Below are 135,649 nucleotides of genomic sequence, written 5' to 3' on the forward strand. Positions count from 1 at the left end.
TCTAATGATCTCAAATGGCCCTTCGTATTTGCGGATTAAGCCCTTATGAACTTTGCGAAAGGCTTTGAATTATTGTGGAAGAAGTTTAATCATTACCTTGTCTCCCACTTTATAGCTTGCATGGCTCCTCTTTATATCTGCCCATTTCTTCATCCTCTTTGCAGCTTTGTCGAGGTAAGAACGAGTGGCATCTGCTTGTTCTTCCCATGACTCAATCATATGATAAGCTCCTGGGCTCTTCCCTGAGTAAGAAGAAGAAAGAGAGTGTGGTGTAAAGGACTGTTGTCCGGTCACAATCTCGAATGGACTTTTCCCTGTGGACTCACTCCTTTGCAAATTGTATGAGAACTGAGCAATGTCGAGGAGTTTTGTCCAGTCCTTCTGATTAGCGCTTACAAAATGCCACAAGTAACACTTGAGTAAGGCATTCACTCTCTTAGTCTGCCCATCGGTTTGAGGATGGAAGCTTGTTGAAAAATGAAGCTCCGACCTAATGAGTTTAAACAGCTCTATCCATAGTCGTCTTGTGAAGCGTGGATCTCGATTACTAATGATACTCTTAGGCAATCCTCAGTACTTCACCACATTCTTGAAGAATAGTCATGCTGCTTCCTCTGCAGTGCAGTCAATAGGGTCAAGTATAAAGGTAGCATACTTCGAAAATCGATCCACTGTCACAAGAATAGATCCAAACCCCTTGAACTTCGATAAGGTAGAGATGAAATCTAGAGAGACACTTTTTCACAATTGCTCTGATGGAGGTAGAGGTTCCAACAACCCACTTGATGTCTTGTTTTCATTCTTATCTTGTTGGCACACAAGACAAGTCTTCACATAACTCTCCACTTCATCTCTTATTTGAGGCCAATAATAGGAAGATTCAATAAGTGCCAAGGTCCTTCGTTGACCTTGGTGACCAGCCCACTTGGTGTCGTGGCATTCTCTCACGAATTTTTTTCTTAGATTTTCCCATTTAGGGACGTATAGTCTTCTCCCTTTAGTGTAGAGAAGGTCATCTTCTAGCCAAAATCTTTTGTTCTTACCTTCTCTAGCCAATTCCACTAACTTCTTGGCTAATGGATCATGATGCAACCCTTCCTTGATGGTATGCACAATATCTCCTTCGACCATAGAAATGGCTACCAAATCAGCTTTGTGGCTCAGTGCATTTGCTACTACATTAGTCTTGCCTGACTTGTATTCTAATTCGAAATCAAACTCAGCTAAAAAATTTGCCACCTAGCTTGTTAGGGGGCTTAATTTCTTCTGAGTTTGGCATAGCTTGTAGCCACATTATCTGTCTTGATGATGAAGTGTGAACTAAGTAAGTAGTGACACCAAGTTCTCAGACAATGCACCACTACGGTCATCTTCTTCTCTTGGACGGTGTTTCGCCTCTCTGTATCATTCAACTTGTGGCTCTCAAAGGCAATAGGATGTCCTTCTTGCATCAGAACCCCTCAAATGGCATAGTCAGAAGTATCGGTGTGGACTTCAAATACCTTTGAGTAGTCAGGCAGTGCTAGTATTGGTCCTTTTGTGATAGCAGCCTTTAACTCATCAAAGGCCTTTTAACACTTCTTTGACCATTTTCAAGAGTGATTCTTCTTGAGAAGATCAATTAATGGTGCAGCCTTGGTGGAGTATCCCTTGATAAACCTCCGATAGTAATTAGCTAACTCAAGAAATGACCTTAATTCAGATACTTTGTTTGGCGGCTCCCATTCTTTGATAGCCTTTACCTTTTCTTGATCCATACAAAGAGTTCCATCTTTAATTATGTGTCCCAAGAAGTAAACTTCATCCCTTGTAAAGGAACACTTTTCCTTCTTTACATATAGGTTATTCTCTCGTAAGATTTTAAACACAGTTCATAAGTGCTCTACATGTTCCTCCAAGGTATTGCTATAGACAACAATGTCATCCAAGTAGACCACTGCAAACCGATCAAGGTAAGGTAGAAAGATCTCATTCATCAAGATACAGAAGGTCGCAAGAGCATTGGTCAAGCCAAAAGACATCACCAACCACTCATACGATCCATACCTCGTGACACACGTGATCTTAGACTCATCACCATTGGCAATTCTCACTTGGTGATATCCTGATCTCAAATCTAGCTTTGAGAACCATTTAACTCTACCAATTTGATCAAACAAATTGGATATCAAAGGAATATGGTATTTATTCTTGATGGTTACCTTGTTGAGTGCTCGATAGTCGATGCATAATCTCAACGAACCATCATGCTTCTTTTGGAACAAGATTAGAGCACCATAAGATGCTTTTGATGGACTGATGAACCCAACATCTAGAAAATCCTTGAGCTTCAACTCCTCAAGTTCTGGCAGTGCCATCCTATAAGGTGCCTAGGCTGGCAGCTTTCCTCCTGACTCCAATTCAATCTTGTGGTCTACCTTCCTCCTAGATGGAAGTTGTTTTGGCAACTCGGGAGGTATAACATCCTTATTTTCTTCAAGGACTTCCTTGATTTTGGGAGGAACGTCTTCTCTTTCAGACATTGACTTCTCTTGTAATAGAGCCAAAAATGTAATCTCTCCCTTCTTGAACCCTTTCTTGAGTTGCATAGTAGAAAACATCGATATTCCTCCAGCTTTAGAGACTATAGGGACCATGCATGGAGACCCTTTCTCCATGACGCATACTATGTCATAGTATTGCATAGGTATTATATTTGCCTTCCTTTGCAAATCGAGCCCGAAAACTATTTTAAAATTGTCCATTGGTGCTATTGAGAAATCCACAAGGCCCTTCCAAGAACCAATAGTCATCTTAACCCCTTTTGCTACTCCCTTAAGGGCTTCACCCTTGGTATTCATGGGTTTGAATCAGTCATTCTTTTCGGTGATCTTCAACGCAAACCTTTTTGCTTCATCAGGCGTGATGAAGTTGTGTGTAGCACCAGTGTCGATCATAGCCATGATGGATTTTTCATTGATAAAGGCTTTGACGTACATCAAGCCTTTCATTTATGCAGTGCTTGCCTCTTTGGCCTTCACAGTATTCATGAGTTGGATAAATCCAACACACTCAGTTACCTAAGATTGAGCCTCTCGTTCCTTGGTGATAGATGCCAGAGTCCCTAGCTTAGAACAGTCCTTTATTTGGTGTGGCCCCTTGCACACGAAGGATTCTCCTTCGGGCATGAAAGTCTTCTTCTTTTCCTTGTACTCTTTCTTTGAAGAGTATTTTTCTTCCTTCTTGGTTGAGAAACTCTTTTCCTTGTCTCCCCCACTTTTAGTAGAACTAGGCTTGAAAGAAGATTTGGGTTTAGAGTCCCCCTATGATACTCAGTGAGTGATTTGGCCACCACAATGGCTTCATTGACATCTTTAACATTCCTTCTTTGTAGTTCTTGCTTTGCCCAAGGTTGGAGTCCATCAATGAAGAAGAACAATGCATCCTTTGATGCTAAGTTGGGAATTTGAAGCGTGAGAGTAGTGAACTCCTTCATGTAGTCACTAATCATACTCTTGTGCTTAAACTCCCTCAACTTCTTCCTTGCTTCATAAACCATATTCTCAGAAAAGAATTGTCTTTTCAACTCCCTTTTGAAATCTTTCCATGTGACTATGTTGCAAGTACCTTTTTCCATATCTGTGTACTTTCTCCACCACCACAAAGTAGCATTATCAAAAAGGTAGAGAGCTACAGTGCGTACCTTTATTGCTTCTTCGACCACCTTTTGGCCTTCGAAGTACCTCTCCATTTGCTATAAGAAGTTCTCCACCTCTCGAACAACCCTCACGCCCTTGAACTCCTTAGGCTTTGGGAGATTAATCTTTGTCATCTCTCTTATAATGGTTGGTCGAGATTTTGCCTCCTCAAACCAAAATCGAACTTCCTCAAATAGTTTCAAGGAATTCTCAAGCTTCTCTTTAATTTGGAGCATGCTTTTTTTGAAAGCATCTAGTTCTCCTAACACGTGAGCCTTGAATGTCTCCTTATCATGTTCTATTCTTTGGAAACGCTCATCCATAGAGGATAGAACATTCTCCAACATAGAAACTCTCTCTTCTAAGAAGTTAGAGTCCTTACCTCTAGGCTCACTTAAAGAACGGGCCTTCTTGCCTCCCCATTGAGAAGGAATAGCGTCCCTTCCCCTTTGAGACTCAACATGCTCCATGTTTACACTAGAAGCCATACCCACAAACCACTTGTGCTCCCTCTCGAACCTTGCTCTAATGCCAAATTGTCACAGCCTTGGACACACTCCAACGCTACTGTAACGACACTCGAACTTACTCAACCTCTTGAGCTAAGACCAAGTCAGTCTAACCCTCAATATTTAGCAAGAAAGCTAAGAACACAAAAGAAAGGAAGCTTTAGTGGAAAGAACACTGTATTGCTCAAGTGTTTGTTACAAATCACTCACACATGACTCACACACCCAAACTATAACTCTCATTTCCTATTTATAGCCATCCACTTCCTCAATAGATGGTTAGGATTAAATCTAATGAACGGTCTAGATTGATCATGTAGAATCTTCACTACAAATATCTATCCTACTATATTTTTCTAAATACTTCTAGATTGTTCCATACTATTCTTCATAATCCTATATACATCCACACTCTTCTAGAATACTCTACAACCTTTCAGAGTCTTCTAGAATATTCTAAGGTATTTCGGGACCTTCTAGGATATTCTAGAATATTCCGGAACCATCTAGAGCATTCTCAAATATTCTAGAAAATTATACAAACACTGTTGAATCTAACCTTCTAAAATTTACCGTGACAACTAACTAACAACACAAGGTGGGATCAACTGGACAAAAGTACTTACAAATGATTTTTGATATCACAAAAATATACAGATAGAATTGAAATTCTAATATGACAATAGATAAAATTTTCTTGCTGTTAGAAGGATTTTATTTTTGTTAAGTTTAGTGTATACGTGGCCATTAAAACGATGAATTGATACTTCTTATCATTATTTAAAATATCTAATGTCAAAAGTAACAATCTTTTATTTTAAAAATAATAAAATATTATTATTAAAGAGTAGAACACCGTTTTTAAATTTTAATTGATTGAATCCTAATTTTACAAAAATTTTCAGAAATAACAACTAGGGTGAAAGGTTAAAGACATGTCTAGATTTGAGGATCTACGCTCACCACACCATGTTAAATTTTGTATTCTTTGCCATTGAAAAGAAGAAATTGAAAAGGGATGAAGAAGAAGAAAGAGGCTTGAAGAAAGAAGAAAGCCAGAGGAAGTGAGGGATTCACCTTTACTCTGAGTATTACAAAATTATCAATACTTTCTCACTAACTTTTTTGCTCACAAACATGTACTCATGTATGTACTCTGCTTTTATCTTGGCAGCTCCCTTATATCATGGAAGAGCAAAAAGCAACCCACTGTGACTCGATCATCTTTTGAGGCAGAGTATCACACACTTGCTCTGGCTGTTTGTGAGGCTCAATGGATCTCCTTCATCCTTTGTCGATCTCCACCTCCCGGTTACAAAGCCCATACCCCTTTATTGTGATAGTCAATTTGTACTCTACATAGCTGCCAATCCAGTATTTCATGAGAGGACGAAACATATTGAAATCGACTCCCATGTTGTTAGAGAGAGAGTCATTTCTGGTTTAGTGAAGTTGCTTCTGATTTCCACCAAGGCTCAAGTCGCTGACATCCTTACCAAATTGTTATCTCCAGGACCATTTCAAACATGTTTTTCCAAGCTTGGATTGTACAATATGTACACTCCAAGCTTGAGGGGGAATATCACTTGATTTTGTTATTACAATCCCTCTTCACAACTTTTCTTTTATTTTTCTTATGGATTCTCTAGTTAGTCTGGCTTCTGTTATAGTAGCAAGTTGCAATTTGTCTCAAACTACAACTTGAGGGAGAATATTAGTGTACATATATGAGTACATGTTTGTCAGTGAAAAAGTTAGTGAGAAAGTATTGACAATTTTGTAATACTCAGAGTAAAGGTGAATCCCTCACCTCCTCTATCTTCCTTCAAGCCTCTTTCTTCTTTTTCATCCATTTTCAATTTCTTCTTTTCAATGGCAAAGAACACAAAATTTAACATTAGAAGAAAGAATAACTTTACAGAAAAACAACTTAAGTGACATTGACGAATTATCCATAGGAGCTGCACTAAAGAGAAAGAAGAAAAAACACGATTTTAATAGTGGCAAATACTATTAAACCATTCTTCTACCTTAATCCATGACAACAATAAAGAAGTCTCATGGCCCACAAATTTAACCCAACAGAATACATAAATTCAGTTTTAATTTTAGCCTTTATCATCTTATCTTATCTTTATGTTACCTTCTTATTTTATCTTTACTTTTACTTTTCGTAAGCAATACTCTATATATATTTAGTTTTACTTTTATAATTCAATCAACCAAGAAATACATAACAAAGCATTCTTTATCTTTGCGTACTCTTCTTGAGCTCTACTGACATCTATGGATAAACCAACTAATTCAGATACTAAAACTCCTTCAACTCTCCTGCCTACTATGAATAATCAACCTTCCAATTTAGCTCAGGATACAACCAATCCCTATTATATTCATCCAAGCAAAAATCCTACCTCAGTCTTGGTTACCCCTGTCTTCACAGGAAACAATTACCATTCATGGAATAGATCCTTCACTATGGTTATGATTCCAAAAATTTGGATTTCTTAACGGTTCTATCTCCTCTCCTTTACCTGATGATCCTCTTTTCTTGGCTTGGGAACGTTGCAACAATTTGGTCTTATCTTGGTTGTTCCATTCTTTGTCCCCTTCTATAACCCAAAGTATCATCTATTTTGCCACTGCCTCCTCTGTCTGGATTGATTTGAAAGAACGATTTGCTCAGAGCAATCTTTTTCGAATTGTTGAGTTGCAAGAAGAAATCTATGCACTTAAGCAGGGCACTCTGTCTGTCACCGAGCTCTACACGTCACTGAAGTCTCTTTGGAAAGAACTCGTCAGTTCTCGCCCTCTCCCGGTCTGTTCATGTCCAGCAACATCTCACAGATCACAAGATTTCATAATTCGCTTTCTTAAGGGATTGGATGAACGATTTTCGGTGGTGCAATCTCAAGTACTTCTACCCAATTTTGGACCTCTCACTAGCCCAACAACAAGCTCTCATAGCACTTCTCAAAAAGGTCGAGTCTCCCTCTTCAAAATATAGAGATATGGTTCATCAAATCAAAATGGGTTTTTGCCTTGTCCGAGCACTCATTTTCTTTGTTCTTTAAACACATTTTATATTTTAAATGCATCAAACTTATCTTGGTTTATTTCATATTACAAAGTCTCTCCCATTATCATTCACTTACCAAATAACACTAAAGTCACTGCTTCCTATAAGGGTATTGTGCAATTTTCTTCATCCTTAATCCTCATGATGTTCTTTATCTATTTTACTTTAATTTTAACATTATTTCTATATCCAAAATTGCTTCCAATCATCAATGTCAACTCACTTTTTCATCTTCTTCTTGCACTTTACAAGCCAACACTTTGAGGACGATTGGTTTGGGTAGAATGAGAGAAGGCTTGTATGTTGTTAAAAGTACTCTCACTCACACTTCATCAACTTTACATTCTATTCATACTATCAAAACAAAATCAGCCATTACACCATCCGAGCTATGGCATTTTCGTTTGGGTCATCTTTCTGAACAAAGACTTAATTATTTACATAAGCAATTTCCTTTTATTTCTATGCATTATGATAAAACTTGTGATATTTGTCATTTTTCTAAACAGAAAAAACTTTCATTTTCTCAAAGCTTTAATAAAGCTAATACAATTTTTGATTTATTATATTTTGACATTTGGGGCCCGTTTCGACAAAATTCTATTCATAATCATAAATATTTCTTAACTATCGTTGATGATTTTAGTTGCTTTACATGGGTTATTTTGTTAAAATCAAAAGGAGAAGTGCAAAATCATGTAAAGAATTTTATTGTTTTAGTTAAAACACAATTCAACTCTAAAGTCAAAACTGTCCGTTTCGATAATGGACCAGAATTTATTTTATATGATTTTTATGCTTCCAAGGGCATTATTCATCAACGTAGTTGTGTTGAAACCCATCAACAAAATGGATGGATATAACACAAGCATCAACATATTTTAAATATAGCTCGTGCTCTTATGTTTCAATTTAATTTACCATTATCTTTTTAGTCTTATGCTGTTAAACATGTTGTTTATTTGTTTAATAGAGTTCCATCCTCTGCAATTAATTTTCAAACACCATTTGAGATTTTATTTAATCATCCACCAAATTATTATGACCTTAAATTTTTTAGATGTTTATGTTTTGTATCTACTCTAATGACAAATAGATCAAAATTTGATCCAAGAGCCAAAAAGGGTGTTTTCATTGGTTTTCAAAATGGTTTTAAAGGATATATCATTTATCTTTTGGATGACAAAAGGATTGAAATTTCTCGAAATGTTATATTTTATGAATTAGTCTTTTCTTTGTTCCACACAAATGACCCAATTTCTCCCTCCAACCCAACAACAAATTCTGAACCAAATAATTTTTCTGTCAACACACATAACCCAAAAATACCAACCCTTCCAATTGAACCCTCACACATACCTATTGACCCAACTCCATTTAATTCTTTATTTTCTCCAATAATCTCTCCTTCTTCCTCACTGTCGTGTCCTAACCAACTTGAATCCATGACAACTGAATCTCTTTCGAGGCCCACACCCTCCTCTTCTTCCGTACTAGACGCCAGTCCACCATCACATCCTCATCCCCCGTCACCATCTTCACCACCTGAGCAACCCCATCCTCGTCATTCTGATCGACCTCACCGACCTCCAGCACATCTCTCTGATTACTTGTGCAATTCCTCTCTCACCTCCACAAATCAATCTCCCTCAAAGTGCAGGTATCCTTTATCTTCAATCATGTCTTTTTCTTATCTTTCATCTTCACATAAAAGGTTTCTATTATCTCTACATTCTGACGCCAATCAACATCCCAATTGGCATAGTGCTATGAAAGATGAGCTTGATGCTCTTGAGTTGAACAAAACTTGGTGTCTTGTTGATTGTCCTGCAGGTGTTAAGCCGGTTGGCTGTAAATGGGTCTATCGTATCAAACACAAGCATGATGGTTCAGTTGATCGATACAAGGCTCGCCTTGTGGCCAAAGGATTCACCCAGACTGAAGGTGTTGATTTCTTGGAAACCTTCTCTCCTGTTGTCAAGCCTGCCACCATCAGATTAGTTTTGGCATTGACCTCTATGAAGCATTGGCCCATATATCAGTTAGATGTCAATAATTCTTTCTTACATGGGGATCTTTCTGAAGATGTTTACATAACTTTGCCACCCGGGTTCACATCTCCTCGCCCAAATGAATGCTACAAGTTACAAAAGTCATTGTATGGTTTATGACAATCTAGTCATATGTGGTATGACAAACTTTCTCATCTTTTGCTATCTCATGAATATCAGCAATTTCAGCATACCTTATCTGATTATAGTCTATTTGTTAAATTTACTGGTGCTCAAATTTTTATACTTCTAGTCTATGTTGATGACATCGTTCTCATCGGTAATTCTATTTCTGAACTTGCTTCCATTAAGTCTATTTTGCACCAACACTTCCAAATTAAAGATTTGGGCCCTTTAAAATATTTTTTGGGTATTGAAGTAGCTCAATCAGCAAAGAAAATTTGCTTATCTTAGAGAAAATATTGTCTTGATCTTTTGGAGGATTCTGGTTTATTAGGTGTTAAACCTGCCTCTGTTCCAATGGATAGTTCCACAAGACTATATCAAAACAAAAGTCCCTTACTATCTGACCCTTCTGTGTATCGCTATTTGGTTAAGCGTCTTATCTACCTTACCACTACTCGACTAGATATCATGTATGCCACTCAACAATTAATTCAATTTATGGCATCTCCTACTGAATCTCATCTTCAAGCTGCCAAGCATGTGTTACAATATCTGAAAACTAGCCCTGGCAAATGACTTTTTTTTCCAAGAGAATCAGAAATTCAGCTTCTCGGCTTCAGTGACTCTGATTGGGCTGGATGTCCTTACACTCGGCGATCTTTAACAGGCTATTATTTCTTCTTACGCAACTCTTTAGTCTCTTGGAAGACCAAGAAACAAACAACCGTTGTACACTCATCCACTGAAGCAGAATATCGTGCACTTGCCAACACAACTTGTGAACTTCAATGGATACTAAATCTGTTACAATTTTTACGCATCTCTCATATCCGCCCACCAGTTTTATATTGTGATAATCAAAGGGCTCTTCATATTGCTGCTAATCCAGTTTTTCATGAACGGACCAAACATTTAGACGTCGATTGTCACTTGATTCGACAAAAAGCTCAAGCTGGAGTGATGAAACTTCTTCCCATTCCTTCTTCTGGGCAATTAGCTGACATCTTCACAAAGCCTTTGTCTCCTCAACCCTTCCATCTTAATCTCAATAAGCTTGGTGTTCTCGATATGTTTCATCCTCCAGCTTGCGGGGGCGTATTAAACCATTCTCAGAAAGATTGGTCGTCATGTGACCATATCGTCGGCCCTCATCAAGGTGCTTCAGCAATTTAGGTGGCTCTAACCCTCGGATCCACTCCATCATCTGCGAAAATGTTACCGGATCCTCGCTACTGATAAGATCCAGGTAGTACTGCGACTGCTCTTGCGTCTTGGAATATGCAGCATTAACTAGGTGTCTTTTGGCTTCCTTACTCTTGAAACTGGTTGCGAAGTTGGAGGCAATATGTCGTACACAGTACACATTGTGTTCCCAGCCACACCCCTCACGCTCCAATGCGGCCTTTATTGCCGCATGCCTGTCGGATATAAGCAGCACTCCTGGCCGAGTTGCGACATGCCTCCTCAAATTGGTGAGGAAGAAGTACCATGAATCTATGTTCTCTCTTTCGACAAGTGCAAATGCGACGGGTAGAATGTTGTTATTGCCATCTTGTGCTATGCTCATGAGAAAGGTGCCTGCGTACTTACCATACAGGTGTGTTTTGTCCACTGACACCAGCGGTTTACAGTGTTTGAAAGCTTCAACACATGAAGGGAACGACCAGAAAACCTGGTGAAACATGACACTATCACGGTCTAGTGTGTTCCCAACATAGTACGGCCGCGTTTGGAGTTCAACAATTGTCCCTGGTGCGAAAATACTTGCTTAGTTAAACATGTAAAGGACTAAACGGACATTAAATAGCAAAGACCATTCGATAATAAATGCAAATAATACCTGGGACGAAAGCTTGTAAAGCATTGAGGTATCTACATAGCTGGTCATACGATTCATCCCAATCAACGTAGATCCTTGCGATTGCCTTCTGCTTCGCGTGCCAAGCCTTCTTGTAAGACACCTTGTAACCGTACGCTGACTCTACCGATCCTTGCAACACCTTTACACAAATTGTCACATCATCATGCACCATGGGGAATATGTGCTGGCAGATGACATTGCTATCTAGTTGAGCGTGGTCTTGAGACATTGAACTTGCCAAGCAACTGTGAGGCCCTTCATACTTTCGAATTTCCCAAAATCTAGAGGACCTTGTCTTTGCAACCCGTACCATCCAACGATATTGATCCCCGAACTGCTTGCATCGACATACATACCTACTTTGGTCTGACTCTACCACCTTATATTCTGCACTCCTATGGATGTTGTAGTTTTTTACTGCTAGCATCGCTGTTTCCCGGTTAAGAAATTTCAACCCAATCTCGAGCTCCATCTCTCCTGACAAAGGGTAGCTGCTCGGTCTGTCCTCTGCATTACTTGAATGCATTGCTCCAAGATTTAAGGACAGGTAGTGTGCTGGTGTGGAGGAAGATACACCACCACCTTCCGGTTCGACCCGTGTTGGAGGAACAGCATCGCCATGCAGAGGCTGCGTCTCCGGCACGGCTTCTGCCTCATCGCCACTGAAATCTTCAATCTCATCCTCGTCAGATGTATCTGCAATATCAGCATCAGAAACCTGATGGTGTATTTTGGAAAACGAATTCCAACATCGAAAACTAACTGGCAAATGTACCGGGTCGCATCAAGTAATAATAACTCACATGAGTGAGGTCGATCCCACAGGGATTGAAGGATTGAGCAATTTTAGTTTAGTGGTTGATTTAGTCAAGCGAATCAAGTATTGGTTGAGTGGTTTGTATTTGACAGAAACTAAATTGCTTGAAATGTAAAGGGAGAGGGGAAATTGCAGTAAATGAAAGAGCAAAGAAAGTAAAAGTGCTGAATCTTAAAGTGCAAGTAATGTAAATTGCAGAAACTTAGATTGCAAGAAATGTAAATTGCTTGAATTGTAAAAGGGATTGGGAGTTGGGATTGCAGAATTTAAACAAGAGGAAGTAAATTGCAACAAAACAGAAGAGTAGAATGTGGATTGAAGTAAAGTAGATCTAAATAGAAAAGTAGAAATGCTTGAGAAATTAAAACAAAAAATGACTTGTGCTTAAATTGCAGCAAATTAAAAGAAGTTGAAGATCTCATGAGTGGAAGAGACTAGAAAACAAGTCTAGATCTCAAATCCTTCCTTGATCCAACAAGAGCAATTGCAAAAGAAATAAAGAAAAGTAAATTGCAGAATTAAAGAGAAGATGAAGCAGTAAAGTAAACAGAAATGGAAATTCAATTATGCAGAGAAAGTAAACAAGAGATCTCAAGGTGAGATTGAAACAGAAGTTCTTCAATTCTTCACCCAAGATCAAAAGTAAGAAAAGTAAAGAGTGCTCAAGCAAGAACAAGGAAGAAGAGAGATCAATTCTCCTTCCCAATTCTCTAAGATCTAAATTCAAAAGTAAAAGCTCCAAATGAAAATGAAAAATTAAAAGGGAAAATTCAAAGTAAAGTCTAGAGGTCATAATTACATCAAACTAGCTCCTATTTATACACTTTCTATTCTTAAATTTTGGAATTTGGATGGGCTTTTGATTTGGTGAAGAAATGAATTAAGTTGGATTTTTAATTCAATTTTTCAGCCCAAGTGCACCTCCCAGGGGCAAGCTCAGTTGGAAAACCAAACTGAGCCCCCAAGTGTTGCCGTCCGTGTCATTTGGTGCGCCAGCCTCCCTTGGTCATGTGCGTGACACTAGAGCTCAGTTGGAATTTTGAACTGAGCTCTCCATGTCCTGGCCGTGTCATGGGGTGCACAAGGCTCCTTGGTGTGTCAAAGTTGTGCGCCAAAGTGAGGGGAGATGGGGGAGAGTAGTGCTCAATTGGGAAAATCAACTGAGCTCCCCATGCAGCGCCTTGCTCTTGTCTTCAAGGTCCCAGGTTCAACTCTTGGTGGAGGCAAATGGAGATAATTTCCTTGGAAGAGTAGAGAGTAAGGAGTGCTTCTACAAGGAAGCTCCAGGTTCGAGCCTTGGGTGAGCCCTTTTGGCTTATTTTCTTTGCACAAGGAAAAACGCTCTTCCCTTGTTCTCCATGGAGCTCCCAGGTTCGAATCCTTGCCAAAGCCTTTTGGCCTATTTTCCTTGCAAGGCAATATAAAGTAGCGCTCAGTTAATTAAAGCAATTGAGCGCCCTTGGTGAATGCTTTTTGGTGAATGCTTTTTGTCTAATTTCCCTTGCAAGCTAGGTAGCGTGAGGTTCCGTATTCGAACCTTGGGGAAGGCTTTTTGGCCCATTTTTCCTTGTTTTCCTTGCAAGGAGCGTTCCTTGCTTCCCTTGGGCCATGAGTTCGAAACTTGGTGGCTTCATTCCTTGGAATTTTGCTTTGAATTTATTCTTGAAAGAGCCCGATAAAGCTCACTTAGTGAACTGAGCCTTATGTTGTTTCCTTGCTTTTTTTTGTGCTCAGTTAACTAATTGAACTGAGCTTGGTGCCTTGCTTTCTCCCATTTGTCCTTGTGAAGCTCAGTTTGCTTTCTCAACTTAGCTTTCACTCTTCTTTGATTTTTGCCATGCTTTTTCTTTCCTTGGGCACGCTTCTTAAGCAACGCTTTCTTATTTTCTTCTTTTCTTCACCTACAAATAATCAAAACAACCAATCAAAGTATCACCAAATTCACAAGGTTTACAAATCATTAAAAATCAATTAAATTTAGCTTAAACCTTATGATTTAGCATCAATTAAATGGTGGTTGTTTGATTCAAAGAAGTCATGCATTTCCATTCCAAATTACTTACTTATAATGCAAGAAAGTGCATAAAACCAAATAAAAACAAAGAAAAAGGCTAGTGAAACTAGGCTAGGATGACTTGTCATCAGAACCCTATCGACCCCAACATGTGTAGAAGGGGCGGGGCGTGCTCCACGAATACCTACATTTTGTTCCTGCGGAACGAACACGTTGAAGCTTGGACTTGGGGCCCTACTGGTATCCCGAGCCGGAACAAAATCAGCTGCCCCATGATTTCTGACCCCCTCCACATTATTCGAACTGGACGAGCTTCCACCAATATCCTGAAAATGCAGACAAAGCTCCAACAAATAGATGCTTCCTATGCTGCGATGATAAGAAAACATCATCGACACATGCTGATCAGATTTTATCTGCATTTTTTGATAGGAAAACGAGTTGGTCACTGCAACCGGCATCCTGTAAGTTAGCTTCCTGATTTCTTTTTTTCCAACCATTCTGGTATGTATCAGAATCAGATTTTTCAACTCTTGCAACGATGTCTGTGGCGGAATCATTATCCACATTGAATCGTCGCAAACGAATGTAATACCTTCTGCTGTATGAGAAATTTCACCGTTTGGGTATATAATCACGTAAACGTTCCCCGAAGCCATACAAATAGCAAACAAATCTTAATACCAGAAAATTTTTAAGAAAGAAAGAGGGTGAAGAGGTTGAGAGCAATTTTCGAGAGTGAGAGGAGAGTGAAGAGAATGACTTTTTTCGGGTCATCTAGGAGCGTTTATATAGGCAAATTCTGGTCCCAATTCGTGGCTGATACACGTGAAATGCACCAATTCGTGACCGCCGCCCCTGGTTTCCCCATTTTGTGGATGGCAGCCACTAAATGACTATTCCTCCATTTCATGTGCGTCGGAGTTAAATTGGACCCTGCAGCTGTCCCCTCCATTTCGCTGGCGCCAGTGGTGAGTTGGTAGGCAACTTCATTTTGTGGGCGACGAGCTTGAGTTGGGCATGTGTATTTAGAAGAAAAATTCAAACCATGCGTATTCCTGGAATTAAAGTATTTTCCACGTTTAATTATATAAAAAAGCCCCTAAACCTAAGCCAAACAAAATACAATATTGTTAAGTGGCGCCTTCTGCAATGCACCTCATAAGCGGATTTTAAATTCCCATCGTACCCTTAATTGCTGCCTCTAATCCTCCATTATCATTGATTCATTTCTAACCAGTTCTCTTTCCCTTGCAGTATTTCTCAATCTTCGTCTCTGTTTCCCAGCTTCATTCATTTTAAATTTTATTATTACACGAATATGGATTAGGTATTATCCGAATTTAAATTTTATTGTATTTGTATGTCTGATTCATATATTTTTACTCCACAGTATATTGTAGTAATGTTGAATATACAGTTTCATTTGTTTAAAAATTTGGTAACATAATTCAATTCTTTGGTTAAAAAAAATAAGCAAAAAAAAAAAAAAAAATCTAAACTGCGATCGTACATATTTTACCCTTTTCATATTTGATATTTTCTAGACATAAAAATCTTACATGAAATGTAACCAAGCAAAAGAATATCTCACACTAAAGAACATAAAAGGTTAGAATATATTGTATTCATTTGATTCGTTTGCAACAACGACGAGTGAGTAACGCTGCAAATTAAGGATGATAAAATGAGTATTGGACTATTGGTCCAGCCACGTGTTACGTCTTACGTGTAGACTATAGATCTTTCAATTTTTTTTTGACAATAGACCATGCGTCCATGCCCATCTTTCATGTATGGTCACCATGTGATAAAAACACTGAAAGATTAATTTTATTCATAAGTAAATTTATTGTTCTAAAACTTTCATAAATAAAAATAATTAATAGCTTATTCATCTTTTTGTGTATAAAAGTTAATTTCAGTAACTTTATATAAAAATAGTAGTTTACTTCTAATTTAGTGTGAAGTGTGACATGACATGTTCCCCTTAACACTTTATTTTGTTTGGTAAACTTTCCCCCAAACACATGAAAATTACTAAAGCAACTTTTGGAAACCCTTCTTCGGAAATGGTGAAGCTGAAGTCTCTTTTTGGATGGATAACCACTTGCTTCCTTTTTACCAAGAGAGGTAGGCATGCAAATGCAATGCAGCAAGCAACAAATATTCAAAGCTTTTCCTTAACTACTTCTACACCTGCCTAATTTGTCTGCTTCACAAATTCATGCTCAATTCAAAAACTGCTTAACATGCGCCAGATTCCCCGGAACCATTCAAATTGATGGCTACCTTACAAAGTCATTAGTTAAGTTATTAGGATTCAGAGGCACAGCAACCAAAATAGAATATCTCTATCTCATATAATTGTTACACAAATTGTAGATTTTTTCATTTTAAGAATCCATTGGTTAAAAAGAATGTCATACCTAAAGTTAACCGAGGGAATTTGGCAGTAAATCTCCTTAAACAAATGCTGGGGAGGTACAAGATATACCGTGGAAGAAGTTACAGTTACTACAGTTACACCATGAAACATGATGGAACATGTTCATATAAGAAAAAGCCAGCAAGAAGCAAAGAAAATGATGAACCAAAAATACACACTACAAAACCACAATTAACATTATTTACAGCCAAACATGAATCACCTCCCATCTGCTGAGGTGAAAGATTCGGCGAATCCGTAAGGACGGGTAGGTATGCTTGTCTGCGTGTTGTCCAAGCTTGGTAGGAGCGAAGAAGACGACGACTCCATTTGGCTTCCACCTTCGTAAGCCTGCCATTTCTTAAGCGCTTGCGGCAAAGACATGTCGAGGTCAATGCCGTATATGTCTTCGGGGTTCTGATCAGATGGTTTCCAGAGTTCTACAAGAGAAGCAAGCACGTTGACAGCATGACCCATGTCAGGCCTTTGATATGGCTCCCTCGCACAGCAGTGGCCGGCTAGCTCTGCCACGGTGTGTACACTAGCCAGCGTTTCCTCGTCAAGCTCGATTGTGGGGTCAATGGCCTTTCGGAATGTGTCCTTGTTTATGTACATTCTGCGGAACCATGTAACGAGGTGCACACTATCCTCCGGCTGGGTCTCGTCAAGTGCTCTTCTTCCGGTTAATAGTTCCATCAATATCACACCAAAGCTGAACACATCAACCTTGGTTGTGACTCGGCCGGTAACTGAAAGAAGAAAGCAATACACTTGCCAGTGTTAAGACTTCCCCGAAAATCACTTATTACACAATAAAGATGAAACTCAGCTTGTGAAGTTTTGATATTAAAGAACAATAAAAATCAGAACAAACACATTCAACCATTCAAGTTGGTATCACCAAGCCAGGAGTCTCATCATTTCTACACACCAGCAATTGCATTCTCTTATTTAATTGCATTGAATTGACCAAACGTTGACTTAGTTGATATAAGAAAAACACGTCCATACTCCTTACCAGTTACTACGTTGCTAAAATTAAAGGAAAGTCGCCACTCGCCAGTTGCTTATAAAGAATACTGAATGCTAGCTTACCATAGTCCCATAATAAGTTGATCAAACTTTTTATAACATTTTTCCTAAGATGCTTGGCCATTGAATTGATATGCATAGGAAGTAACCCACATTTATGGCAATCAGCAAACTAAACCATAGCAATATCTAGATCATGATCAGATTGTCATACTCATTGCTTGGCATTAATACAAAAATCGACCTAGCACACAAAGAACTTGCAACAACAATGGAAGTTATATACTATTTTTTCAGTAAAAAGAAAAATACCTGCATATTCTGGAGCCAAATACCCAAAAGTTCCTGCAATTCTTGTTTCTATTGAAGCCTTGCCTTCTGGAGCAAGTCGCACAAGACCAAAATCTGCAACCTTTGCCCTCATATCATCTCCAAGGAGAATGTTTGAAGGCTTTAAGTCCCTATGTATGAAGCTTTGATGGGCCAAGCTATGAAGATACTCGACAGCCCTTGCCACATCCAATGCAATGGTTAATCTTCTATTCCACTCCAACGGCTTTAGTCCTTCTTCTAACCAATTAAAAAGATGCCTACTTAACGTCCCCTGAGGCATGTACTCATACACAAGAAGCTTCTCATTCCCATCCAAGCAGTAGCCGAGAAGCGAGACAAGATGCCGGTGGCGAACCTTAGTCAAAACAGCAATTTCAGACTTAAATTCTGCCGCCCCCTTACCGGATATTGCTCCAATCTCCATTCTTTTCACTGCAATTTTTGTGCCATCATGTAATTCACCTTTATAAACTGTTCCAAAACCTCCTTGCCCCAATATATTTTGCTCACTGAAATTGTTAGTGACATTCCTCAGGACTTGTATAGAAATGACCATATTTCCCGCTTCGACCATCTGGATATCCCTTCCTTCGCTGCCAGGCACAGTTTGCGATTCACTAACATTACCAACACTGACACTTGAACCCGCAACAGTTATCTTCACACTTTCATTGTCCGACCCAGAATGACGAGGGTGGACAACTAGCTCACGCGGACTCTGCACCTTGCTCAGCCGTTTCTGCTTCATCCTATACAAGCAGAAAGCCAATAAAGCAATCAAAGCAATCAACAATACACCTCCAACCACAGCAATAACAATCACTAGTACATGCGAAGACTTCTTTTGGCCACCATTCCCTTCTATTGTGTTTGGAGCAGTTGAATTTGGAGACGAACCTGGAGGGGACGGGCTAGGCTTATCCTTCCCTATATCCTTGTTACCACTTATGGTAACAGCTACACTGCTCTTAAACTTTGGAACATTCCCATAAAGCTGATTGTTTGCAACATTCAGCTGAGTAAGAACAGGAAGAGCAGCTAGCTCCTCAGGGATTGGACCAGTCAGGTTATTATCAGCAAGAACCAACCTTTGCAGTGACTTGAGTGATGCAAAATCGGGCGATATCGTGCCGTTAAGCCCCATCTTCTGAAAATTAATAACTGAAATGTTCCCATTACTACAAGTAATCCCAATCCAATCATTACAAGGATCATTCCCTTTCCAATTCTCAGCAAACCTTTGGGGATAACCCATAGACCTAACAATAGAAAGTAGAGCATTCACTCTGGAATCACAATTACCGGGTTTAGTCAAACAGAAACTGTTCAAACCACTCATATCAACTACAACACCAGAACCAAACACAGGAACTGGACCCTGCAACAAGTTATTAGTCAAGTTCACGACTTTGAGCGACTTTAGGCTCTGCAGAGAGGGAGGGACAGGACCCGTGAAAGAGTTATCCCTCAAGCTCAAATCTTCCAAGTGTTGGAAGCCAGAAAAATCGGGCAAAGGCCCAGAAAACGAGTTCTGGTGCAACCAAACCTGCGTCAGTGACGTCATGTTCTGCAAAACATCAACGTCCCCACCAAGCTTCGCATCACCCTTTTGCCCGTTCATCCACAGAGTCTGAAGTTCCAAACTGGAAAACCCCGAAGGCAACGTACCCTCGATGCTGTTTATCGCTAAATGCAAATGGCTCAACCCGGGAAACACGTCAGAGTTGAAAAAATCTGGGATTTTTCCAACTATGTTAGCGCTATTCGCTGAGAAGTTCTGAAGCGCCGAAGCGTTCTGCAGAGACAGAGGAATCTGCCACGCCTGAAAAGGGTTGTCGTCGATTTCCACCGCCTGAAGCTGTGACATTCCGGCGAAGAAACCTGCAGGAATGGAAGTGAAGCCATTGTTACTCAGAATAAGGACTTGGAGCGAACCCAACCCGGATAGGTCCGGTAGTGGACCCGAAATGTTGTTGAACTGAAGCTCAAGGCGCTCCAACTGGGTCAGGGTTTGGAGGGTGTTGTTGGGAATTGTGCCATCAAGTCCTTGGCGTCCGATTTGGATCCGGGTGACCCGGTTGGAATCGGAGCAGGAGACGCGACTCCATTTGCATGGGTTCGGGTCGGACCAGCCAAGTGATTCGGGTGGGTTTAGTGCATGTTTGAGTGCTAGCATTGCTTGTGCGTCTGGGAAGGCGGGTTGGGAGTGGGTAAGGAGGATTAAGGAGAGGAAGTGGAAGCCACATAGGAAAATGGGTAAAGTTTTGAGCTTTGTGGTTTTGGAGTTGTAGGTGGTTTTCTTCTTCCTCATGGCGGTGCTATTGAGTGCAGAACTGGGAAGAGAAGTAAAAGAGAAGAGAGAAAGAAAGGTGGTGCTGATTGCTGATAACGGTGCGGATTGGGCATTGGGATGGGGGAAGTGTGTAATAACTCACAAGTGATGTGTGCCAAATGAGAACCAATATTTTATTATTTTTAATATAATTTCTTACTGAACTCTCGAGAGAAATACCGATTCTTTTGAGAAAATTTTCTCTGCTTCCAATAAATGAATCTAAGAGCATAAACTAAATTTTATTGATAGAAAAATAAATATGTGACAGAAATGGAAATTAGCTGTTGAAAATAATATTTTGTTTTGAGTTGCATGCACATGGGGGTTGGGACCACAGTTGGGCTGGCATTGACTCATATGACATTGCAAAATGGCTGGAAATCACTGGCTATGATTCTCGCCGAGGGGTCCATTCGCCCAACTTGGGTTCCTTTCATTTTTTGCACTTCCCTTCAATTTGTGAAGCACAAAAGAGTTCCATTTATTAAATATTTGCTGAAATGGCCTAAGTGTGAAGGTGAATCCAAAGTTCCAATGATGTATAATTGACATGAAACTTTCGTTTCATATTTCGTCAATTAGTAAAGAAAGGGAATGGTGATGAAATATAGTCTGTGTTTTTCTTATTAGGGGGATTAGATGCATCATGCATGTGCGTCTCTGCCCCTATTACGGCACCAACATGATCATTAAAAAGTAATGATACTTGTCATTGTCAATAGATTACATCCTTGTGTCTTAAAAAGAATTACAGACTTCCACATGTTTATCTACCTCTCTTTTTATTTTTCATTTTAAATAAAAAATTAAATACTACCAAAATATTATTCGAGCATCATCGAGGCTATCAGCTGTTTGACATTTTCGTTTGTAATCTCTTGTATAAACTGCTGGGATGTCTATATTTTAATCTTCTCAAGTTAGTAGTTCTAAGCAAGACAAATATTATTTAATCGTGAACATTTTTGACATTTTTTCTTTACACATTCAAAAATGTTTACCAGATATATCTCAATTAGCTAGGTGTTACAACTAGGGGTGTTTAAATCCAAACCGATCCAAATTAAACCATTCATTCAATTTGATCTAAATCGAAAACCGATTAAAACCGCACTAATTCGAATTTGATTTGATTCTATTTTTTGTAAACCGCTTGATTGGATCGGATTTCGGATTTACTTTTCATAACCGATCCAATCCAATTCAAACCGCACAATATGCTATAATATTATTATTTTATTATTATAGTTACAATTATACTTATAATATGTTCAATTTGTTATACATTTTTCTATTATTCTTGTATTATTATTATTTAATAAATATTTTATGTTAAAAATGTTATTTATTTATTTATTTTAACTAACCTATAATTTTATTTCTATTGTTATGTTATCCTTAGTTTTTTAAGATATTCTTAAGACTTGTTATGTCATTGTTGATTATTTAAAATTTGATGTTGAGACTTGTTATATGTAATTAATTTTTTTTATTTAAAAAACTGCAAATCCAAACTGATCCAAACCGCTTGTAATCGGATCGGATCGGATTTCCAAAAAAATTTCATCCAATCCAAACTGCACCGCACATAAATTAAGCGTTCGGATCGGTAACTTTTTTCCTTAAAACCGAACTAAACCGCACAGCAAACACCCTAGTTGCAACTTTGTGAAAGGGTGTTGACTCTTTTTTCCGAGAGTAGTTAACATCTGTATTTCTTCACTTTACAAAAATTCAACACAAAAAGATGACATATTATGCATAATGAAAATTCTTTTCCATTAAATCTGAAATCAATGTAAAATGTGAAGGACACAATGAAAATTCTTTTCCAATAAGCATGTTACAGAGTAACTCTTACCCTAATAATAAAGTTCAAACATATATGTTAAAAAAAACACAGATGTTATGTTAATTTTATTGTAGTTGAAAAATAAAGGTCATTTTAGAATAATATAACCCAATCAAATTTTATGTAAAATTATATATGTGGATAACTGCATTTCTCTGCTAGATCCCTCAATGGCATAATCTTGAAGGCGAAGCTGTCTACATTTTAAATTGTCTATTTAAAAGCTTTTGTTATCTAATTTTTTATTTTCTTACCGGTGACTTGTTTGTTATCTAGTTTTTTATTTTCCTTTTTCTTAAGACAAATATTCTCGTGTAATTGTTTATGTGAAGGTGATTGTTAATAGTTGTTAGATAATTTGATATATTTATTTAAATTATCATTTAATAGTCATCAATTATCAACTTCACTTAAACATAAATATATTTAAATTTTAATCTTTTTTTCTTAAGTACAATTGGTCATGTCCGGAGAAGTTACCAAATCTGAATAAAAACAAGGCTGAAGGGACAAGATACAATAAAATGACAAACCAGTGTTTAAAGCATTTTTATAACCTTTTTTTAGCAAGAGATTTTACAAGAACAATGAGTGAATGACTCAAATATGTATCTTTGTTGAGTATAACTAAAGTCTTTAGTACATGTCTCTATCCTTGATATAAGGCTAAGGGTTTAAAAAAATATTTTTTTTTTGTATGGACACCAAAAAATAATTTAAAGTTAAGGATAAAATATTTTTTTTTTTATTTAAGAGTAAAGTCTAACCTATTTCATCCTTAACTAGGAGGTTGATCAATAAGTGGAACTCTGGTGAGGTAATATACTGTAAATTTAAAGGTAGAGTAAATATGACCCGGTTTTTTTTTTTTTTTTTTTAGCAGAATATGACGGAGTGTTTTTTTCTTGGTCTTGAATATGAGGCAGTTTGAGTTGGTTGTTCTCACTTTGGGCTTAACCCAATGATCTTTGGGCTTCACTTGAAAACTTAATTAAGACTATATCATTACTTCCAGAACATCGAAAATGAAGTTGTGTTATATACTGGTCCAGCCCCTCTCTCTTTCCCAAAACTTTGATTCGCCAAATAAGAGTGCCTGACAAAAATATAACGGTCAATTTTATAATGGCTATGAATTGATCTCTAAATTTTGTTTAATTTGTTTTTTATATTAAATTTTAAATTTAAAATAATTTATTTTTATATTTTTAAATTAAATATTAATTCTTAATTTTTTTGATAAGTTAAGCATCACATTTTAAGTATCATAACAATAATCAAATATAAAAGAGAAAAATAGGGGAAAAAAAATCTTGAATGGGAATAACATTATTTTTTGGATCATTTCATCCAAACGTAATATTTGTATTCACTTTCCATGTTTTACAATTTACACAATATTGAGTCTCACAAAATTTCTCCATATCTCCTATTATATTATTACTAGTACTTTTATTCGTAGTAATATTATGAGAATATAAATTTTTTTAATTTACGGTTTATTTTGTTCTGAGAGTATATCATGCATGGTACAAAAGATTTATAAAATAAAACTACTTTTACAAAAAAAATTGTAGGTTGACAAAAGTTTTTGGCTAAGAAGACTAAGATATTTGTAGATAAAAAATTAAATAATAAAATTTTTAGTTATTATTTTTATATGAAAAAGTCTATTTTTATTAATAATTAATTTTAACATTTGTTATCTAAAATTTAAAACAATTTAACGTATATACTTTTACATTTAATTAGGTGTTAACTGTTAAATCTGTTGCACAAATAGAAATAATTAATTTTTATACTTGCTATTTAAAAATAATATTTTTTGTATAATTAAATATTAGCATAAAAAATTATACTAATAGTTATGAAATTAACTCAAAATTAATTTTTTAAAAACAATTGAATCTTGAATTTAACTTTTAATTATAGCATTAGTATTCTCTCCAAATTATATGTAATAAATATTTAAAAGAAGAGAAATAAAAATATAGATTAAAAAGATAAGCGGTGAAAATTTAAAACTAAATAAAATAAATATGTATATAATAACAATAATAATAATATTTTTTATTTAAATTATATTATTTTGTTAATTTTGTTTTCTGTAGACAAGAAATGTAGAAAAAGTAGAGAATGAGAGAAAAGAGAGAGAAAGATAAAAATGAAGAATGAGAGTGAGAGTGAGAGTTTGTTACTTTTAGAAGAAAAATTTTTATTTTAATTATAAAAAAAATATCAAATAACATATTTTGATTTGTCAAATTACTAATATAAAATATAAATTATATATAGAGTACAAATAGTAGAGAAAAATAGAAAAATAGAAAGAGGTAGATGAGAGAATTTAGAAGGGAAGTTTATTAATTTTGAAAAAAATATTTTCTCTCAATTTTAATAAGAGAGTGTCATGTGATACATAATATAGGTATATTTTAATTTTAATTTTAATATTTTAATTTTAATTTTAATGCAATTAAAGAATGTTATGTTGCACATTTTGATTGTCAAATTAGTAATTAATCATTGATATTGATAATGATATATAAAATAGATAGAGTAATTGAAAGAATGAGAGAAATAAGAAAGAAAGAGGAAGGAGGGGAGATCTCTTTAATTTTGGAGGGAAAGATTTGATTTCAATTGCAATGATGGAGTGACATGTGGCACATTTTGATTGTAAAATTAGTAAGGAAAAGACAAGAATTATTTAATTTTGGAGAGAAAGATTTGATTCCAATTGCAATAAGAAAGTGACATGTGACACATTTTGGTTGTAAAATTAGAGATATATAATAGATTATTATTATTATTATTATTATTATTATTATTATTATTATTATTAATTTTACAACTAAAATATGTCACATATCACTTTTTTATTACAATTAAAATCAATTTTTTCTCTAAAATTAAAGAGCTATCTCCTCCTCTCTCTCTCATTTGTTCTATCCCTTTCACTTCTTTACCTACTCTATCTCTCTTGTATATCATTATCAATAACTAATTATAAATTTGACAATTAAAATGTACAATATGACGTTTTCTAATTACGATTAAAATTAAAATATTAGAATTAAAATATAATTATATTATATTACTAATTTAACAACCAAAATATATCACATTACTCTCTCATTAAAATTGAGATAAAATATTTTTCTCCAAAATTAATAAATTTTATTTCTTCATCCGTCTCTTATGTCTAATTTACCTCTCTCTCGTTTTCCATTTTTCATTATCATTTCCACTCTATATATAAATATTATATTACTAATTTGACAAATTAAAATATATTACGAATCATTCTTTCGTTACAATTAAAATAAAATATTTTCTCCAAAATAAACAAATTCTCTCTCCTTCTTCTTTTTTATCCTTCTCTCTTTTATCTCTAATTCTCTATCTCTCTCAACATTTTTGTTCTATAAAAAACAAAATTAATAAAATAATATAATTTAAATAAATTTATAAAATTTTAAAGAATACATTAGATTTATAATTAAATATAATAAATAATCCCGTAAGATTATTCAAATAATAATAATAATAATAATAATAATAATAATAATAATAATTATTATTATTATTATTATTATTATTATTATTATTATTATTATTATTATTATTATTATTATTATGCATAAATTTTTAGTTTTATTTTTATTTATCTTTTCACCGCTTATCTTTTTAATCTATATTTTCACTTTTCTTCTTTCGAATATTTATTATATATAATTTTTAAAAAATACTAATGTTGTGATTAATAATTAGAATCTGTTTGGTTGGTCGGTTATCGGACGATTCGGGTTGGAATCCTGGAAAATGGTAGGGGCTCGTCAGGTCGTGGACTTCCGGCAAGGAGTGTGCGAGGTCCTGAGCACTATGTGAAAAGGGGTATTACCTGCAAAGACACTCCAACGCTCTTGTCAGTAAGTGTGCAAGCGAAAAGGGGTGATGTGATATGTGACGTACCTTGGGGGAAGGGTAAATCCTTCCCCTTATATACTGTGTCAGGGGTGGACCCTACAAGGACAGACCCACTTTTCCGGGACGTTCTCCTACAGCTGTGAGTGAGCTGTCTAGGACGCGTGTCTGGGTTGGTTGTGGGGCGCCTCACCCGTGACCGTCCGGGTCGGGTGACGCCCGGGTCGGGCCGACCCATGGAGGGTTTGGGTCAGGCCGTAACAGAATCAAGATTCAATAATTTTAAAAAAATTAATTTTAACTTAATTTTATAGCTATTAATATAAACTTTTTGATACTAATATCTAACTATATTTTTATATATAAAAAAATATTATTTTTAAATAACAGATATAAAATTTAATTATTTTTATTTGTGCAAAATTCAATTAAATATAAAAGTATACGCATTAAATTCTTTTAAGTTTTGGATAATGAATGTTAAAATTAATTATTAGTAAAATTTTAAATTCTTTTACATGAAAATAATAACTAAAAAATTTATTATTTGATTTTTTTTCTATCTATGAAGATCCTAATCTTCTTAACCGACAAAAATTTTTGTCTCAAACAATCTTTTTGTAAAAATAGTTTAATTTTATAATTTTTTTCCTATCATAATCTATAATGTTAAGGATGTATCTTTTTCAAATTCCAATAGTGTGGGTGCAAATCATTGTTGCAAATACGAAGTGAGCTCCAGCAGAGAACCAAACACCATGCAAAGAAAGACACAAGCATGATATAGAATAATATATAGTAATATTATTCATGCTTTGTGATTTCACCATAGAGAATAGACAAAGGTAGATAGAAAAAATACTCCCCCATTATAACATATAGAATAATCGACTTTAACTATGTCAACATTGAAAAAAAAAGATGTGGCTTACAGATACAACTTGACTTTGAATTGTAAACAAAGAAGAATTCCTCAACACACATGGCATCATATGATGTCATGCATAACACAATAAATAGAAATTGAAGCAAGCAACTATATATATACTTTGATTCGAGATTTCACCACTTATGGTATTTCCCTAATTAAAAATATTGTTCCTCTTTTGTATCCTATTATGTATCCATCTAAGGCATAGATTCTATGTACCAATAAGAATCTTTAAGGTATAGTATTTCAACCGTTTATGCACTGATCATGTTTGGCCATATCATATGCCAGTAAATTAAAGCATAGTAGTCAATCATCCAATTGATGTTCATATAAATGCTCTAAGCACCAATAGTGTTTTATCTTTTATCCCAATTGAACAATTGTTTTAATGGTGTCTGACCAATATTGGTTTAATTTAAAGGCCTAAGGTTCAAAATTCAAATTTAATCAGAACTCAAAGAAGCGTATTAGGAAAGCCCTCCAATTGATGATTGGAATAATGAACATATTTATGTATGTGTTTGACAGTAAGATTGAATTTATATTGGAAAAAGACATGGCTATGAATGAATGACTAAGCCTATAACCTCTGGTGGGCTCTTACTAATCAGCACTAACTACATCTTTGTGGTAAAATTAAAAAAAATGTAAAGTAATTGAAGCATAGGAATATATTAATGGTCACCAACTAAGTGGAACTACGAACTTACTTAAAAAATATCAATATCATTAAGAACTGTAATTATCACTAGAGAATTATTATGTATTATCATCTTCTGCACTAATTAATGCTTATTGCTGTTGATTACATGCTATATTGCTATGCATTTTTTATTTTGAAGAAATTAAATTAAAATACTAATATATTTAAATACAAATTATGTCTACTTCTCTAAATATATATTATATGTATTGTTTAAGTAAATAATAATTCAAAAATGGACTAATTTGAGGCAGTAATGGAGGCAAAGGTGGTGAAAGGAGTGTGTGTTGGGAACTGCACTAAGCTGCGGAGACATGGACTTGTCTCTAACTGCCATGACCAAAAGTTGGAGTGTCACTTGGTCACGTGCCATTTCTGTGATCGAGAGTAAAAGGAAAAAGAAAGTATAGGCATGAAACATGAAACATGTAAGTTGTAACACTAATCTTTTGGCTTTGGCACTGTATCCTAAAATTTATAATAATAAGGTACTGTACCTTTGTATTGTTTATTCTTGTGACTAATTTCGATTGGACTAAGATCAAACACACGTGGATACTATGATATGTTGACACTACATTGGGTTAGTATTTTTTTTGAATTAAAAATAAGAATATTTGTCTTGATCACACACTATTAGAGTCACTAATCTACTTTGAACATGTGCTTAGGCCTTAATGGGGCTAGTTAGTAGGTAAAGCATTTGCCTCTAGCCTAGGAGTTCTTTCAGGTACAAACTATATGGAAATTGTAAAATTTGCATTGATTTGAGGAGCCTATGTGAGTATTCTTCCTCCACCATCTCCAACTTTATAAGACTAATCCTCTTTGAACATGTGCTTAAGCTTCTAAAGCCAAATTAAAATATAATTTTAACTTTGGCTGTTTCAACAAAAATGCCAGATGCAGGATCCAATTTGTGCATAAAAATATTCTAACATAAAGTGCTTTTTGTATGATAACTCTAGTTTTTTATACACCTTGCCTTGTCAGCCCCATTAGATAAGTGCTTCCCTTTCATGTACTTTCTATATTATAATATTTATTGGCTTTTATATGGTTTCATTTTTCTTTCTAATCTAACTAAATTATTCTTTTGTAATTGCGTAGTTGGTGCCTTCAAGATTACATTGAAGCATAATCCTGACACATTATACAGTAAACGAACAAGAAAAAAAAAATCTTACAAAGAGAGAACCTTAAGTAATTGATCACAAAACTGGCTTAAGAACCAACTTAATTTATAAGAAGATTTATTCCACCTAATCCGTATATTGATAGGAACATAAAGGTTGAAATAATACTTGCTTTTGTTTTAGACTCTCTAGTTTGTAGGAGATCATCCGTACAGGGACAATAATGTAAATTTGATCTTATTATTACACTAAATAATTTGAAACTCTGCTAACATCCGAGAATTTAAGATATTTTGCATTTTAATAGAGAGACACAAGCAAAATTATTTGCTAATTTCTTTTATGAAAATTATAGAGATTGGTGGGATTAAATAATATTCTGTCATATCATTCTACCAATTTTATTTTGGCAGAAAATAGTATAAATTTTGAGAAAGATTAATGAGTGTCTATTTTATAAATGTTCTTAAGATGATCAATTTGTATTTATATAAAAAAAAAATTGATAACATTTCAGAACACATGCCTAAAGTCCAATTGGTCCCTGAGGTTTAGTAACTTTAAAAATGTGTGAGGGCGGTTTTATTTATTTATTTTTTAAATGGATTTGTTTTATATTTGAAAAGAATCACAATTGAATATGATGAATACCCATAACCCACCAGATAGATTTAAAAGCTTTTGAATTTATTCTCAAATCACATCACTATTTTATCTTATTTTTTTATTAGCACATTCCTCTATTGACCCTGTACAAGGAAGTGTTTATGATTGAAAAGATAAACATGTCATATGATTATTTGCGAGAGCATTATTGTATAGGAGAACCGTTGTGATTGCAATCATGTGAATCCATGTTGGTATGCGTACAATATACCAATGGCTATGTAATTATAAGCAGGGATTTTATATACAAATGTGACTTCCAAAAAATTCTGTTCACATTTTGCATAGAGGTCTAATATAAGTCACTTTTTTTTTTTTGTGAAGAGCCATGAATGTTTATAGCTTAGCATGATGGATTTTGTGAGACCCATCTATTTCAGATCTAATAAATGGGATGAGAACTCTGGCGTGGCTGAAATTATAGATCAAAGGAAGAAGAAAAAAAGGGAGCAAAAACATTGGACCCTATATGGCTATGATGATGCTATAATTTCGTGCGTGGAATAATGGACCATCCCATTAGCAAAAATGTCAGTTTAATGATGGAGATTGAAGGCCATGTATGGTAATCTCTTTTAGTGAACCTTGTTGTGTTTCAATTTGGCCTCACAAATCCTTCTACATAATCTTAGTATTATGTAATGGCTAAGATTGATGTCCTTTTCCAAGAACAAAGAATCACACATGTTCAATTGTAAGATTGGTTTATTCGGAAAAACAGTGGCCAAAATTTGATGAAAATGATTAGAGCCAATGACAAGTAACTATATATACTATACTCAATCAAGACCATGCTTAATTACTTTGAGAAATTTTATTATGATTATCTCTTTTACAGTTAAATGTGAAAGACAAAGGGAATAATTAACTGGGCAGGAAAATTGCAAGGAATAAATAAAGCTAAAGAAAAAAGGTGTGATAATAATTGATGATATAAAAATGTTATTATTGTTAAGAGAGGAAGGACATGTGGTGTATTATTTATTATTAGGGGAGTGGGGTTGTTAAAAAAATAATAGGAGATCCGAAATTAAAGAAATGAATGATGTTATATGTTATAGTAGCATAGCATAGGAAAGTGGCATAGTGTAATATAATGGTGGACGTGATGGATGGAACCAAATATATATGAAATGAAACTACTGAAAGCTGACCCCATGCACTATATGGTCTATGACTCTATGGAGTTATCTGAACGCACTTTTGAAGTGGGAAAGAGAGAGACTTTGAGAATCTTTGGTGGGAAAAATAAGAATAATAGCTTCACTACTGTTAGCTTGTTTTTGCTTCTATCTCATACTGTGTCCTCAATTCAATCAACTCACTTGAGGTTTCAATTCTCAGGAAACCCCAAAATTTTGGAAAGGATGTGCAGTCCCTCACCCTATTTGATCGAATCCTCCTTTAATGTATTTATTTTTTAAGAATTCAAGATTAAGACATCTTAATGTATCTTTTGTAAGATGAAAATTTATGTGTGTAATTGTTTTTGTTAGTGTTGCAAGTGTGAGGAGTGCTGAAGTTAGTCTCACATTAAAGAAAGCAAGGAAGAGTGAGGAATTTATAAGATGAGACACCCATTAATTTAATATTTGAAAGTTTTGAGTTTGATGTATGTCTTCTCATCTCTTGATTCCTCTCTGTTTTTATGTAAAGTTGATAATTAAAAACTATTATTTCAAAAGAGCCTCATGTTAAAAAGGAGGGACAATGATTTTCTTAAATTTAAATTTTTTTTAGATAAACTATGCATAAATTTTAATTTAGTCTTCTCTAAATTTTTTATTTGTCTCATTTTTATTATGAAATAAAATTTTTGATTCCTTCTTAAAATTTAGTCTAATTCCACTTTTTATTAAATAATAATTTAGTTAAATATATTAAATTGTTTAATAATTTTTAATTATTAATTTTATATAAAAACAATTGCATGTCTCTGTATACCTTTCTTGGTCTAAATCTATGTAGTAAAATTTAGAGAAATGTGTTGTTTTCTTTGGATTATAATTTGTGGCAGCACCTTCCTTTCCTCTGAACTCTCCACTTCCCTGTTACCTTTGCTTTACCATAATTAAACATCAATACAATACCCACCATCTCTATGTCTTTTCTCTTTCTCTCATTCTTTTACTCTTCCTTTATTATTATTCCTTCTTCTTTATTTTCAATAATTTCAGTTAAAATATTGTTCTATCATATTAGGAATTAAAAAATTGAAGAAAGAAGAAAAAGCTCTCAGCTCTCTCTCACCTTATTATTATACATACCCTCTCTATTTTAGTGTAACCAGGAACATAAAAAACACCAGAGGCTTGTGTTTTGTCTTTCTCATAATAATCAAGCATACCAAGAAAAAGCAACACTGGGGATTCATGTCTCCAATTCCATAGCAGTGTTTTATAGGGTGATCTCAGAAGCAAGCAAGCAAGCAAGCCACTCTCATCGCTTGATCTTGCAACTTGTATGTGATCCTGTCACCTCTATAGTATATTTTTAACTGCTTCTTGTCTTCTTTTTTTCTGGTTCTTTCTTTCTTGGTGTTTCTGAACAAGTTTTCTTGGAATCACTGCATAGAACAAAATGGTTGATATAATTCTTCTATCTTACAACACTGCCTTTCATACCAACCATTGTAGATTTTGATTCTGGTCTTTAAAGTATCACACGTTACAAGTAAGACTTCTTGTTAAGAAAATGAAACAATTATATATGCATGCAATTATCTGACTGGGCGTATGCAGATATTGCCACTCCTTCATGTTTCTGTTACTGTTTTTTTTTCTTTGTTTTGTGTGATGACATGCTGGTCACTCACTCATTCACTCACTCTAACTCTTATAGATTCTGAATCATAACCTGCACTTGCAGACTTGTAGTTAGGTTCCGTGGCTCTCTTCTTTTCTTTTTTCTATATGATTAAGTTAGACTAAATTATGGTTTTCAATTTCCAAAGCCTTTGGCTTTTGCAAATATCTATAACTGTAATAGTCTGCATACAGAGTCCAAATATGATTTCAGATCATAGTAAGTAAATCTTGTTTGCTTATATTTTTAGTACTTATGGAAAACATTTTCTACTACTAAGAGCTTCTTCTTCATGCCTCTTGCTACTTTGTTCCTTATTTTTCTCTTTTCTTTTTTTTTTTTTCGTTCACAAACTTACAGAAGAGTGGGCCAGATCACAAGCACATGGTGAAGCGGATTCAGTGTTCTTTACTTAAGAGAGTCTAATAATCTTTTCCTATCATAATTGTCAATACATAACTAATTTGACCTTAAATTTCAATCATACATTTGCAAGTTAGAAGGCTTTGAGTGGTCCATGTTCAGGAATATTGTTTTATTATTAATAATAATAATAATGTTGGGTCTTTGGGTCAAACACAGTAGGTAGAGAGATGTTGTTTAGGATAATTAAAGAAAATATTTGACCATTGTATTGGATTTCAGATCTCCCACAATCTAAATAATGGATTTAATATGTATTAGGTAAGCCAAATTGGGAGGAACTGAAGAGAAGCTATAAGAAAAACTTGTTGATAATATTAATTGTTTATTTTTAAAGAAATATGTCGGTAACTGTTTAGTTGCTGCACCTGTGGTAGCAGTAGTACAAAAGCTTTTTGATCAGAAAGTCCCACATGCACTTGAATCACAAGACATGGCATCATTATTATTCCAATGGAAGTGTGATTCTATGGTAGGAATAGCATGCCTGTGTTTCTTTACCCATTGTGGATAAAACAATAATAGTCTTTCACTATTCTGAGGTCAAACTCATTCAAGAATTCATGAATTTTTCATTGCAGGAGAAAACAGCTCTTAAATAGGCCCTCCCTATTCTGATGGTAGATTGTTTCACATAGACTGAAAGTTAGCATTATCAGAGTTAATTAAACCATGAAACCAAGATTTGATCTGGAATTGGAGGCCTCAGCAGCAGAATATGAATCTGAGGTTAGCAGCCAGGTTGCTTCCAACATATCCTCTCTTCAAGAAACCTCTGCAGGCCCTTCAACGGACACCTTAACCAACTCTTACAAACTCGCGAATCCAATGGAGTTCGATGCTCTCTCGCTTGATTTAACTCTCAGCTTTGGCAACAATGAAACAGGGGAAAAAGCAGGGGATTCAATAGGACTCTCATTCTCTAGCACTAGTGAAAGCAGCAATGAACCAACTTTCCAAACTGGCACTGTACCAAGAGTCTTCTCTTGCAATTACTGCCAGCGCAAATTTTTCAGCTCGCAGGCTCTTGGAGGCCACCAGAACGCACACAAGAGGGAGCGAACGCTGGCAAAGCGCGCCATGCGAATGGGGCTATTCTCTGAGAGGTATGCTAGTTTAGCATCTCTGCCTCTTCATGGTTCTTTCAGATCCTTGGGGATTAAGGCACACTCTTCAGTTCATCACCAAGCATTTGCACCATCAATTAGGCCTCCTGAGATAAAAACAAATGCAAGATTCGACCAAGGTTATGTCGGCCTTCCTATATTCTTGGAGGATGATGAGTCAGAACTGCTCTGGCCTGGTAGTTTCCGGCAGGTTACTAGCGAAGGAGGCGATAGCAATCAGGCATTCATGCTGGCCGGGAGTTCGAATTTGAGTTTTACTGAGGTGAATCCACCAGTTGAGATAGATAACTCTACACCTGAATTAACATTGAAGCTTTAAAAGTGGTTACTTGGCACATAATCTATATGTGGCTTTGAGTTTGTTCTGCTTTGTTGTTATAATTTTGTACAGTTTATCAAGAGAGACATGCATGGAAGGGCTAAGAGTTTCAGATTGGATAGTTATATTTGCTTGGTCTCATGTATAACTTTCTTCCTTCAGTATTCTCTTAAGAATTCTTGATTTGGTGTTTTGCTTAATATGTTATCTAATTGTATAAGAGCTCTCAAGACTGGGAACACCATTTTGGAGCTTCTTTGTTTGTGATATATAAATCATGTTTTTTTTTTCCCTTACTACTACTGCAGTGTGTTTGAATCATTTGTTTCTATTTTGGATCATATTAACTCATGAACTATTTAGCTCTTTTTGGTAATGAAGTGGTCAATGATACTAATACTGACTAATAAAATTCCAGTCTTTTAATATGGCATGTTATATAATGTATAATATATAGAGATTCTAATAGATAATGCATAAGAATCTGAACAGTGAATAGTATAGAACCGAAGAGCTTTCAAGTTTCAACATCATTTACCGGTTTTCACAAAGTTGCCACGAGTGATGCAATAATGATACTTCAACTCATTATTCTCGGTGTGAAATTATGTAAACCAACTTAGAGCTTGGTTGAAAAGTATTTGACTGTGAAAAAGAAATTTTAATTTTTTTTTTAAAAATTCATTTTTTTTTAAATTTAATTTTATGGTTTGAAATGATTTTAACACACTGATAGAATAAAATTCAATTCTTTAGTTTTGAATAACTCTTACTTGAGTTAAATTTTTTTCTTTTACATTTTTGTTCTTAACAAAATTATTTTATTAAACATCCATTTATTTAAATAGAGATATTTTTTATATTTAACATGTTAAATAAAATTAATGTGAGAATTAATTTTAAAATCAGACCTCTTTTGGTCTAATTTGTAAATGAGGAAAAAATGAGAATTAAAATTCTCAAAGGAGTTTAAATCATTTTTTTTACTTGTTCTAAAACAAGAAAAAAATTTACAATTGTTGAGTGAATTTTAATTCATAGGTTTTCAAACAAGCTCTTAAAATGTATTCGAGGATCATGAATTATGGTATTTAATGACCTTTGTTTTTGTCGAAAATAACGAAGAGACTAAAATTTTATGTCTCAAAATTAAAATTTTAATTTCAGTCTCGAACTACTAAACACAATACTGAGTCTCGATCTATCTCCAAATCTCGATTTTAGTCTTAAAACAAACACTATCTATGAATTATAACACGAAAATTCATCCACATTACACACTTACACACACAAGAGTATACCTGCTGGTGAATTCATGGTAGCAAGTACTTTTTGGTCATAATTCTTATTTTAAGGGTTATCTGAAACCGATTGTTTTTTGATTTGGACTTGAGGTCAAAATGTTCTTGAGTGGTTTGTCTGAAAACTTTTTCAATGAGAATGAATTCGTTCGAATTATTTGTGAAGAGGTGGGGGTGATACTCAAAAGACTCTGATGCTTAAATTAGCAATAGTTTAACGCCGATTTTTAGTAAATTGAGACTTAAATATATATGAGAGTGTCAGTGTATTTATAATATAATAGATAATCATTTTTTAGAGTAGTTTTATCTGTAAAAAATATTTTAAGAGTGGATTACTTATTTAGATAAATAGGACCAGACTTTTGTCGTAATATCTAACCTTTATGAGATCGAATTTAAGTGAATTGAATTAGATCTCTTAATTAAACTTTATTTATGTTGGCCTGATTAAAACTCTGAGGAGGTTGGGATATGAAAAGTATTGTTGGGCCAATGAACTATTTTCATTTTTTGGTAGATTTGAAGATATGGTCAACCATTCATATTATTCCATTTGTAAACCTTACAAATTAATAGATTTGATTAAATTAAAAACAAATAATGTGCCAAATTATAATTAGAATTTTATCATGTAAATTTTTTCTACAGAAAAATAAAAAAATATATTCGATTTGGTTCTTGTTATCATAAATTAATATTTTTCTATTACACAATAAAACAACTGTAAACCAATAAAAAATAACACAAAGTATTATATTTATATTATTCTAATTTAATTGAAATATTAATAAAAATGTAACTATCGTTAAACAAATCATAAAATAATTTATCAAAAAAATAATAATATTCTATTTTTATGATAGAATGGATTATTAGATTATTAAAATGTGACTACTCACACGAAACTTTTTTACATGCTTAAATAAATTATTTAACATTATATGTGTTGACGTCATAGTTACATAATGTATAAAAATTAAATTTATAGAAAATAATTTTATTTTAGGGTGTTAGTTAAGATTATGAGACGGTTGGGTGGCATTGGCATGAACAAGTGCATATGAAACGAACCCAAACCGTTTGGCGCTCTCTTACTTGTAACTCACCGCGTTTTTTCATCTGTTTATATTCCCTTCCAAACACACCCACTTGACTGCTCCCTCGTTCCATTTTACAGGTTCTCTCTCGCTCTCTCTGGAATTGTTCCATCATTTTACGGCTACTTCTTAATTCCTTTAGTTTATTTATTTGGTTGATCAAACACATGTAACATGTTCAACACTCCAATTCTGGAGTACATATGCAAAAATATTATTTGGTTTGTCTTATTCTTCTACGTGGATTCTTATTTATTAATATTTGTATGGTTGCTTCAATTGAAGCTTCTTCCCCAATTTTCATTATGGCACTTTCTCATTGTTGTGTCCTGGCTATATTAATTTACTTCATACAGAGACAAGATATAAAAGAAAAATGAGTACTATATATTATTATTGTAATTTTTTTGTATTTTTTAAAATGGTGGTTGGTACATAAATTGGACACTTTGATTTGTGTTTAAAAAATAAAAAAAAAATTTAGAGTATACAAATTAAAGAGTCCTGAGTACTAAAATCAGAGAGTCCGATTTTTGGGACGGTTTAATTTTTGTGCCTCTTAAAAATTAGACAATTTAATTTTTACTCCTTAAATTAAATCTTTCCATATTTTAAAAAAGTATCATTGTTAATTCAATATTTAAAAAAAAATGTAGATAGATAGATGGTGGGGTTTGATTATTATTATTTTTTTTGCATCTTTTAAAATTTTGTAAGAGGAAGAAGATCTCTTTCACGATGATGTGATGTAATTAATTATTTTAATGAAATATATGAAACCAAAATTTTGAAGATATTTTTTGTTTTTTACTGTCAATGACGATGTGGATTTGTTAAAAGCAAACAAGTGTCATCACAATTAGAATTTAGAATTGACTTTATAGTATTTCCTTGAACCCCAAGTCTCTGCTTTTTTGAAAGGTAAGCTATCTAGTAGGAGTATTTAAACCTTGGCTACAGAATTATCGATCTTCTTAGGTAAAAAATTGTTGATCTTCCTCTCTTCTTCTTCTCTATTTCTCTCCGTCTCAGATATAATAGTTAAAGTGCATATAATGCAAGGAACCCATTATTGTGATTTATGACTTTGCTTTTGTGGATTCGGGAGGAAAAAGAAACATTCATGATTGCTTATAACGTTTTCTAGTTTTGATTTTGCTCCAATTGGCAAAGACATCATCTTCGTCCTCTCTTCCGTATAGTAAAAATCCAGAGAACCGTGTAGCGATTGAACATGCTTTAATTGGTTACTTATATATTTTACTGCTAAATTAACTGTGAAAGAGATCTTCTTCCTCTTACAAAATTTTAACTGTGAAAGCTTCATCTTTCTTTCAATCAATTCTTTTGAGGTTCCAATCGGGCCAAACAGTATTAAAAAAGGAAACAGAAACCTAGTCATTCTTGTGTCAAATAAAAACTATAGAGATGATTAAGTATTTGTTTGGTTGTTATTAAATCAATAAAAAATATCTTTTTTTAATAAATTTTTTTTATTGTTTAGTGTGTTTAGTAAATTTCTAATAATAAAAATGATGAACAAAAAGGTACTTTTATTTTTGTAGAAGATCTTTAAAAAATATATTATTTAAAAAAAGATTTTTTTTTCAAATAGAAACTAAAATGTATCATTTAAAAAAATATCAAATTTAATTCAGCTTTCTTTTCGTTTCATGATTCATTTTATTTTTAGAGTAGAAACTAAAATGTATTGATATCTTGTAAAATCTGGAAACTTTTGAATGCATGGTACACAATCTTATGTATCAAACCTTATAAATTGCTACCATGATCTCTTCTGGCTGCCAAGAATGATTAATTTGTGGTGTGTTTTGATGCAGGTGTAATTATCATCGGTTATAGACATCGTAAAGATTTGATAAAATCCTTAGAGATGAGTCAGAGGATTCATCTACTTGTTATCATTCTACTTTGCTTCTTATTAAGGTGCGAGTCATGGGGTTGGTTTTCATCAGCTAATAAAGGTACTCACTCTAAAGAGGGACCTTATGACAATAACGGAGGCATCTCTAGAGGCTCTAGTGCTGAATTCTCCGTTGAGGGCTTCAACGACCGGAAGGGATTGAAGTTGGTGGAGAATGCTAGGAAGAAAATGGTTGGTGCAAACACATGTTGGCAAAGAGCTTATCAGCACCTTTTCGCAGGATGTTCCGAGATTCTGGCTACCGACGATAAGCGGTCTAGACTTGCTTGGCATCTCAGTGATTGCTTTCAAAGAGACTCTGGCAGGCCTTCTTTTCCGCATTGCGACGAGAAATCCTCCATGACCGTATGCCTAAGAGCCTTAGATGACATTGCTCATAAGGTCTACCTTGAATTCTACCTTGAAACCAACACTATTTGTCATCAGTTACAGTTAAGTCCACTTTGTTTTTTTCATGCCTTCTATGATCTCATATTTATTTAATTTTGGTGTATAATCCAAAGTTGTATATCTTGTTTTCTTGCAGGGCGTATGCATTCAAACATGAAACAGAGAGGCTTGTGACTGAACTAAAAAGTTCAGCTCAATATGTGGAGGACAAATTAGATAGCATTGATGAGAAATCAGAACATCTATTGCAAGGATCGAAACATATCGTCGATTCCATGAACTCCATCGATATTCACACCCAACAAGTTGCTCAAACTGCTAAGAACGTGCAAGATCATATAGGCATTGTGTTAAGGCATTCGGAGAGTGTATACGAGCAGACTAAGAAGATTGAAGCCTCCCAATTGCAATTGAAAGATGGACAAGAGGATATGAAGAGGAGTTTGGAGGATGGAGTAGCATTGCTCAAAGAATCTTACGGTTATTTGGGCCAAGAAATAGGCAAGTTAAGAGATGAAGCCATTGTGATTGAGCATGAGGTAACTAAAGTTGGAGATGCAATGGCATTAAAGATGAGCAATTTACAAAGCAAAGCTGAGGACATTGGAAACATGGCTGGGATTTCTTTAGATAAGCAACAACAACTTCTACATGGACAATCTACAGCACTTGAAGGCTTGAATTCTTTATCCGAATTTCAATCCAAAGCACTAGAGGAAAGCAGGTATAGCTTAATTCTATTATAGCAATTACTAATTTGAGCTCAGGAAGCTTATTTGCAAAGATGTTGAGTACTTCATTCTGTGATACAGGAAAACCTTGCAATATTTTGCTGAATATGGGCATAGACAACATGAGGAGCTGCTTCAAAAACAAGAACAGATACAAGGACTTCATGATCGTTTGATGGAAAATTCAAAATCAATATTGTCTGCTCAGGTTTGCAACTTCTTGTAGACTATAAGTTCTAAGCATTTGTTTCTGAAATCTATATTATGGATGGTTTTCTAATAAGGAATCTCTATTTTTATTTTATAGGAATCTTTTGAGTCAAAACAAGCTACCATGTTTATTGCTCTAGACAAGCTTTTTGCTTTGCAAAATGCTATGCTGGTTGAATCACGAGTGATTAAAGCTTTCTTCATTTATTCCATATCAATCTTTGTGATCTATATGTTGACTAGTACAAAGCAAACATACAATGTCAGGCCATGGCTATATATTGGTAATTATTCCAATTCTTCTAAACATTTACCTTTAATTTAAGCATAATTTACTTAGTAGTTTTGATTATTTTCAGGGCTTTGTGCTACTTTCTTTATCGAAGTAACCATTATTCGTTACACCAATGATAACATGGAGCAACAAACATGGATAATAAACACAACCCGGTTATTGTTCATGGTAGCTGCCTCAGTTCATCTTCTATACGCCATTTGCACATACAGGTAGATGTTCAAACACCCTAAAACATGGTTGTTCATATCTAGATTTTTTTGGTCTTACAGAGTCAAAATTATTAACCATGCAGGGACTATGAAATGTTGAACCATCAGATGCTACTCACTCTCATGAACAAGCTTAACAATTTGCAAGCACAAAAGGGGTTGCCATGGGACATGCATACTGATTATGTTGAATGGACAGAGTGGGTAGATGCTGATTTACCCGATGACGTGAATTGTCTTGATGATCCTGACTATGTACTTCCAGAAGAAGTTGCAGAGAATTCGATCACGCCGTCTACAAATACAAAAAGTTATAATCTACGCCCACGCAACCACTCTCGTTGATGGATAGTTTAGAAACAGAATATTTAAACCGTGCGCACGCACGTTGTTTTGCTCTATTAATTTGTTCCATAATTCTGAATTATGTTCTAGTGTATGTGTAATTTATATTGGTGGATACTACCATAAATTGTAAGGTTTGATTTTGATATGTTATAAAAATATTATTTTTTTTTTAAATATGACTAAAGAAACAAAAGTACACTATTAACACAAGATTTACAATAGCTTAAATCCCTGTATCAGAACTGGATTTTATTCATTACCTATACATGGTGAGTACGATTGATTTTGAATAGATTATTGAAACACTTGAGGAGGCCAAAAGGGTCTACAAGGAAACGGGTTTGCAGCCGAGGTCTAACGACTTGTTGAGCGCATCAACGACGAGCTGAGTCTTTCTAGTAATCTGAGGCCACTTATTATCGGGGCCAGTGGCGACAAGGCTAGCAAACTCTTGCACCATAAGTGCTTCTTGAGGGAGCACATTGGCTACATGAACTTCCTCTGGCTTCACATTCCACCCAATGTGAAGATCAACAAACTTGGCACCAAATGTGAAGTCAAAGGAAGCAACGTGTTCCTGGTAAGGGATTATAAAATCCCTGACATGCAGGGAGCCGTTGGAACCACATATGGCAAGGTCCATGGAAGTGTGAGAGAGAAAGGAACAGTGGATGGTTGCGACGGTTTGGTCTGGTTGGTCCCAATGCAAAGAGGCGGTGATGGACAAGATGACTCCGGCGGCGTTTCTTGTGACATCGGGAAGAGCAGTGACGGTGGCTGGCAATTGGTATCCCTTTGCCCACAAGGAAGCACCAATGCAGTACCATGCCAGGTCACCCAACGCACCAAGCCCATCCAAGTCTGCCTTCACTCTGATGTTGCTCTCCAGGAATCCAGCTCTTGTTTGCATTGTTGATGTGCTGTGAATCTTCACTCAATTATGTTAGCTTCTTTACTCATAATATTCAACTTAATCAACTAATTCGGACGAACTCAAGACTTACAAATTGAATGTTTCCAATGCTTCCAGAATGAGAAAGGGACAAAAGTTGCTTCATATGAGAGGTCCTAGGGTGATGCAGCCACATGCTCCCGTCCATGAACTGCACGCCATTCGACTCGCACGCCTCCAAGATCCGCTCTAGCTCCGCCGCATCTAGCGCAGCCGGCTTCTCCAGCAGCACGTGCTTCCTCCGGGCGGCGGCCGCCACCGCCCACCGCACGTGCAGAGAAGTTGGGAGCGGCAGGTACACTGCGTCCACAGTTGGATCGTCGAGCAGCTCTTGGTAGCTGCCATAAAGGGCGACGGTGTCGGGGAGGGCGTTTTGGGCGGCGAAGGTTTGGGCCTTTTGGAGGGAACGGCTGGCTACGGCACAAAGGGTGGCGTTGGGCGCTAAGGCAATGGCTCGAGCCACTTTTCTCGCGATGTGGGCGCAGCCCATGATGGCGAAACGCACCGTTTCGGGTTTGGCCATTGTTTTCGGCGTGGACTCTGGTTTTTGAGTAGTAAACTAGTTTCAAACGAACAGCCTGCATAGTGTGGCTTCTAAAGTAGTTGATCACTTGATTGTTGTGGATAGGATAGTACCAGCCTCTCATGTCGTGTCGTTTGTTAACTGGCAAAGCTAGGATGCCATCGCTAATTCGCTATGCCACAAAATATTCTTCCATTTTACAAAATTTTAAAAAGTTGCTATTGCTATTGTTTAAAAAAAATTAATACCATTAGACTTTATTATTTTTAACTATTAATTTAATTTTTTTAATTTAATAATTTAATAACATAATTTTAGTTTATATTTTTTAAATATTTATAATTAATTAATATAAAAGAATAATAAATTACAGATTTAAATTTTTCTATTTTCAATAAAAAATATAATATAAAAAATAATAAATTATATTAATATCTAATACTCTTCTAAAAATAATTCTATAATATCTATATTTTTTTGGTTTAAATTACTTGAATATAATTGTTAAGAGGTGAAATTCATTCTTTTGTAAAATTAAAACATGTATAATTTTTGGACATCATAGAACACATTATATCTTCGTACAGATACCGTTTGAACGTTCACCTATTATTTTTTGTCTATATAATTTTTTATAAGCATGCTACTTATTTTACATAAGTCCCTTTTTTTTTTTTTGTCTTTTTTGAGAGTTTTAGATAGTTATATTTGTAGTGTTCAATTTTTCTGTATTTATGGTAATTTACTTAAGTCTTTTTTTGGTTTCATTGAGCTGCCTCATCTGCTTCTTTATTTAAGTTTCATCATTCTTTTAAGTTTTTTAGAAAAAATATAAATTCGTCATTTGATAAACAGTCACTAGATTTATCATCCAATGATTCAGTACATGATTTAAGAATCACTCCTTTTTTTTTTGTATTATTTTTTATGGTTTCCTTTACTTGTGTGGTACCTTCAAGTGTGACTTAGAGCTTATCCCAGATTTTCTTTACTATTTTACATCTTGAAACCTTCTAATATTCCTCGAAACTGATTGCACAATTTAACATGTTTAACGACCTTGGCATTTAGTTTCACTTTCTTTTTATCATTTTCATTCCATTCTATTTCAGTTTTGGTAGTGACAATACTATCAGCACCCGTTTTTGTAGGGATTTGAGGACCATTTAAGATTATCTTCCATAGGTTGTAATCCACTAACTGAACAAAGATCTTCATTCTTTCTTTTTAGTAGTTGTATTTTTTCATTAAAAAATGGAGGTCTGTTGTTGGATTATCCTTTTATCAGTGTATAAGCCACTGTGTTGGAACCAATATTGTTCGCCATCAGGATCTTTCCTCAAAGTTGCAAAGCTTGATCTCTTTGAGACCAATTTCTAATACCAATTGATGGTAATCAGTGACTATGAGAAGGGGAGTTGAATCTTGACCTCCTTTTAATTTTGCTTTTTACCTTGTGTTCTGTAGAGATACTGTGAGTAGAAAACAGGAGAGACTTTGGTTTTGTCTCCTAACGCGATAGGAGCCAAAATAGAGTTACTTGCAATATGTGTTATAGTGAAATGTTGCGTAGTTGAGAAATTAGGAGATACTTTATTTTTGTCTCCTATATTGCAGAACCAAAAACAGAGAAGAGAATAGAAAATAACACATAGATGTATCCTGATTTAGCTACGTAATGCAATGTAGCCTACATCTAGTCTCCGTTACAACAGTGACGAAATTTCACTATCATTCAATAGAATACAATCACCAATTTTTTCTAAGATTCTACCCAGTCCTATTTGGGACAAGTCCAGTTTCTAATCCAAATCGAACTTGACTAGGACTCACCCTAACTTTCAACTGCAAAGTGCTAACCCAACTTGCAAGAAAATCCCTCAGGATCATGACACAAAACAGAAATACTTACAAAATTTTTTTGAAATAACTTAGGTTTTTTTCTCCAAGTCTAACTCTCTGCTTTTTTCGCTCAATGATTTTTGCTTACAAATCTCACCATTTTGCCTTTTACCATTAAAACACATAAACACTAAATTGAGAAAAAGAAATACTCAATGAAAATTATGAAAGAGAAGAATGAATAGCCCAGTAAACTATAGGAACCTAAACTTTGTGCCCTCACTCTTTGCCTCAATCCTTGGCCGTACACCCTTATTATAAAAGAGTGGAACTTCTAGGGCTTGAAACCTTGCTTCAACACGTGTTGACTTTTCTTCTCCAAAATCAGAATCAGTAGCGGCATTCAGAGAAAAGAGAGGGCAAAAGGAGTGACATACAATTATACCTTTCTTTTTCAACATTTTTCTTCATACTTCTTAAATTTGGACCGTGCTTTCTTTCTTTGGCTCCAAGTTTGTTTTATGACCGTTGATAAGCAACAGAGCACCGTTAACTTCACTTTCTTCATTTTCCAATTCGATGCTTGTAACCTAGTTAATTTTTCAACATTTCTTGATGAAGCACAAATAAAAAAAAATCACATTTTTTTTATTTTATTTTCTAATGTGATATTCTCTTTTGTTGTAACCCTTCTTTTTTTTTTTTTTTCTTGCTTGAGAATGGAGACTTATTTTTTGTTCTTTCTTTTGGCTAGTTTTAGAACTTTCTTTTTCTTTCTTTCTTCTGGTTTCAGATAGTGATTTGATGTAAGAAAAGAGAATAGAGAGAAGAGAAGATTTAGTTTTCGATAGTGTGGTAAATTGTTTAAATGAAATGGGAATTAATTCATTTAGTTAGAAACTAAGTTAGAAGCTTAAATTTGGATATGGATCACCAGTTTAGGCTTTATGCTTTTATTTGGGTTAATTTCTTTTTTTCTTTTATTTTGTTAAGGGCTTTTCTTTTCATATGAGAAACATTTGAGGCGGAAGCAAATAAACTTTCGACCTAGTCACCAAAAAATAAAATTTCGACCATGAGTGAGTGTGTGTGGGCCAGATTTCATATGGCTTGATTTATTGTTTTTTAGGCCAGATTCAATTCATTTAAATTCTGCACACTAAACAAAATACATTATACAAATAATTTAATATTAATTAAATAATATTTAGTCATCATCTTAACTATAATTTAATTCTCTAAATTTAATAAGTATGTTATTTATTTTACATAAAAAAATTATTATCGATTTAAAATATATATTAAAATATAAAATATATATTAAATAATATTAATGCTATGTTATTGTTGAATAATTCGTTTATTAAGTTATATTTTTATATATAGATGTATATATTTTATAAGAATTTAATTTTGATATACTATTGGTATAAAATAGTTTTATACGTATAACTAATTACATAATGTTATGTCAATAAAAATAATTATTTTTTATATTAATTGTATGAATAATCATCTAAAAAAACGAATGTGAATAGATTAGCATAGTATAAAATCAATCCGTTATAGTTTAGAAGTTAAATGTTATGTGTGAATAATTTTTATAAGCTAAAGGTACTATATCCATTTTTAGATTTTATACTAGAAAATTGATTTACTTAATACACCTAACCTAGTTCGATTTTTTAACTTTGATAAACATGAAAAATAATATACAAGTATAAACATGAAAAATAATAAAGAATTAAAATATTTAGCGATTATAAAATACATATAGATAGAGATAGAATACATACGTAAACGTGTATACACTGATTAAATATTGAGTTATAACAAAAAAAATGATGTTAATCCAATTTAAAGAAACTTATGATCGTATTAGATTAGATAAAAAAAATATAAAGAATATTTTACGATTATTTTAATATTAAAAAAAATATATAAAAAATAGAAAGTGTTAGATAAACAATAATCATTTTAAACAATATAAACAATTATCAATCAAATAAAAATACATTACATCTTAATTTAATGTTATTAATTAAATTTAAGATTAATTTATTCTTTTAAACTTATTAATTTATATTATTCACACATTATTTAAAAATATTGTTCTATACTTTTCCATAAAAAATTGATGAAACATGTTTTGTGTTAAAAAATAGTAGGATGAAATTGGGGCCAAAAGTGAGTGTCGCTGAAGCCAATGCATGATAAGAAAGGCACGAAGAAGTTTATGATTTGTTCTGTTTTAGCATCATGAGAATCACGCCTGCCACTCCTAGCTTCCTTCTAATTCTGATGACTAACAGAAAGAATCCCACGGCGCCGCCATATCACTGATTACATTCCCTCTATGAGTACAGTCAACACATTCAAAGAAATCATGGAGTCGGATAAAGAATTCCCAACCGAACTGCAATCCATAACCTTCCAGATCCTTAGCTCCAACGACACCGCACATATGGAAGCTATCTTCTACAATCTCTTCTCTCCCGAACCTAAACCCAAACCTCACTCCGAAGCACTCGCCTTCCTCCAATGCTCCAAGAAATACCACCCGGATCTCCTCTTCATCAAGCTCTTCTTCCTCCTCCGATGCGGCGCCACCCCGCTCACGCGCGCCAACTCCGCACGCGCCCTCCACCTCCTCAGCACACCGGACATCTGGCCCAAACTCAAGCCCGTCGCCCAGGCCAGCCTCAAGGCCCACTTCACAGCCTACCTCAAGGAAGAAACCTCCCTCCACGTCCTAAGGCTCGTTGCACCCGTCCTAGCCGAAACCCTTTCCATTATATATAAAGACCACCAACAACACTGGCCTGAGGTTCTTGACTTCTTAGTGTCGTTTACTGCCTCAAACGACGATAAGTCCCGCGAAACGGCGCTCTTGGTTTTCGCCAATTTGCGCAAAGACTGCCGTTTACGCGTTTCCGATGCGCTCCGCGGGGCAGTTCCCGTGCTCCGCACCTCATTTATGGAATCGCTGGGATCATCCAACGCTGACATTCAGGTGGCGGCTTTCGGCGCCGTGGTGAGCCTCGTCCGTTTGTTCTCCGATCCATGCGTGTTCCACGAGCTCCTCCGCGCTATGATGGTGGCGGCTTTCGCTCTCCTGCATGGCTCCGACGGGAGCTATTTTCGGCGCGCTTTTGCGGAGATGGTGAGGCTGGTGATGGAGGAACCGGCCCCGCTGAAGCCTTACGCGAGCGACATGGTACTGGACGTGCTCCAGATCGTGGAAAGCGACGCAGGTTTGAGCATCGTGACGCAGCAAGCTGCGTTCGAGCTGGTGATGGCGATGACGGAGGTGGAGGATTATGCGACGGTGCTGAAGAGCCATAACCACCAGACTCTGGTCAGGGTTTTCATGATCCCGATGAAGATGCTGATGTTCGTTGAGGACGAAGATGATAAAAAAGAGAAAGACGGGAGTGGTGTGTACAAAGTTGGATTGAAGTGGTTGAATCGGCTTTGCGTGACGGTTGGAGGGGACATAGTTGTGAACATTGGCTGTCATATTTTAAAGATTTTCTTGGATTCACAGCACTGGAAGAAGCGCCATGCAGGGATTGCTTTGCTCACTGTGCTTTCAAAAGATTTCTCAGACGAAATGGTGATCTCATCTACTCTCTCTTCTTCTTTATTTACATAACTGTAACAAACTTTTTCTTTTTGTTTTTATTTAAAACAAGTCCTGCTAGGATTGCAGTTAGGTGAACTTATTTGTCAAGGTTTGAAAACTTATTTGTTGTGCGTGCGTGCATAGGTGATGAGAGAAAATTTTCTAATGGAAGTTGTAACAAAATTTTTCAAGTCATTCCAAGATTGCCATGATCGAGTTCGGTTGGCAGCTTTTAGCTTTATGCAGATGCCTACAAACTTTGTCCAAGCGATGCATGTCCTCTATCATCATAGGCTTATGCATGCCTTTGCCGCTGCACTTGACACTACCCAGAACTATAAAGTCAAGGTATATATGTAGTGTATGCCGTCTTTATTTGATGTGTATGCAAGTTGATATCTTATATTTATGTTGCTTTTCTAGGAACAAACAGCATCGGCAATGCTATTTTTTCTAAAGACTACTCTTCCAGACAGCTTAACATTGTACAAGAATGCAGATGTTATAACAAACAAATTTTTGTCAATACTTAAGGTAAAAATTATTATCTTACACTAAGCTGCATTTCAGTTTATTATTCATCAGCATTTTTCTTGTCTTATTTTCTTTTTTAATTTGTTGCTGAGGCTCGTGAGAATTAATGTTTATGTGATTCAATATCACTCTATTTTGCTTTTAACTATTATTATGATTTGAACGGTCAGAGACCTTGGATCGGTTCAATAGTATATACCTCAGTTTTGTTAGTTATGTAATGAGCTATGTGTAAAAATGAGTTTGTCTTGTAATTTTTTATACAAAAATCCGAATGATTGGACATGCATATATGTAGTTATGGCTTTTATATATGAATCTCCATGATATATGGTCCTCTTCTACTTTGGTGTTTCTCAGCCATTTGCTTGCAGGGTAAAGAAGGTGCTAAGCTTAGAAGTATTGCTCTGGTAACTCTCAACATAATTGCACAGCAGTGTCATGAATTAGCTCACAAGTGCGTGCTGCTGTTCCATTTCTTTTCTTTCTTGTCTTTACTGTTAACACATGTATCACTCTTATAAAGATGATAGCATTATGAGAAATTTCTTCATGTTCTTCTTGTTAGGTATTGTTCGAGTTATCTTCCAATCTTACTAGAAGAATGTCAGGACAATAATTCTGAAATCAAAGAGGTTTTGTTTCCTCGTGTTTGTTTTCATTGGTATTACACTTGTTAATTGTCATGGATGTATGCTCAAATTCTTTTGTCTCTCAATATTTTTCAGGAAGCAACACGTGGAATTCGAATATGCGCAGAACTTGGAACACCTCATTTAAAGCCTCTTGTCAATAGTACCCTGTTTGTTCCATAATTCCTGCTATTCGTTGTTGATAAGTTTAGAACTAAGATTTGTCTTCTGTCCTTCAATTTGTAGGGATACTGTCATATCTCAGTAGTGTTTTGATCAAAGAACCAAATCATTCAATTTCGGAGAATGCAAAAGTATATGATATAGCAGTTTCTGTTCTAGGAAGAATTTGTGAGTTCCATCGTGACACCATTGATGGCTCAAAGGTGATAGTTTCCTTCTACATTCTGTAGTTATCAAATCGTTAGGATTTAACTCTTTTAGTCCGTTCAACTCGAATATCTACTAAAATTAAATAACAGTTCAAAATCCGAACTAACTGTTGATTTCAAGATGGTACTTACAAAATGATGATGTATACAGATTGTTCCTGCCTGGTTAAGTTGCTTGCCACTTAAAAATGATTTGATTGAGGCCAAACTGATGCATGAACAGCTTTGCTTAATGGTTGCAAGGTTGGAAGTTTAGTCCTTGAGATTGATCTTTTTGAATGATTAGTTTCAAAATACATGAAGCGTCAGTTTCCATTAATGGAGTGTTTCTATAACTTTTCAGACTAGATAAGGATCTTTCAGGAGCTGGTAACCAAAACCTTCTCAAGGTTCTCGTAGTGTTCCTTGAGGTGAATTACTCGCATTCATTTGACCTATTGAATATTGATCACAATAGTATACGTTCCTTTTATAAATTGTATAATAATTCTATTACAGGTTGTTGATAACGGTGACAAACTAGCTTCACCTCAAACAATAACGCAGATGAACAATTTGTTGAGACAGCTTGGACGGAATATTCCTCGTACGGCGATTAATACAGTTTTGTTTTCTTTAAATGACCGGCAACGGGAACTGTTGTTGCCTTTCCTAGCGTCCTAGTATGTAGTAATTTAGTATCTCAATCATTTTAGCTTTTCTGATGGAAGGAAAGAAAAAAAAAATGTATAGTTGATTGAATTGAATAGGGTCACTTGTTAAATTCATAGGACTCTATCTTATGTGACGCCCTCACGAAAGGGTTTCTGAACAAAATTGTTGGTTTCATGCTAAACAAAATCATATTCTTCTCATGTAAAACAAAATCACTACCACTATCATCTTTGTCTCAAATGTTTATTTAACTAGTAAATTAGTGAAATACATGCGATTGCTACTAACAGGTAACGAACAAAACACAATTTACTTTGAAGGATATCAGAGAAACATACAACATAAGTACAAATCTAATCCAGTATCAAAACTGCATAATTTCCCCTCCTCCTTTGCAACTCCGACATAACCAACCAGCAGTGACAACCACCAACTCTTAAATCAAAATCTTAATAGATAACAGATCAAGAAAGGATAACAGAAAGAGATCAGCTCGTTAAAGAAGCAATGGCCAGCCAACCCTCAATATGCAAGCTATGTTAGATTTTCTTCTAAGAAATCTTTGCTTTTGTCTTCATATTCAGGTACTTGAAAGGTTATAATGCCCTTGACCATGGCTGGTACTTCCCCTAGTAAGTTTGACAAAAAAGTGTTTTATAAAACCTATTTATATAGTGCAAAAGGAACACGTTCACATGCTTTTCGAAAACATAATACTAACATAGATTACATGTGAACTTAGAAAGATGACTGCGAAATTCACTTGAACATTACATAACGTGAGCAATAAAAAGAAAATGATTTTACTTCAAAAAACTTGGTTTTACGCTTCCATATCCTCATCCCCATCCTCGTCCTCACTCAGATCAAGATCAGCCAACAACTCATCTAGTGGAACTGAAGGCACCTCTTCCCCATCTGTCACTGATGCCATCTCTGATTGTTGGTACTCTTTATTACGATACAATGATAAATTGAACCTCAGTTCAGGGTTTTCTTCTATATCCTTTAAGAACTGTTCATAATCTGAGATCTTCTTGTCTTGTTCAATTCTACCCTTATCATCAACTTCCATGCTAAGTGATTTAAGCTTCCATGAACGAGGCTTGGAGCGTTTCTTCTGGCGCTTCTCTTCATAACTCTTCTTTACTAAAACTGCTTCGGGAAGGACAAGTCCTCTGTACTTGTCCAGTTCAATATCATTAGTGTTAGCCCCATATAGGTCATAACCAAGAGCATAATCACCAGGACTCAAAAGATGGCCCAAATGCGTCTTGATGGAAAATATTGTGTCATTCTTCCCAAAATCCGACACACGAGCCACTTGAGCCTCTGCCAAAAAATATTTAGTACCAGCAATAGTAACCTCAGCAGAACGAATAACTTCCACATCTAGCACAATATATTCCACCAGCTGTCGGCTAGTAAGCAGAGACTTAAAGGATGCCCTCCAGTATTGATCAGCATCCAAGAAGCAATGCCTCAGGGTAAATGGATCAAGCAGAGCAATGCTGCTGCTAACCTTGGTACAAATCACAAGGGGACCAAGGTTTCCCAAACTAACAGCAACTTTTGGTGGCAGACATATTAAGTCCTCGCGGCAAATAGGGGAGATTTCAACAGAAAATGTATATTTGTAGTTGTAGTTATTACTCTTAGGATCATGGGATACAAGTTGCTTATCATGACGGCTTCTCACAGGAGCAACTTTCCCCAGAAATTCCACAAATTTGACACCATGACTCCGATTAGAGAAAAAGAAGTCAATTCCCTGATCTGTCTCTTTGATTCTTATAGCACTGGCAGCGGCATCATGTTTCAGAATCAGCTGCTCCAAATAAAAGAAAGTACGCCTATGAGAAACGTGCTGCCGGAGTTGCACGGCGGCGACCCACTGGTCAGGGTTAGCCTGGACCCTGGAGCAAGGTTCACACATTTGATCCCGTTGAATATACTCGACAGGATAAGTCTGTTCAAGGATTACTCCATTCAGAATCTCCTTCTGAACCTTAACCTTGACTTTGATCCTCTTGGAGTGGGGCTCAGTCCAAATAAACTCAGCATGTACCATCCTCGCTTTATTAGAATTCAAATTCTTCTGCAACTTCTTCAAGCAAAAGGTTAGCAGCTCCTTAGATTCTAACTGTAGCTTGACCCAATTTCTTGGCGGCTGAAGGTAGCTATCACATTCAGGGCAATGCTTGAGCTCAAGACGCTTCAGTAGACCCTCAGTGATATTATTTTCTGAGCTTAAACACTTGACACACATGTTGGCAGCATTTGGTTGCATTGGAATTCCACATTTGCAACACAGAACGCTGCCAATTGTATGATGAACCGTGAACATACCATTTTCCATCCTTGAAGGACCTACAATTGTGAAACTTAGAATGCATGAGCATGGAATCGTGAACTAAAATAAATAAATAAAAAATAAAAAAACTCAACTCGTACAATCATAAGAAAATTAAAAAACAAAATAAAATAGAAACACTAATATCGAACAATTGATGCGTATATAGCTATGTAAAACTGAACACTGGACGTAATTCCATACTATTCAACGACTGATTCAAGTATTAAAAAAAAAAAAGACTCAATTGTAATGGATTTGTAATAAATCATCTAAGAAATTTATGATGATGAACACTAAAGAACAGGCCGAAAAGAAAGAGAGACAGATTTAATGGAAAAATTAGTATCATACTTACGGTGAACGATCTACGCGATACAGATACAGAGGCGGCAGCGTCTTCAGAAGACCGACTACAAGCACAGCAAGATAGATAGGTTTCCAGGTGAGGCGGAGGGACTGCGGCGGCGATGGTGTTATAAGGACAATGGAGAATTTCGTTTGGGATTTTCCTTCTTTCGGATTACCTATTTTTGTTTTCTCTCTTTCGGTTAAACGTGGACTGAGAAATACAAAGCCCAAATAAAACCGTGGCCTAAGCCTGCTCCTCCAACTTAATATAGGGTCCATAAAGATATTCAATGTCGTTTTCAGCTCCAAAGAGAAAAATTAAAATCCAACTGGTTTAATACAATTCAAATGTCTTAAATAAATTTCGGATGTAACGTAACATATTTCTGAGAGTATTTTTCGATTTATTCTTTTAATTCATTTAATATAATTCACTATAATAAATTAATTATATCAATTAATTATTTTAATTAGGTATTTAATTATCACATAATTTATTATAATTTATATTTATTAATTAATTATAATTTATTATATCAATTATTTTAATTTATTAATTTATAAAGGATATAGTCAAATAAATAATTTGTTATTTATTTTAATTGAATATAATAAATACAGATTACTTTTATGAATAAAATAATTGTCTTCTGTATAAAATAATGAATGTATAATGATTTGATCTAATTTTGTCTAATTTATATTCAACTAAAATGTTCTATTATTTTTAATTTTATTTTTAATTATTTCTGTGAACCTTAATTGAAATTGTTTTATTTTTTCTGTAATTTAAGTTAATCAAATTGTCACCACTAATTTGTCATAATTTAGGTTAATCAAATGGTATATTTTTTGTGTTACTTAAATTAATTATTTGATTTGATATATATTATAAATAATGTGGATCAAATGAACTAATGTAGAATAATTTATTGCTATTATAATTGATTGCAATAATTATACTAGCCGAAATTTTTTTTCCAACAAATTATTCAATTAATGTCCACATACAAGCCTCTTTATTATACAAGTTTTATAAGTACTCAATATTTCTTATCTCTAAAACGTACTTTTTATGGCATGTATGTTTCACGGGTCTCCTTAACAGATTTTTCAATCAATCAACGTGCGAATAAATAACTTTTTTTTTTGAAAGAATTTCGTTTCCTTTTTCAAATTTCTTCTACGTTTTCTTGCCTTCTCTCTTCGATCTCTTTCGTGTGTTTCTCTCTGTCTTCTCCTTCGCCGTTTACGTAAGTTTCTCTCTCTGTTCTCTTTCTTCGATTTTCTCGTTTTCCATTGTTTCTAAAATCAAGCTCTGAAATCGTTTTGAAGATAATGGGTGATTTAACTTCAGATTGTCAGCTGAACCAGAGCGAAGTGGATTTTGAATTTGAATCCAATGAAGTTTCTGGGGTGTGGTTTAATTCTACCTAATAATTGAATCTGAATTTGAATCCAGTTAGTAGTTTATGATTGTGTAGCTGAATAATGCGTGGACTTTACTTGTAAAATTTGTTGTTCATTGTTCCTTGTTTGAATTGAATCTAATGTACCAGTTCTGATGAATTTTCTGTATTTTATATCAGACGTTCGTGTGTAAATCAGAAATATTTGGGTGTATTTTAGGAAAGTTTCGGTGTATTTACAGTTTATGACTTTTCATCTCATTGAGGGTGAATTGCCTTATTCTTTTAGTTGAATTGTTTTAGTTTCTATTTAATGATTATTCATTAATATGATTTTTGTTAATTTTTATGATGATTTTTGTTATGATGGGTAACCGGAGATTATTGGGCTGGACTCGCTGGGTTGGCCCAATCGTCTGTCGAGGGAAGCCTTCGGGCGGATTGGCGTCTTCAGGGCCACCTTCCGACTTGCGAATACGAGTGAATGGGGGGTGGTACCTGCAAAGACACTCCGATGCCTAAGTCAGCAAGGGGGTAAGCAGGCCTAGAGAGTATTGGAACTTAGAGATACCTGAGAGGTGTCAGTGTATTTATAGTGGTGAGCCAATAACCACCGTTGAAGTAGTGCCACTTTTTAAGGGGAATAACCGTCCCTTTATCTTAGGGTGGTTGAGATATGGTTCTTGGAAGTGGTTAGAGAGATTCTAGGGCAGTTATCCTCTTGAGGGAGGGTTTATCTGCCAGCTGATCCTCGTACCGACTTCTTTAGAGCAAGTCGTGAAGATAGCCGACTTCGTGGCATCTGGTTTGTGTAGTGTGAGGCTCAACTCCTTTGGGTTGGGCCTTTTTATTTGGATCCTGGGCCTTAGCATTGGGCCAGGGTATGAACAGTGCCCCTACTCGAGCCCAATTTCTTTTAAGATTTTGGGTTCGAGTATTCTACTCGGGGATATAACCGACTTGGGAGGGAACCGACGTGTTTGTTTGGAACCGACGTGACTTTCGTGACTTTTGATTTTTCACAGTTACGTCTAATCAAACGTCGCGTCTGTTAGAGGTTCGCGTAGGTATTGATTACCTTGGTAACGGTGCACCCATTAATGACTGCCCCGTTTTTACCATTATGCCCCTAAGGTGTTTATAAATACTTTCCCTCTCTTTCATTGTTTCGTTTCTGCGATTTTTCAAATTTCCTCTCCACCTGTTCGTGAAGCATTCTTGCGTTTGAAGGCTTTCATTTCCTCCAAACTTTTTCGGATAAAGGTTAGATTTTTCTTCTTCTCTTTTTGCAACATGCTTATGGTTTGCATGCTTTTATTTTGCGGATGGATAGGTTGATTTCGCAGGTTTCTGTTTGATTCCGTACTTCCCCTTAGAGACCATGTTTTTTGATTTTCTTTTCTTTTTCCTTTGTAGGTTTTACCCAAACCCTTTTTAAAAGAAAGAAAATGTCTTCTGTTGAAAGTCTTGCTCAGTGGGTCGATGTTACAGTCCTGGGGGAGGAACCTTTGGTTGATACTGATTTTCTTACTGATCTTCGCACTCGCCACCGGCTCTGCACCTCTGAGGAGGATGAGCCGAAGTATGAACTGCTTGCCCCGGGTCCAGAAGACCGGGTCTGCTTTGGGAGGGCTTCGGAGGCAGCCCCTCATTTCTTTTTTATGTATGAGAGCATGCTTACCCGCCTGGGCGTTTTCCTTCCTTTTTCTGACTTTGAGATGGATGTTTTACGCCATTGCCGTGTTGCACCTACCCAGCTTCATCCCAATTCCTGGGGTTTTCTGAAAATTTATCAATTTGTCAGCCATGCTTTAAACTTTCCGACTTCCTTGAGGATTTTCTTTTTTCTCTTCCATATGACTAAGCCCTTCAGTGCGCAAAATAATAAACAACAATGGGTGTCCTTCCGGGCTATACAAGGTCGGAGGGTCTTCACCCTTTTTGATGAATCTTTTCATGACTTCAAAAATTATTTTTTCAAAGTGCAAGCTGTAGAGGGTCACCACCCCTTTTTCCTGGATTCGAATTCTTCCCCTCGCTTTCCTCTGTATTGGTTGGAGGCCTCCCCTTGTGAGAAATATGGTCTGGACGACCTGGATGAGGTAGAGGCAGCCATTGTGGGGTTCCTCCGAGAAGTATGGGGGAGGGCCCCATATCTGGATACTAAAAAATTTCTCCAAGGGTCTCCGACCTTTGTCCAAACACAATTAGGTAGCTTTTATTCGTTTTCTTGGATTTCCGATTTGTCTGACTATCTTTTTCCGACTTGTCTGACCTCTTGGCTACTACTTGTTTTTACAGAGATGGCGAGGAGGAATTCGAATGAGTCTTACCAGAGGGTCCAGGAGGCTAGGGCAAGGTCCCGGGCCAGGACTGGTGGTGCCAGGGCAGCTATCCATCCCCCTCCTCCTCCTCGAAATTTGGGGACTCCTTCTGAACCTATTGTTATCTCTTCTTCTGCTCCTTCTCAGCCGTCCCCTCCCCCCCGATCCTCCCCTGAGCCTGAAAGGAAGAAGCGCAAGGCTTTAGAGCCTAGTTCTTCTTTTGAGGGTGAAGCCAAGGTGGATGCCCCTGAATTTATCCAGAAATACATCTATCCTCATGCCCGTATAGGCTTGGATGATGTTTCTATCCAGAACCACCTCACTATTCTGGCTCAGGAGAGTATCAGGGCGGCGGCGGTGTGCACCAAGTTTCTTGATATTTTCGAGAAGACTCCTCTTAGCTCTCTTGGTTCGTCCTCGAGGGCTAAAGAGTTGGAGGAGAGACTTCTTTTATATCAAGAACATGAGAAGAAGTTGAAGGAGGAGGTCGCCAAACTAGAGGAGGAGAGGAAGGATCTCCATGAGAGAGAGAGAGCAAGTTGCAGGCCCAGTGCAACATGGAGGTCGGTTTAAGGCTGAAGGCGCAGGAGAGCTATTCAAGCCTTTTTGAGGACGTTGTGGTTGTGAAAAAAGATCTGCTGAATGCTCGGACTGCCTACACCGAGTTGGAGGACTCTATTGCCGAGGGATCTGAAGAGGCCTGTAGGATTTTTAAGGAGCAAGTCGGAGTCATTGCTCCTAGCTTAGATCTCTCTCCTTTAGATCCCGACAAGGTCGTCATTGATGGTGCTATAGTGACTCCTCCTGCCCCCCAAGTTGTTTCTGAGTCCGACTTGAAGACTCGGGGGCAGAGGATTATTGAGTCCCCTCCTCGCTCAAAGGATGCTCCGAGCTCTTCCAAGGTTCCTCCGACTTCCTCTCCGTCTCCTATGGATGCCTCTCTCCCCGGTCCTGACGCTGCTCCGACTATTCTTCCTGGTTCTGGTGGTGATTCGTCTACTCCTCTGAAAAAATAACTTTATTGGCTATATGGGGGCCCGACCTGTGGGTCCCCCTTTTTTAAACTCTTTTATATTTGTTTGTTGGTGGTGGTGGTGACTGAACAATTTTCTCTGGCCTTTTAAGGCCGTAAACAAAAAATATTTATAAATATCCTTTTTTGGATAAGGGTTTTAGTTTTTTAAAGAAATACCCTTTTTGGATAAGGGTTTTAAAGAAATACCCTTTTTGGATAAGGGTTTTAGTTACCTTTTGCGTGTGCATGCTTTTCTGTTTGTAGTTTTTTGAAAAAATCCTCTTTTTGATCTTTTTAGTTTTGGAAACCTTTTTCCTAGCTGTCTGTCCTTTTGGGTTCCTCTTCGCTTTAAGGACAGCTTTTAAGCTTTTTCCTAGGTTTTTCGATCTCTTTTTGATTATTCCTTATACTCAACTTTGTTTTATTGAGCTTCTATGACTTATGTTATTTTTGCGACACGTTTTCTTTTCTACTTGGTTTTGTATTTTGACTTATAAGTCGGCATATCCCTGAGTTTCTCACGATCAACTTTTATAACCTCTTTACACCGACTTGTACCTCGTCATTTTATCCTGACGATCATCTAGGTCAGTTCATGGGATTTTCATGTTTTGTCAAGCTTAAGTCGGCGCGTTTCGTAGGAAAAAATAAACGAGAAGGAATTTATAAGAGATATTGTAAAAGATCTTTATTTATTGGGGAGGTACCTTACTGCTACTAAGGGCTTTTGACAGCCTATTTTCCCTTAGCCTCTACTATGATGCCTCGTTAAAAACCCTTCTCCAGAAAAAACCCTTTAACTTTCGGAAAAAAATCGTGAAGTTGGGAAAAGAGTACATTAGGGAGTAGAGTTCACTTTTAACTGTAGTACCTTTTCATATTACAAGCATGCCACGATCTTGGTAACTCGGCGCCGCTTAGGTCGGTCACCCTATAATAACCTTTTCCTAAGACCTCGCTGACTTTGTAGGGTCCTTTCCAGTTGGCAGTGAGTTTTCCTTCCCCCGACTTGTTGACTCCTATGTCGTTTCTGATTAAGACCAGATCGCTTAGTGCGAAACTTCTTTGAATGACTTTCTTGTTGTATCTGGTAGCCATCCTTTGTTTCAGCGCTGCTTCTCTTATCTGGGCTTGTTCTCGGACTTCGGGGAGCAATTCTAGCTCCTCTTTGTGCTCCTGTATGTTTCCGATTTCATCATGGAGAATCACCCTTGGGCTTTGCTCGCTGATTTCTACTGGTATCATAGCTTCTATCCCATAGACAAGTCGGAAGGGCGTTTCTCCAGTGACAGATTGTGGCGTTGTCCGATAGGCCCATAATACTTGTGGGAGCTCTTCAGCCCAAGCTCCTTTTGTATCTTGTAGCCTTTTCTTCAGTCCTGCCAGTATGACTTTGTTGGCTGCCTCGGCTTGTCCATTTGCTTGCGGGTGCTCCACCGAGGTGAACTGGTGTTTAATCTTCATACTGGCCACCAGGCTTCTGAAGGTAGAGTCGGTAAATTGGGTTTCATTGTCTGTAGTGATGGAATATGGTATCCCATATCTTGTGATGATATTCTTGTAGAGGAACCTCCAACTTCTTTGGGCTGTGATGGTAGCCAATGGCTCTGCTTCTATCCACTTTGTGAAATAGTCTATTCCCACGATCAAGTATTTAACTTGTCCTGGCGCTTGGGGAAAGGGACCTAACAAATCAATTCCCCATTTTGCGAAGGGCCACGGAGAAGTTATATTGATGAGTTCCTCGGGGGGAGCCACGTGGAAGTTTGCATGCATTTGGCATGGTTGACATTTTTTCACAAATTCTGTGGCATCTTTCTGCAAGGTCGGCCAATAGAATCCAGCTCGGATTACTTTCCTGGCAAGTGACCTGGCTCCGAGATGATTTTTGTAGATCCCGCTGTGGACCTCTTCTAATACATCGGTGGTTCTCGAGGTCGGTACGCACTTTAACAATGGTGTTGATATTCCTCTTCTGTAGAGAATATTTTTCACCAGAGTGTAGTGTTGTGCTTCCCTCCGGATTCTCTTAGCCTCTTTTTCCTCTTTGGGGAGGATGTCGAATTTCATATATTCGACCAAGGGGTTCATCCATCCGAGGTTTAGTCCGGTTACCTCAAGGACCACTTGCGTTTCCTCCGTTTTTACCACAGAGGGTTCCTGGAGAGTTTCCTGGATCAAGCTTCTGTTATTCCCTCCTGGCTTGGTACTTGCTAACTTGGATAGGGCTTCTGCTCTGCTATTTAGATCCCGAGTTATATGTTTGATCTCAATTTCTGCAAAGCGCCCAAGATGCTCCAGAGTTTTTTTCAAGTACCTTTTCATATTTGGGTCTTTTGCCTGATACTCTCCACTTATCTATGAGGTCACTACTTGGGAGTCGCTATATACCATCACTTTTGTAGCACCGACTTCTTCTGCCAGCTTCAACCCGGCAATTAGGGCTTCATATTCTGCCTGGTTATTTGAGGCTGGGAATTCAAATTTGAGGGAAACCTCTATTTGGGTTCCCCTTTCGTCCACTAATATTATGCCTGCACCGCTCCCTGTCTTATTTGAGGATCCATCTACATAGAGTTCCCATGTAGTTGGCTTTTCCTCTTGATCTCCCGCGTATTCTGCTACGAAGTCGGTAAGGCATTGGGCTTTAATTGCCATCCGAGTTTCATACCTTAAGTCGAACTCGGAGAGCTCTATTGCCCATTGAACCATCCTTCCTGCAACATCCGTCTTTTGGAGGATTTGCTTCATAGGTTGGTTCGTGCGGACTCTTATTGTATGAGCTTAAAAGTAAGGCCGTAGCCTTCGTGAGGCTACCACTAAGGAGTAGGAAAACTTTTCTAGTTTGTGGTACCTTAGCTCGGGGCCTTGTAGAACTTTGCTGATGAAATACACCGGATGCTGACCAACCTCGTCTTCTCTTATCAGGGCTGACGCGATAGCCTTGTCTGCTACAGATAAGTATAGGACGAGGTCTTCTCCAACTGTAGGTCGGGTCAGAATCGGAGGTTGACTCAAGAATCTTTTGAATTCTTGGAACGTCTCTTCGCATTCAGGTGTCCACTCGAACTGACATCCCTTTCTCAATAAGGAGAACAGTGGAAGGGATTTTAGTGCTGATCTTGCCAAGAATCTGGAGAGGGCCGCAAGTCGGCCGTTTAGCTGCTGGACCTCTCTTAAGCAAGTCGGGCTTTTCATTTCCAGGATAGCTCTACACTTATCGGGATTTGCTTCGATCCCCCTTTGTGTCAGCATAAACCCTAGAAATTTTCCAGCTTCCACCGTGAAGGTACACTTTGTGGGATTTAGCCTCATCCCGTGTGTCCTTATGGTGTCAAATACTTGCGAGAGGTCTGTTAAGAGGTCGGCCTCTTTCTTGGTTTTCACCAGCATGTCGTCTACATAGACCTCCATTAAGCTTCCAAGGTGAGAAGCAAACACCTTATTCATCAGCCTCTGATATGTAGCCCCTGTATTTTTCAATCCAAATGGCATGACCACATAGCAGAAGTTGGCTCTAGGTGTGATGAATGATGTCTTCTCCTGGTCTGGCTCGTACATCGGGATTTGGTTATACCCCGAGTAGGCATCCATGAACGACAAGTATTGATATCCCGAGCTAGAGTCTACAAGGGTATCAATACTTGGTAGTGGATAAGGGTCCTTGGGACACGCCTTATTTAAATCGGTATAGTCGACACACATTCTCCATTTGCCATTTTGTTTTTTGACTAGCACTACATTAGCTAGCCATGTTGGATATTTGACTTCTCTGATGAAGCCGGCTTCTAGGAGCATTTGTACTTGTTCTTCTACTACCATGGCTCGTTCTGGGCCGATCTTGCGTCTTCTCTGTTGTACAGGTCGGAACCCTGGGTATACCGAGAGCTTGTGGGACATAAGCTCGGGGTCTATCCCGGGCATGTCGGAGGCTTTCCAGGCAAAGAGGTCGGAATTGTCTCTTAGGAGCTTAATCAACCCTTGCTTTGGGGCTTCCCCTAGGTTGGCTCCTATGTTGGTGTTTTTTCCTTCCTCTTTGCCGACCTGTATTTCCTCAGTTTTTCCTCCCGGCTGTGGTCGCAGCTCTTCTCGGGCCCTTGCACCGCCGAGCTCTTTGGTGTGGACTTCTCTGTCTTTTCCTCTCAGGTTCAGGCTTTCATTGTAGCATTTTCTTGCCAATTTCTGATCTCCCCTCACCGTTGCTATTCCCGCTGAGGTTGGGAATTTCATGCAAAGGTGGGGAGTGGATACCACCGCTCCGAGTCGATTAAGGGTAGCTTTGCCGATTAAAGCATTATATGCTGACCCTACGTCGATGACTATAAAGTCTATACTCAGAGTTTTGGATTTTTCCCCTTTTTCCAAAGGTAGTGTGTAGGGGTAGAAATCCTAGTGGTCTTATTGGTGTGTCGCCTAGTCCGTACAAGGTGTCGGGGTAGGCTCTTAATTCTTTCTCATCCAACCCTAGTTTGTCAAAAGCGGGCTTGAAAAGGATGTCCACTGAGCTTCCTTGGTCTACTAGGGTTCTGTGAAGATGGGCATTTGCTAGGATCATGGTTATTACCACTGGATCGTCATGTCCAGGGATTATTCCTTGCCCATCCTCTTTTGTGAATGAAATGGTAGGAAGGTCGGATGATTCTTCTCCGACCTGGTAGACTCGCTTGAGATGTCTTTTGCGAGAGGACTTGGTGAGTCCCCCTCCTGCGAATCCTCCTGAAATCATATGGATATGTCTCTCCGGAGTCTGTGGTGGGGGTTCTCTTCTATCCATATCGTCTCGCTTTCTCTTCCCATGACTGTCCGACCTTTCTATGAGATATATGTCAAGCCGACCTTCTCTAGCCAGCTTTTCTATCACATTTTTAAGATCGTAACAGTCATTTGTCGAGTGACCATATATTTTATGGTACTCACAGTAGTCGCTGCGACTCCCCCCCCCCCTTTTTATTTTTAATGGGCCTAGGAGGTGGCAGCCTTTCAGTGTTGCAAATCTCTCTGTATACATCCACTATGGAAACCTTTAGGGGAGTATAAGAGTGATATTTCCTTGGTCTGTCGAGACCGAGTTCTTCCTTCTTCTTGGGTTCTCTCTCCCTCTCTTTTGTTGAGGGGAGATGCCCAGGTCGCCAACTCGAATCTCTCAGTCTAGCATTTTCCTCCATGTTGATGTACTTTTCAGCTCTTTCCTGTACATCACTTAAGGAGGTGGGGTGTCTTTTAGATATAGACTGTGAGAAGGGACCTTCTTTAAGCCCATTGACTAACCCCATTATGACTGCCTCGGTGGGCAGGTCTTGGATTTTCAAACATGCTTTGTTGAACCTTTCCATATAGGCTCGTAAGGATTCTCCGACCTCATGCTTTATTCCCAGGAGGCTTGGCGCATGTTTTACTTTGTCCTTCTGGATGGAGAACCTCATCAGGAACTTCCTTGAGAGGTCTTCAAAGCTGGTGACCGACCTCGGGGGGAGGCTGTCGAACCACTTCATCGCTGCTTTCGATAAGGTGGTCGGGAAAGCTTTGCAGCGCGTCGCGTCAGAAGCATCAGCCAGATACATCCGACTTTTAAAGTTGCTTAAATGATGCTTCGGATCTGTGGTTCCGTCATAGAGGTCCATATCGGGGCTTTTAAAGTTTCTCGGAACTTTTGCCCTCATTATGTCCTCACTAAAAGGATCCTCCCCTCCTGGGGGCGACTCTTCTCTATCGTCACGGGAGTTCCGACCTTTGAGGGAGGATTCTAACTTTAAGAGTTTCTTCTCTAACTCTTTTCGTCGATCCATCTCCTCTCTTAGGTGCTTTTCTATCTCCCTTTGTTGCTCCCGTTCCTGTTCTAGCTGTTCCAAGCGACTTTGGTGGACATGGACTAATCCCATAAGTTCAGTTGCGTGGGACTGTCCGTCCTTCTCCGAATCGCGCCCTTCTGAGGAATTCACCTTCGGAGTTTTGACTCCGGAGGTACCCTCTCTGTGCTGATCGTTGGTTCCCTGATGGAGGGTTAGGTCCACGTCATTATTTCCGGTGTCCAGATTCTCTTGTTCAGAATCTGTCTCCACATGACCCTCCTCAGGGGATCTGTCCGCCATCACTGGTTGATCTCTCGGGTCCCCGGCAACGGCGCCAATGTTACGATGGGTAACCGGAGATTATTGGGCTGGACTCGCTGGGTTGGCCCAATCGTCTGTGGAGGGAAGCCTTCGGGCGGATTGGCGTCTTCAGGGCCTCCTTCCGACTTGCGAATACGAGTGAATGGGGGGTGGTACCTGCAAAGACACTCCGATGCCTAAGTCAGTAAGGGGGTAAGCAGGCCTAGAGAGTATTGGAACTTAGAGATACCTGAGAGGTGTCAGTGTATTTATAGTGGTGAGCCAATAACCACTGTTGAAGTAGTGCCACTTTTTAAGGGGAATAACCGTCCATTTATCTTAGGGTGGTTGAGATATGGCTCTTGGAAGTGGTTAGAGAGATTCTAGGGGCAGTTATCCTCTTGAGGGAGGGTTTATCTGCCAGCTGATCCTCGTACCAACTTCTTTAGAGCAAGTCGTGAAGATAGCCGACTTCGTGGCATCTGGTTTGTGTAGTGTGAGGCTCAACTCCTTTGGATTGTGCCTTTTTATTTGGATCCTGGGCCTTAGCATTGGGTCAGGGTATGAACAATTTTATAGTTCTATTTGCATTCTATAGTTTATGCTTGTTTTAATATGGTGTAATTTGGGTGTATTTTGTCGCCCTTCTATGGTATTGATGAGCAGTTTGTTCTCCACATACAAGCGTTTTTCTCATACAAGTCTTTACAAGTCTTCTCCTCCTTTTATTGTTTTGAATTCAATCAAGTGGCTGAGGTGTGGTTCAATTCAGAAGAAAAAAATGTAGTATTAGAGGAAATATTTTTCTGTACAAAAATGCTATTTGTACACTAAAATCAGCCACTAATGTATTTGTATATAAATACATGTGTGGTTTAATTTATTTTCAATGTATATTTATATTTCAGTATGTATTTTATACTGGTGGTTGACTTTGGTGGCTAATTTTAGTGTACACGTAACATAACTTATTTCTGTATTTGCAGCAAATTTTGGTGTAAAACGAAGATTTTTTGGTGTAACACGAAGATATTTTGGTGTATTTTAAGGAATTTTGGGTGTATTTTTATTTTGATAAGTTTTGCATACTTTTGCTGGTTCTTTTTTTTTTCATCATCATCACCATCTTCTTCTTTTTTTTCTTATTCATCTTTTTCTTTTTGTTTTACCTTCTCAAGTTTCTTCTTGTTTTACTCTCTTAACAAGAATAAAAACAAAAAATCAAATAAATAAGAAGAAGAAACACATAATACTGCAAAATTACTTGGAAGATGATGAACTTACATTCATTTAACTAAAAGAAAGAAAGAAATAAAAAAAATAAGAAGAAGAAAAAAAATGCAGCTTTCGAGGAAATATTGTTCTGGACAAAAATGCTATTGGTACACTAAAATCATCCATCAATGTATTTGTGTATAAATACATGTGTGGTTTAATTTATTTTCAATGTATATTTGTATTCCAGTATGTATTTTATACTGGTGGCTGACTTTGGTGGTTGATTTTAGTGTACATGTAGCATAACTCATTTCTGTATTTGCAGCAAATTTTGGTATAAAACGAAGATATTTGGGTGTAATACGAAGATATTTGGGTGTAAAACAAAGATATTTGAGTGTATTGTTATTCTGATAAGTTCTGGATAATTTAGAACTTTTCCTCTTCCTCCTCCTTATCTTCTGCTGTTTATTCTTCTTCATCTTCTTATTTCATATTCTCATAATTTTTTTTGGAAGAAAAAAATGTATAATGTTGCAAAATCAAAAGAAGAAGGAGGAGAAACACGACGATGAAGATGAAACACGCAAAGAAAAAGGAAGAGAAACACAAAGAAGAAGGAGAAGAAGAAGGGAGTAGAGGATGAGGAGAAACGCGATGAAAAAATGACAGTTGTAGTTTTCATTGAGGAGGAAGAAGAAGAAGAATCGTTCATAATGGTGAATGAGCGCTTTGGAAACGTGATGCACATGATAACATGCTTTTGTGGGTGAGCATAGCTTCTGTTAGATTTGGCCCAACTTGTAAAACTTGTAAACCAAAAAGACTTGTATGTGTAGTATAACTGTAAATTATTATTATTATTATTATTATGCTTGAAACATGTCATAAAGTTATATTTAATTTCGAATTCTTAATCTAATTTCAATGATTGAAATTAGTGTATGTTGAATATTTTGAGCTTAATTAATTTTATTTTTATTATTTATATTAAAAAGTGTGACTCATTAATCAATTCTAAATTTATGTTTAAAGACCATTGTACATAAGCGTATATTTTTAATCAATTATTTTTAATTAATTATTCAATAATATATAATATAAAAATTAGTTTATTTAAGGCAACTATATTTAAATTGGTTTGGCTTATACTTTTTTTTGTTAGATTGTTGATTTGTTAACTAATAGTGACAATTAATAATTTATTCTTGCATATTTAAAAATATTTTTTTTTTTACTTTTTAAATAAAAAATGATACTTTATAAATTAATCAAGATATAATTAGTATTATGAATTAATAGATATTTGAAATTTAATTTAAAAATTTATATCTATAACTTATTGTTATGAGAAAAATACATTATAAATAAGTGGACTAAGAGCGATAATATAATTTACTCCAGTCACATAATCCAAAATTTTAAGATTAAAATAAAGGATAATATTAGCATAAAAACAAAAAAAAAATGATGATAATGATATTGTTTTTTTTTGTGTGTTTTTGTCTTACTTTTGATGAGTATTTTTTATGATATTTTTTTTATATAAAAAATACAATTTAAACTATTATCATTGTTTAGAATATTAGTAGAATAGTTTGTAATATATATAATTTTTAATTTTAGTGATGAAACAATCATGAACAACTATCCATTTGTATAGGAGGAGTCTTTCTTTCAAATTCATAATTAATAAACTATAAATTACATTAAAACTATACAAGCTTCAAATTTTAAGATATTATAAGTGTAATTATTCGTGTGATGCAAGTGATTAAATTGAAATTATAATTTTAGATTGTTTTGTTAAAATTTATTTGAATTATAATAATTTGATTAATAAAAAAGTAATGAGTTATACATTATTTATTTTTTTTAATTTAGTGTTAATTGTATTAACTCTAAAATACTTATTAACTGATTTTAGTAATTTATTTTTTTAATAAATCAGACATATATACTGAATGTGACCATAAATAATCTAGTAATATCTAAATTCACTAACAAATTGTTATATGTGTAAGAACATATCAAAATCAGCTGAAAATGAACAACAAATTATTAGAGAATTCTAATGCAAAAAGTTCTCCAATAAACAATAAATAATTTAAACCCACTAAATAATAACTCAACACTATCCTTTGATACCTGCAAAATATATACCTGAAACAATACTATATCAACGTTAGTATACAAAATTATCACAACTAAAAAATTGCTTAATACAGACAGATTTACAGACAGATTTAGTCTTTATTACATACAAATTTTTGGTTACCGATGAAAAAAAAGGAACCTTTCAATATTCTATCTTAACATATCACCCAACTACTTCTTCCAAATCACAGAAGAGAGAATAATATTGCAATAAATAATCCTAATACTATAATTTCTGCATAGATAAATTTATCTGCTGCAATAAGTGATTAAGAGAAGCCATAATCTACAAGTTCAATTCCATTCTATATCTATAAGAGTTCAACGAATTTCACTGTATTGCTAGAACACTGATTAATTAAGAATGTACAATTCTAGGGTTCTAAAAATAATTAACCAAGATGAATGATTGAAAGCAATGCATTTATCCACAAAAAAAATCACAGATAGAGTAGAATCGTGGAACAAGCTCAGAACAGGTGATCGAATCCCTAAGTCGAAAATTAGAACATTTAAACAGAAGAAAGAGAATGAAAATGGCAAAATTACCATCTGTTTCGAGATACCAGCATGTGATAGAAACTGCAACAAAAACAAGAAGCTCAATCAGCATCAACAACAACAAGAAGATAGAAACTGCGAAGAAAAATTGATAAATCTAAAATTAACACAGAAAAATTGAACCCTAAGCAACAGAATCACAGGAAAGGGGGCTCATGCGACGCAAGGGATGATAGAGAGAGATCGTGCAACGCGAGTGGTCGCGGCAGCGGCGGAAGACGCCGAAAACTCAGAGGAACAACCGAACAATGGCAGCAGAGACGGCGGCGGAGGAGGAGGAGGAACGGAAGAGAGCGTGACGGAGAAGATCCATTGGAAAAAGAGGAATTAATTGCATGAAATTGAAAATCTAACCTCCAAACTTTGGCTAAATTAGCGGATTGCATGTTTGGGTTTGAAAGGAGATATGCGAGCAACACACGGAAAAGATCTGAGAAGGGGTGTGACGGAGCTTCTTCGTAGACGGAGCGATGGAGAGAGCGGCGGTGGTGAAAGAAGCTCTTGCGATGGAGAGAGCGTGGACAGAGAGAGGAAGAAGCTCTCCACATGGATCGAGAGGGTAGGTTGTGTGGAGTGTGAATGGATCGAGAGAGTAGAAACTGAGTTAGGGTTAACTCAATATTTTCGACGGAAAATTTTAAATTATAGACAGATTTTTTGTCTGTAATAATTTAATAAAACACAGCATTTTTGTCCATTTAATTACAGACAGATTTTTCGTCTGTAACCATTTCTCACGAAAAAAATTAATTTTTTTGACAGAATTATCGACGGGTTTTCTTTTCCGTCTATAATTTATGCTAATTCATTTTTTTGTTTTCCAACAAAAAATTCCTCTGAAATTCCATCTATATTTCCGTGGGATGAAATTCGTTGAAAATATTCATCTGTAATAACTAGTTTTCTAGTAGTGTATATGATTAACGTAATTATAAAATTGTTTATCAAGAGAATAAAATAATACGAATTTTTATGATAGTTCTAACATTCTTAAGCTATAAATGTACAATAAAATGCATTCTCCATTAGCACCTAGAATTTGTCAATTTTTTAAATTGATAGTAATAAATTTTAACAAATTAATAAAATTAATTAAGAGATTTCGTTATTGCCTTTTCATTATAAGCTCTCAAAAACTTCTCTATATACCACATTCATCCTGCAGTTATCTTCCAAGTGTCCGTGATCTTGCAACAACACTCGTAGACCATCTTTACTCGTTACTCTTGTCTTTATTTTTCAAACTTTTCCGTTGCATAATCTACCATAGGTAATACTGTTGATAGAATCGTAGGTCCATTAGGTATGAAAAATAATAAACAGAAAAAGAACTATGTCTGAGGTACGAATTTTCTAAATGATAAATAATTGTTACAATTCACTATTACTCCTTATATATATATATACACACACACTTATTGTACACGGTAATAATTAGCCAATAATTTTAATGGAGATACTTGCTACAATTAGGTAAATATTATGCCATTATCTTTTATTAACCTTTATGATTAATTCAATAGAGATACTTGTTCAGTATATATGTTATCTACATTAATTATGTGCGAATATTTTTAGGAAAAACTAAAAGAAGAGATATATAAATATATATAATATTGTTGCTCTATAGGAAGCAGATATAAATTACTATGTTCTTTTTTATTATATTATACAATTTAAAGTTATAGTATCATGTTATTATTAATTATAGATACTTGCTACAATTATATCAAATTTAATTATAAATCTAAATAAATAAAGTAGATAACAATCAATATTATTTTTTTTTTTACATTCAATATTTACTATAAATATAAAAAGTAAAATAACTAATGAATAAAAATATGATTAGAAAATAAAACATAATAATTAAAATTCAATTTGTTAACTAATTAATCTTGTATGTGTATCCATACAATTATTATTATTATTATTATTATTATTATTATTATTATTATTATTATTATTATTATTATTATTATTATTATTATTATTATTATTAAAGCAGAAGATAAAGAACTATATAATTAACGAACCATTATTAGAATGAGTGAGAATTATAGTATAAATTATTGTGGATACAACTATCTACTAATAAAATTATTGCGCATAAATGAGAATTAGAACTATATCAATTAATATAATTAGAATGAATAAAAATATCGATAATTAATAATTAGTTTAATAATGCATTGAATATTGATTTGATATAATTATAATAAAGATATTTTCGTAAAATAATATAATTATACATTATTCATGAGCTAATTGTAATATAATTAAAATAAATTTATTTGAAAAAATTTTTTACGTATAATCTTCATAAATTATAATAATTTCTTTATTTATATATACGTATGTATTAATTTTGTTACATAATTCTAAATATTTTCTTATTTATACAGACACATATATTAATTATACATAAAAATATTTCAATCACATATATTAAATATTTTTTTGTTATAATTATTTTTATATATATATATATATATATATATATATTATTTCACAGTGCGTGCAATAAGCTTTTATGTTTGGTTTGATATCGATATATAGTCTCTAATTTCAGCCCCATTCATATGCAAATTGTATACAATTTTTTTTTAATAGAGCGATTTTAATTTTTAATGGAAATACTTGCTACAATTAAGTAAAAATTATGTTATTATTTTTTATTAACCTTTATGATTAATTCAATGGAGATAATTGCTCAACTATATATATATATATATATGTTATATATCTATATTAATTATGTGCCAATATTTTTAGAAAAGAGCTAAAAGAAGAGATATATAAATATATATAATATTATTACTATATAGGAAACAAATATAAATTGCTACGTTCTTTTTTATTATATTATACAATTTAAAATTATAGTATCATGTTACTATTAATTATAGATACTTGCTACAATTATATCAAATTTAATTATAAATCTAAATAAATAAAATAGATAACAATCAATATTATTTTTTTCTTTTTTACATTCAATATTTACTGTAAATATATAAAATAAAATAATAAAAATATGAGTAAAAAATAAATCATAATAATTAAAATTTAATTTATTAACTAATTAATCTTGTGTCCATAATAATAATAATAATAATAATAATTTTAATAATAATAATTATTAAATTATTAAAATTATTATTATTATTATTATTATTATTATTATTATTATTATTATTATTATTATCCACTAATTAAAGCAGCAGATAAAGAACTATATAATTAACGAACCATTATTGGAATAGGTGAGAATTATAGCATGAATTATTGTAGATATAACTATCTACTAATAAAATTGTGGATAGAATTAATTATTGTAGATACAACTATCTACTAATAAAATTATTGCATATGAATGAGAATTAGAACTATATCAATTAATATAATTAGAATAAATAAAAATATTGATAATTGATAATTAGTAATAATGCATTAAATATTGATTTGATATAATTATAATAAAGATATTTTCTTAAAATAATATAATTAGAATAAATTCATTTAAAAGAAAAATAAATTATGTATAATTTTCATAAATTACGATAATTTCTTTATTTATGTGTATGTATATATTAATTTTGTTAAATAATTCTAAATATTTTCTTATTTATATATACATATATATTAATTATACATAAAAATATTTAAATCACATATATTAAATATTTTTGTTATAATTATTTTCTTTTATATATATATATATTATTTTATAATGCGTGCATAGTCTCGGATTCATACCCAAACCGTATATAATTTTTTTTAGTGGAGCCATTTTAATTTTTGTTTTATTTTCTTTCACATATGTATTTTTTTTTAAATAGTGATATTTTTTTAAGTACACTTTTATTAAAAATCACATTACTAATCTAAAATACAAAAAGAGAAAAAAAGGTGATACATATATCCAAGAAAAAAAATAAACTTAAATATAAAAAAAATCTTATATTAAAACATTTAAAAATAACATATCCGATAAAAATAGTTGTAATAATATATAAATTGAGACAACAATTTAAATTTAAATTAATGTAAAACGAATTTAATCAAATACCAATATTAGAACTAAATTACTTAAATAATATTTAATCCATTATAGTCCTTAGACACGTATAGATTAGAGTCATTCTCGTAACGACAACCAACTGAAACATCATAAGTTTAGACATTTAGAATTCGTGCAAATTCAGACCATACTCTTATTAAATAAACTTCATCATCAGCTATCCATGCATTACGGCAAGGTATAGAATTGTCACACCGAAAAACTAAATTGACCCTTATTCCCCTCAATGGCATTGCATTGATGCACAAGAAGGCCGGTAATTTCTGAAAAAAGTCACAATATGTTATAAAATTATTTTAATAACGAAAAACTTAAAATAAAAAAATTTAAATATATTACCCATCGTTGAAATTGAATATCCGAGTTTGACACGAATTTAGCAAAACTGAACTTAAATTGAGAGAATTCAATCTCATTATGTGTTCCACTTCGAAGATCTTCGGGCAGACGTAGAAAGCATGGAGGGGATGGAACTTGAACTTGGCCTACAAAGCTCCGTGGAAACAATTCTTCAATCAAAAATTGAGTTCCTCCCAAGAAAACTAATTTTATCCACATTCTATTAGGTTGATCATAATATGTGAGTAGATCCAACCATCCTTCGGTAAAATAGAGTTTACTGCCTCTTCTTTGAACGCTTACCTCCATGTAGTTAGAACCCGAATCAGTGAATACAACTCGATGATTTATTTTATGGATGTAATACATTGTAAACGATTGCTGCAAAAGACAATCGCACTGGAACATTAGACGAAAAGAATAAGTTAGAGTAAGAGCAATCATTAAATTATCAAAAGAATAATATAATCAAATGAGTATATAAAAAGTACTATACAAAATTATAAATTGTACCTTAAAAGGATCAACTTCGATGAAAAATGAAGAATACATTCTATGAAGTAGTAAAAGAAGAATAATAAATTTAAAAAAAAAATGAGTTTACTCTCAGATCTATATTCATGTACCACAAAAAAATTCTATATATAGACTTTATTTAAAAAAATAAATATCTTATTATTAAGATTCCAAATCGAGATGAGTCCATCTGGTATACCTTTTTTCTTTAGAAAAAACGTTAATTTTGAGTATTTTGTTACTGAAATATTATTTATATCTAATTTATTTATAAAATTTTACTATGATTACCTAAAAACAAATTTCATATATGTATGTATTATTCCGTGCAGAAAAGGAACGTACATTAGTTTTCCAATTAAAAAACTTGAAATCTTAAAAATATATAAAAAAGTTTAGAAGATGTAATATCTAATTTAATAATGTTACGTAAGTAGAGGGGGTAATTAATATGGTTGCAGCTGTACACGATGAATCAGCGAGGAAGCAGATCACCGTCCATGTGGATGATTAATGGGCAGCCGTCTCTATCTCTCTGTTAATCAGTTGATCTCAATGGCGAGATTCTCCTTTCTTTAATCTCCACCTACTTCATCATACTTTTCTCATTCTCTTCTCTCACTCGCTAACACTCATAATATGGCGGAGGACAAGCACAGCACCAACTCCAACGCTAATGGCGTCTACGTGGAGGTCACCGGAGAAGAAGAATCTAATAATAATAAACGAGAGAGAAAGGGAAGCGAAAGCGAAAGCGAGAGCAGCATCACCTTATACCAAGTTCTTAACCGCCTCGCTTACGCTATTCTCTTCCCGGAGCCTTCTACCAGCGCCTCCCTGCTTAAACGGATCAAGATCTCCATCGCCGAAAACGCTCCGCTCCTTCCAGAAGCTTCTAGAAAATCCGCCCGCGACCTTCTCCTCTGGACTCGCCAAGGCAGCCCCTTTCGCGCCATCTTAGTCATCACCGTAACTTCTGAACTCCATCATCCAGCTCTTTCACTTTCCTAATTTAGTTAGTTTAGCTCCTTCTGGATTTTGTTTTCAAATTGAATTACTAGCCTTTTCTAATTAAAATGTTGATCAATCTTGTATGTGAAATCTACGAGTCTTCAATTTTGATTTGATCCAATTCCCCTTGCCACTGTTGTTGTTAGACGACATTTTCTTCATATTGTGCTCAAATTTTGATGCTACATAATAGTTTTGAACTAATATTTTTGACGTTATTACGAAATTGTAAGTTTTTAAAATAAAATGTATCTTCATATTTAATTTTTATTATAAAATTTTAAAAGTTAATTATATCTAATGTTTTTATAATAAATATTAAAGATTTTATCAAATGAAGAAAAGAAAAAGATATGAAATTTGTGTTTTACTTCTTCTAGTGAACTGGTACATGGGTTACCATTTTTCTTGTTAGAAGAGCTCTTTGGATAGTAGGCACCTTCAAGTTGGAATACCAAAAAGGAAAAAGAAAAGGTGCCACCGAAGTAAAATGATAGCATCTATCTAAATAGTTTAAAAATAATATTATTTTGATAATAAGTTTTAAAAATGGTAGTATATAGGTTAAAAAGCAAAGAGAAATAGAGTTGGTGGATATCATGATAATGCAACATAAGCTCATGAAAGGAATTTATAGAGAATTCATCTAGTGGATTTCCTCACATGGAGAAAGAAAAGGGGGGAGGGTATGTTCTTCTTGCCTCCGTAAGAATAGGCAAAACAATTGTCTCCGTCAATGCCAGATTAAGCATCAGATTGTCCTGTATATAAATAAATATTCGTGTATCAAGGTGTGTGATTTTTTCCTTGCCACTGCAGGTTGGGACAATTACTTCTGTTGCGCTCACAGGACTGCTTGTCTTCCTACTTTTCTTTCTGGCTGCCACCATAAACGCTGTTGTCATATCACTTCTTGTGTCTTTGGCAGCAGCTGGAGGATTCTTGGCTATTTTCTTTGCCTGTGTTGCAGCTGTATATGTTGGGGCACTATTAGTAGCTGCGATTGCAATTTCCGTTACCACATTTTGGGCAAGTGTTGCTGTTCTGTTCGCTACAGGTAACAAGTTTACTATTCAGAATCCAGATGATACCATATGCCATGTTTCAGATTGATATTTTGTACTGTTTTGCTATTCCATTATTGTGAAATGTTTCATCAATCGTGCGGTTTGAGTAGGTAGGCCATGAATATTTATGATTTGAACAAAATGTGCATCAAGATTTGAAATGCATACTTCTGTTGCAATTAGGCGAACTTTATGCGTATAAGTACACTGATACTTGCCGTATGTTATTTGAGAAAAACAACCTTTTCTACTCCCAATTGGCACCAGGGATGTAACGGGTTACATACTTATATGTCCATTATTTGAATGTTTCTTCACTTAGCTACTTCACAGTCAAAATAGTTGCCCCAGCATTGCCTGCTGGGGATGTATTACAATCTTTGGGTTTTCAACAAAATCACTGACTATTATGTGCAGATGACAACCACGAACGAGGCTCTGTGGCATCTATAACTTTAAAACTGCAACTGATATTGCTTTCTTTAAATATAAGTTTATATTTGATGTTTCCATGATAGTTTATGTGATTTTGCACTCTGTTTCTCTGTTTCCCATTTCTTCTTTTTCCTGTTGGTTTACACTATTATCTTTTGGAAACCAATGTGAATCAGGCTGGATTGGATTCTTTTACATCGTGTGGTTGGTAACTAGTAAGAGTTTCGGATATGCCAAACACACATTAAGTGCCACTGGCTCTGCAATCTCAACTTACTCTGCTGCGCGGCATGTCCGCCACCAAATGCGCAAAGATTCAGATTAAGAAGATCATAGATTGAAGCTTATTTATAAATCTCCAGTTTTTCTTTTGGCTGGTAGGGTGCTATGTTCATAAGATGTTAGGTGATATGTTTCGGATGCCTATCTTCGGTTTTCTTCTTATGTATGAACGGTGTTCATTTTATTATATATGGGCCTCTACGCTTGATGTTAATATAAAATAGTTCGCCTTTTCCCTGCGTATTGTACATCCTATTACAGATGAAATTACACTTTGTAAAATGATGTAATGTACAAACTAGTAACAATTGCTGTATTGGTGTAATGTTTAGAAAGGATGGTATGGCTTTGGTACTTTTGTTTTACCATTTTCTTTTTAATATTCATGTGTAGATAAACCATTAAAGGGTTTTCAGAAAATTTGGCTTTCTCGGGGTGTACGTGCAAAATGTATTCGTTTTGTTTGTTAAGTGGAAAAGTATAGGTAAACAATTCCTAATCAACCAATTTTAAACAACTGTAATTAATAATTATTAATTTTGTAATAAAAAAATATTTCATCTTCAAATTACTTCTTAAATTTTAATATTAGGATAATTATTTGCACATCTAGTGAATTGAACATTTAGTTATTATTAACTGTGCATGAGTAAATAGAATAAAAAAAATAACCATCTAATTAAAAAAATGAACATAATCATCTGCATATCTATTGAATTGAACATCTGATATATCTATTGTTCACATTGTTTAATATTCTCATTGTCTATTTATACTTTTTCTAAAATTTAAATAATCGTTAATTAGTGATAATTAATTAGTATGGAGTGTAGTTCAAAAATACTTCTTAGTTTGTTGTTGGTTAGTTCCTGATGGTTATCTAGCAGGAACAATGAAATCTATATATTATTTACATTTGTGACATGTTTTCACCACAAAATTATTCTTTATCACAACTTATGGTTTGAAAATTTGGAGAACTAATTTAAATTTAGAGAAAATTCTACTCTCGCCTCTACGAGATGCTAAAATGACATTCTCCTTCCCTCTATTTTATAAAGGAAAAGTCTAGGGGGCTAGCAATTTTGTTAAATTCTGGCCAGCATGTAACCAGCAAAGAAAAGTGAGCCATTAGATGAAATCTCACAACAATCTCACACCATTAAAACCATCTTGATGGCTATTTGATGGCTACAAATCACCAAAGTTGCTGGCCTCCTAACATTCCTCTTTTATAAATGTACATTCTTCTATCTTCTAACTTTTAAAAAACCTCATCTTTAGTCCATTTTAAACTTTTTGTGTTAACTAATGTTAACTTTATCTATTTTTTTAAAAAAATTATGAAAAAATACCCATTAACAAAAATTTTATTTTTTATCATTAAATTTTGCTTACCAAAATATTCTTTAATAAATTATTCTTTTATTGATTAAATTATATTTTAAAAAAATTATAATAATTATATTATTTTTTTCTAAAATACCCTTCAATAATTTTTTAATTATTAAATTATAATTTTACCAAAATTTTTGTTAACAATTTTTTTTATATTTTACTATTAATTTTTCGATATCTATATATATTATTTTAACATTAAATAAAAAATTTTAGTAAGATTATTTTTTCAATATCAATATGTATTAATTGTTATACATAATAACGGTGATAAGATTTTTTATTTAATGTTGAAATAATATATATTGATATAAAAAATTAATAGTAAATATAAAAATAATTGTTAACAAAAATTTTAGCAAAATCACAATTTAATAATTAAAAAATTATTGAAGGGTAGGTATCTTAAAAAAAATATAATTATTATTTTTTTGAACATATGTTGGTAAAAATACAATTTAATCAATAAAAGAATAATTTATTAAAGGATATTTTGGTACGCAAAATTTAATGATAAAAAATAAAATTTTTGTTAATGGAGATTTTTTCAAAAAATAATTTATTTTTTCATAAAAAATGGATAAAGTAAACATTAGTTAACACAAAAAAATTAAAATGGATTAAAGAGGAGGTTTTTCAAAAGTTAGAAGGGAGAGGAATGTACATTTATAAAATAGAGAGGATGAGAGTGTCATTTTAGCATCTCGTAGGGGAGGGGAGTAGAATTTTCCAAGGTTCTGAAAACCGGTTTGAACCGGTCGGTCGAACCGTGAACCGCTGCGAATAACAGTTCGGACAGAAGCTAAAACCGTCAGATTGAAAAACCGTCATTGGACCGCCGAACCGGTCAAAAACCGGTCGGTCGAATCGAACCGTGACCCGGCCGATTACCCTCTCCTCTCCAGTCTCTAGAACGCGAAGCAGCACTCACCTGGACGGCTAGACCTCGAGCTTCCGGCGCAACTTCCGTCCAGCCAACGTCAGCCAGCTCTGTTCGCGCAGCCACTTTCCATCGCGCAGCCAGCTCTGTTGATCTTCGAAAACCGAAACCATCGCCAGCGCCACTTTTGGTCGTGCAGCATTGCAGCCACTTCCCACGGCGCCAGCTCTGTTCCATATAGGGGTGGCAGTGGGGCGGGTAGGGGCGGGTTTTTGCCCTACCCGACCCCGCCCCGCCCTCCTTGCACTCCAATACTACCCGCCCTACCCCTACCCGCGGGTAGTAGCCTGCCCTACCCTAACCTGCCCCACGGGTACCCGCCCCGTCCCTATCCGCCCCTATAAAAATTAAATAACATTTTAATTTTTACACATTTATATATAAATTAAGATACAAACAGAAGCAACAGTGTCAAATAACTTGAAATTAAAAAAAAAAATTAATGTTTCATCACTACAAATTTAATGGTATAATAAAGAAATTGCATAAAAAGAGTCTTCAATCATTATTCTTGATCACTTTTCATATCTTCATCATCATTAAAGGTTTGAAGGTCAAGATTCAAACTTAAAAATCAAAAGAGGTAGAAATTAATAAATTAATTAGTATTATGTAAAAAATTAACATAAATAAATATTAAGTAATAAAGGAAACAGAAACAAACATTAAAACAGAGAAAAAGGAAAATATATTAAGGTAAAATGCAACCTGCTCCTGGTATTCCTTTGCATATTGCTTTGCCCTCCTATAAATGAGCTTGCGGCTCTCAACTCTCTTCTTCTTTGCAGCATTAAACTCCTCCTTTTTTCTTCAAGGCCCATTCCTCCTCCCTCTTCTGCTTCTTAAGCACAGACTCGGGAACAATTGCTTTCACCTCCTCACCCATCTATGCCATTCATTCAAAATAAAAATCTCAGTTATAATTAACATCCAACAAAGAATTCATTAGTTTCAATTATTATACTGACACATTTCAGCTCCAACTCAAAAGCTAAATATTCAGTGTTTCAAATAAGAAAACTACATGCTCTCTTAAACAATAAAAAATAGGTCATTTCAATGTTTTTTAACAATGGAAATCCATTTACATCAAATTCATACTAATAACAGAGAACTTTCAATGATTTTTTAACAATGATAATCCAATTTTCCACACAACATGCTGAATACAAGCTAATCAGATCACGAGATATAATAGGAATAATACGGACAAATCAAACGAGCGACAGAAAAGAAATGAAGCCGAAGCAAGGAATGAAAATCAACACAATTGAATGAGACAAATAATGAACAAGACATAATAATAAAAACAATACACAAAATTAAATTAAAAAAAATGGGAGTTTAATCAGGAAAGCATTGAAGGAGTCTTTTAGGAGTGTAGTTTCAAGTAATATTTCTTATGAAAATAAAAAAAAAAAAGCTTTAGCACCATATGTTTTACCGTATTCATTTATAACTGAAAAGTAGCATAATCCATAACTGCATGTTGCATCCAAAAGAAAAATTGTTGCAGATGAAATGAATAAAAAATCAGATTTACAATTTTATCGAATTAAAACATCAGATTTAAAATTTATAGATTTAAAACATCAACAACACAAAATCAAAATTCAAAGCATCAACAATTAACATCACAAAATCAACCATCAACACCACAAAATCAGATTATCAACTATCAACAACAATCATAAATAATATTATGAGTCTAGTTTAACTATTTTAACATAAAAAATAAATCATAAAAATTAACTTAAAAACAAACTGAAGAAGAGAGTCGGAGAGGAGTGCTTACCAGTTAGCAGAAAGACGATGAGGGAGAGGCGAGCAGAGACCAGAGATCGCAGACTGGAGAGGCGAGCCGGCGAGGACAGTGACGGTGAGAACAGTGACACTGAGGAGAAAAGTGGGAGCGACGCCGATGTGAGCTCGATGAGGGACAACGACAAGGTGACCGACGATGGCTGTGACGATGCCGGCCGGCTGCAGTGACGGGCGAGCTTTGACGGCGACTGACTGGTGGTCTGGTGCAGCTGAGCAGAGGCGGTCGGCCTTGGAGAAGAGCTGAAGAGGGCGGCATCCTTGGAGAAGAGATGAAGTCTGCAGAGGTGTGAATTGAGGGTTGGGATTTGGGAACTAAAGGTAAGTGGCGGTGGGTGAGATATGAAGACTGAACCCTAATCCCAAAAATTATGTATTTATATATGTACACTCCGGGGCGGGTAGGGGCGGGTTTATCATGAACCCGACCCCGCCCCGCTCCGTTCAACTACCCGCCTGATATGAACCCGCCCCGCTCCGGGTCGGGTTTAAACCCGTCCCGATCGGGTAGGGGCGGGGCGGGTACCCGCGGGTTCGGATTCTACTGCCACCCCTAGTTCCATACTTCCACCCCGTTAGCCACTGTCTTGCCTCTTGCAAGCCACTATCCCCGTCAGCTCTGTTTTTTTTTTCAGGCTTCCAGCTTCTAGCCCTAAGTATTTATTTTTTTTTGTAATAATAATTGTTGAATAATTGATTGCGATAAGGATCATTGCCGGAAACGAGCCTTTTCCCATGTCTCCCGAACACAAAGCCAATTGAGATGAAAGCTTATATTTGCTCCTTTACTTCTGTTGTCGGCATACTGGTCTTGGCCTTTATTGATTAGTGATTAGCTCTGGTTCATTACTGATTTTGTGTGTTGTGTTTTACTGTTTTGTTTTGTGATTTAATTGTACCTAGATTGTGACTCTTGATTATTTGATGGCAATTATTGCACTGTTTCTGACTGGTTAGTGATTAACTCAGTGCTCAATTGTTCATTTGTTCTTCACTTGTTCATCATTTTTTTTTGTTTTTTTACGCTCTGTTTCTATCTTTCGAAGGTCTGGTTGACTGGTTGTGTTGTTAATTTTTGTTGAACGATTATTTGATTGTTGGTTTACTATGGTTCTGCTGCTGTTTATTGATTATTGATTATTTCGAAGCTCTGTGCTGCTGTTTTTGTATTGTGATTTTAATTTACTAATTATTGATTTTGAATGTCTTGTGATTGTTGATTAGTGATGTATTGCTGACTTGTGTTTGTTTGACTGTTTTGTGATTTACATGTGCTTGGATTGTGACTACTTTGCTGATTTATTGAGTAACATGATAAAGGTGCATTAAAATGTCAAGTTTAGCTCTGGGTTATTGTGAAATCCTTTTGCTTTTCCTGATTTATTTTGAGTATCTTCAAGTGAATACAATTTTGCTGTGAGAACAGAGACACCTCTCTTGATTAGAAATTTGTGGTATGTTAGGTAGCAGGTTAGAATTAGGTGCCAATAGCTTTGAGTCTAGCTATGGAAGAATGAGGTTTCTGAACTTCTAGTTTGTGTTAAATGATATGGAGTGTATAGCTGCTATTTCGAGGAACTTTCATTCTTTTTTTTTTTTTTTTGTGAGGAAATCTAGATTCTTTTTCTTTGTTGCTTGGACAAATTTAAACTAAAGTTGGAAATTGTTTGATATTTTTTGGTATTTTTTTTATGTAATTGCTTTATTAATCAATGTCATCACAACAAACATTTATAGGATGAAGAAAGGATTTTGGTTTCTCTTATAGCAAACTTTGAAAGCAAAAGCTTAAGTTTATTAAAATATTTAAATTTGTACTTTATCTAAAGGTCTTAAACTGATAATATTTTATGTAGTGCTTTAAATTTAGATGATATTTTAAAGTTTATATTAGATTATAATTATGTTTTAGAGTGTTTATTTATAATTTATTTATTATTTTAATATAAAACAATTTTTTCGGTTAGACCACAATTAAACTGGTTGAACTCTTAAACCAGTAAATCAGTAATTAAAGCGGTTTGATAACCGGTTCAGTTTTCAAAACCTTGAAATTTTCTCTTTAATTTACGAGAGAAATTTGATGGATTGTATTTGACCATTTTCTCAAAAGATAACTATCAAGATGTGATTGTAATTATACATGTGAATTAATTTCATTAGGATTGCACATTTCAATGTTCCCCTGCGTGCTTCCTTCTGATAGCCATGGCAACTATCCTCATGGAATCTGTACTTTTTTTTTTTATTCTGATGGACTGCTCCCACAACAACAAATAGCATGCCCTTTTAGGGTACAATCACGGGCCAGGTACCAAAACAAAAATTAAACAAGCTAGTAGCTAGCTACATAAAAAAGCTGGCCCGAGTCCTAATAAAAATAGTAAAAATAAGTGTGTATATATTAGAAATAACAAATAAATAACGGACCCAGACAAAAAAAAAAAAAAAAAAAAAAACCAAATAAGTAACGGATGGAAATATGGGACAAGAGGAATGAAACTGATGTAATAGCTGTGTGTATTTAATATACAGGTTTGATTAATAAAATTCTTCCAGATCTCAACAGTTTCATGGCCGAGCCGAAGGGCTGCTAAGTTCTATAATTTGGTGCATTGGTAATAAAATTTGTGTAATGTCAATTTATATATATATATATATATATTTTTATTTGTAATCATGTATATTATTATTCTTTGTAATTCATTGAAAACTAGATGCAAATGATCCTTAGGGATGATGTTCGTTCGTTATGGTTGTTCAAGAACGATAAAATGACTTGAAAAAAAATGTTTAGTTAAAGTCATTACCTTAGCTTATTATCATATGACAGAGTGTGAAATGTGATACATATTCCATCTTACGATAAAAAGGTCACAATTCAGTAAGTCACAAACGTATTATTTTTATAGAGTTATAGGTAAGGTTATATTTAACTACTGCTATCTCATGTTCATCATTTCAATGAACGTAATTTATTTCAATAAGGAAATGGAGGCAGTAAATATCACAAAGTGGAGAGCTTCTCTTACGTGATAATTTTTCTCAAAGAGTTCTGTGATATATATATATATGGGGCACTCTACTGTAAAGATTAAGGTTGTATATAAAGAGAATTAAATTCATTTTATAATTATTTTTTATTATTTTATTAATGTTCAAAATGTGGGTTTTATTATTTTCAATTTCTCTTTCATCACATAAAAAAAAATCTGTAAAATTACATCTTTACCATATAATTCACATATATATACACGTCAATATTTGTAATGAGTTATTTTCAACCATGTTAAGTGTATAAAAAAGGTAAATTCTACTCTATCTTTTCTAAAATAGAGGATAAATTACTCCTTGTGACATATACAGTGATTATTCATAAATTATTCTTCTACCAGAGTTTTAAGATTCACGTTATCTTCTCTTTTCTTTTCAATTGACGCGATGTTTCTCTTGAAACTTGATAGTAGTGTTATTTTTATAATCTGCACCAAATACATCTCTTCTTCAATTTTAAAACCATAATTCCTCTCAAATCCAATCACCATTTCCAATCAATTAGGTTAGGATTTTAAACTTGTTCATATGCTTTCAATCTCTCATTTCAACTAGCACATCTATTAATTTTTCAACTCTCTCTTTCCTCATATTTTCTTCCTAGTATTTTTCTTAAAATTCAGTCGGATCAACAATGATACTCCTCTTCAGATAACCAACCCTCGTAGTCTTGTATAACTATATAACAAAAACAAACTAAAATATTAGTTAGTCATAAAAACAATGAGTCAATAATTACCATCTTAAGATTTTTATTATCTGAATAATGATTGAAAAATAATTTAAGAGCAATTAAAGATAAAAATAAAATAAAATACCTTGGTGTTTCCTTTCACGCACCAATTACCATCATTTTTAACTAATATATCAGAAATTTCTATCAGTTTTTTAGCTCTCTCGTTTTTAGGATTTTCTAGCGATCGTATTAGAGATAGCAATTAGATTTGACGATCTCATTTGAACTTTAAAACTCTAGTTAAAAGATAATTTATCAATAATCATTGTATATGCCACAAGGAATAATTTACCCTTTATTTTAGAGAGGACATGATAGAGTTCACCATAAAAAAATCAATTATTAATATATTAAAATATAAAATATATATTAAAAATAAATTAAATTAAACTACATATGTATTTATATATAAATACATTATAATTAATTTGTTATCTGATTTTTTGTATGTATATAGTATTTTTTAACTATTTTAGTATGCATCGTCTTGATTCCATTTTTTTTAATTTTTGGAAACAGCATAATTTATTTTCCTACCCTCATGAAAGTATGATTCTTTCTGTTAAGCTTGATATTCAAGATTTGAACTAAATTAAAAAAGATCTGCCTTTCACGTGTTGATATATCCCATTAATTTTATATATCTGATTTAGAGACATAAAGATTTTTTTAAATCCTTTTATTTATATTTGTAACATGTATTTTAAATTTATTGAGGTCTAAAATCATATTAATTTTTGCAACAATTAATAAATATTAAATAAAGTTAAAAAAAATTTTCTCCTTAGCATTACAGTATTATAATGAATAATATTATATATCTAAATCTTTTTATAAACTAAATCCAATCAAGCTAAATAATAAAATTTACAATAATACTAGTTATAACTGATTTTTATTATGTTTACCAATTTAGTTGAACTTAATTAACAAAAAAAAATTGAATGTGTAACATTATTCATAATATTTACGGTAACCATAATATTGTTGTCGCAAATGTGATTGAAATTGTTAAATGCAAACTTACAAATTGAAATTTGGTATTTATAATGATTTATGTTAAATATTTAAACATCAAAAATTACAAGATTACAAATTTATTAAGACAACTAGATTTAATCATCACACTTAAACAATTTTTCTCTTCAAATATAAATCCTAACATTATTAGTACGCATCTTTGATATTTTGATTACCATTATAATAAAATCAAAAGTGAAAATAGAAGAAGAATTAGAAAATTGAAAAAGAGAAAAATAAAAAATATTTTATTTATTAAAACAAACTTTATAATTTTTTCGGTCACAAAAAAAAAAAAACTTTATATTTCTTTCATTTCTCTCTAAGAACTCTACCAATTTTCTCTTCTACACTTTTGCAGCTTCATCCTAAACTTCTTCAAGTTGATTAGTCTTTTTCACTAATAAATAATTAAAAAAATTTAAATAAATATTATAAATTAAATGATTAAACAAAATTATTGTTCTTAATAAACTCGTAAAACCACTTCCAAATATTATATAAAACTTTGTAGACTATGTGGCTTTTTTCTTTTTTTCTTCTCATCATTGACACTAATTTTTATATATATCTAACAGCACCTAATTATTTTCTATTTGAGGATAACTGAAATACAAAAATATATAAAGACAAATAAAAAGAAGCAATCAAAATTATTAGGCTTGTCCTTTGCCATTCCAATCTGGTCTGCCTAATGTGAACTCCAAACTTGGATTCTTGCACTCTAAATTATTATTAGATCCTGACAAACTGCTCTTGATTTGGGTTGAATCACACGCCTGTATGGGAAAATAATATTTGATTAAACAATAATTTATCATTATTTATGATAAATGAGATATTGGGAAAATACTTTATTCTATTTTTTTTTCTTTTATCTATGTATTGCGTATATCTTTTTTTGGAGATCAATTCCAATTTACAAGAGAATACCAATATTAGTACCTGCTGGATTTGATGGCCTATGGATTGAGACTGAAACATTGATATTGGTCTGAAACCATCTATGTCGTTTGAATTAGCTTGTGGCCATGGGTCCCTATTGCTGATCAAAACCATTAAAGATCAGAAGTGATAAAAAAATTTGGATTATTAGCCATTAACAGTAACAAAAATCCAATAAAACTTATACTTAGGGACAACTGATCCAATCTCCACAACTGTGTTGTTATTGATGAAATTTCTTGTATGTCCTATCCTCCTATGATATTTTAATTAACAAACATGCATACCCTAACTAACTTAATAACCAAGAGTAGAAGCGCTATTTATCCCAAAAAAATAACTATCAATAAACAGTAGTTATTATAAAATCTAATAGAACATCATATTTCAGGTATTTAATTTTATATCTTTCAGTAATTAAAGTGGTGATAGGAGAATTTAGGGTATGGTACTGATGTAATAAAGGATACATCTTTTTGGGATCATCAATTTAAACTTTTACACTTCAATGAATTAGCCAGTTAGTACATGCAACTTACTAGATTTGAGTGATCTCAAACCATAATTGATCATATATTCTTTTTTCTGGAATAGAATAGTACTACTATAATAGTCAAAAGATATCTATCATCACCGTTAGAATTTGAAAAATATGCATATCAATTATACAAAAAAGAAGTTCCAAAACTATTATTTGAATTACAAATTTATTTCGACCTATTAATGTTTGTAATAAGAAATTTACATATCTATGCATATATATTAGATATAAGTGACAAACCCTTGGTAAAGAAAGATTCAAAAAAATAATTTTGAAGCGGTTAACAAAGTTTTTGGCCAAACTATACAACTCCACTTTTGCCTTATTTTTCATTATTCTACTTTATCTTATATATATATATATATCTCCCGTCCCTTGTTAACAATGAATGGACTTGGTAGAATTTCATGATCATCTTATTATTCCATTCCATGTACGGCATGATTCGTGAAGATGTATTCCATGAGAATCTATCTACTAAGATTTCTCGGTGGAAACATATCTAACACAATCAATTAAAGAAGTACCATTTCCCGGTAAAAGAAAACTAAGTAAGATGTATGTGAAGGATTATTGGCTCATTTTGGGTTTTATGCTATGTACTTGAGGATGGAATAAGAACCACACTTTTTTTATTTTTATTTTTATCGACAATATTCGAACAATTCTAAAGGGAGAAAAGGAAACGAAATTAACGAGCGAGGGAAAGAATAAAAAGTGAATGAAGCCGTGTAATTGGATTGCTTTCCTTTTATCCCAATGAACGAACGTTTGATTATTATGTCTAGTAGCTTTCTCTGTTACACACATACCAAAGGCGAAAAAAATTCGGTGAGTTACCAAAAGATATAAAAAGTAACCAAAAGAAAGAAGAAAAATCAAACACAATAAGTAAAGTAAAAGCTGCCACAAGAACCCTTTTTAATCTTCATTAGAAAAAACAAAACATATGTGGTGGTGGTGGACGTGGGTTTTGCATTGATTTCTAAGCGATACCATGCAAAAGCAAAAGCAAAAAATAAATCAAACTAACACAAAAGCATTATCCGAAAATAATTATTATTAAATACGCATACTTTTTTTTATATATATAATAAGCACATAAACCATATGAATGAATTAACTTTTTAATATATGATATATAGTACCTTGAAGAATTATTACTCCATAGTGTTGGGGTGGAAGAATAATCCATATCTTGTTGGCCTCTTTGCTCTTGAAATTGACGCATACCACTGCTTCCCATTGGAGGAGACATTTCATCCTCTCCTGATCCATCCGAAAGCCCTGAAAAAAGATCACTCCAATAATTTGAAATTCATATATGTGTTTACTAGCATGATATGTGTGTGAATGCATGCATGCATCTTTATAATTTATTTTTACCACATATATATATATATATATATATATATATATATATATATATATATATGTGAATCTGTGTTAAGAGTACTAATGGCATATATATTATGTGTGGGGAAAAGACTTAAAGGGCTTGCATTTTGTGTCAGGTAAGGGACTCTGCAAAAACAAGGCAACACTCATGCGGTAAAATTAAAATAATTAATATATAATATAAATACATGATGATTAATTTTTAGTATATATATAGAATAATTTTACCAAACAAAAGAGTAATTCTTCGCTAAAGAAGAAGTAGCGTGGCATTTTTGTTTGAAATTGGTATGAAAATTAAGTAATAAAAAATGAGATTGGTTGAATGAAGAATGCGAATTACCCGAAGAAGCTGCAGGCTTGTCAGTAGTCTTAACAGTTCGATACATCTGTGTTGAAGAAGAAAAAGAAGAAGCCATAAAATTAGCAGTAACCCAGATTGAAGTCGTATATATTAGAGAAATTACACAAAGTGGTGAATGATGAGTCCGATTTAGATCCGTTTGGGTTTGATGTCATTAATGATGAGGTTGAAGAGAAGCTAGCTTTGTATTATTACAATATGATGAGTTTACTTTATTGTCCCTTTTTCTTTTGAAAGAAACTATACCTGCAAATGGCTTTTGACATGGGCTAATGTGAGATCTTTGACATCCATCAACTCAAGTACGGACTTGGGTGTTGCTCCTAAAATTCACCATCTATCTAACATTAGCACCCCAATTTCAAATTACCTCCCACCATATATCAAATTAAATTAAATTAAATTAAATTATTACTTTCATGGCCACCAAGAAGCTCAACGGCGTGAACAAATCGAGCATGGAGGGTGCTAGTCCACCGCATCCTGGGCGCCCTCATGCTCCTCTTGCTTGGCAGCTTAGACAAGAACCTTGACCCGTAGTGGTGGTGCAATGGATGATGCTGATGGCTTGGGATCCCATTATTGAACCTACTTGTGGCAGCAGCCACCGCCGCAACCCTATTATTATAAGGCCCTCCTGCTCCCCCGGAATTCAAGAAGGAAATGGGATCTAAACCCACTCCCACTGGGAAAGGAGAAGAAGATGCAGGCATGTGATGATATAAGCACATCTTGGGATTTGGATTATTGTGATCCCTATCCATGGGTAAGAAAGGGAAAGAACGGTTGTGATAAACGGGGATCCCTTTGATGGGTCTCAAGGCTTCGTTTATGTGGTTCATGTTAGTTGGCAGTGATGGTGGCGGTGGCGGTGGTTCTCGTCTTCCAAGAGAGAGGTCGGTGTGATGTCCTCCGGCATAGCTGGTGGTGGTTGGAGGGCTTATGTGAAGGGAAAGATCAGGAACACAAGAAGTAGAAGCAGAAGCAGAAGCAGAAGTAAAAACCCCTTCCAAGGGCATCTTAATTCTTTAGAACAACTTTATGGTGACAGAAATAAACAAGAGATGAGGAAAAATGAAATTAAAGATTTGCTTTTAGTTTAGTAGGCTTTTCCCGGAAAAAGAATAATCTGGAAAGCAAGGGTAGCTAGGTAGAAGAGAAAGAAAAGAGACGATGATGGATTTGAGTTTTGTTTTCCTCGAGACGAGTATTTCTCGGAAAATGACACTAGCTAGCAGCTACCTAGCCATCATACATACACTCACATTTTTATAAATCCATCAATCCTCTCCTCTACTCTATTCTTTTCTATTCATATACATTCTTTTCATTTCTTTTAATGCTCTTGCTTTAAACAAAAACTAAAATAAATTAAAGAGAAAGTCTAGAGAGTCAGCAACTTTTGTGTTTTGTGTCCAGCGCTTAACTATTAAAAGAAAAGTAAGTAATCTCCCACTATTAAATGTAATCTCACACCATTAATAAAAATATTATTGATGGCCAATTGATAATTATAAAACACAATTTATCCTTCTATTAAACTTTTTATCAGCCTACTTTTCACCGATTACAATGAAGGAAATGTACCATTATGAAATTCGATCATGTTAAAAAAAATTTAAAAAAAAAAGTCAGAATTTATTTTATTTAAATTTTTTTTGTTATTAAACACTTTTGTATAAAATTATACTATTCAATTTACGAATCTATTCATTAATTTAAATAATCTAAAAAGTCACCAATACAAAATATTCATTTTTAATTTATTAAAATTTGTGATATTTTATTTTAATTCATGTAAAAAATTTTCAAAAAAATGTAAAATTTTACAGTTCAAAAATCTAATTTTAGTTGGTTTTCATTTGACAAAGGCATAAAAGGTTTAAGCTATCTTAACATACATCATAAAGTACTCCAATATATGGGTGTTATCGGTTTGATTTTGGACCAAAAACTAATCGAACCGATATGTTTGGTTCTTACAATACATAACCGTTCGGTTTGTTGTTTTTACAATAACCGAATCGAACAGAACCGAACCAATAACGGTTTGGTAAAGTCGGTTTTTTCGGTTTTTAATTCCTAATGAAAAGAATATAAATAACAATAATTAGAGGTTTAAAATAGTCAATAAATTAAAATAATAAGAGTAAAACATTGAAATGGTTAGGGATTAAAGATTTTTGTTGTTATGTTAAAGGTTAAAATGGTTAAAATATTAAAATGTATGTATATATTCAGTTCGATTTTTATTAAATCAGCCAAAAATCGAACCGAACCGATCGATTTTATAAAAAAAAAACAAAAAAAATCGATTTTTTCGATTTTTAAGTCGGTTGTTATAATTTTCGGTTCGATTTTGCGGTAATTTTCGGTTCGGTTCGGTAACTTACACCCCTACTCCAATATATATATATAATTTGGTAAATACTCATGAAAATAATATTATAAATATGTCAAACTATCAAATGATTTGTAATGTCATTTTCATTTAAATGTGTCTTCATAAAAGTATTTACTAATATAATTTGTCATTTCATATGTTAGATCAGCATTTTTCAATAACAAAATAAAAAATAACATTTTACATTTATAGGACAAAGGCCCAAAAAATATTTTAAAGAAATAAAAAGAACATATCCAAACCAAACCTTACTTTTTGGAAGTTAGGTTATTAGAACAAAAACAACTTGACGTACAATTTTTTAAAAAATAAAGTAAAAATTGATTGTTGATCCCCATTTTATGTACAGAAAGAACTAAAATTTTGTGTTATTTATTCTATTTATTAAGATGCGTACAAGGTTTTTTTTTAAAAAAAAAAAAAGAAATATCACTGTATTCGACCTTAGATAAATACTAAAAAAGAAAACCCTTAAAAAGACAATGTATCACAGGATTGCATGTCATATTGTCATTTAAGATTTTTGCTAGTTTCAAGAAGCAGAACATAGGCACACAGATGGAAAGGATTTATTTAATATGTTAAAAAAAATGTGTAAAAAGTTTATAATATCGCCATCTTAATAATCAATTTTTTTAATTTCTTTTGTTGAAAAAAATGTGTAAAAAGTTTATAATACCGGCATCTTAATAATCAAATGTTTAGAAATGTTGTAATTAAAATGTACATCCAGGACAAGAAAAAGGGGGGGGGGGGGGATAACATTCTTTCTCTGTCCCTTTACATTATTCTAATAAAAAAAACCAACAAAAATTTGATTCTATTGAAAATTAATACATAGACTGGCCTGGCTTACTATGAATTTTCGTTTTCACGTATCCACAAAATAACAAAGAAAATTTATTAGGCTCAGAGGTAGCCTCGTGTGTGATTCCTTACCTCTACTAACTGTTCATAAATAAACAAATATATCTTTCTTCCTTTCTTTGTTGTATTTAAACACCGAAGTAATTATTAATTAAATGGCTATCGTGGTCTCATTTTCTTGCTTAATAGGAATGCTCACTGATAGGACAATACTTCTTTGTTGTTACAATCTTCAAATTCTCAGGTCATTCATTGATTTTTATAATGTTCTCATGTACTACACACTTGTATTAAAGAAAACAAAACTGCAAACAGGAAAAAAAAAAAAAAAAAAAAAGAACATTGACTTAAGTGTGAGAGTTAGAGTGAGAAAGACCCACACAAACAAACGCATTTTGTTGGATTCTCCAATTAATTTAATTTGTGTGTATGCATCTCCAAAACTAATGCCGATTATTTTATTAAAGAACCGCATATCTAAGAGCTTACGGCAATCAGCATCAAAGAATTAACATTTTTGTACAGTAAAAACTCATATAGATTTTTTTTAAGTTATTAGTTAAAATTTATTAAATAATTTAATATATTTAATTAAATTATTATTTAATATTATCAACAATTAATTTTACATAAAAATAAAAATAATTATACGTAAATTTCTATCTTTTATATTTCAGTAGAACTACAAAATTTTCATCTTAGCTATACCACAAATTTTTGAAAAAATGCTATATTTTTATAGTTTTACCTTTATTATATTATGTTAAGCGAATATAGAAAGACTACGTTATTTGAGTTATAATTTATTGGTGAGTCTCTCTATCTTTAGTAAAAATAAATTTATATATACATAAAATAACAAAATATTACGTATTGTATAATTAGTTGTTTATAATTAATTTTAAATTTGATACCTTAATTTTTATTTCATTTTGTTGAGATTTGGAATGAATATATATGTATAACGGAGAACGAAGGACAAGCATTTACGTTTGATATACTACTAGTCGGATTTGTATCTTCTAAAGTTTGAATTTCACTTTAGAGAGTAAAGTGTGATTTTTATCATTGATTTTATAGATGAGACTAAGAATAAATATGAAAGAGAAACTATTCAAGGGTAGAAGATCACACTTTACTCTCTGAAATACAAATCAAATTTTAGAGGATCCAAATTTCTACTAGCCAGTAGAAAATGAATTTTCTCTATTTTTTTAACATTTAAGAGAATAAAGTGTGATCTCTCACTTTTAATTCTATAAATAAGATTAAAAATAAATAAGAGAAAAAACAATAAAAGATAAAATTAAACATTAGACATTATTCAATTTTTTTTCATTGGAGAGGATGCACTCCTCTGGCTAGTATGACTTTCCCCATTCTATTTTTCTATTGGAAGGATTTGGAAAAAAAAAATCTGATAGCATTGACCAATGACCAAAGTAGAGGGGGTGCGTTATTGTTTCCAAAACCCTAGGCTAAATCAAATCAAAGATAAACAATATGGGATCTTTAACTCTTAATTTAATTAATTGCTGACACCGTAAATAACAAAACTTAGCCATTGGAGTCTCAACCTTCTAATGAAGCACCCAATTAATGAAAGGTAAAGTTTTTTATTCGGTTTCCCACAGTGTGCCAGTGCCACCATCTGCAATGTTACTACTACCAAAAAAGAAAATAAAAAAAAAAAACTACTATAGGCTCATTAAATGCACAAATTGGGTACAGTGAATGTGCAAATTGGTTCTCAAAATTAAACTCTCTTTTTTTTTTCCCTGGCATCTTCTTTTAACGCGTTGCTGTAAGAAATGGTCCTTGACCGACATGCACAGAGAAGTAGTTAAACATTTCATTCAAATTGTTCGTCGTATAATGGCAAATATTAAATAGTTGTAACCAGTTCTACAGAGTATGATCTTGGAAACACATTAGACCTTATTCAATCACACTTTTGTCATCACACTCAGCAACTTTGTATGTATATTAAATTCCGATTTTGAGATGTCATACAAATTGAAAGAAAAAAATATATTTTATATCACAACTATTATTACTATGAAATGATTGTAAACTGTTTGTTCATTAATCATTTAGACTAGATATAATATAGGTTTCCATTCTAAACAAACCACTGGCTTGTGCTGTCTTATTAATCAAATAATAATGCTATAATTAATAATCATTCTGTCAACAGTCACAATCATAATTCGTAATTTGAGTATGTCAATTGTGAAATAAGCTAGTATTAATGTAATAAGCTCAATTAGGACATCCTTAATCGTGAAATAAAACTCTATATATACTATTAATTAATTATTAGTTCGTTTTTATTGTCAAAGGAGGTGTGAGGATTGACATTTGGAGATGAAAAATTGATTTCTGGATTGAGAGTCAAATAAGTGCCGTAACATTCGCGAATATTCGATCTCTTTGACGTTGGTCACAGTCAGAGAAAAAGGGTTTAAACGGATCCATATGCATGATGAGCACTCTACAAATATAATTATTATTAGGTATAAGGAACAGAAATATACATAAAAAGTCGTCAATTCGAGTCAATTACAGATTACATTCTTACAGAACAGTAGTAGTATAAATCGGGCCACGGAGCCGACAGATGGAACACACAAATAAAGAAAAATCTAATCAACTCACCCACATTTGCTTCCTGCATCCCTTCCCTCTTTTTTTTTTCATAGAAATATATTCTTTTTTTCTTTCAATTCAACGGCTGAAATAAAACAATATACCATAATTAAAGAATTTTAATTTGAGTAAATATTTAAAATAAAGTGAAAACTCAGGTGAAGTCGACTTCACGTGAAGTTGATATCTGAGAATCGTTAGATGAAAATTTAGTCAAATCATCTAATGACTCTCAAGTATCGACTTCACGTGAATTTGGCTGCACTTGAATTTCCACCAACAAATTAATCTCAATATAAAAAAGACTAATTTATTTTATAAAAGTATTTGTCATAAATCAAATTATCATATAATAAAATTTGTTAGAATTTATTTATTCAATATATATTAAAAAATTTTATTAAAAAATAAATAGACCACTGTATCTGATCATATGTGTAATTCTCAGAAACTTTTTAAAATGACGATGTTGTCCTCATGCTCCATTACGCTTACGACGCCTACAAGAAAGTCTGGGGAGGCCTGCACCACCCGCGCCCCAACGGCCACGCTGGGGATTTGTTTTCTTAGTGATAAATTAGGATTTGTTCTACCTTTTTAGTTTTCATTTTTTTTTTAAATTATTAAATTAGATTTATTTTATTTTAATTTTTTTAGTGTAAAAGAATAATAATTTTGTCACAACAATAAAAGAGTTATTTAATTTTTTAACAAAAATATCTTTTTATATCTATTTATAAGAGTATTTTAATATATATAATTATATAATGTTTTTTAAAATTAAAAAAATAAATACTGATAAAGATAAATATAATTCACATATAATTTTTTAATTTGTTCATATATTTCATCTTATTAATACATATAAATTAATTATTGTATTGAAACAAACATCTTATTTTAATGACAGAAAATAAGAGTTTGATGAAAATTGATCTTTTATAGTATCTCTTTTTTACAATTAATTAACCACATCGTTATTAAAATGTTCTTAATTCTGCATGTACACAACTTAATTAAATATATTAGAGATATAATTATTTATATTATTTTTTTATTAGCTTAAATTTTTAGAAAAAAAATAATATTATAACATGATATAAAAATTTTATATCCGTAATTAAGGTCTAAAATTTAATTATTGATGAATTCTAAAAAAAAAAATAACACAAGACAAAATTAAAAAAAAAAAATGTATACAACAAATCAAGTAAACCTAAAAATTTTTTTTTTAATGTATTAAAAATATAATTATTCATGTTACCTCTTTTTTTCCGTTTAAATTTTTAAAAAAAATAATTTCATAAATCTAAATATATTGATGAACTTAAATAATACAATAGTAATTTATTTCTATGTATTATTAAAAAGGGGGAAAAGGTAGAATGGTTAGTTAAAGAAGCCGGTAGCATAGAGAGGGGTGAAGAAAGATTTGGTTGACAAGATTACATTATTAGCACATAATACTAACTTTTAGAAATTCCCCATTCATCATATTCAGAACAGGGTTTTTGCCCCCACAAGCTTCTTATTTATTGGCTGTCAGTTTGACAAGAATGTATGGTGGAGAATATGGAATAGCCTGTACCATCAAAACTTAGTATTTGGTACACACTCTATATGTGTACCATTCAGGCATTCACACCATTCACCTCACACCATTCATCTCTATTCTCCTCTCCCACACCCCTTCCTTATTTACAATAAGGTTTCGCTGTATATGAGACATTATTATATATCGTAACGTAAAATTAAAATAATCCACGAGGAAAACAACAGTGTAGACACATAGCAGAGATTTACTTCCATGCTAACTCTTCCTAAAAAATTCTTGCTAAAAGCCTAATTTTTTTTTTATGCTATTGAGGATTGATATAAGTATTACATACTTTTCTTCATGCTATTAGATATATGCATTGCTGAAAAAATGTGATGAGGTTCCAAAATCATTGAGAAAATAAATAGTTAAAGATATAATTATTTATATTTTTATTTATTATTGGTTTACATTTTTTTAATAAGTAATATTATGATGTAAAATTAAATTTTTATAATTAAAATTTTAAATTTTGATTTTTATTAATTTTAAAAAAATTCTAACATATAAAATAAATTAAAAAACTATAAAAAAAATTCATGCTGAAAAAAATTTAAATTCTAAATCCTAAATCTATTAATTTGGACTGGATTGATAAGATGAAACTAAGGGCATTCAATTGAATTGGGCAAAAAATAAAAAATAAAAAAAATATGTAATATAATTAAAAATCAATGAAGCTCTATTTTAAACACATGTGTTGTTTCTCTTCGAAACTTGGATTGACAACACAAAAACTAACCGAAAAAAGGAAAAGGATCGAGTTCCAAGTAACACAAAACCTAAAGAGCGTAAGAATTGAAGAAGTGATATGGTTATCCGCGACCCCTATGCTTTTCCATAAATGTGACATATTCATTGCACAAATTAAAATCAAACCCACAAAGTTTTCTTTATTAAAAAAAAAGAAGAAGCAAGAATATATTAGAGAAACATATAACTGTGCCTTTTTTGAACTCAATTTGAGCAACCAAACCACATGATGACACAGACATCCATCCTCTCCATAATTGGCAAAATATCACTATGATACGTCTTCTCTCGCACAAGTAATGCTCTTTTCATAAGGTTTTTATTTTTTCTCACTCCACATATTTAAACCTTTTTAAACTTCTCAAGGTATTGGAATAATTAATGACATTCCCTTTTAAGAATGATTTATCTAATACATATATCATCATTCAAATATTTCTATTTATCAACTTAATTTTTTGGAAGTTAAGTTATTTCATGACATGTCATTACATTCTTGATGAGAGTCGATGGTAGCAAGAACTTAATTGAATGAGTTCTTAATTATTTGGCTCTTCTTTAATTTGGATTCATTATTCCTCAAGAATATAATTTTATTGCTTTTTTTTTAATTTTTTAATGAAAAAGTATGAGGAACCAATGGAATATTTATACAATGTCTACAATGGAGGTTTAGGGAGTATTAGAGATATAATCATTAATGTTACATTTTCTCATCAGCTGAAACTTTTGGGATGAGTGGTATCATAACATAGTATTGGAGTGCTAGATCCGCCCCAAAATCAATTTAAACTTTTGGGAAGATATTTATTATCGCTAGTATTCGGATGATTATTCTAGATAGTCCATTAATGAGTGATTATCTCGTGACATCCTAGCTAATAATATATAGCTACATAATATGACTTTTCTTCTTTGCAATGTAAAAGAAAAAAAAAAAACATTTTTTTTCTATTCTATAAATCGAGAATTATATTAGGTGTACACCAAAATTAATTATAAAAAAGGTCACAAACATAAAATATATATTGAAATACAAACATATATTGAAAATAAATTAAATAATTTAGATACTTATATATAAATATATTGATAGTTGATTTTAGTAGCTGATTTTAATGTAAAAATAGCATTTTTGATAAATCAATCATACCGTATGAGAAGATATACATATCACAAAATTAAAATTCAAGATTTTGTCTTACTAAGTTCAAAGAATAAATTAAAAAGTTAAACAAAATAAGATATGTATGTATATTATTAGGTATTATTAGGTGAGAGTATTAATTTGTGATTTTTGTTAGATCAGAGGATTAAAATGTTTCACAGAAGAATCAATTTTAGGGCATGGAAAGGTAAATGATAAATGATTGTTTTCATTAGGTTGGTTATGAAGTCAATTTTGTGTGGGTATAAGCAGGGGAGCCGCCTCTCCCATTTCGAAGTAATTTATGAGCCATAAACTAAAAATAGAGTTTCTAAATTAATTTTTTTTGGGATAGTAACAGATATTTTAAAATTTAAATAAAAGATTTAGTCAAAATAAAAAGTAATAAGTTTAAAATTTTTCATTGAATCAAATGTATAATAATTTATTTTCCCCAACAAAACCTTTCATTTTTGCATTCTAAAAAAAAAAAAAAAAAACACTTGTTAGCAGCAAAACGTTTTCAAATATCCCAAGCCTTATATATAATGATTTATGAACTTTCAAGAAAGATTATTTGACCTTTAGTTTGGTTTAGATTCCTGACTACTATTGAAAAAAAAAAAATCGTAATAACATGACTACTCTAAACTTAAATTACTATAAATTAAAAGATTTAACTAATATATATCCTAAAGATACAAGTTAAAATTTTTATTAATAGAAGATTTTATTTTTTTTTATTTTTAATAAATACATAACAATTACATTAAAAATTAAATTTTATAAAATTTTTCTATGATAAGTTTTTTATGATAACTTTTTTTCCTAACTTCTAAATTAAATTGAAGTATGTTTGGCTTTCATAATATAATAGTGTGTCTGGGATCATTGAACCTTAACAAGGATACAGAAAGTTAATAAGAGATTATGAACAATAACAATAACATACCCCACTTCCAACAACCACCACTTATCCCACATCAATGTCATTTAGAGAATGTGGTTTCCATATTTATGTAATCATTGACTCTAAAAAGTTCTTGCAAGTCTTCCAGGAACATTATTTACACGGAAGAGAATAAATTTTCAAAAATTAAAAAAAAAAAAAGAAAAAGAAAAAAAAAGGTAGAAACGAATCCTTTATTTTAAATTTATATATAGGAAAGGTTGGTTAGGCCTATGCGCACAAAAAAGTTACATAATTATTTCATAGTCACGACATTCACTATATATTCCTGATGATAATATTAGAATGACTAGTCCAAATCTACGTTTTGGACGTTAGGCCAAAGATATTTCCTTCTCTTAGAGGGAATTTAATTATAATGCCAAGGGTCCCAATATAATTAAAACCCATTCGATGTGAAGTTTGTGAATAGCCCCATACATGCAAATATGCATACATGGCTGAAAACAAATGGGGAGACATAAATGATAGTGAACCATCAAAATATATATATATATTAAAACTGATATATATGTTGCCCTTTTTGATATGATCGATTCATAGAATAGTATATACAGTGGATTATTCTATTAAGAAATTTGGACCGCAAGATTTAGCTAAGAATTTGTCATTGCTTGTATCATGCCCAACCTTCTCAATAATTGGTATGCATATTCACTTACTTCTATAGAGTAACCGTGCCCCTTTGATAGCGTTACTTACATGAATCCAATCTTAGCATAAAATATAAGATAGATATATCCATATTATAGTAATTAGTGGAATTTTTTGTTTCATAAAAACTTGGCTCCTTCTTATTAAGGATCAATCATGACTCGTGAGACCCGCCTAAATATATCACATGGACAAGTAGTGAATGTAATTTCTAGTTTCAGCATCAAAACCATGATGTGCGACCCAGAAATTCTGAAATATAACACTATGAATAAATACTCAAATTAATATTTAAAAAAATATGATTTAACGTCTTGTTCCTTAATGAATTTTTATTATTTAAAAATATTATAAATTATTCTATTTTGATAGATAAAATCCTAACAAATAAAAGTATTTATCGGTCAAATTGGTTCAGTTTGGATTAGAGAAGAATTAGAATCTAATTTATTAAATTTTAGTTTGTTTGCATTAATTTGGATTTGAGGTTTTCTTTTTTAGTAAATTCAAATCAATCTAAACTGATTAAACATGAGTCGGATTGGATTTGAATAATTATATGAAAAAATAGTGTGTTTTTATTTGATTAGTGGTTGTTCATGTTGTTCAAAAAAGTTATTGTTTACCTAGTACTTTCCTAATTATATATCCAATTGAAAATAAAATTAAAAAAATAATTTTTTTTAAAATAAAAGATTCTAATAGTTTAAAAAAACAATACATGATCAAATTTGTACTTAAATAAATATCATGATTTGGCACGGTTTTGCTCGAGAATTTGGGACAGACAGTGATGAGAAAGCTGGACTTTGTGATGTTGTATCGAAAAATCCATATTGATTGATAGTGAGAGTGCATACTTGGTGAGGAAGTGCTTGCAACAATAGTGTTACTAATAGGCATAATTCATTTTCACTATTTTTTAATCTATAAAAAAATAATGAAAATATGATTTCTAATATTCACCAACTTCACAACACCTCAACATAACTAAGATCCGTAAACCTCAAAACAGTTCAATTTGAAAAAGTTTAAATGAGTACGTAGAATATAATTAGAATCAATTAGAATTACTTAGTATATCTGAATATTTATTATAGAATATTACGTCTTTATTATTACGATTCTCTTAGTCTCTATAAATACCTTTCTATATTGTATCATTCCACACAACTTGAATAGATAACTTGAATACACTCAATAATATACAAATTCTTTCTCCAGTTTAGTCTCTTGTTTCTAACAGAATAAATTTAAGACAAAATTAGACAGCAGCAATGGACCAGACAGTTGCGATATTAAAATGAAAGGAACGATGGAGCCGGCGACATGAAGAGCACCGGAGACAAGAGAAGACAACACCAACGCTTGAGAAGACGAGGTGAAAAGCCACGGAGATCAGAATTCGGAAGACCTCAATTAATAGTGTTAACAGTGTTAGCCGGAGAAGAATCGAAGATGATGCAGAGTGAAGACTGGGGTTTGCCGCTGTGACTGAGTGTGTGAGGATCGCTGGCTGTCGGTCTGCCACCTTGAATATAACTTAATCGAGTAATCGGATTGGTTTAATCGAGTCTGACTTTATTGTACTCAATTAATTATTCGTTGGGTATATAATCATCCAGAAGGGTATCAGGAAGCAGCAAGTTTTGTGATTTGTAGTCATGCATGGTTCTGAAAACCGAATCGGACCGGCCGATCGAACCGGTTCAACTAAAAACCGGCAATACAAGCGGTCCGGTCCTCCTCCTATAACCCGCTCAGGAAAAAACCGACAAAAAACCGTCGAACTGGTCAAGAATTGCCCGGTTGGGCTGGACCGGTAAACGGCCGATTCCCCCAAAACGCGGCCGTTTTTTAACTTGTTTAAAAAAAAGAAAGAAAACCCGATTCAGAGACCAGAACCCACCCCCCTTCCCCCATTCGGCCATTCATTCATCTGAAGCAAAGGAACCCTGAACCCTAGCCCTCAGCACCGCCGCTTCTTCCTCGAACCCAGGTGAGTGCTCCTCGTCTTCATCTTCTCTAAACTTCTTCTTCAATTTTTGTTCCATATTTCTTCAATTCTTCTTCTTCGGTCTTCCGTCTTTGTTCTCGTTCTTCGATCTTCTTTGTATGTATGGTTCTGATTGCTGTGAAAATTTGTATGTATGGATTGGTTGTTAATGCTGAAAGTGGAAACTGTTACTCTGTTTTAGTGTTTTGTATAAGACCCCAAGTTTTCAAAAAATTAAATAATTAACTATTTACAATTATTATATTATATTGAGATGTAATTTTAAGAAAATTATATTTTTAACAAAAATAATTAAATATAATTTTATAAATATTAAAATTTAATTTAATTGTTATTTATTTTATTAAATTTAAATTATTTATCAAAAATATATATTTTGATTAGACAAATATTAAATTTTTTATTATTATTATTAGTCCATTATATATATATATATATATATATATATATATATATATATATATATGTGGAAAGGTTTTCAAAGAGAATATTTGGAAACCAAAAGAAAAGAAATAAGATGGCTTATGTATACATGTGTATATATGTATAACCTAAGCATAATATGAAATCATTTTCATTACATTTATCATCACCATCATCAACGAGCTATTAAAGGAATAAAGTATATATATAAAATATGACTTATAAGCATATATGTATATAAAAGCATGACACATGTTCAATTAAAATTATTAACCAAAGACACCTAAACCCTCCATGTGTAAGATTTTCCTCTAAATCATGATCATTAGTATCTTTAGCCTTGCATGATTCATTTTTAGGTAAGGAAGGAAAGAAATAACCGAGGGAAAGAAGAGAGAAATCGTGAACTTCCCAAAAGTTTTCGAGTTTGATTTCTTGTGATTCGTAAGTCTAATTAAAAATCTAATCCGGTAAAAGTGTTCGTATCCTCATCCTCTACACGTTGACATTATTTTTGTCCGGTAGAAGTTGACGGTGACGTAACTCCTCTTCCCCTTGAGTTCGGTTAATTGGAGTTCTAGGAAGCACAGACGATTTCTGATGCCTTCTCCTTCAGCAGCTCGGTCAGAATGCTTCTCCGGAGCTTTCGATAATTTTGATTTCATACGAAGGTAGGAGATTTTGTTTTGAAATTAACTGTTTTTAAACTATGAATGCCATGGAAGTCTAGTGGGTATTTGTAAATAATTTATGATTGTTTGCAATGACTAAATGATGAGTTTGAGTTGTGTTTGTGACTGAATTTGATGAATATGTATTTGATTTCTTGATTGAAAAGAGGTTGAAAATGATTCAGTTGGGACCCGAAAAAGGGTGGCTAACCCCAAGTTTAGGGGAAGTGCTGCCGAAATTTTATTAAATCTGAGGTTTTGTTTTAAAAGATTTGGTTCTGAAAAATTAAATTATTTAAAATATATTTAATTAAGAAAAGATTTATTCTATTTTAAAGTTTGATTTATTAAGAAAAATATAATGTTTTAAACCCAATCTTTTAAGGAGAGATTTTGTTTTAAGTAAAGATTTGAGCTTGGTTTATTAAGAAAATGAGTCTCTGCCACAGGAGAGTAGAGAACAAGGATTTAAAGAATATATTAATTAATGAAATATCTGCTACAGGAGAGCAGATGTGACATTGTTTGGGCCTTAGTGCCAAATGTAAAGTGGGGACGCCCACACACTGAGAACTGTTTTCCAGATGTACGCTTATTGATTTGGAAAGTCACACTGTATGCGGCCTGGCCGTACGACTTAAAGTCACACTGTATGCGGCCTGGCCGTACGACTTATAAGCACACTGTATGCATCTGGAAAGCCATATCTGGGACTTGTGCCCGGGTAATGTCGGGAGCGGGTAGGCAACCGACACATGAGCTCATGGCCTGCGTTAGGGATAGACATGCATCATATTGATTGCGCATTTGCATTTGATTGCGCTTGCCTGTTTTATTACTTTGTGATTGTATTGTTTGTCTTGTTGTGACTTGCTTGTACATTGAATTGAATCTCTTGCTTGCACTATTTGTTTGTGAGTGGATTAAAGTGATTACGAGTTGACATTTGACTAAGGATTAACTAATGTGGCTGAGAGACAGAAAATGTGACTAGTTTTATGTTTAAAATTTGTTTTGAGTTTAGAAATTTAAAGAAAAGTAATTATTTATCTAAAGTAGAAATAAAAGTATTTCCAAAGGGTTAACAAAATAGTTTTACTAAGTAAGTTAATTATTTGCATTAAATTCATTACTTTTACGGCATTCCCATTCCCTACTGAAAACGTGTGGTTTGTTCTCACCCCAAAATCTTCCACCCTTTCAGTGACACAGGTTCAAAGATTCAGTTAGAAGATGCAGACGACTAGTAGTTTTACTTGTGATTCCTGTTATTTTTATAGAGTTCCCTCGCCCTTGTTGCTTTAAGTTTTATTTTATTCAGAGGGATAGGTATTGTATTTGAGTTTTATTTTAAATTCATTTGTATAGCATTTATTATTATTAATAATTGTGTGATTTTAATTACTAAAAATAATTTTCTGGTATTTTCTTATAAACTGAAACGCGATATCGACCTAAAGGCTCAATAGTAAATTTATAATAAAGGAAATCAAGTCCGTATCGCCTTACTTTTGGTACGATCATGACGTGCTAAAAGTTAGGGTGTTACATTTTGCTGTTTTTGTATGTATGTATGGATTGCTAATGCTGGAAATTTATTTTAGTGTTTTGCTGTTTTTGTAATTGTTACTCTGTTTTAGTCCAGAACACCTAATATGCTGGAAACTTACTCTGTTATGTAACTGTTATTCTGTTTTAGTGTTTTGTTATTTTGTTAATGTTGGAAACTTACTCTGTTTTGCAATATTGTAGAATGCTGTAGGCAGAATTTAGATATGATTTTGTTAATTTCATATCTATTTTTAATTGTGTTGTGGACTTGTAGCCCCTGCTTTAGGTTAAGAACATGGTTAATCATTGTGTTGTGGCTTCTGTTTTTAATTGCTGATGGCTCCTAACTTGTTATTTTTCATTGTGTTGTGGGCTTATGGCTGTTTTTAATTTCATATCTGTTTTATTAATTTCAGTTATGGATAATAGTATTAATCAAGAAGCAATGGCTGATAACAATGCTTCTGTGAATAATAACTTGCCTGTCGATCCTCCTATTTCGAATGATGCTGCTAATCCTAATTTCGGTAGCGCTAACGATACTCAGTCACAAGGTTCTTCTAACCTACGGGGAAAAATAGATTTAGCTTGGAAATATGTTGCTCTACAAATGGTGAATGGAAAACCACAATATCAGTGTTTATTTTGTCTACAAGTTTTCAATGGAGGTAAAATTCACAGGATGAAGAAACATCTAGCAAAGATTACCGGAGACGTGAAAAAATGTCCTAAAGTTCCATATGATGTGGAAAAACAGATGGAAAGTTTGTTGAAAGAAATTCAGACCAACAAAAACAAAAGAAAAGTAAGTTTTAGTGAAGAGGGTGGTGATGAGGTAGATGATGCAATTAATGAGGCAATAGCTCAAGAAGAACAGCAGCGTGCTTCGAGTCAGCAAGGAGTTGGAGGCGATCCAAAGAAAAAATCCAAAGTCATTCCTCCTATGTTTGCACCAAGAACAACTCCAGGAGCGCAACCAAATATTAAAAGTGTTTTGCAAAACAAATAGGCGATACACAAGGTTGATAAACGGTTTGTTCGGTGGCTTTTGGATTGTAAAGTTCCATTTAATGCTGTGATGTCGCCATTTTTCCAAGATATGTTGCATGGTGTTGTTGGTATTATTGGACCTGGTTACAAGGGTCCTTCTTATAATAAGTTAAGGGTTCACTTGTTGGCTGATCTTAAAAGAGAATGTCAAATGCTAGTTGATATTTATAGGAGTGCATGGAAGGAAACTGGATGTACCCTCATGGTTGATGGTTAGACAGATCAAAGACAAAGAACGTTAATCAATTTCTTAGTGTATTGTTCTAAAGGTTTGTATTTTGTGAAATCAATAGATGCTTCCAATATCGTAAAAAATGCTTCACACTTGTGTAATTTGTTTTCTGAGGTGATTGAATGGATTGGTCCTAATAATACTGTGCATGTTGTGACTGACAATGCGGTCAATTATGTTGCCGTTGGTAGGCTTATCAATAGAAAATATGATAATATCTATTGGTCACCATGTGCTGCTCATTGCCTTAATCTTATTTTAAAAGATATAAGCAGCATGGCGCATATTTCTAGCCTTGCAACACGTACTTCAAAGATCACAGTATTTGTGTACAATCATATGATTTTCTTATCTTGGCTAAGAAAAAGACCTCATTGGAGAGAAATTGTACGTCCTGGTGCAACCCGTTTTGCAACTGTGTTTATTACATTGAAGAGTATCTTTGACCGTAAAAAGGATTTGCAAGCATTGGTTGTAGATTCAATTTTCACTTATCACAAATTCGGAAGGAGTGCTACTGGTAGAGCTGTGAGTGCTATTATTTTGGGTTGCAAATTTTGGGAGGATTACTTTACTGTATGTAAACTTGTGGGCCCTCTGATTAAATTGCTGAGACTTGTTGATGCTGATGACAAACCATCTTTGGGATATGTTTATGAGGGAATGCTAAGGGCAGAAGATGCAATTAAACAGATGTTTAGGCAATCCAAAACTGCATATCAACCGTAAACAGATATTATCAACTCAAGATGGGACAAGCATTTGAAGAAAGATCTTCATGTAGCAGCTTACTTCCTGAATCTTTCATTCTTTTTAAATGAAAATTATAAAGAAGCACCTGATGTTATGCGAAGTTTGCTTGATCTTGTTACCTTGTATTGCAAGTGTAACAATTTGGATTCAGGCAATGAAAGAAATACATTTATATAGAGATCGAAAGGAAAGTTTTGATAAACCAGAAGCTATCGAGCTGCATCTGAACTTAAGCCTGATAAGAATATGGCTGAATATTAGTTTAATTAATAGTAACTTGTTTTATGCTCCTATGTTCTTAATTGATAACTTCTAATATGTTATGGTTTTATAATTGGTAGATGAATGGTGGAAGTTATTCGGAGGCTCTGCTCCATGTTTACAAAAGATAGTTGTTCGCATTCTTAGCCAAGCATCTGCTTCTTCTGGGTGTGAGAGAAATTGGAGTCTTTTTTACCAGATTCATACAAAAAGAAGAAATAGATTGGAGCATGACAGACTGAATGATATTGTTTATATTACCTATAATTTGTGTCTTAAATCCAGGTAATATATGTTTCATGAAATATCATATTGTTTCATATATAATCTTTATCATAACAAATTTGTAAATTATTGAATTTACATGTATTGTATTTAACTTTATAGGAAGGAAAAAGAAAAAAGAAAGCAAAAGACACAATATGATCTAATTGATTATGAAAGCATCAGTCTAGTTGACTTTTGGGTGACTGAAGAAGTTGTAAAGAAAGAGCCTGATCTTCCTCGTAATGTGGATGACTTATTGCGTGAGTATAGTATATTTATTTTCTAATGATTTATTAGAATGTTGTTAGTTTATAATAGGTTTAATTACTCTGTTGGTCCCTATAGTTTCGCGAAATTTTCAATTAGGTCCCTATACTTTTTTTCCTTTCAATTGGGTCCCTATACGTTAATTTTTTTTTCAATTTAGTCCTTATTAACGTTAAACGTCAAAAAAATGTTAGTGAATTGTGAAATTACTTGTATACCCTTAGGGACCCAATTGAAAAGAAAAAAAGTATAGGGACCTAATTGAAAATTTCGCTACAACTATAAATATTCAATGAAAGATATTCCTATAATCCCTATTCAATGATTCTACAATAAAAAAGATATTCCTACAATCCTTTTTATTTTGTCACTATCATTTTTTTGCTTATTTATATATAAATTATACCAAAAATATTTTCTCTTTTTTTTTAACTTTCAAAATATCTTATCTTAAGAACATACTAAAAAAAGGATTAGATAAAATGAAACAGAAATAATAGTAATAAATATATATATATATAATGAATTGTCAAAATTATCCCAAAAAATATAACAAATCAAATTTTATACAATACAACAAGATAAAGAATTTATTAACGTAACTTTTTCTAAAGAAAGAATTATATATCAGACAGAAGAGTATGTTCTCATTGTTTTGGACTCCACATATTACTGATGCTTTAGCTCTCACTTTCTTCAAGTACTAGATACCTGCTCCAATTCCAAATGCCCCATCAATCGAAATGTCAGTTATTGTTCCTGCAGACACAACACATTACCCTCATTTTTAACTTGAAAAAGTTTGCTATGAACAATAATCAATACACCACTTCAATTGGCAGTAACAACCTGCAATTATATGTGCCTTCGTATTGTGCTGTGCAACATTATAATCTGTAAAATAACATACACTTTTTAAGATTTTCCTGTTTGAGAAATAATATCAAATCTTGGTTTGAATCTTTATATGTATTTTCACAAAGATAATCTGACTTTTTTTCTTTGAAAAATAAGAAAGAGAGAACTGTTTGCACTTAAAATGAGTAGCCATCCAATAAGCACGGCCATGATCTAACAAGTGAATTCACATTGGATTCAAAGAAATAAAGAAAATGTAAGTAGAGTGTAACTATTGGAAGCATACACACAAATTATCAAAGGAAGAATTAAAAATACTCACACTAAGAAGCAAGCTAGATATGAAGAGTCAAAATATAGTTGAGCTATCCTCAACATCTTTAGAAGCCATCCTTATATAAGGGTTTCTAACACGTAATTTAAATTTTCCATTGCTTCCCCTTCAATCCCATCAACTAAGTATCTAGGAACTTCAGGATCAAACACAATATTCCAATCAACAAAATAGCAAAAGCCACTACAACCCTCTTGACTCCTGGAAGATCTCTCAAAATGCCTTCCACAGTCGCACATGTCATACCTCCAATTATGAATAATAATCATACACACTAACTACATTGAAAGTAGAATTGGATAGTGTTTTCAAGACCGAAAAAGATGAAGCTGAAGAACATATCAAAGTATTATATGTTGCAGGTTTAAATGGATTATAATTAGTACAAATGATTGCAAATTATCAGCAGCCAAAGCAATAATAATTTCAAATATAGACCTTAATTAACTACCGTGACCCAACACAGTAATAAATTCGAACAAGAACAAGAGGAATGAAATGATCAACTAAATTAGTTACTTGTAAGCAATCGATCAAACTTAAAAAATAAATAAATAAGATGTTGCTATCAAGATCCATGGACACTGACACTAGTTAAGATTTCTAAAATGAAAATGTGTAAATCCAAGAACTCCAATTTTCTTGGCTCAAATACTTTTTGAAAGATACGAGTGCAATACAATACATCCTTAATTTTGAAGAATCCATGGATCATAGCCATCAACAAAATTTAGAATATAATTTGAGAACCAAACAGAAGTTGCAAACAATTAAGTAAAAATGAAACTAAACTACAAATTTACACAACTTAAGAATTCACAACTTGAGAGACATAAACTGAAAACAACTAAAAAAATTAAAAAAAAAAAAACACAATATGAATAGAACACCCCTAAAACATTTAGCTTCTCCTTATTCCCAATCTCAGTCAATCAATTCTTCCTCAAAAACCAAGAGATTAAAATGGGACACCAAGATGATGAAGAAAGGTTGGAATATCATCATATCTAAAATATCATTAACTATGTTGATGAATTAACTGGCTACAGAAGATAAGAAAATATAACAAACACCACAAGTAAAGAGCTATTACAGCTAATTCTTAAATACTTGATATTAGTCCTTTGAAGATCTCACCTGTTCTCTGACCCATCAGCCAAATAAGCTCCATAACTCTCCACTGAACCTGAGATTAAAATAGGGCGTTTCTTGAAGATTCTACCATCAGCATCGACACCCGAAGAGCAGAGCAGCAAGGTGAGGTGCGGTCAGGCGAGGCATAGTGTGGCGACGCGATGCGTGGCACGGCGATCCACGGCGAAGAAACGCAACGGAAGCGAGACACCACCAACGCGAAGCAGAGCAGAGTAGCGCTAGGGTTCTCCATTTGTAGTACAAAATGCTAAGGGTTAGTTTTGGTATTTAAAAAAGATGGGGTTGAATTTAATTAGTAATTTTAATCTAATTAGGAGAATATTCTATTTTCAAACTGAATATTCCGTTATCTCAAACGATTTTGTCACGGTAAGGACTAAATTGAAAAAAAAATAACGTATAGGGACCCAATTGAAAGGAAAAAAAGTATAGGGACCTAATTGAAAATTTTGCGAAACTATAGGGACCAACAGAATAATTAAACCTTTATAATATAATGATAACATGTGTATTTTATTAGGTGACATTGATGCTGATTTATATCAAAGTGGCAGTGGTAGTAGTGGTCTTTATGCTGCATCTCTTGATTCTTCTGCTCAAGAGGGTGGAAATGAAGGTGAAGATCATCCCACCGAAGCAGATTTGCAACAAGTTCTTGCGAATTTTGATGATTGATAAATCATGATTTTGGGATTTAATTTAGATATGCTTTTTTACTATTTAATTTTTGAGTTTGGATTTTGATAAGATCATATGTATTTGGTTGAGATATTTTCTGTAGTATTTTAAATTTCGAATATATTTTAAGATTTATATCAGACTATAATTATATTTTAAGATGTTTATTTATAATTTATTTATTATTCTATTCTAAAACGGTTTTTCGGTTGAACTACCAGTTGAACCAGTTAGACCAGTAAATCAGTGACTAGAGCGGTTTGATGACTGATCTGGTTTTCAGAACCTTGTTTGTAGTTATCAATTAGTTATTATTAGTGTTTTTAATAGTATAAAATTTTATCTAATGATATGAAATTACTCATTTTTCTTTTGCTCATTAAGTACTAGTCAAATTTTAATAAAAATACTGACCCCTAAACTTTCTCATTCAATAATATACTAATTCCGGTCCGTTTTTAGTGGGTAATTAAATTACCTGTATTTGTGAAAACTCTTACTAATAAATTTTATTATAAACCGATTAAATCTAAAAAAAAAAATTATTAGACACATTAATCTTATTAAAAAATCAACCCATCCTAAAAAATTTTAAAGTAATATAATTTGTTAAAGACCAAGTTGACGGGAGACTAATTTGAATTTAGGGATAAGTATGATTTTGGTCCCCAACGTAGGGGCTGAAAATTTATTTCGTCCCTCAACTTTTTTTCGCTCCAAAATGGTCCTCAAGGTTTCAGTTTATTGTAAAATGGTCCTTCGGACAAAAATACCCCTCCCTCCCTACCTCCCCTCTTCTTCCTCAACCAGAAGCAGAATCGCAAATGCAGGTAGAGAAGGAGCAGCGGCGTGGAGCGGCGGCGGCGTGGAGCTGCTGCGACGGCGACCTTCCCCCTTCCCCCTTTCCCCTCTTTCCGAAACAACACCCCCCTCCCGCTTCTCTTTCTCTCCCCTCCCCCCGTCTCGGCAGCGCTGTGTTTTCTCCCACCACCACCACCAGAACCCACCACCACCACCACCACATTATCATCATGGTCATCATCATCATCATCAGAAGAACAACACTTAAACCACCAGAACAAAACCACCACTACCACCAGAACCCACCACCACCACATCATCATCATCATCATCATCATCATCATCATCATCATCATCATCATCATCATCATCGTCAGAAATCCACAACAATATTCCACAACAAATTTCAACAAAAGCAATATTCCACAACAAATTTTAAAAAAAAAATCCAAAAATTTCACAAACAAATCAAGTTCACAGAAGAAGAAGAAAGAAGGAGAAGAAGAATTGGTGGTGCGGTGGTGAGGCGGAAGAAGAAGAAGAAGAAGAAGAAGATGGTGGTGGTGCGGCAGGGGCGATGGTGCGGTGGAAGAAGAAGAAGAAGAAGAAGAAGAAGAAGAAGAAGAAGAAGGTGGTGGTGGCGACGCGGTGCGGTGCGGCGGTGGGTGCGACGGCGGGAAGAAGAAGAAGAAGTGGCGGACGGCGGTGCGGCGACGGGAAGAAGAAGAAGAAGAAACGGCGGGCGGGGGCGGCGGTGCGGCGACGCGGATCCCCTTTCTCTCCCCCTCCACCCTCCCCCTCCCCCCCTTTCTCTCCCCCCCTTTTCTCCCTACCCACCCCGCTTCTGTATCCCCCCTCCTTTCTTCTTTTTTTCTTTTTTTATTTATTTATTTTATATTTATTTTATTTTATAATTTTTTAATAAAGGGTAATTTGGTAATAAAAAAATATAATTGGTAAAAAGGACGATTTTAAAACAAACTAAAATTTAGGGGATCATTTTGGAGCAAAAAAAAGTTGAGGGACGAAATAAATTTTCAGCCCCTACGTTGGGGACCAAAATCATACTTATCCCTTTAAATTAATTATGTTTGGTATATATTAAAATCAAATACTAAAATTAATTATAAATATAAAATACATATTAAAATATAAAATATATATTTAAAATAAGGTAAATAGCATATATATTTAAATTAAAAATATTTTCAAATATTAAAAAGCGTTACATTACTTTTAATAATATTTTTTTAAGTATTAAAAGTTGTATAACTACTTAACTAGAGAAGACCCAGTAATAATAGTAACGGTAGCACGTAACTAAGACATTGTTGGAGATGCATAATTGATAATTGTATGTATTTGAATTTGTGGTTATATTTCCTTGATCATGAGAAATGTCGTGACGTTAGGGTGATCATGAAAGAATGAATTGAGCAAAGACCAAAATTTCAGAGACAGAGAGGGCCCTGTTTCTTTTTCCGTATCATGCATTCATTCTCCGATCCAAATCCCACTGATCCTAACATGCATCAATTTAAAGGAGTCCAAATCATGGAATGCATTTGGAACTATCATTCACACGGTTTCTGATTTTTAGAAGATCAGAGCCCCAACTACCGTTGATATATGTGATTTTAATGAAGACAGACACCGAGAAAGCATAATTCATTGAAATGACAATAATGGATTATTGGACCCCCAAATAAGACTATGCACAGATTCGAATCTAAATTTCGTGAAAATACCAAACTAGGTCTCCTTCCCCTGTTTTATTTTATCTTATTTTATCTATGTTTTAATTTTCATATAAAAATAAAAATATTATACATACAAAAAAAATCATAATATATTTGTGTATATATACATGTTTTATTTTATATACTTTGTGTTTCTGGTGAGATAAGTTCCCGCGGTTTGATCCGCGATATGATCTGTCAAAGGCTCGGAAGTGTTCTCCTCGAAACTGGTGACTTCGGCATGGAACCTGCAAAAAAATCTCCAGCGCCCAAGTTAGAACTAAATTCAATAAACCTCGACGAATAAAAGTAAAAGAAAAGTATTTGTGTGATTAACGCTAGTGTTTGATTTTTTCAGTAGTATATGATTTTCGCTTGTTTATCTGCCTTTGACGAAATTTGCTCATCTGTTTAAATAGACCTCGAGGTAGGGAATGTTCGTTGGCTGAATGTTTGAGTAATGCTCGATTTTTTAGGGTTTGTTACTAAGGATCAGAGTATGAGTTTGGTTAGTGTGAGATTCTTGGCGCCTGCAGAGTGTTTGACTTATTCTCGGTTGTGAGTTTGTTAGCAGAGGATATTAGAAAGGTACACAGCCCCCAAGCTCGGCATGGGAAACATGTTGAGCTTTCTATATCCTCGGCTTTTAAATTTGGTCTTTTTGTTGAAATGGATTTATTGCCTGGGTAGCCCCCAAGGTCAACGTGTTTCTCTGGCTGGGCTTTCACGTTATGGGCTTTGGAAATTGGGCTTGCGACAATGTTTGTTGTTTTTTGTGTTTTTTTTTTGTTTTTGCGGGAAGTGTGGTTGCGTGAGTGGTGTGGTTAATGGGAAGTGGTGGGGCTTTGTGGGGTAATGTGTCCTAGTAACTCCTTGTCCCCTGTCTGTTAGGCTTCCTGGGAGTTTAATTTTTGAGTAGCAGAATGAGCCGAAAAGGTAAGTACTTTCAATTTTTGTTTGTTCCCGCTTGTGTGTTGTTGCTGTCATTTTCTACCTATGGGAAGGAAAGGAATTGTTGTTGACGAGAACGATCCATATGGTTGGGTTGATAGTGATGTTAAGTCACGGGTGTTGGTTTTTAGTACTGTTGAAATGTTGTCACAATTGAATGATGTTAGGTGGGTTACGGGTGGTGATAGTTTGAGGGTGAAATTCTTACAATGTAGCAAAGATGATAGGTTGTGTGAGAAGAGAGATGATTGGTCTTATTTTTATATGTATACATGCATGTTGACTGAGCTTGGGATTCATTTTTCGTTTACTGATTTTGAGTGCGGTGTGCTATCTCTGTTAAATTGTGCCCCCACACAACTTCATCCTAATTCGTGGGCCTTCGTTCGTGCCTTTGAATGTTTAATGGAGTATTTGGGGGTGTTACCCCTCATTAGGGGTTTTCTTTTCGCTTTTCCAGGCGAAAGGTGTGTGGAAGGGGGGCTGGGTTAACTTAAGTAGTCACCGAGGATGAGCTATCTTCAGTTTGTACAAGTCCTCCTTTAAGGATTTTAAGGAGATGTTTGTGAAGGTTCAAGTGTGCGATGACTGTTATCCATTCTATCTTGATTCCCTAATAGAGGAGAGGTTCCTTGTGTTCTGGTCTGCTGAGCCTAGGCAAGTTTTAGAGTGTGAAAATAGGGTGAAAAGTGAGGATTATATTATTGGATTCTTGATTTCTGTGATGTCTTCGTCTAAGCTTCTTTCCATTCCTGCCCTGTTGAGACTTGAAGGGGGATAAGGATGCTTTAGATGAGTATTTAGGTATATCTTGTTTGGTTGTGTTTCTGGGTTGTTGTTTTATTAGGTGTTTGACTGTGTTTCTCTATTTTGTTAGGTGAAAAGGCGTCAACTTTGACGACCGCCAATCTAAAGGCTTTTGTTAATAAGGCTAAGAAGAAAGAGAAAGAGGGGTCATCCACTAATGTGGTGAAGGAAGGAGGTGGCTCTGTCGAACAAGAGATTCCGCTAAAGAGGAAAAGGGGTGGGGGTCCTTCGAAGGTCGTGGACTTGATGACTGAACAAAAGGAGGATGACGCTGTCTTCACAGCCGAGGAAATTAAGTTTGCGCATCAAAGCCAAATTGTCTTGCATGGGTATAAGGATGGGCCGAAGAATTCCATATGGTCGGCCTCTTATCCTTTCATGGCAGTGGCTGATGAAGTGGCCCAAGTTGATGCTGACGTAAAAACGATACATGAAGCTGGGAAGATAGGGGTTGCACGTTATCTGCAGGTTAGTTGGTAGTGTTTGTTCATTGGTGTTTTGCTTTTGTATTCAAATGTTTTTGTCTCTAGGTTATTGGTACTCGTTTGTTGTCCATTGGGCGGACGTCTGAGCTTGATGCTATTTTGGATGCGGACAATGTTGTTGCCGTAAAAAAGCTTAAAGAGTCGTTACAAGAAAAGGATTTGAAGTTGGAGAAATTAAGGGCTGAGTTGAAGAGTTTGAAGGAGAAAGCTAAGGCCTCGGAAGCCGAAGTAAAAAAGGTTAAAGGATATCTGGAGGCAAGTATTGCCGAGAATGAGGGGTTGAAGGCAAGGGTTTCTGAGCTCGAGGAAGAAGTATTGGCTGCCTTCACAATGGGTTTTGATCGCGTTGTTGCTCATATCAGCGTTGTTGCCCCGGAGGTTGATGTTAGCTTGCTTGATGTGACTAAGATTGTTAGTGATGGTCGCCTTATGGATGATGGGACTTTGGCCGAGAATCAAGATGAAAGTGTGTCGGTTGAAAAAAGGGCAGATTAGGGAATCTATTTGTCTTTTGAATGTTAATTTGTAGTTGTATTTTGTTTTGACTTGGTAATTTATTTGGATATGTTTTGTACCCGCTTAGGTTTCGACAGTTTATGTATGACAAATTGGATGCGCGCATATAGATATGTATTGTATGATATAGACTTATTGTGTTTGGATTTGTATACATAGAGATGATATGGGGTGGGGGACCTCATTAAAACCTCTCTAAGAAAAACCCAACTCGAAAAAAAAAACCTTGTGAGTAGGAAAAAGAGTGTCTCCCTGTGCCCATATCATTTTAAAATGAGTAGGATTTTAATGATGATACATTCCAGATTCCAGGGACATCTGTCCCTTGTAATGTTTGGAGCTTGTATGCCCCTTTGCCGAGGATTCTTGTAATTTGGTAAGGTCCTTCCCATGCTGCGGCGAGATTTCCATGGGCTTGTGGTTTCCTGGCTTCTTCGGTGCGTCGTAGGACAAGATCTTGTTCAGCAAACGATCTGGGCTTGACCGTTTTGTTATACTTTCGTTGTATTATATTTTGCATAGCTTTGTGTCTTAGTTCAGCCTGGTTTCTATCTTTTTCTATTGTGTCCAATTCTATTTGTCTGGTGTTGGTATTGTCGGTTGTTGATGTGAGTTCTGCCCTTCTTGATGTTATGGCAATTTCAACCGGGATCATTGCCTCTGCCCCGTAGACAAGTCGGTAGGGTGTTTCTTGTGTTGTTGTTGGCTTTGTGGTGTTGTAGCTCCATAGTATTTCTGGTACCAGATCGGCCCAATCTCCTTTGGCTTCGCCGAGCTTCTTCTTAAGTGCAATTAAGATTACTTTGTTTGCGGCCTCGGCGAGTCCATTTGTTTGTGGGTGCTCTACCGATGAGAAATGATGTTTAATCTTAAAACCCTGTAGAAATTCTGCCAGGCTTTGGTCGATGAATTGCCGACCATTGTCAGTTATGATAGCATGAGGCAGGCCGAAGCGGCAAATAATATTCTTCCATATAAATGATCGGACCTTATCGGCCCCTATCGAGAAATAATCAATTGCTACAAGTAAATATTTTACCTGCCCGGGGGCTCTGGAGAATGGACCGAGGATGTCGAGCCCCCATTTGTCAAATGGCCAGCTTACCTCCGAGGTGTGTAGAAGCTCGGCCGGGTTGTGTATTAATGGTGCGTGCTTTTGGCAACTATCACATCTTCTTACTTTGTTAATACAATCTTTCCTCATCGTCGGCCAGTAGTATCCTGCTCGATGCTAAGCTCATTCCTCCTGTATGGTTGCCGCATACCCCTTCGTGGGCTTCGTCCATGGCGACTTTTGCTTCGTCTGTGTTTAGACATCGTAAGAGCGGTTGGAAAAAAACCTCTTTTGTATAGGTCTGCTCCTAATAGTGTGAAAGATGCTGCCCTCCTTTTGAATGCTTTAGGGTCTTTGGTTGTTGTTGGTATATTCCCTGTTTGTAGGTAGTGTTTATATGGTGTCCTCCAATCTTGATCCTGTGATATGAATAACATTGCTTTGTTGCTGAAACTTAGTTCAGCGAGGGTTAACTGAGATATAACAGATTCATGCATGTATTTCCGAGTTATCGCTAATTTTGATAATGCATCTGCTCGGGTGTTTTGTTCCCGAGCTATGTGTGTGATTTGTATTGAATGAAATTGGGGGATGAGATCTTTTACCAGCGTATGATATTTCTCTAACAATTGATCTTTTACCTGAAAATGTCCTGTTACTTGCTGTACGACAAGCTGCAAGTCGCAATAGACCTGTAGGTGTGTTATGTTCAGTGATTGTGCAAGTCGTAGCCCGACGAGCAACGCTTCGTACTCGACTTGATTGTTGCTTGTTTGAAATGAGAATCTGATTGATTGTTCGGTCTGAAGGTCGTGCTTGTTGGTAAGATATACATCTGCTCCTGATCCTTCCGTATTTGAAGCTCCGCCGACATATAGCTCCCAGGTAGAGTCTTGGTTTGGTTGGTCTGTTAGCTCCGCTAGGAAATCTGCCAAGAACTGAGCCTTTATAGATGTCCTTGGTTCATAGGTTATGTCAAATTCAGAGAGCTCTATAGACCATTTAGTGAGCCTTCCTGAGACTTCGGGTCTAGTGAGGATCTACCACAGGGGTTGGCTTGTTTTGACGAAGATTTTGTTACTTTGAAAATAATGCCTTAATATACTTGTTGTGAGTATTAATGCGTAAGCTAGCTTTTCCATTGGTGGGTACCTTAGTTCGGCATGCTGCAGTGTTTTGTTGACGAAGTAAACTGGTTCTTGCTTTTCTTTTATTTCTGTCACGAGTACTGAGCTAATAGCATTAGAAGATACTGATAAATATAGGAGTAGGGATTTACCCGAGCTTGGTTTCTATAAGATCGGGGGCGAGGATAACATTGCTTTCAGCTTTTGAAAAGCTGTCTCACATTTTGTACTCCAATTAAACCTTGTTTTTTTCTTGAGTGTGTTGAAAAAATGCTGGGAATGTGTCGATATTACCGGTATGAACCGGGATAGTATGACTAGTCTTCCATTCAATTGTTGTACTTCTTTTATTGACCGAGGACTCCTCATGTTGATAATTGCCTCACATTTCTCGCGGTTTGCCTCAATTCCTCTTGCTGTTAGCATAAAGCCTAGGAATTTTCCTCCTTTAACTCCGAAAGTACATTTCTCTGGGTTGAGTCTCATATTGTGTTCTCTTATTTGTTTGAATATTTCTGCTAAGTCAGCATCATGGATGTGATCTTGTTGAGATTTGACGACCATGTCGTCGACGTATACTTCCAAGTTCCTTCCTATTTGCTTGTTAAAGACCTTGTCCATGAGCTGTTGGTAAGTAGCACCTGCATTCTTAAGTCCAAATGGGCACAACTTTATAACAATAGTTCCCTAGTTCGGTTATAAAAGCTGTTTTATCCTTATCTTTTGGATGTATTAGAATTTGGTTATATCCAGAGTATGCGTCTAAGAAACTTAAAACATTGTATCCTAATGCATTATCGACTAGTTTATCTATACATGGGAGTGGATAAGCGTCCCTATGACATGCTTTCTTCAGGTTAGTAAAATCTACACACATTCGCCACTTACCTGAGGTTTTTCTTACCATAACCACGTTGGAGAGCCATGTTGTGAATCGTAGTTCCTTTATAAATCCTGCTCGTAGGAGTTTTTAGGTTTCCTCAAGACATGCCGCTCTTTTCTCATCTCCCATGTTTCGTTTCTTTTGGAATACTGGCCGAGCTTTAGGATCAATTTGTAATTTGTGGCATATAAGGCCTAGGTCGATTCCGGGCATATCTGCTGGCGTCCAAGCGAACAGATCGGCATTGTCCCGAAGTAGGTTGATGATTTGTTTTTTAGTTCCTAAAAGAAGAGAAGAACTTACGTAAGTAAAATGGTCGTTGTTGTCATCTAATTGTACCTTTTCAAGGTCATCTGTTGGTGCAGGCCTGTCGTGAAGATCTTCTCTGGGATCAAGGTCGGTGATGCCGGAGATGTTTGCGACGTCATATGTCCCCTTGTTGGGTTCAGTCTTCTGATTGTTCTCCGATCTTATTTTCATGCTTTCGTTATAGTATTGTCAGGCTTCGATGTGGTCGGAGTGTATAGTGGCTATCTGATCCTCTTGTACCTGAAACTTAACACATAGATGGATAGTGGAAACAATAGCACCAAAAGAATTCAAAAAAGGTCTGCCTAGAATGATATTATAAGGGCTGGTGCAATTGACGACTAGGAACTGCACATCTTTAGTCTTGTTGAGGGGGTGGTCTCCAATGGTTATTTTTAACCAAATGCTGCCGATGATAGATACGCGTTCTCCCGAGAATCCGACTAGCTCTCCGGAGGATGGTAGCATAGTTTGTTTGTTGAGCTTCATTTTCTTGAAAGTGGAGTAAAAAAGCACGTCGGCACTGCTGCTAGGATTGAGTAGGACTTTTTTCACGAGGAGATCTCCTGCTTGGATAGAGATTACGACCGGGTCGTCCAGGTTATCCACCCTTGCTTGGTAGTCGGATTGTTTGAAAGATATGCTGGGTGTTCGGGGCTTGTGGGTTACTGCTTTGTGTGTTTGTTGCACTATTAGCATTTCTCGGTATCTGCGATTTCGTGCCGAGTTTGTTTGGCCACCACTCGTGAACCCCAGAGATGCAATTTATAATTCCCCTTGTTGGCGGAGGTTGAGGTCTGGCTTTGTCCGAGGTACTGGGGGTTCGCTCTTGGTGTCGGTCATTTGAGTTCTCCGAAGCTGGCCTTACTTTGCCGCTTATGTATTTATCTAGGTGTCCTTGTCTCGCCAGTCTTTCCAGAAGGTCCTTGGCAATTACGCATTCGTCGGTTGTATGTCCGAACTTTTGGTGAAAATTAAAGCGCGTTGTTTTGACTTGTCAACATGTCTCTAGTCTTGGTATGAGCCGGCTCTAGTCGGTGGCTTTATTAGCTTACTGTGTAGTATTTCCTTTAGGATGTCTTCTCTTTTGGTATTGAATCTTGTGTATTAGTTGAACTTCGGAGTTAACTTGAAGGGCTTCTTAGAGTCCCTGGCCTGAGATTTGTCCTCGTCTTTTTTGAGTGGTTGTCTCTCGTTCCTCCGGGGTTTCCGTAGCTCTTTAATTTCAATCTGCCCGGTCGCTTTGTCTCGAAATTCCTCCAACGTCTTTGGTTTTGTGACGGCGATGGCTTCCTGGAACTTCCCTGGTCGGAGACCGCTCTTAATGGCATGTAACTGTACTTCGGGATTGAGGTCGGGGATTGCCATAGCGGCTATTGTAAAGCGTGTCATGTAGTCTTTTAAGCTTTCATGTTGTCCTTGCTTAATCGTGCTGAGGTAGTCTGAATCCTGCACATAGATTTTAGAGGCTGCGAATTGATTGATGAACAACTTGGAGAAGCCGTCGAAACTGGTTATGGACCCTGCACGCAAATTAAAGAACCATAATAACGCAGAACCATCTAAAAAAGTGGGGAAAGATCGGTATAATGTAACACCCTCTGTAACACCCTCACTATCAGAAGTCACACTTCCGGCTGCGCACTCTGATAGCAAGGAGTATTACGACTACTTTACATATTAAATAATAAAATAGGAGCCTATGACTCGACACTGTATCGCTGTTTTCTTTGAAAAACCAGAAATAAATATTTTATCTTAAGAAAAATACAAACAGGCATATATTCATATACAAGACTCCATACCTAATAATTCAATATATTATACATATAAAACATACAATTTCTATCCCTCTTACAAACTTGTAATAACAAAGACGATGGAAGAAAATAATCTAATTAATACATCATATAAACCAAACGCAGTATGACTCTTCTTAATGCTTCTTCATCCGATTCCTGAAAAGGTAAAACTGTAGGGGGGTGAGAACCTAACCATACGGTCTCACCACAGAGTTTCAAAGTTGTCATAAGAAGATATTTAATAAGAAAACTGTTTTCAAGCTTAGTGATTATCATTGCCTTATGAATCTTTTAAAAACCAATAGATAATAATCGTTCAAAACCTTTTCAAAGAAACAGTGTTTAATATTTCAGAAATCCGAAACCTTTCCTTTCTTATAAGAAAATCTCAATCAGAAACCAACCACGCAATCAAACAACACAATCATAATTTTAGCACCAAGGTTCATTCTCAAATGTAGCACGCCAGGACAAACACAGGCAAGACAAACAAGAAAAACACAAGTAGGTAGCAGTTACAGCAAATAGTTCAAGTAGCAGTTAAGAAAAGTTTAGCATTTAGGCAAACCAAAACAAGTTCAAACTCAAGCAAAGCATACAAATGCATATGATGCATGCCTGTCCTATGGCTGATGAGGCTCATCTGTCAGTTATCCAGCCAACCCGACAAGTCTGAATTGTCCTTAGACCGTCCCCCGACGTGCATCCCCAAGAGTCTATGCATAGTTTTTTCTCAAATAATCAATATTGCTCAATGGGGGTAACATTCCCGGGAATTTATATAGTGTCCGGTCACAATTACGTTGTAGGGTCAACAGAGTATCGAGTTTTCAACCTGGTACACGTGGTGGCAAGTCACGGCACTTAATCCAGGGAACCTCGTATCTCAGATATTTCAAATTCATAAGCCACATAAATAGTTCATTCATCATTCATTAATATCTAAGCCATTCTCAATATCATCATCATTCGTCAATCCATATCCCATTTCTAAATTCATTCAAAAATCATATTTCAAGTTAATCGTCATCATCCTTCTTTCCGTTAATCATCAATCTCAAACCAAAACATAATTCTTTCTTTTCTAAATAAATCAATCTTAAGCATATAACGTTTAAGAACTAAATCTTTTTAAACCATTACTTTAAACAAAACTTCTAATTTTATAAAATTTCGGCAGCATCTCCTCTAAAACTCGAATTCTGCCACCCTTTTCGGGTTCCATCCAAACATTTCTCAAACCTTTTCTCAACCATTTCCAAATCTTAATCATCTTCCAAAACTCAACCAATTCCAATATCAAATTATTTCCAAAGCGAATCAATGCCAATAATAAATCTCTTTTTAAAATCAAACCAGCTCAAATACTAAATCATTTATAAAGTCAGACCAACTCAAAATTAAACCGTTTCTAAAATTAATTCATTTTCATATTCCAAATCATTTCCAAAGTCGATTCGTTTACATTCTAAAAAACAGCTTCAAAACCAAGAAAGCCACTTTTCATAATAATCAACTAAATAACCTTTCAAACTAATTTCTTTTCAGCAATCACAAACTACTCAACCAATCAAGCAATCAGTCATTCAGTCCAACAAACAACCACATTTATAAGACAATCATAATCACAGACATATGTTTCTCACATTAATATCTATTTATAACAACTCTATAAGATAAAATGAATTTTAAGAAAACCCCTACCTCGATAAGTCAAAACATATAACCCCAAACGTGTCAACTGAACTCTTTTCGCTCAGCCTGAATTCAACCGCAACCAAAACCTTAGCTCCGCTTGCTTTCTCAATAGCAGAACAGCCTCAATCGCGACACGCAACACTCAATCTCTAATCCTTAAAAATATCAATGTTGCAAATACTTTAAAACATGTAACAAAACACTAACACAGGGTCTCCGAAACAGAAATACTTACAGTAGTACGAAAACGAAATAGCGGCGGTCTCTAAACTGGTTTGGCAGCCTCGATAGCCACCTCACGCGGCAGCGGCGACCGGTTTGCGGCGACAGCAACTGAAACCAACAAGCAGTGCTTGTAACGTTTCCAAAACTTAAAAGAAATGAAATACAATACTCAAACCCTTACCGACGGTGGTCGTAGGTAACGGAGGTGGCATTTCACGGCGGCAAAGGCTCGGCCACCCATCACCAACGGTGGCGACGGAGGGTACGACGGCGGCTGGACAGATCAGTGGTGAGGAGAACCAGCTCAGTCTCAGATATCTCTCTCTCTTCCACGCGCGGCTCTTCTTGCATCGGCTCCTTTTCCCGGTGACAGCGGCGGATCTGGCGACGGTTCAGGACAGAGACAACGACGGCGGCTGGTCGAGCTAGACGGACCGGCGACGACGGGTCAGCCACACGTCTCCTCTCCCCGCAACTGAGCTCCCTGGCGCACGTTCTTCCTCTCTCTTCCCTCTGTTCTTCGCACTTTCTCCCTTCTCTGTGCAGCACGGTGGTGACTGGTCGTGGTGGCGAGGTGGCGTGCGTCCTGAGCAGCACGGCGATGGTGCGACGGCTCCTCCCTCCTACCCGACGCTCTCCCTCTCACGGATCCCGTCTCCTCCCTTCCCCTTTCTTTCTTCTTTTCTGGCTGTTGGATTTTGGCTGTGGGTGTTGGGTTATTTTGGGGAAAAGGGTATGGCAGCTAGGTTAGGAAAATTGGGGTTAGGGTTGTGTTTTTGGAATTTAGGGTTTTGATTTGGGATTTAGGATTTTATGATAAAATTGGGGATTTTTGGATTCATCTAAAATTTAATTAAATCTCTAAAATTACTTTGAAATATCATTTATTGTATCAAAATACTAATTGATTTGAAATCAAATACTCTAATTAAAATTATAAGGTAATATAATTAATTTTCTTTATTTATAAAAATATTAGTATTAAATTCCAAAATCTCAATTACTTAAACCAAACCATATAAAGTTCTTATTATTTTATATTTGCTAAACTTTATTATTCAAATATAGAAAATAATTCGATAATTATAAAATCAGATAAAACCTTAAATTATTTTAAACTCAATTAATTAAAATTTGTTTTAATTTTTTTTAATAAAATAATTCCTGAGGTTAAGGTACTTAATGAATAAATAAATCAACATTAATTCTTAATAAGATTTTTCTGAAATTTCTGGGTCTTACATATAAAATGGGATCGGAGTCGCTGTTGAGGAACATCATAGATTCAAATTTCGTGACATAAATTTTAGGATCTCCGATCTCTTTGTAAGGTACCAGAGTCATAGCGAGTGTGAAATTTTTAGACATTTTGAAACTCATAATTTCTTCAGAAAAAGGGTTAGTTCGTTGTCTCCCTGTTTTCGGGGGTGTTTTTCCTGTTTTTGCATTGGACTCCGATTGGTATCCTGCATGTTGTTCAGTATTTGCCTCCTTGTTGACGTTCTTTCTCTCGCCATTATTTTGTAGCGTAGCTAATAGCTCGGCCATGCGCTGATTTTCTGCGAGCAAAACAGCGTTGGCCGCCATAAGATCAGCATTGGTACGAGAATGTTGTTGAGTGTCCGATTGATCCGTCATGCTTCAGTTTCTGAAAAGAAACGAGAGTACAAGGCATGTAAAATGTGTTATTATTAGAAAGAGAAATGAGGGGCGTGGCCCCACGGTGGGTACCAAATGTTCCTGGTGAGATAAGCTCCCGAGGTTTGATCCGCGATATGATTTGTCAGAGGCTCGGAAGTGTTCTTCTCGGAACTGGTGACCTCGGTATGGAACCTTCAAAAAAGTCTCCGACGCCCAAGTTAAAACTGAGTTCAATAAACCTCGACGAGTAAAAGTAAAAGAAAAGTATTTATGTGATTGACGCTATTGTTTGATTTTCTCAGTAGTCTGTGATTCTCGCTTGTTTATCTGCCTTTGACGAGATTTGCTCGTCTGTTTAAATAGACTTTAAGGTAGGAAATGTTCGTTGGCTGAATATTTGAGTAATGCTCGGTGTTTTAGGGTTTGTTACTGAGGATCAGCGTATGAGTTTGGTTAGTGCGAGATTTTTGGCGCTTGCAGAGTGTTTGACTTATTCTCGGTTGTGAGTTTGTTAGCCGAGGATATTAGAAAGGTACACTTTGTATTCTAACTATAATTTTATATTAATAACTAATTTAATAGATAGTTTTTTGTGTATATATACCATAACATTATTGATACATTGATATTGTACTACCTTTTTCTTTTTTTAAATATAACTTGAATGAACGGATTTCGATTTTTTACTATAATTATGTGAGAAAGCCAAAAAATATTTGTGAAAAAGACAATAATTAAAAAATCAAACAATTATAATTTTTTTTATATATAATATATAGATGTCTCTCTTTCGATTAAGTAATTATTCAAAATATTTGTTATTTGATTACAAAGTTGACGCTCTATAATATTTATGATATTTTTTTTAGAAATAATTATTATATGTAAGACCAAAATAGATTATATTAAATAATAAAAATAAATTTTATATATATATATATATTATTAATTAACTTTTAAGAAATATTATTAAATACTAATAGTCTCATTTATATTTTAAAAAACTAGGCTTGACTTTGAACAATTAACTAATTAAATTGTTATTATTATTTGTTTGTTTGTTTTATTTTAATATATTTATTTTTTAATCTCAGTAAATTAAATTTATATAATACAAAAACTCTTACCATTGTGCTAATATTTAACAGCATAAATTTTTTTACACGTAACTAATTTTTTTTTTAAGTGTGGAGAGAAACACATTATTATAATAGAGGGATATATATACACAGACATACTTATTATTTTGTTTCTTAACTTTCGATGGGGACAATAATAGCCTTCCACACATAAGTATGTGGATTTGTCCTTGTTTGGAAGGTTAATTCTTTAAATTCGTTCCAAAAGATAGTATTGTACAAAAAAGTTTAAGGATTTATAATTTTAATTTATATTAGCTAATATCTTTAGTTAATATTTTTTACTTTTAGTTCAACAGTCCACTATTATTTTTTTTTTAGCTTATTATTGATAATTAAATTTGAAAAAATAATAAATTTTACTAAAATTGTAGCATTGCTGATTGTATAATTTTTCGAGCTATGTGTATAAGGAATCCTATACAGTAACAAGAAGGCAATCCTACAAATGGAGAGCAACTATTGATTGAATAAAACTATACATTTGCGCATGTTGACTGTATAAGGCGATTGACTTTCCCATATTACATTATAGTCATATATAGATTAAAGAGAAATAAAAGAATGCAATACTATATCTACTATATATATGATGAAAACATAGATAATAATTAATTGGTATATAAATTTTAATTTTTAAAATCCCATTCATCATATAATTATAAAAAATTCATTAACTCCAAAAATTAAATCTGTAACTCTAGATTTTGGTGTAACATACTTATTATTTTGACTAATTTTAAATTTATTACCATTATTTATATTTAATTTATTAAAAGATGGATTAATAAATATGATATAATACCTATTAATATACTAGTATTTAATTTATTAATGCACCAATATTAAGAAAACATTGGTCCCCTCATATGAGGCACTGAGGTGAAAGAAAAAAATAAATAAATATGTGTGACAAACACTATAGTCCAAATTATTCTAGAAAAATAAAGTAAGAGAAAAGAAGGACGAGTTATTTTTACCATGAATTATATGAAGCCACAAATGAGAAATAACTGATCGAAAAAAGTGCGCATGGAAACATTATGTGAAAACGGAAATAAAGGGATACAAATACAGAAACAAAAGCATAGGGCAGAAACAAGAGGATAGATGAACAACATTCACCTGCCACGTTGTCCCTTGCTAACCAATAATTGGGGTGATGATGATAATGGAAATCAGAGTCAAAAGTTAAGATCAAACACACAATTATATTTGTTGGGATATTAGATATGATTTTATCATAAAGAGAGAGAATGTATGTGTGTATTATTAATTCAAATTAGTCTAAGTAGTATATATCCATTAGCTTGAGTTTTATAGAAAAAATATCTTTGTTAAAAAGAGTTTGTTTTATATATTATTATATTTTCTTTTTAATTTATCAATATTAGCTAATATTTAATTGATATCTTATTTTCATAATATTAGTATTAGAGTTTAAAATTTAAATTTTTATACTTAAAATTAAAAAGTATTAACTAAAAATAATAAATTTTATTGATTATATAATATTATTTTTCTCTTTTATATATAAATAACAATTAATTCAAGTGGTTTACACAATAAAAGAGAGAGAATTGAATGTGCAAGCTAGCAGGTGGAAAAAAATTAATTAATGCTGATACAAGAAGAAATATATAGTTGAGTAATGCTTGGAAGGAAAACGTTCAAATTATTAAAAGCGGAGTGATATAGATAGTAAATTTTGTGATTTGTAATTAATTAATTATTATTAGTATTTTTAATGGTGTAAAATTTTATTCAATAATATAAAATTATTCATTTTTTTTAATAATTAAATATTGACTAAATTTTAATAAAAATACTGACCTCTAGATTTTTTCATATATATATATAAGACATTAAAATTTATATAGATATTAAGATGGATGATATGAGAAGCTAGATTCCCGGAGGTCACGTGAGATAGAGGGAGAGAGGGGGAGGGGGATTTAATAAATAGACAAATAAATAGTAGCAAGAGACTATGGTAGCTAGTATACTAGCTAGTAGTATATACAAGAATCTAAAATATCCTCGCATTGGCGATCATTAACATAATGTTCACAGTGAATATAGACATATGCAAAGAATAAACATTAACCTAAAATTTTACAATCATTATTATAATTATTACGTTATTATATATTTTCAACGTACATGACTACATGAGTGTGCTTGTGTGAGAAAGTCTCCGATGATTCTGCCGGATCGGACCCTAGCTAGGTACCTTTTGACTATTCCAATTTGGAATTATATAATTCAATTCAACTCAATATTATATATATAGCATTCCAATTGAGCTACGTTGTGTGCTTCTCTATGTTTAAATTCAATAATTCAATTGTATGTGCAACATTCTATCCAAAGTCCAAAGTCGAAACCTACACACATGCGTATGCATATGTAGTGTTATGTATAATAAGGTCTCGAAATTAATTAAACACAGCTGTCACAATCTCAACGTGAACTATAAACACTCACTTATCTTTAGGCTTTAGCCCCACATCTGCTCCCTCTGTCGTAATATAACATTTAGGGGGGAAAAAGAAAAAACTTTGCTTAGCTTCTTTGTGCGCTTTCCCATACCTTCTTTTTGTGTTAGAGAAACACACAAATAAAAGAGAAAGAGAGAATACGAGCTTTCGTAATTCTCAAATCCAAGTCACCATTATGGGAATAACGTAATACGTATGTACTAGCTATATCCTCCTTCTTTCTTATACATATATTGTTATTTTAGTACCATTATATTATGATGATTATTATAATATTTTAAAAAATATTGTTAAAATTAAAATATTATTTTTATTATTATTAAACAATGTATTTTAAAAAATATTATTTAAAAAAATATTATCAAAATATAACTTTAATTTTAACTACACTTATATAATTATTATAATTATCATAACCATAATCATACTGGTGTCCATCGTGTGTGTGTATATATATATATATATCCTTTTAGAGTTTAAAAGTAGATTATCATATCCATTTCACCATCATTAAATTAAAAAAATGGATAACATAGAGAATGAATAGGAGAGAAAGAGGTGAGCGAGAGCCACAATTTTTATCTAAGAATAATAAGATAGAAATGTCCATTTTCTTTTCTAAGGTTAATTATTCTGATTTTTTCTTATTATTAAGGTGATCGCGTTTACTCTTCAAAATTGGTATTTTTCGTTGAGTAAAAATAATGACCAGTTTGTATGAAAATAGTTTCTATCTTATTTAATTTTAGTATTCTTTTTAATTTCGTTTTTAATAATGTGTAAAAAAAAATTAAAATATCATTTTTATTTACAAAAATGAAACAGATATAACCCCTGCTTAGCTGCATAGTGGCTTTGCAAAGGGTGGTTGAGCCTAATGACTATAAAAAAATACTATTTACATGCTAAAATCAATTACTGTATATTTATGTATAAATATATGTATTATTTATTTTATATTTAATGTATATTTTATACCTATTAATAACTAATTTTAATATACATATAGCATAATTATATATATATATATATACTACAAGAAAATAGAGTTATTTTAACATTTTATTTTTTAACACCATAATTAAATGTTAAAATTAATATATATATTTTTGACAAATATTACAAATGTCAAATTTTCTATGTTTTTTTTATGAATAATTTGACCGTAGAAAATTACTCCTCAATTTTGATACTTATTTGTTTTCAATTTACTCCACTATTTTTCTTCTTCTTTGGGCTCTGTTAATTTTGACATCACACTACTCTCAGTTTAGGATTATACTACTCATTCTTTATCTTCAAAATCTCAATTTATTCTTTAGTTTCAAGATCTCATTTTATTCTTTGTTAAAATTTTTTGTTGAAAATATTTTATAGTCAATAAGTGTCAAAATAAATAGTATTTTTGACAATTAATAAGTATCACAGAAAATATGTTCTTAAAATTTTCTAACAAATTATTTTTGACAGCCAATATTTATCAAAATAAGATTTAATTTTTTTTCACAATCACTTATATGTTAAAAATACTATTTTTGACAAAATTTTTATTAACATATTTTCATAGTTGAAATAGTGTCAAAATTTGTATTTTTGACAAATTTTAATTTTCTTTTATACATTATAACCCTAAAAAATAATCTATATTGTTGTAGTGATATATATATATATATATATATATATATATGTGTGTGTGTGTACGCGCAGCTGAAAAATAGAAACAAGTGAGACTAAATTAAATTAGATTTTATTTTAATAAATCAAAATGATTTAATTTGTTTATTTAAGTCTGGTTTGCAGTTTGTTACAATTTTTTTAAGTATTAAATTTGACTTATTATGATTCTCACTTAGTCTAAAACTTGCTAAAAATTTTATTACAAGAAAATAGAGCTATTTTAACATTTTATTTTTTAATACCATAATTAAATGTCAAAATTAATATATATTTTTGACAAATATCACAAATGTCAAATTTTTTATGTTTTTTTGATGAATAATTTGACCGTAGAAAATTATTTCTCAATTTTGATACTCATTTATTTTCAATTTACTCCACTATTTTTCTTTTTCTTTGGGCTCTGTTAATTTTGACATCACACTGCTCTCAGTTTAGGATTATACTACTCATTCTTTATCTTCAAAATCTCAATTTATTCTTTAGTTTCAAGATCTCATTTCATTCTTTGTTAAAATTTTTTGTTGAAAGTATTTTATAGTCAATAAGTGTCAAAATAAATAGTATTTTTGACAATTAATAAGTATCACAGAAAATATGTTCTCAAAATTTTCTAACAAATTATTTTTGACAGCCAATATTTATCAAAATAAGATTTAAATTTTTTTTCACAATCACTTATATGTTAAAAATACTATTTTTGACAAAATTTTTATTAACATATTTTCATAGTTAAAATAGTGTCAAAATTTGTTTTTTTGACAAATTTTAATTTTCTTTTACACATTATAACCCTAAAAAATAATCTATATATTGAGTGATTTAAAAAAAAATTAATAAACTTTTTTATGTGCAATATATCAAATTTAATGTTTATAATATTCTAATTTTTAAAGTATTTTAAATATATAAGAATATTTATAATAAAGTATAATAAATTTTAAAAAAATTTATTAACTTTTTTAATCATAAAAAATAATTTATATATTTATTTAGATTTAACAGATTAAATAAACTAATTTGTGAATATAAATCTGATCTATTAATTAAGAAATTTAAATTTTTAAAACAATTTAATTAAGTTTAGACCTATTTTATAATAAACAAGGTCAGATTATAAATTCTTAATAGATTTTCTAACTTATTTCCAACCCTAACAAGAACTTTGGAGAGAAGTCAATGTTTTCTTTTAAAAAAAGTTATTATCATGTCAATACGTTAATGTGTATAAATTAAATTTGAATAATTAATTATTAAAAAATATTTAAAAATCATCAGAATTTATCTTTTTAGCTATATATTTTTAGAGTCCCAATAGGGAGACAATGGACTATTGAGTTATAAAAGGAACATCCCACATACTATTTAGAATAACCATCCGAGTACTAGAGATAATAAACATATTCTCAAAAGTTTAAACTGATTTTGGAGTTCACCAAGGATATTGAACTCTTGACCTTTCGGATCTAAGTCTCTAATACCATGTTATGATACCACTCATCCTAAAAGCTTCAGCTGATGAAAAAAGGTAACACTAATGGTTATATTCCTAATACTTCCTAAACTTCTATTGTACATATTGTACAAATATTACATTGACTCCTCATACTTTTCCATATTTTTAACAATTAATTTAATTCTTTTAGTTTAGTAATTCAACAACATATTTTAGTCAATATTTTTAAATTTAATGACTAATTAATAGCTAAACACAACAAATTCTAATAATCATCTAGCATTTCTCTTAATTATTATTAGAATGTACATAAAAAATGAGAAAATTGCTATCACTACTACCATCTCCCAAAGCGCATAACCTAATTCACCTTCCATTTCTTTTTCTCATAGGCTAAAATCTAAAGTTATGTATTTATTATAAGAATTTAATTTTAGTATAGTAATGATCAGGGACGGAGTTAAAAGAAATATTAGAGGGGGACAAAAAATATTTACAAAATAAAATAAGACTAGAATAAAATTTTAAAGAGGGCTAAACTAAAATTTACATATAATTTACATGTAAAATATTAAAATTAGGGGAGACTATTACCCCCTTTCCTTGTACCTAGTACCGCCCCTGGTAATGATCATAGAAAATATAGTTATTTAATTATATTTATTTTTTTAATTATTTTTATTAATATAATATTATATAATTAAATATATATAAAATTATTTTATATTAACATTACATCAAAATTAAATTTTTATTATAAATATATCTAATAATATCGCATTTTTCTCTCTTGATCTTTTTGCATGGAGGAATATATTTTCAATCCTTCTTTTGTGGTGCATGTGATAAAGCAAAAATTCGCATATCGCAGGACATAACATGCCTTAGTCAAGTAATAAAGCTCGACCTTGCTTTATTTTTGGGTAAACTAGGATTTTCCACTTCCTTTCAAAAGTATTCCAGAACCGCCCCTGCATGGCCACATACACTTTAAAGTTTTTTTTTTTTTTTTTTGGGTGTCTAATACACTTTAAAGTTTAAATTAAAGTTAAACTACCATCTTAAAATTAGAGTTTTAAAAGTACTATGCTTCATGTTTGTAATGTTTAAAATTTATTTTCCCAATAAAAAATCTTAATCATTATTCTAGGAATACTTGTTATTAGAACAACTGTTAACGTTGTTTATTATGAAATAAAGATTCAAAACTTTGTGAAAATTTAAAATTTATGAAATTTCCAAAAACTACTTATATTACTTTAATTTGTCTCCTTCTTATAGAAAACTTATTATAAATAAACAAGCTGCTAGGTAATATAAATTAAATAAGATAAAGTCTTAGGAGATAATATTCTATAAACATTGCAATCAATATTTAACATAAAAAAAAATCTAAAAATCTTAAAAATAAAAGTATTCAAAACTCAATTAGAAAAAAATATTTAAAATTTAAAGTGAACAAAAATTATTTTTTTAATAAACTTCACATTTTGAACTTATTTGACAAGTTATTATAATGTTAGCTGAAATTAGTTTTCTAGTATTAGTGATCAAATATCTCAGGTAGAAAAAATTATACTGGAATTGACTTGATCACGTGATAGATTTGAGATTTGTGTTAATAATAGGAAAATGCTTGGATCGGACTAGTGTTTGTGACTTTCATAAAACGTTAATAATGCTGTCGCTAACTTAAGGAGAGAATCACGGTGATCCTACAGGTTTAAGAAATAAATTATAAGGATATATGTACAATGAACATTCCCCATACTATCTAGCATAGTAGCTAGAATCTCGATTTAACTCTTAAAATCTTCCGATATTACGATTTTAAATGAGTTTATCGATTTGTACTAAGTCTCACGATTTTACGTTTTACCTTTTTTATTTACTTTTTCGATTTTACGTAAAATCTCGATTTTCTCTACCTTGCTATCTAGAATAATCATCCGAGTACTAGCGATAATAAACATCTTCTCAAAAGCTTAAACTAATTTTGGGATTCACCAAGGATCGAACTCTTGACCTTTCGGATCTAGCGTTCTAATACCGTGCATGATACCACTCATCCCAAAAGCTTCAGCTGATAGGAAAGCACTAATAATTATATCTCTAATAGTTCCTAAACCTCCATTGTACACATTGTATAAATATTCTATTGGCTCCTCATACTTTCCCAAATTATAAACCCAAAAACTTCACACACATATCGGTAATCTATTATAGGCATAATCATGCGTATAAGTTACTTGAAATCCATGTAGGCAAGTATAAAATAACCTAGAAAAATAAACCTTGAGTGAATCTGGTCATTTTCAGAATGTACCGTGAGTAACTAGGACGAAATATATTGGCATGCTTTAAAACGAAAGGACAAAATTGATTGTGACTTGAAATTGTCTAACGTACAATTTACACAGCTTAATGCCAACATACATTAATAACAATTTTTAACATATAAACTTCAAAGATGCATGAAAGTAATATTTCCCTCTTCTTTATGTCAGAAATATTAATTATGCTGAACTTTGAGATAACCACCATAAGATATTTTGTCATCTAGTAATCAAGCTGATGACAAAAAAAAAGTGATTGATCTATACATGTTTAAATACTTTTTGAGATTTGAGAGTAGCAAATTCTCACGTATAGTAATTAATATAGAACCATTCAAATACATATATTAATGTGGTGTAAATATGCATGACATAATCTTATATATATTAGGTCATATGTATAATATATAACAAATTAAATAATTGGGTCAGTCGTGCCATGCAATCAAAATCATGCTAATATATATGATCTACTTTGCTTGGATAGGTTTTCCTTTATTGCATATTGATTGGGCTATCATTAATTTCGCCCATATATGTGTTTGCTAAATAATTATTGATGTGCCTTTATTTGAGTATTTAATTTTTATGAGAAATGATTTTATAGTATAATATCAAAACTTTTATAATAATAAAAGATAGGTAGAAATTCAGGTGCAGTCAACTTCACGTGAAGTTAATAATTAAGAGTCGTTAGATGAAAATGTAGTTAAATTATTTAACAGCTCTCACCTATCAACTTTACGTGAAGTTGACTGCACCTGAATTTTCACAAAAAAAAAAAAAAAGAATTCAACCATTGTTAATTTCATTTCTCTTAATGCCTTTGCAACAGCTAGCGACTTCATTGGACCATGCATGGAGAATTTAACTCATGTTGGACAGATTTCAAAGAATATATTAGAAAATTATAGTAAGGAGGGGGGGCAGGGATGTCTGTAAAACTTGTGACATTTTTATTTGATTTCACGTGGCCATTATATTTATCTAATCAAATACTCCTACCAATAATATGGATTTGGTTATTCCCAATATTCTCTGGGTTTTACTTGCATTGCATGCATTCTCTACTTGATCATCATGATATCCGGATAAAAGCACAAATGTCAATGCCCAATTGAAAGTAGCTAGAAATGTTTTATTAAAGAAAAAAAAGTAAGATACTCCAAATATTTTTAAAGAAATTTACTTTATATTATTAAATGAGTATTCTAAAAAGGGTTTAACAGGAAAGACATGATTAGCAGGGACCATAATTATCATTGTCGTTCAATCTGTGGTTTACAAAGTCAAACGCCTTGATCCTAGTGATCTTGAATCTCGGGAATGAAGCCTCTATAATTTTGTCCCCAAGCTTATTGTTTTAGAACAGAGGTAAAATGTTGAAACATTCCTACTCACACAGTAATGTAATGACATGACTTAACCTCAACGGTTGAAAATGTGAACTTATTTTTTCAATTCAACAAACTGAAGAAATAAGTGTATATCGAATTAATCACTGTACTCAACTTGTTTGAATTAATATTAACTTTTTTAACTGAAAAAAAAAAACCTATACATTGATCATTTAAACTAACCATTTTTAGTTTTTTACTCAGTTGATGTATTTGAAATTTCAAAGGGCCATCAAAAATTACTTTCTTTTATTTAAAACATTGATTTTTACGAGATGCTTTAAGATTATTTGGTATTCAAATTAAATTTCACTTTTCTAAAATAATAATTTTAATTATAAAATTGAATGATGATTATTTAGTTAAATGATTGTGTTAGGAAGCAAATTTTATTTTCCTGGGCTTATTTTGGACTACAGAGTAAACAAAAAGTTTGCTCCAATTGGCATACACTCAGACTCAGGTACCACATGACTTAGGAACAAAGAAATTCTAAATTAATGGCGAAGCATGAACAAAACTTCAGAGGTGAGTCAACCAGCCTATTATATTGGTTTGAAAAAAGATTTAGAACACTGAATACAATACTTGTCACTTTTCCCCAAAAGAAGAAAAGGAGAATATCTCAGCACTTCATTTTGGTGGTTTGGTGTGTAATTCATGAACTACAAATTAAATTTTTAAGAGTTTAGTTCACGTATATATATCTTTAACGTTATTTGTATAGAAAATAGATAAAGTTTTTATGTATTTGTTGTACAATTATTAAAAAGTTAATTTTTTTTTACTAATGAATTATCTTAACTTATACTCTAATTATTAAACCTAATTTTAATAAATTTTTTGGGAGCCACTTAGATAAAGATGTCAAAAATATTTTTTTTAAAGATGTTTTTTTAAAAATTAAATTTTAACACATATAATCAATTAAATTATATTATTTTTATTAAAATTAGATTGGACAAATCAGTTTAGTGAAAAAATTAATAAATTAAATTTTAAATCGGTATAAATTAATATTTTTTATAAAAAATTATTACAATATCCGTATTATAAAACACAACTAAAATATTCCGATTATATATATATATATATTGAAAACTTTAAATTCTAACCCTATAACGATAGAGAAAAAAAGGGGCTAGAATTTAGAATTCTCAAAATTAATATATATAGTAAGAGTATTTTAGTCATTTTATATAATAGGGATATTGTAGTCATTTTTTATAAAAAATAATATTAATTTACACGAATTCAAAATTTGATTCACTATTTTTCGGTCAAATTAATTTGTCTCACCTAATTTTAACAAAATAACATAATTTAAGTGATTATATGTATTAAATTTTAATTATTAAAAAAAATTAAAAACAAAAAGACGTTTTTTGCGTCTTTATGGAACATCCCAAATTTTTTTCTATCCCAACTTGTAATAGTAGGGTTTATAGTAAAAGTATCTTTGAAGCAACTAGTAATAACCGTATATTAACTCCTATATAGGTTTCCAAAATCTATGAATTTTGGCTCTTATTAATTGTAGTTTGTAGATATATACTATTTTCAAAGCATGCATGAACGGCTCTCTTGAACATTGAATATTTCTTAGCCTAGGAACATGCTAGATCCTATACATCTAGAGATAAAAAATTAGTTATTGATACATGTGCAGATTCTTTTAATTTTATAATATATAATAAAAATTGATATGCAATTATTTTTATACGAACGAAATCAATTATTAAAAATTATTAAATAATAATTTAATCAAATATATTAAATCATCTAACAGTTTTTAATTAATTACTTTACATGAAAATGAAAATAGATGCATATGAATTTGGACTTTATAATATTATTAGCAGATTACTAGCTAAATGATTAAAAAAGGTTATCTACTTTAAGCTAAACATGTGAATAAAAAAGATATGTGAAGATATGATATTTTGGTATATGTAAAGGGTTGCAAGCTAAGAGTGTCATTGATAATAATTAAGTTATGATGAAAGAGAGAGAAGAAGGGGAGAAAATGCAGAGTGAGAAAGACATGTCAAGATCCGCTTTTATTATATGTGATGTGATGAAGATATGAAGAAAGGAACTAGGGTCCAAATTTTCATCCCATTTGACAAGCGAATATGTTGAAGATGAAAGACCACCACACCCAAAGAATGTACCGTGCATTCTCCACCATACCCACTCTTCCATCAATCTCACAACTTCTTTTCATCCATCACCGCTCTAATTTCTACACGTTAACGTTTTCTTTCATAATTATCTCA

The 135,649-nt window shown here is 33.5% G+C and overlaps 12 protein-coding genes across 17 annotated transcripts; 7 read left to right on the top strand and 5 right to left on the bottom strand.

Moving 5' to 3' along the window:
* Window positions 1-10,487: 10,487 nt before the first annotated feature.
* On the bottom strand, window positions 10,488-14,793 carry LOC107633822 (uncharacterized). Its single transcript, XM_016337421.1, has 3 exons — window positions 14,269-14,793; window positions 11,283-12,021; window positions 10,488-11,191 (listed from the first exon to the last, which is right to left on the bottom strand). The coding sequence occupies exons 1-3, from the start codon at window positions 14,791-14,793 to the stop codon at window positions 10,488-10,490; spliced, it is 1,968 nt and encodes a 655-aa protein (XP_016192907.1).
* A 1,789-nt stretch (window positions 14,794-16,582) lies between these two features.
* On the bottom strand, window positions 16,583-20,491 carry TMK1 (transmembrane kinase 1). The gene is made up of 2 exons (XM_016334872.3): window positions 17,907-20,491; window positions 16,583-17,311 (listed from the first exon to the last, which is right to left on the bottom strand). The coding sequence occupies exons 1-2, from the start codon at window positions 20,236-20,238 to the stop codon at window positions 16,782-16,784; spliced, it is 2,862 nt and encodes a 953-aa protein (XP_016190358.1). The 5' UTR covers window positions 20,239-20,491; the 3' UTR covers window positions 16,583-16,781.
* A 10,965-nt stretch (window positions 20,492-31,456) lies between these two features.
* Window positions 31,457-34,449, top strand: LOC107631427 (zinc finger protein 4). Of its 2 annotated transcripts, XM_016334871.3 has the most exons (3): window positions 31,465-31,941; window positions 32,646-33,180; window positions 33,290-34,449. In XM_016334871.3, exon 3 carries the CDS (start codon window positions 33,381-33,383, stop codon window positions 34,152-34,154), a length of 774 nt encoding a protein of 257 aa, XP_016190357.1. In that variant the 5' UTR covers window positions 31,465-31,941; window positions 32,646-33,180; window positions 33,290-33,380; the 3' UTR covers window positions 34,155-34,449. The 2 variants fall into 2 exon arrangements, with proteins under 2 accessions (XP_016190356.1, XP_016190357.1); XM_016334870.3 differs by lacking the exon at window positions 32,646-33,180 and having other exon boundaries at window positions 31,457-31,941.
* A 3,193-nt stretch (window positions 34,450-37,642) lies between these two features.
* Window positions 37,643-40,829, top strand: LOC107633821 (protein GAMETE EXPRESSED 1-like). The gene is made up of 7 exons (XM_021119574.2): window positions 37,643-37,756; window positions 38,397-38,931; window positions 39,027-39,614; window positions 39,703-39,829; window positions 39,929-40,115; window positions 40,191-40,338; window positions 40,422-40,829. Exons 2-7 carry the CDS (start codon window positions 38,450-38,452, stop codon window positions 40,681-40,683), a joined length of 1,794 nt encoding a protein of 597 aa, XP_020975233.1. The 5' UTR covers window positions 37,643-37,756; window positions 38,397-38,449; the 3' UTR covers window positions 40,684-40,829.
* Window positions 40,265-42,251, bottom strand: LOC107631426 (putative oxidoreductase At4g09670). 2 transcript variants are annotated; one of them, XR_001618565.3, is made up of 3 exons: window positions 41,691-42,251; window positions 40,947-41,614; window positions 40,265-40,633 (listed from the first exon to the last, which is right to left on the bottom strand). XR_001618565.3 is itself a non-coding variant. In XM_016334869.3 (2 exons), exons 1-2 carry the CDS (start codon window positions 42,159-42,161, stop codon window positions 41,012-41,014), a joined length of 1,074 nt encoding a protein of 357 aa, XP_016190355.1. In that variant the 5' UTR covers window positions 42,162-42,250; the 3' UTR covers window positions 40,899-41,011. The 2 variants fall into 2 exon arrangements, 1 of the variants encoding a protein (XP_016190355.1); XM_016334869.3 differs by lacking the exon at window positions 40,265-40,633 and having other exon boundaries at window positions 40,899-41,614; window positions 41,691-42,250.
* Window positions 42,252-46,269: 4,018 nt separating this feature from the next.
* Window positions 46,270-49,133, top strand: LOC107633820 (uncharacterized). The gene is made up of 6 exons (XM_088509027.1): window positions 46,270-47,619; window positions 47,773-47,976; window positions 48,052-48,162; window positions 48,537-48,619; window positions 48,731-48,797; window positions 48,891-49,133. Exons 1-6 carry the CDS (start codon window positions 46,360-46,362, stop codon window positions 48,975-48,977), a joined length of 1,812 nt encoding a protein of 603 aa, XP_088365153.1. The 5' UTR covers window positions 46,270-46,359; the 3' UTR covers window positions 48,978-49,133.
* Window positions 49,034-49,932, top strand: LOC148572549 (uncharacterized; the record flags this gene model as incomplete). Its single annotated transcript, XM_021119575.2, has 4 exons — window positions 49,034-49,180; window positions 49,338-49,429; window positions 49,530-49,596; window positions 49,685-49,932. Coding segments are annotated over 4 exons (471 nt in total), but the record flags the coding sequence as incomplete, so codon positions are not given.
* Window positions 49,933-50,492: 560 nt separating this feature from the next.
* On the bottom strand, window positions 50,493-52,785 carry NMD3 (nonsense-mediated mRNA decay NMD3 family protein). 2 transcript variants are annotated; one of them, XM_016334867.3, is made up of 2 exons: window positions 52,552-52,785; window positions 50,493-52,210 (listed from the first exon to the last, which is right to left on the bottom strand). In XM_016334867.3, the coding sequence occupies exon 2, from the start codon at window positions 52,197-52,199 to the stop codon at window positions 50,664-50,666; it is 1,536 nt and encodes a 511-aa protein (XP_016190353.1). In that variant the 5' UTR covers window positions 52,200-52,210; window positions 52,552-52,785; the 3' UTR covers window positions 50,493-50,663. The 2 variants fall into 2 exon arrangements, with proteins under 2 accessions (XP_016190353.1, XP_016190354.1); XM_016334868.3 differs by having other exon boundaries at window positions 52,548-52,783.
* Window positions 52,786-72,713: 19,928 nt separating this feature from the next.
* Window positions 72,714-75,416, top strand: LOC107631423 (voltage-dependent L-type calcium channel subunit). The gene is made up of 3 exons (XM_016334866.2): window positions 72,714-73,225; window positions 74,087-74,324; window positions 74,946-75,416. Exons 1-3 carry the CDS (start codon window positions 72,896-72,898, stop codon window positions 75,092-75,094), a joined length of 717 nt encoding a protein of 238 aa, XP_016190352.1. The 5' UTR covers window positions 72,714-72,895; the 3' UTR covers window positions 75,095-75,416.
* A 9,015-nt stretch (window positions 75,417-84,431) lies between these two features.
* Window positions 84,432-88,557, bottom strand: LOC107631422 (transcription repressor KAN1-like). 3 transcript variants are annotated; one of them, XM_021119576.2, is made up of 6 exons: window positions 87,684-88,557; window positions 87,515-87,591; window positions 87,248-87,293; window positions 86,655-86,793; window positions 84,966-85,065; window positions 84,432-84,799 (listed from the first exon to the last, which is right to left on the bottom strand). In XM_021119576.2, exons 1-6 carry the CDS (start codon window positions 88,285-88,287, stop codon window positions 84,677-84,679), a joined length of 1,089 nt encoding a protein of 362 aa, XP_020975235.1. In that variant the 5' UTR covers window positions 88,288-88,557; the 3' UTR covers window positions 84,432-84,676. The 3 variants fall into 3 exon arrangements, with proteins under 3 accessions (XP_020975235.1, XP_020975238.1, XP_016190351.1); XM_021119579.2 differs by having other exon boundaries at window positions 84,966-85,059; window positions 87,684-88,497; XM_016334865.3 differs by lacking the exons at window positions 84,432-84,799; window positions 84,966-85,065 and adding an exon at window positions 86,120-86,303 and having other exon boundaries at window positions 87,684-88,555.
* A 15,492-nt stretch (window positions 88,558-104,049) lies between these two features.
* On the top strand, window positions 104,050-104,982 carry LOC107633819 (uncharacterized). The gene is made up of 2 exons (XM_016337418.1): window positions 104,050-104,233; window positions 104,315-104,982. The coding sequence occupies exons 1-2, from the start codon at window positions 104,050-104,052 to the stop codon at window positions 104,980-104,982; spliced, it is 852 nt and encodes a 283-aa protein (XP_016192904.1).
* Window positions 104,983-112,289: 7,307 nt separating this feature from the next.
* LOC148572550 (uncharacterized) lies at window positions 112,290-114,104 on the top strand. Its single transcript, XM_088507782.1, has 3 exons — window positions 112,290-112,302; window positions 113,195-113,592; window positions 113,655-114,104. The coding sequence occupies exons 1-3, from the start codon at window positions 112,290-112,292 to the stop codon at window positions 114,102-114,104; spliced, it is 861 nt and encodes a 286-aa protein (XP_088363908.1).
* The last annotated feature ends 21,545 nt before the right edge of the window (window positions 114,105-135,649 follow it).

Source organism: Arachis ipaensis, chromosome B3 (assembly GCF_059453495.1).
Source record: "Arachis ipaensis isolate K30076 ecotype BB chromosome B3, ASM5945349v1, whole genome shotgun sequence".
NCBI lineage: Eukaryota > Viridiplantae > Streptophyta > Magnoliopsida > Fabales > Fabaceae > Arachis > Arachis ipaensis.

What these genes read in the sequence shown, in the direction of transcription:
- LOC107633819 (XM_016337418.1), top strand. Translation starts at nt 104,050, where the DNA reads ATGTCGCCATTTTTCCAAGATATGTTGCATGGTGTTGTTGGTATTATT. An exon ending in ATGTACCCTCATGGTTGATG is followed by an intron (nt 104,234 to 104,314) that starts GTTAGACAGATC and finishes TGAAATCAATAG; the next exon opens with ATGCTTCCAATATCGTAAAA.
- LOC107633821 (XM_021119574.2), top strand. Translation starts at nt 38,450, where the DNA reads ATGAGTCAGAGGATTCATCTACTTGTTATCATTCTACTTTGCTTCTTA. An exon ending in ACTATTTGTCATCAGTTACA is followed by an intron (nt 38,932 to 39,026) that starts GTTAAGTCCACT and finishes GTTTTCTTGCAG; the next exon opens with GGCGTATGCATTCAAACATG. An exon ending in AATCAATATTGTCTGCTCAG is followed by an intron (nt 39,830 to 39,928) that starts GTTTGCAACTTC and finishes TTTATTTTATAG; the next exon opens with GAATCTTTTGAGTCAAAACA.
- LOC148572550 (XM_088507782.1), top strand. An exon ending in GGGTTGCACGTTATCTGCAG is followed by an intron (nt 113,593 to 113,654) that starts GTTAGTTGGTAG and finishes TTTTGTCTCTAG; the next exon opens with GTTATTGGTACTCGTTTGTT.
- LOC107631422 (XM_021119576.2), bottom strand. Translation starts at nt 88,287, where the DNA reads ATGCCCTTGGAAGGGGTTTTTACTTCTGCTTCTGCTTCTGCTTCTACT. An exon ending in TGGAGTAATAATTCTTCAAG is followed by an intron (nt 85,066 to 86,654) that starts GTACTATATATC and finishes GGTTTTGATCAG; the next exon opens with CAATAGGGACCCATGGCCAC. An exon ending in TAGGCCATCAAATCCAGCAG is followed by an intron (nt 84,800 to 84,965) that starts GTACTAATATTG and finishes TTTCCCATACAG; the next exon opens with GCGTGTGATTCAACCCAAAT.
- LOC107633820 (XM_088509027.1), top strand. Translation starts at nt 46,360, where the DNA reads ATGAGTACAGTCAACACATTCAAAGAAATCATGGAGTCGGATAAAGAA. An exon ending in TGTCATGAATTAGCTCACAA is followed by an intron (nt 48,620 to 48,730) that starts GTGCGTGCTGCT and finishes TCTTCTTGTTAG; the next exon opens with GTATTGTTCGAGTTATCTTC. An exon ending in ATAATTCTGAAATCAAAGAG is followed by an intron (nt 48,798 to 48,890) that starts GTTTTGTTTCCT and finishes AATATTTTTCAG; the next exon opens with GAAGCAACACGTGGAATTCG.
- NMD3 (XM_016334867.3), bottom strand. Translation starts at nt 52,199, where the DNA reads ATGGAAAATGGTATGTTCACGGTTCATCATACAATTGGCAGCGTTCTG.
- TMK1 (XM_016334872.3), bottom strand. Translation starts at nt 20,238, where the DNA reads ATGAGGAAGAAGAAAACCACCTACAACTCCAAAACCACAAAGCTCAAA. An exon ending in TTTGGCTCCAGAATATGCAG is followed by an intron (nt 17,312 to 17,906) that starts GTATTTTTCTTT and finishes TTCTTCTTTCAG; the next exon opens with TTACCGGCCGAGTCACAACC.
- LOC107631426 (XM_016334869.3), bottom strand. Translation starts at nt 42,161, where the DNA reads ATGGCCAAACCCGAAACGGTGCGTTTCGCCATCATGGGCTGCGCCCAC. An exon ending in GCATTGGAAACATTCAATTT is followed by an intron (nt 41,615 to 41,690) that starts GTAAGTCTTGAG and finishes AATTGAGTGAAG; the next exon opens with ATTCACAGCACATCAACAAT.
- LOC107631427 (XM_016334870.3), top strand. Translation starts at nt 33,381, where the DNA reads ATGAAACCAAGATTTGATCTGGAATTGGAGGCCTCAGCAGCAGAATAT.
- LOC107631423 (XM_016334866.2), top strand. Translation starts at nt 72,896, where the DNA reads ATGGCGGAGGACAAGCACAGCACCAACTCCAACGCTAATGGCGTCTAC. An exon ending in GCGCCATCTTAGTCATCACC is followed by an intron (nt 73,226 to 74,086) that starts GTAACTTCTGAA and finishes TTGCCACTGCAG; the next exon opens with GTTGGGACAATTACTTCTGT. An exon ending in TGCTGTTCTGTTCGCTACAG is followed by an intron (nt 74,325 to 74,945) that starts GTAACAAGTTTA and finishes AATGTGAATCAG; the next exon opens with GCTGGATTGGATTCTTTTAC.
- LOC107633822 (XM_016337421.1), bottom strand. Translation starts at nt 14,793, where the DNA reads ATGGCTTCGGGGAACGTTTACGTGATTATATACCCAAACGGTGAAATT. An exon ending in CACATGTTGGGGTCGATAGG is followed by an intron (nt 12,022 to 14,268) that starts GTTCTGATGACA and finishes ATACACCATCAG; the next exon opens with GTTTCTGATGCTGATATTGC. An exon ending in TTTACAAGCTTTCGTCCCAG is followed by an intron (nt 11,192 to 11,282) that starts GTATTATTTGCA and finishes TTTTCGCACCAG; the next exon opens with GGACAATTGTTGAACTCCAA.